General features: G+C 45.3%; 4 protein-coding genes across 5 annotated transcripts; 2 read left to right on the top strand and 2 right to left on the bottom strand.

The window, feature by feature from the left end:
- Positions 1-1,646: 1,646 nt before the first annotated feature.
- LOC134525405 (ubiquitin carboxyl-terminal hydrolase 42-like) lies at positions 1,647-13,790 on the bottom strand. Its single transcript, XM_063356245.1, has 15 exons — positions 13,714-13,790; positions 12,628-12,774; positions 10,949-11,001; positions 8,624-8,844; positions 6,296-6,410; positions 4,800-5,000; positions 4,223-4,333; positions 4,045-4,147; positions 3,829-3,896; positions 3,601-3,671; positions 2,978-3,060; positions 2,602-2,713; positions 2,218-2,358; positions 1,899-1,999; positions 1,647-1,800 (listed from the first exon to the last, which is right to left on the bottom strand). Exons 1-15 carry the CDS (start codon positions 13,788-13,790, stop codon positions 1,647-1,649), a joined length of 1,758 nt encoding a protein of 585 aa, XP_063212315.1.
- A 2,493-nt stretch (positions 13,791-16,283) lies between these two features.
- On the bottom strand, positions 16,284-23,538 carry LOC134525404 (ubiquitin carboxyl-terminal hydrolase 42-like). The gene is made up of 11 exons (XM_063356244.1): positions 23,256-23,538; positions 19,437-19,637; positions 18,860-18,970; positions 18,682-18,784; positions 18,466-18,533; positions 18,238-18,308; positions 17,615-17,697; positions 17,239-17,350; positions 16,855-16,995; positions 16,536-16,636; positions 16,284-16,437 (listed from the first exon to the last, which is right to left on the bottom strand). Exons 1-11 carry the CDS (start codon positions 23,536-23,538, stop codon positions 16,284-16,286), a joined length of 1,428 nt encoding a protein of 475 aa, XP_063212314.1.
- A 16,534-nt stretch (positions 23,539-40,072) lies between these two features.
- On the top strand, positions 40,073-94,293 carry RLF (RLF zinc finger). 2 transcript variants are annotated; one of them, XM_063355688.1, is made up of 8 exons: positions 40,073-40,285; positions 45,325-45,479; positions 50,414-50,495; positions 64,796-64,928; positions 73,768-73,970; positions 79,706-79,842; positions 86,560-86,701; positions 88,529-94,293. In XM_063355688.1, the coding sequence occupies exons 1-8, from the start codon at positions 40,073-40,075 to the stop codon at positions 93,263-93,265; spliced, it is 5,802 nt and encodes a 1,933-aa protein (XP_063211758.1). In that variant the 3' UTR covers positions 93,266-94,293. The 2 variants fall into 2 exon arrangements, with proteins under 2 accessions (XP_063211758.1, XP_063211759.1); XM_063355689.1 differs by lacking the exons at positions 40,073-40,285; positions 45,325-45,479; positions 50,414-50,495 and adding an exon at positions 63,988-64,285.
- Positions 94,294-104,705: 10,412 nt separating this feature from the next.
- ZMPSTE24 (zinc metallopeptidase STE24) lies at positions 104,706-126,409 on the top strand. Its single transcript, XM_063356077.1, has 10 exons — positions 104,706-104,895; positions 106,488-106,634; positions 113,653-113,739; positions 114,399-114,515; positions 115,716-115,868; positions 119,841-119,982; positions 122,397-122,557; positions 123,109-123,213; positions 125,171-125,314; positions 125,624-126,409. Exons 1-10 carry the CDS (start codon positions 104,779-104,781, stop codon positions 125,846-125,848), a joined length of 1,398 nt encoding a protein of 465 aa, XP_063212147.1. The 5' UTR covers positions 104,706-104,778; the 3' UTR covers positions 125,849-126,409.
- The last annotated feature ends 809 nt before the right edge of the window (positions 126,410-127,218 follow it).

Here is a 127,218-nt window from a genome sequence, read left to right as displayed (position 1 = left end):
CAGCAGGGTTGGCTCCCAAGCAGCAGCGGCTGTGGGAGCCCGCTTGGAGCTGGCGGTGGAGGGCCCTGGAGCTGCATCATCGGTCACCACCTGGAGGACTTATCTTCTTCCTCTTCGCTGAGGGCTGGCAATCCGTGTTCTCCACCAACCGTCTGCGGAGATCGTGGCCCTGCCGCAGGGACCTGCTTTGCTCTCTTGGCCTCGGCAGGGTTTTCTCCCGAGTAGCGCTGGATGCGGGAGGCATCTGGGAGCGGGTGTTGGAGGGCCCCGCAGCTGCAGCATCCCTGGGAGGGCGGTCACAACTTGGAAGACTACTTCTCCTCCTCCTCCCTCTTGAGGGGTCGTAGTCCGTGGTGACCACGCACCACCTGCACACATCAGTGCCCCCCTGTGGAGATCTGCTCCGGGCCCTCTCCCTGCCACCGCTCCTCTGGCAGCGGGAAGAGGGGATGAATCTCTGCTTCTCTTTCTTCTCTTCCTGCACCTTCTGCGGCACAGGGTCACGTGGCTGACAGGGCACCTGGCAGTCACGTTGCCTTCTGCCTGGCCAGCCTGCAGATGCCACCTGTGCACCGGCCCACCTTCGCTGGCTGGTGCTGGCTTTTGTGGAGCAGCTGCTGTCCTCTGGAGAGCCCTCCGTGCCCAGCGCCATGTCCTGCAAAGAGAGCTGTGAAAAGGTCCTGCCCTTTCCTCCTGCTCTGAAAGGAGCAGAACAGTGAGGAAACCCCAGAAGCTCTGTGAGGGGACAGCTAAGGACGTCCCAAAGGTTCTCCTAGAGAGCTGCAAGGGCAGGAGGGCCAAAGGTGGACAAATGGGATGGACCTAGGTGGGCTGCTTGGGGAGAGCACAGCGTCGTGGCTGTGAGGGAAGCTGCAATGTGGGAGGGAAAACAGAGCAATGCCAAGATCCTGGAAAGAAATCCACTGCCCGTCTGCTTCCCTGACCCACCTCCCCAGAGCTACCTTAGTCCTGCAATGCAGACCTTGTGGTCCCACGGAACCCACCTGCTTGCTGCCAGCTGCCCCCTGACTGATGAAGGAATGGGCATGGTATGGTGCTGGTGAGGAAGGAGCACTTTCTTCAGTTTTCAAAGAAGCAGCCCTTTCTTCAGTTTTCAAAGAGGAGCTCCTGGAGGAAAAAAAAAAAAAAAAAAAGGGATGTTCGCTTAGGGCTGTTCTTGCTGCCTTCTGTGGAGGTCAGTTGTTTTCATGGAGCTGTTTCTATGACAGACAGAAGACATAACCAAGACTAAAAATGGGAAATTTGATTGGGGTCTTCCCACCAGGTCAGCCCCCGTGGGAGCAAGACCTCGTCTTTGTAGCCCCTACAGTCTCCATTGCATAGCATTAGAGAATCATCACATGGTTTGGGTTAGAAGGCATCTTCAACACCATCTCGTTCTATCTCCCCTGCCATGGGCAGGGACACCTGCCACTAGATCAGGTTGCTCAAAGCCCCATCCAACCTGGCCTTGAACACCCCCAGGGACAGGGCATCCTCTTCCAGTGTCTCACCACCCCCACGGTAAAGAATTTCTTCCTCGTATCTAACCTAAATCTTCCCTCTTTCAGGTTAAAACCGTTACCCCTTGCCCTATCACTACACTCCACGATAGAGTCCCTCCCCATCGTTCCTGTAGGCCCCCTTTAAGTCCTCTTCTCGACATTAGCCAGCTTCAGAGAGCAGACAAGTAGCACTTTACACCAGGCCAGCAGCCTAAAGGCCAGCAAGAAAAGGTAAGGACTGACGTGGGGTAGTTCAGATTTGACAGCACCAAAGGATGCAGGTAGTAATTGTCTCCTGTGACAGAAAGAGAAACTCTGAGGAGGATGAGAAGAAAAAGAGCAAAAGCATGAAAGGGAAACGTATTCTAAACACAGGCTAGCACTTGTTATTACCTGACATAGAACAGTAAATAGGCTTGCTGCCTGAGAACTGTGTCGATGTCATCAAGAACCACAGAGGAATCATCCATCTCGTACCACCGTCCATCGCTGGCCTGTCAAGAAAGGCGTCGATATCTGGAGATGAACTGCGTGGTTTCTCCACACAAGCACAGGCAGAAAACTACCGAACCAAGGGTATGCAGAACCAAATCCAGCCCAGCCCCTCAGGAGACCTTCTCCCCCAAAACCTTGCCTGCCAGTAACACTGACATGGAAGTTTGTCGTCCCCAGGCTACAGTTTTCCCTTGTTAGGAAGGAAGTTGCTCTTTACCTTTGTGTAGCAGAAATAGTGCCCCACATGACAGCTGCCACCGCTGTGCACCAGCACAGCATATAAGGAGTAGAGGAGCGGTTCTCCAGCCGTCTGAGACACATACGGGCGAAGATCCAAGCACTCGGGATACTTCACAACCTACAGAGACACCAAGAGGAGTAAGAAATGATCCCCGGATTTTCTCTAAAGCAACATGTATGGCTTGGGCAGCAGGAAACTGTTCTCGGCCAAAGCAGCTCCATCGCAGCAGAGTACATGCTTGTCTTCCCACAGGAACTCTCCTCTCTCCAGAAGGGAACACACAAAACTCAACAGGGAACACTTGTGAAAGAGCGCACTGCTTTCCAGGAAGAGAAAGTTGCACTCCAATCGCGTACACACCTTTCTGATCTTCCTGCCAGTGAAGTCTCCAAACCTTTTCAGACACAGCGTGAGAACCTTGGGCACACGATGGAACGTAAACCTCTTGGAGGCGGCAACCATCTTGTCACACCTTGAAACCAAGCACAGAGACACATGCTGGAAGGCGCCCTTGAAAGGCACCCTTTTTTCCGCCCCCCCGAAAGCCAGACAGCCTTTCACGTCTCACGCATCCTTACGCTATTTGAAGACTATTCAGTGCCATAATACCATATTTTAAAAAAGGGCTGTCTTATTATTGTGTATGCAACCTACGGGAAAAGCTAGCTTATGCTCCACCACATGCAAAACCTCAAGGCAGGATCTACTGTTAACATGTCCTTAGTAATCGTCTTACTGTCTGCATTTAAAGCAGTTGTTGCCATCCAGCTGCTCAGGTTTCACAAAGTCCTCCAGAGCTGCGGTGACAGACGCGGCTGCCTGGAGGAGGGAGAGAGGAGAGCACTGAGCTGCGGGAAACGCCCTTGCCCAAACACTTACGCAAAATCTCCGGTAGCTGACGCTGAGGAGACCCACCATGAACCCGCAAGCAGCGTCCAGAGGGAGGCAGAAAGAGGGCAGTACTATGCCGAGCACTTCCCTCCATTCCCAGGGATTCCCGGGGCCATCCAGAGCTACCTCCCTGTGGCACCACTCAGTCCAGCTACCCACGGGGAGCAGGGTCATCAAGAGTGAAAACAATACAACCCGTCAGCCGAGGAGCCAGACTGGGGTTGAGGGAGGGCAAAGGGAAGAAGGAGGAGAGTACGTCAAGGGTGCAGAGAGGATAATTTGCACTTGTGCAGCTTCAAGGCAGCACCTGCAGGGAGACCGCTGCCATGGCCTCCCCAGCAGGAGACCGCCCATTCCCCTGCAACCCACCACCAAGGTCTCTTGTGTTGGCTTTTAAGCCAACTGTGTTTGTCTGGAAAGCTACAGGGACCTTGGGGCGTCCTGAAGCACAGTTACAAACCCTCTTACTTTTATATCCAAAGGAACATCCAGGAAGGCCTCGTAGGAATCGGAAATCGCGCTGCAGCTCAAGCAGGTGACTGGAACGCAAATGGAAACGCTCAGCGACAGGGGAAGGGGACTGTGCCGCTTTACGCTCGTCACAGCTGCTCCGCCACGCACACCAACAGCTGTTTATGACAGGCAGACAGAAGGGCACAGACAATCCCAAGGAGAGCAAGAGTTGTGGAAAAGTACCTCTGGATCTCAGGAAGCCCCCAAATATTTGATGGATGATGGTAGTTGCTTCGGAAGAGATGTCCAGGCTGGAGAGAAATGGTAAGGCAGAGAGTTACGCCCTCCAAGACGTTTGTCTTTGTCTGAAAACCCTGGCCGTGGGCTTTCCTTGGTGGGACTCCGTCGGGGAGTCCAAAGGGCTCGGGAACATTGCAAAGGTCATTTGCTTGTGCTTACTCGCTGCTGCCGTGCAGACAAGCTCTCTGCATGGCATCGACAGTACAACGTAAGAAGTCGTGGGCGTCTTCCTGCATGCCATGCTCAAAATGTTCTCCTATGCCTAAGAGAGAAGAAGTTAGTAGTTCTCTCCTACCAGAAGGGACAAACACACATAAAAGCACCTGCAATGACTTACGTCTGAGGACATTGACCACAGCCCAGGGCTGGATGGCACTGGCTGAGGAACACAGGACCTGCTTCACGTGTGCCTCCATTATGCACATCATGCAGAAACCTTGCTGACGACCTGAAGAGGGAGGGACGGAGGGAGGGTAGGGGGGAAACAAGCTTCTCAGGTGTGCAAGGTATCCATAGCAACAGGAAACCTAACAAAGATCTTGAAGTTCGAAAAACAGTCTCCACTGCTCTTCTCGCAAGCTGTCGACGTCCCAACAAGCCCGGGATGCCTTAACGCACAGAAAACCTTCTTCAGAGGGATGCCCAACTGACAGAAGTTTTCTGTGCAACACGCAAAGGGAGTTTTTAACTTGCAGAAATAGGGAACGAGACCCGTGGTGAGAAAGAGGCGCCCTTCTGAAGATGAAACCACCCAGATGTGAGAAGCGGTTTCTAGGCTTGAGTGTTCAAAGAACACACCCACTCAGGGGATTTACACAGAAGGGCTGCTTTTCTCCCAAATCAAATCCCAGAGTCTGGGAATCCTTGGGAAGTGTCCAAGAGATTTGCAAGGACATGGTCCCAAAAGTACTCACACGACTGACTGTGCTCACGAGAGAGCAGGTAGTTGGCCAGAGGGGGGGTGTACGTCAGGCACTGCAGCACGGAGTTGAGGAAGCACGTATTGCCCAGGTTGTCAAGTCCCGCTCCAGCTCTCTGTCTTTGCTGCCAGTCCATGCAAATCTTCGCCGCGGGAAAGAGGATCCTTTGTGGCAGGGCCATTCCCTCGGCAGTGACTGCAGGGCAATGACATTTGAGAAGTGATGAGACCATAGTGGTGCACAAAAGCCGATTTTAAAAGTTGAGTTCTGTACAGGAGCACCCAGGACAACCAGCTCTAACCTCCAACACAGAAACATTGGGGGAAGCCTCAGACTGCACTGCCACCCCCTGCTTACCCATCCCAGCACATGCTAAAGAAACAACAACTAGCAAATAGGAACTCTACCCATAGGGCATATCTGGACAGCCTATCAAGGTGTAATAGCTCATCCTACCGCTCCCAAGGGAGAGACCAGCCTATACTTTGATCCCGTGTCTAGCTACCACATGATCTGTCCTAAAGCTCAAAGCATAATTACCTTTGCAAGAGGACGGCAGGTGAGGAGAAGTGGGCAGTAAACGATCAATGGTTGGAAAAAAAGTAGCCAAGCAAGTGGCAAAGGAAGGAGCCGAGTTATCCCGAAGGCCAGCTCAGCCCAACTGGCTTTCCCTGGCACGCTCTTCAGGATGCCAAGCCCTGGCCAGGTGAGCTCACAAGCAGCGGGCGGGTGCCGCATCACTGCCCCTTTGTGACAGGGGCCACACCCGGACGCACGGGGACGCACTGCGGCCCCGCAGCCGCCACAGCCCAGGCACCTCCTGCAGCCACCAGCCGGCAGCTGTTGGGCTGCCCCAGGCACTGCTGGCCAAGGGCTGCTCGTCTGCCCGCGGAGCTCCCACCTCTGCCTGGAGCCGCACCGGCCCCAGCAATAAAAACGTACCCAGGGCTGCCAGCGAGCCCCTTCACAGCTTTGGCTGGCACATTCGGGGGGCTGAGGGCTTCTTTTCCACTCTTGACAGACACAGGACTGCGTCTGTGAGACTCGTGCAGCAAAGCACCTGCTGTCTTACAGGTTCCTTTCCAATGAATTTTATCTACCCCCCAAGACACAGCCACAGGCTGACTCTCAACTAGCGCGACCAAAAAAACACCTTGAGCAACTGCGCTGGGTGCCCCTTGGGTGGCTGCCAGGCGCCCACCCAGCTGCTCTCCCACCCTGCACCTCCAAAACGCGTTTCTGGCTGGCTTTTTAGCATCTGGTTTAACCCCTCGACCCCCCAGGAGGGCAGCGAGTAGTGCTTCTGCCCCAACGAGGCAGCTGGTTGCTATTCCTGCCCGCCTTGAGCTCGCCAGTTGGGCCCCTGCACCGCCTGGGTCCTCTAGTTTTCCCTACTCTTGCTCAGGGCACTGAGTTCCTCCTGCTCAGCTCGGGGCAGTTACTTTTCCTCCTGCGCCACTCAGGGAGGCTTTCTTCTTTACACCCTTCACTTGGGGCATCCACTTTGGCCTCAGCGTTGCTTGGGTGGCTTCTTTTCATCATGTCCCTCTCAGGACAGCTGGTGTTTCCCCGCTCTTGCCTGGGGAGGCTCATTTTGCCCTTTCCCTATACCAGAGAAATTTAGGAAATTTAGGGAGATTTACTCTTGCCCTGCTAGAGGTGGCTCCGTGGCTCTACCAAAATCGGGGTGGCTCGCTTTGCTCCTGCCCCACTTGGGCACTGAGTTTTCTCCCTGGCCTGCTCAAGGGATCTCGTTCTGCCCCTGCCCCCACCCCACGCAGACCTACCATGATTGCCCCGGCCACTGCAGGACTCCTGTGACCCCAGGAAACCACCAGCCAAGAGTAAGTACAAACCGCGGAACAGCCCTTCGTCTCCCAGAGCTCCTCCTTTACAAAGGCACAAATCTGCTGTTTCTGCCGCGAGGGAAATCCCGGCTCTGCAGGAGGGGTCGTGTTGGCGGCCTCTCTCCTCTCCTCTCCTCTCCTCTCCTCTCCTCTCCTCTCCTCTCCTCTCCTCTCCTCTCCTCTCCTCTCCTCTCCTCTCCTCTCCTCTCCTCTCCTCTCCTCTCCTCTCCTCTCCTCTCCTCTCCTCTCCTCTCCTCTCCTCTCCCTAAGGAGAGGCTAAAGGCTCTGCAAAGTTGCAGCTTGGAATTGCTCTCTGCTCCCCCAGTCTGTGCCTGTTGCTTTAATGGGAGGGGGGTTTCGTCCATTGGTGGGTTTTTTTCTTCCTCTGTTGCAGAAATAGCACCCACGATGGCCAAGGCTATCAAAGATTTCAAAACCAGGTTCTCTCGGTAATGAGTTTGCCGTGCAGGCCTGGGACGTTCCCTCTCTGTGGCACTGGAGGAGGAGAAGGTCCCCAAACAGCCCTTTTCTTTGGACTCTGGGGAGGCTGCAGCTTTGTCATCTGTCAAAAGAAGCGGGTACAGAATCTCCCGACACAAAAACCTGGGAAGTCTTGGCACCGGTGGAGAGTGGAAGATCCAGAGACCATTTACGGTTTAACCTCTCAATAAAGTATAAAATGGTTTTCATGAGTATTTTGCCCCTTGTCGGTTTTGCCCTCATCAAGGTACATTCCCCCCTAACAGCAATGCTGTGGGCAATACCCACACCCGAGTATGCGGCTGTAGGGTTCATTAAGGGGCAGCCGAGCAGCGCCCAAGATTGGTCTTGGGCCTCAGCCCGCCCTTTGCTCAAGGCTCCACTGGGGCCTGAACACCAGGCCAGACTCCCCTTCCCTCCTCTCTGGTTGAAAGACGTGGTTGGAATGAGAGAAACGGAGAAAAAGAAAGCAAGCCACAGAAAGCAGCAGCCTACAGGGCTTCTCTGGAGCCCTCCCAGGAGCGCTTTCCCCAGCAAGGTTTGCCCCGGTCGGTGCGCACAGACAGCTCCGCCGGCTCGGGCTTTGGCAGCCATGGAACCAGCAGCAGAGCTGCTCCAGAGCTGCCACCAACAACAGCCTCCACTACCGGCACCTTCTCCCAGACAGCCAAGGCCTAGGGCAGCCAACATGGCTTGCGGCAGGACAGTCCCTCCCCTTTACCACCTGGACGCACCCCTGAGCGCTAACAGAGAGCCCGGCTCCCCCGGCACATGGCCTGGCTCTGCCCAGCCCCGTCCTCCGCTGGCACCACCTCTGGGTGAGCTCCCTTTCAAGGCAGACGTGACCCACAGGCCCAAACGCTCACCACAGAATCACACAACGGTGGGGGTTGGAAGGGCCCTCTGGAGATCATCTCATCCAACATCCAACCCCCTGCCAGAGCAGGGTCACCCAGAGCAGGTGGCACAGGAACGCATCCAGGCGGCTTTGGAATGTCTCCAGAGACGCAGCCTCCACCACCTCTCTGGGCAGCCTGTGACAGGGCTCTGCCACCCTCACAGCAAAGAAGTTCCTCCTCATGTTTAGGTGGAAGTGCCTATGCTCCAGTTTGTGCCCGTTACCCCTTGTCCCGTCGCTGGGCGCCACTGAAAAGAGCCTGGCCCCATCCTCCTGACACCCCCTCTTTCAGTATTTATAAGTGTTGATAAGGTCCCCCCTCAGTCGTCTTTTTTCCAGACTGAAAAGACCCAAATCCCTCAGCCTTTCTGCATAAGAGAGCTGTTCCAGTCCCCTCATCATTTCCAGTCTTTGGGTTTCTTGCCGTCTCCTTTTGAAACATTGATCAGTGATGTGAAAGAATCATATTTGCCCCGTGTCGTGTACAACTCCATAGTGCCTTGCTGAAAGGTGTCAAGCAGTAATACTTTCTGGGGTTGAAAATAGGGCTGCTGTCACAGACATGTACGAGTGTGGGGATTCCTGCTCCGCACCTCGTTGCTGTTCCTGATTGATTCTAAAAAATCAAAGTTTTGGTGCAAGATGAGAATCTGGCCCAGGTTCTCCGGCGCCAGGATGGCTCGACGATGCTCCAGGACGCTCTGGCCGGTGGCAAAGGCCTGCTCGGGCGAGACGGCGGTGGCCGGGATGGGCAGGTACTGCCAGCTCAGCCGCCCCCGCCGTTCCCCCTCCGCCCACCTCTTCTCTCCATCCCCTGGCCCACACGTCGGAGGAGCAGGTGAGGGGGGCATGGGGAGTTACACGGAGTTCCCCCCAAAAGAGGCGGGTCACGGCCCCAAAATCTCTGGAAGTTGGGCGGGGGCTGTGGTGGTTAAAAAACGTTAAAGATCCCTGTGACTCTGGGTGTGAGGCACTGAAATAGTGAACAAGCTCTTCTTTTTATAGCCATTGAAAAATAATATTCATTCCTGTATCTAGAAGGAGATCAAAATAAAAAGCGCTCTCTCTAAGGGTGCTCTGATTCTCTACGCTGTCAAGGAGCTTAGACTAGGAAAAGAGCTGGAGAAGCTGTACTTATAAAGAGCTATTCCAGCGTCAGAATATATGTCTAAACAGAGAGCCAGTCTAAGGGACTTGGGACGTGAAGGCCTTGGAGGCCAGGAAACACACTCTGTGCCCTTGTTGGGATGCACCCGAGAGTGCTGAGGGAGCTGGCGGAAGTCATTGCTGGGCCGCTCTCCATCATCTTTGAAAGGTCCTGGAGAACAGGCGAGGTGCCTGAGGACTGGAGGAAAGCCAACGTCACTCCAGTCTTCAAAAAAGGCAAGAAGGAGGAGCCGGGGAACTACAGGCCGGTCAGCCTCACCTCCATCCCTGGAAAGATGATGGACCAGCTTGTTCTGGGCGTCATCTCAAGGCATGTGGAGGAAAAGAAAGCTATTGGAAGTACTCAACGTGGATTCACCAAGGGGAAATCATGTCTGACTAATCTGATAGCCTTCTATGATGGCATGACTGGACGGATAGATGAGGGGAGTGCAGTGGATGTGGTCTACCTTGACTTCAGCAAGGCTTTCGACACGGTCTCCCACAGCATCCTCATAGGGAAGCTTGTGAAGAGTGGGCTCGATGAATGGACAGTGAGGTGGATAGATAACTGGTTGAAAGAGCGAGCTCAGAGGGTCGTGATTAGGAGCACAGAGTCTAGTTGGAGGTCAGTGACGAGTGGTGTTCCGCGGGCGTCAGTACTGGGTCCAGTCCTGTTCAATATATTCATCAACGACCTGCATGAGGGGACAGAGTGCACCCTCAGCAAGTTCGCCAATGACACAAAGCTGAGGGGGTAGCTGACACACCGGAAGGCTGTGCCGCCATCCAGCGAGCCCTGGACAGGCTGGAGATCTGGGCAGAGAGGAACCTTATGAAATTCAAGAAGGGCAAGTGTAGGGTGCTGCACCTGGGGAGGAATAACCCCATGCACCAGGACAGGTTGGGGGCTGACCTGCTGGAGAGCAGCTCAGCTGAAAGAGACCTGGGAGTCCTGGTGGACAACAGGAAGACCATGAGCCACCAATGTGCCCTTGTGGCCAAGAAGGCCAATGGCATCCTGGGGTGCATCAGGAAAAATGTGGCCAGCAGGTGGAGGGAAGTCATCCTCCCCCTATACTCTGCCCTGGTGAGGCCGCACCTGGAGTGCTGTGTCCAGTTCTGGGCTCCCCCGTTCAAGAGGGACAGGGAACTGCTGGAGAGGGTGCAGCAGAGAGCTACCAAGATGCCGATGGGACTGGAACAGCTCTCTTATGAAGAAAGGCTGAGGGATTTGGGTCTCTTCAGTCTGGAAAAAAGACGGCTGAGGGGCACCCTTATCAACGCTTCTAAATACTGAAAGGGGGGGTGTCAGGAGGATGGGGCCAGGCTCTTTTCAGTGGTGTCCAGTGACAGGACAAGAGGTAATGGGCACAAACTGGAGCTTAGGAAGTTCCCCCTAACCACGAGGAGGAACTACTTTCCTTCCAGGGTGGCAGAGCACTGGAACAGGCTGCCCAGAGAGGTGGTGGAGGCTGCGTCTCTGGAGACATTCCAAAGCCGCCTGGACAGGCTCCTGTGTAACCTGCTCTGGGTGACCCTGCTCTGGCACGGGGGTCGGACTAGATGATCTCCAGAGGTCCCTTCCAACCCTATGATTCTATGATTCTATGGTATATAAAAATCAAGGGCAGAAGAGACCTAACAGTCTAAAACTTGCTATCTATTCTACAAGAAAAAAGTATGCTTGAAAGAGTCAAGGGCAAGAAGTATCTCAAGGCATGAATGGAGGCAGACAAGTCAAACAATGGCTACTTTGACTGCTGCCTCACACTGACTTAGAGATCTTAAATCAATTATCGCACTAGTGTCCACAACCTTCTGCCTGCAAAAAACTACACGCAGCTGAGGTCAGGCTCTGAGGTTTATACTGCTTCACATTTAACACGCAATTTGAAAATCCCATTTTTAAATTCACCTACAATTCTGAAAATCTGCTAGTTTTAATACCTTGTGTCATATGTACGCTACAAACAAGTCACTGAAAAAAGGTCCTCCTTTTATTTATGGCCTGCTTTAATCCACCCTTTTGGGTCTGACAGCATTGCAAAAGCATCTCTCTGAGCAGTAGCGAGAGAAGTATCTTCACCCAGATAAAGCACAGACGCTCCTCAGAACAGAAGTCATCAGAAGGCAAGCCTACACGCGCAACGACAAAGAAAAATCTTCATTAGGCTTACAGGCCTTGCTAAACAGCTAGCATGCTACTGGGGGAAGGACTTGCAGGGTAAGAGATAAAAACGGCTAGTAACATGCCAGACTGTCTCTACCAGCAAGCAACGTAACTCTCAAGAGCACCTCTTCTCCCTAGTGCTTAAAAACATGCTTTCTCAGTATGTGATTTTTTAACTGTTCTGATCAACACCACTTGTACGCTTTGCAACAAAGAAATCATCCCTGTGGCTGGCACTGAAAGCAGCGCCTCAAAACATCCTGACTGACAGACTGGACTACGATTTCTGGATTTTCAGTCTCCACCAAGATAAGTATCAATGATCTCATCTCCAACGGGTGTATCACCATTTCTTGATTGAGCTAGTTCAGTAGGCCAAAAAGGTCACGGAACAAGTGGCACAGTGAAGGGCAAGGTTTAAAAGGCGCTCAAACGTTTTCTCTAAAACGCTACGTTTGCACAGTGTGGAAGACATTCCAGTCGACAGATGGACAGACGTCGGCTGTGAGGCCAAATGACTTCCTTTGGAGTTAGCATGAGTTTGTTTTGAAGACATCGCATCGTGGCATTACTAAAACTGTCAAGTGCATGCTGTAACACTGAACTCAAGCAAGTTCTGAGCTCTAGAGACAGTCTTAGAAGAGCACTCTTCTTCCTTAAAACTATTCACCTAAGAACAGTTCAGAGTCCCATTTTTGGTTTTGTACTTGTTTGCCTTTTGCCTGATAAGCAGAATAGCACATTCTCCAAGGGTTTTTGAGACAGAATATTACAGGGCAGGAAGGAGTACTCAAGAAACCTGTGCTCTGGAGTTTACCGTTCTACCAGGATATTGTGAGAACATCTATGATAAGAAATTCAGATCAAATTACAAGGAGGCAAGTTTAAATGCACTGTTCTTGAGTACGGGCTTTTTGAAGGGAATTCTGCCCCCACAGAACACGCCTCTAGAGTAAGCGTGGAAGAGAACATCCCTCCACCCCCTTTGTAAAATAGGTCCCAACCACCCCTTTTGCCTTCCCGGCATCTTTAAAAGCATCATCGCATATTTTTCCACTGATCTTTAAAATCCTGTTTACTTTGACCTCATATCAGCTTTGCTTCTATTACTAGACTTCCATTATGAAAAGTAACAGTTACTGAACTGTAAAAGCTTGGAGTACTCGGAAAAATCTGAACAAGTAGGCCGTCTTCACTCAAGCTTCACTTTGCTCTTTCCAAGATCGTTTCAACATTTTGTCAGGACTGCTGCACAGACAAAGGTATAAAATGCAATACTGTATGTCCACATATAGGAATTCCAAAAATCCCACTTCGCAGAGGTCACAGAGGGTGATGTGGAGGCCGTCGAAGGTGACTGTATCGTAGTTCAGCTTGGAGAAGAACTTGAAATGGACACAAGACACGGTCGGGGCCAGGCGGTGCCTGCTACGCAATGGCGTCTAGCACAGTAGATGGCGTCACGGCCTCCACACCGCATCAGGGCCCACGGCGGCATGGGGAAGGGCCCACTGAGGGGCCGGGGACAGCAGCGCAGGCTGAGGGCGAGCGGGCCGGCAGTGCTCAGAGGCTCTGGCTCTCTGCCACAGCCAGGCCCCACAGCCTCAGGCAGGCTCGGCTGGCGGAGGCCTCAGGAATGCCCCGGCTCCCAGCCCCACAAGGTCTCCAGCCTGCAGCTGTCAGTGACGGAGCTGGGCCGTGGCGGTGGTGCCAGCCCGGCTCCTCCTGGCAGCCCGGGCGGTGGGTGGGCGAGGGGCAGCGGCCCCCGTGGCCCCAGCTCGGCCTCCCCTCCCTCTCCGTCAGCGGACAAAACCAGTATCTTATGAAACACAACAAATTTATTCCATGAACTGGGTGCGGAGAGCTCGGGGCTGGCACCAGCTGGGGCTTTGCTGGGAAAAGCCAGGCGAGAGTGACCCTGACATGCCACACGCGTACCTCGAGCCGGGATCTGGCAACCCGTCCCTCTGCCCAGCGCCGCCACGGGATGCAGAAAGCAGCGCTGCTGGCCCTGGTGTGGTCCTGAGCCGTGTCTCAGCAGACCAGTCTTTAACCAGCAGGCCTAAAAAGAGGAAAAATTGCCCACGTTTCAGCTATGCTCAAGTGTTTGCAGGCAGTAAGGTTTTTGGAGCTGCCTGCTGGTGCCGCTCCTGCGGAACGCTCAGGAACCAGGGCGGCTGGCTGCCTGTACCTGCAGGCGGTGGAGTGTGCGCAGTAACAGACTCCCACCATGGTATCAGCCTTGTTGGCCCTCCCCCTGATTCTTACCCATACACCCTCAACCCTATGGCACCATCATGAAGCTCTTGACATTCCTAACACTCCCTAACATACAGAGCCACCCCACCTCCTCTCCTTCCTTGCCTCTCCCTTCTGAAGAGTTCGTAGCCACCTAACGCAGCACTCCAGTCGTGCAAGTCATCCCACCACGTTTCCGCCATGGCGACTACGTCACAGTTTTCCTGCTGCACAATGGCTTCCAGCTTCTCCTCTCTGTTGCCCATGCTGCGTGCATTAGTGTAGAAGCACTCCAGCTGGGCCAGAATAATAGGGAAGAGGTAGAAAAGGAGGAGAATGAAAAGGAGAAATGGAGGGAAAGGAAGCAGAAGGCGGTAATATTGGCAGCTGCTTTTGCACGGGCTCAAGCCTCCTCCCCAGGTTGAGGTTTTCCAAGAGAACGAGGGAGAGGCCGAGGAACAGGAGGGGACTTGGGAACTAGAATCCCACTAGGGAGGGATCAGCGTGCCCTTTGTAAAGAGAAAGGGCACTGGAAAAATGAGTGTCCAAAGGGAAAATCTAATCGGACTCCCGGCCCAGCCATGGCCCCGATACCAGAAGAACTAAGCGGGGCTGTCAACGGGGACTCGGATTGGCGGGGACAGGGGCTTGAGAGAGCGGAATCCCCGTCCGAACCCCTGGTTGAGGTTAAGCAAACTAGTGGCACAAATAACCTTTGCTAAAAACAAAATTAGAGTTCATATTCCACAAAGGAACGTCTGGGAAGCGCAAATACATGTATTGCAGGTGTTACTGAAGACAACGGGAAACGGAGGAAAAGAAGTACCAATCAACTCTCTTTCTGAGATAGAGGATGCTGTAACCCCTTTTGGATGGGACACCAAGAAGCCTGTAAGGGCTAAAGCGGCCGAGCTGGTAAAAATACAATTGAAGCCCGGAGCTAAACCGGTACGACGAAACCAGTATCTTATGAAATACAACAAATTTATTCCACGAACTGGCTGCGGAGAGCACAGCCCCGCTGCAGGGATCAGCTTTGCGCTCTCTTCCTCAGCAGGGTTGGCTCCCAAGCAGCAGCGGCTGTGGGAGCCCGCTTGGAGCTGGCGGTGGAGGGCCCTGGAGCTGCATCATCGGTCACCACCTGGAGGACTTATCTTCTTCCTCTTCGCTGAGGGCTGGCAATCCGTGTTCTCCACCAACCGTCTGCGGAGATCGTGGCCCTGCCGCAGGGACCTGCTTTGCTCTCTTGGCCTCGGCAGGGTTTTCTCCCGAGTAGCGCTGGATGCGGGAGGCATCTGGGAGCGGGTGTTGGAGGGCCCCGCAGCTGCAGCATCCCTGGGAGGGCGGTCACAACTTGGAAGACTACTTCTCCTCCTCCTCCCTCTTGAGGGGTCGTAGTCCGTGGTGACCACGCACCACCTGCACACATCAGTGCCCCCCTGTGGAGATCTGCTCCGGGCCCTCTCCCTGCCACCGCTCCTCTGGCAGCGGGAAGAGGGGATGAATCTCTGCTTCTCTTTCTTCTCTTCCTGCACCTTCTGCGGCACAGGGTCACGTGGCTGACAGGGCACCTGGCAGTCACGTTGCCTTCTGCCTGGCCAGCCTGCAGATGCCACCTGTGCACCGGCCCACCTTCGCTGGCTGGTGCTGGCTTTTGTGGAGCAGCTGCTGTCCTCTGGAGAGCCCTCCGTGCCCAGCGCCATGTCCTGCAAAGAGAGCTGTGAAAAGGTCCTGCCCTTTCCTCCTGCTCTGAAAGGAGCAGAACAGTGAGGAAACCCCAGAAGCTCTGTGAGGGGACAGCTAAGGACGTCCCAAAGGTTCTCCTAGAGAGCTGCAAGGGCAGGAGGGCCAAAGGTGGACAAATGGGATGGACCTAGGTGGGCTGCTTGGGGAGAGCACAGCGTCGTGGCTGTGAGGGAAGCTGCAATGTGGGAGGGAAAACAGAGCAATGCCAAGATCCTGGAAAGAAATCCACTGCCCGTCTGCTTCCCTGACCCACCTCCCCAGAGCTACCTTAGTCCTGCAATGCAGACCTTGTGGTCCCACGGAACCCACCTGCTTGCTGCCAGCTGCCCCCTGACTGATGAAGGAATGGGCATGGTATGGTGCTGGTGAGGAAGGAGCACTTTCTTCAGTTTTCAAAGAAGCAGCCCTTTCTTCAGTTTTCAAAGAGGAGCTCCTGGAGGAAAAAAAAAAAAAAAAAAGGGATGTTCGCTTAGGGCTGTTCTTGCTGCCTTCTGTGGAGGTCAGTTGTTTTCATGGAGCTGTTTCTATGACAGACAGAAGACATAACCAAGACTAAAAATGGGAAATTTGATTGGGGTCTTCCCACCAGGTCAGCCCCCGTGGGAGCAAGACCTCGTCTTTGTAGCCCCTACAGTCTCCATTGCATAGCATTAGAGAATCATCACATGGTTTGGGTTAGAAGGCATCTTCAACACCATCTCGTTCTATCTCCCCTGCCATGGGCAGGGACACCTGCCACTAGATCAGGTTGCTCAAAGCCCCATCCAACCTGGCCTTGAACACCCCCAGGGACAGGGCATCATCTTCCAGTGTCTCACCACCCCCACGGTAAAGAATTTCTTCCTCGTATCTAACCTAAATCTTCCCTCTTTCAGGTTAAAACCGTTACCCCTTGCCCTATCACTACACTCCACGATAGAGTCCCTCCCCATCGTTCCTGTAGGCCCCCTTTAAGTCCTCTTCTCGACATTAGCCAGCTTCAGAGAGCAGACAAGTAGCACTTTACACCAGGCCAGCAGCCTAAAGGCCAGCAAGAAAAGGTAAGGACTGACGTGGGGTAGTTCAGATTTGACAGCACCAAAGGATGCAGGTAGTAATTGTCTCCTGTGACAGAAAGAGAAACTCTGAGGAGGATGAGAAGAAAAAGAGCAAAAGCATGAAAGGGAAACGTATTCTAAACACAGGCTAGCACTTGTTATTACCTGACATAGAACAGTAAATAGGCTTGCTGCCTGAGAACTGTGTCGGTGTCATCAAGAACCACAGAGGAATCATCCATCTGGTACCACCGTCCATCGCTGGCCTGTCAAGAAAGGCGTCGATATCTGGAGATGAACTGCGTGGTTTCTCCACACAAGCACAGGCAGAAAACTACCGAACCAAGGGTATGCAGAACCAAATCCAGCCCAGCCCCTCAGGAGACCTTCTCCCCCAAAACCTTGCCTGCCAGTAACACTGACATGGAAGTTTGTCGTCCCCAGGCTACAGTTTTCCCTTGTTAGGAAGGAAGTTGCTCTTTACCTTTGTGTAGCAGAAATAGTGCCCCACATGACAGCTGCCACCGCTGTGCACCAGCACAGCATATAAGGAGTAGAGGAGCGGTTCTCCAGCCGTCTGAGACACATACGGGCGAAGATCCAAGCACTCGGGATACTTCACAACCTACAGAGACACCAAGAGGAGTAAGAAATGATCCCCGGATTTTCTCTAAAGCAACATGTATGGCTTGGGCGGCAGGAAACTGTTCTCGGCCAAAGCAGCTGCATCGCAGCAGAGTACATGCTTGTCTTCCCACAGGAACTCTCCTCTCTCCAGAAGGGAACACACAAAACTCAACAGGGAACACTTGTGAAAGAGCGCACTGCTTTCCAGGAAGAGAAAGTTGCACTCCAATCGCGTACACACCTTTCTGATCTTCCTGCCAGTGAAGTCTCCAAACCTTTTCAGACACAGCGTGAGAACCTTGGGCACACGATGGAACGTAAACCTCTTGGAGGCGGCAACCATCTTGTCACACCTTGAAACCAAGCACAGAGACACATGCTGGAAGGCGCCCTTGAAAGGCACCCTTTTTTCCGCCCCCCCGAAAGCCAGACAGCCTTTCACGTCTCACGCATCCTTACGCTATTTGAAGACTATTCAGTGCCATAATACCATATTTTAAAAAAGGGCTGTCTTATTATTGTGTATGCAACCTACGGGAAAAGCTAGCTTATGCTCCACCACATGCAAAACCTCAAGGCAGGATCTACTGTTAACATGTCCTTAGTAATCGTCTTACTGTCTGCATTTAAAGCAGTTGTTGCCATCCAGCTGCTCAGGTTTCACAAAGTCCTCCAGAGCTGCGGTGACAGACGCGGCTGCCTGGAGGAGGGAGAGAGGAGAGCACTGAGCTGCGGGAAACGCCCTTGCCCAAACACTTACGCAAAATCTCCGGTAGCTGACGCTGAGGAGACCCACCATGAACCCGCAAGCAGCGTCCAGAGGGAGGCAGAAAGAGGGCAGTACTATGCCGAGCACTTCCCTCCATTCCCAGGGATTCCCGGGGCCATCCAGAGCTACCTCCCTGTGGCACCACTCAGTCCAGCTACCCACGGGGAGCAGGGTCATCAAGAGTGAAAACAATACAACCCGTCAGCCGAGAAGCCAGACTGGGGTTGAGGGAGGGCAAAGGGAAGAAGGAGGAGAGTACGTCAAGGGTGCAGAGAGGATAATTTGCACTTGTGCAGCTTCAAGGCAGCACCTGCAGGGAGACCGCTGCCATGGCCTCCCCAGCAGGAGACCGCCCATTCCCCTGCAACCCACCACCAAGGTCTCTTGTGTTGGCTTTTAAGCCAACTGTGTTTGTCTGGAAAGCTACAGGGACCTTGGGGCGTCCTGAAGCACAGTTACAAACCCTCTTACTTTTATATCCAAAGGAACATCCAGGAAGGCCTCGTAGGAATCGGAAATCGCGCTGCAGCTCAAGCAGGTGACTGGAACGCAAATGGAAACGCTCAGCGACAGGGGAAGGGGACTGTGCCGCTTTACGCTCGTCACAGCTGCTCCGCCACGCACACCAACAGCTGTTTATGACAGGCAGACAGAAGGGCACAGACAATCCCAAGGAGAGCAAGAGTTGTGGAAAAGTACCTCTGGATCTCAGGAAGCCCCCAAATATTTGATGGATGATGGTAGTTGCTTCGGAAGAGATGTCCAGGCTGGAGAGAAATGGTAAGGCAGAGAGTTACGCCCTCCAAGACGTTTGTCTTTGTCTGAAAACCCTGGCCGTGGGCTTTCCTTGGTGGGACTCCGTCGGGGAGTCCAAAGGGCTCGGGAACATTGCAAAGGTCATTTGCTTGTGCTTACTCGCTGCTGCCGTGCAGACAAGCTCTCTGCATGGCATCGACAGTACAACGTAAGAAGTCGTGGGCGTCTTCCTGCATGCCATGCTCAAAATGTTCTCCTATGCCTAAGAGAGAAGAAGTTAGTAGTTCTCTCCTACCAGAAGGGACAAACACACATAAAAGCACCTGCAATGACTTACGTCTGAGGACATTGACCACAGCCCAGGGCTGGATGGCACTGGCTGAGGAACGCAGGACCCGCTTCACGTGTGCCTCCATTATGCACATCATGCAGAAACCTTGCTGACGACCTGAAGAGGGAGGGACGGAGGGAGGGTAGGGGGGAAACAAGCTTCTCAGGTGTGCAAGGTATCCATAGCAACAGGAAACCTAACAAAGATCTTGAAGTTCGAAAAACAGTCTCCACTGCTCTTCTCGCAAGCTGTCGACGTCCCAACAAGCCCGGGATGCCTTAACGCACAGAAAACCTTCTTCAGAGGGATGCCCAACTGACAGAAGTTTTCTGTGCAACACGCAAAGGGAGTTTTTAACTTGCAGAAATAGGGAACGAGACCCGTGGTGAGAAAGAGGCGCCCTTCTGAAGATGAAACCACCCAGATGTGAGAAGCGGTTTCTAGGCTTGAGTGTTCAAAGAACACACCCACTCAGGGGATTTACACAGAAGGGCTGCTTTTCTCCCAAATCAAATCCCAGAGTCTGGGAATCCTTGGGAAGTGTCCAAGAGATTTGCAAGGACATGGTCCCAAAAGTACTCACACGACTGACTGTGCTCACGAGAGAGCAGGTAGTTGGCCAGAGGGGGGGTGTACGTCAGGCACTGCAGCACGGAGTTGAGGAAGCACGTATTGCCCAGGTTGTCAAGTCCCGCTCCAGCTCTCTGTCTTTGCTGCCAGTCCATGCAAATCTTCGCCGCGGGAAAGAGGATCCTTTGTGGCAGGGCCATTCCCTCGGCAGTGACTGCAGGGCAATGACATTTGAGAAGTGATGAGACCATAGTGGTGCACAAAAGCCGATTTTAAAAGTTGAGTTCTGTACAGGAGCACCCAGGACAACCAGCTCTAACCTCCAACACAGAAACATTGGGGGAAGCCTCAGACTGCACTGCCACCCCCTGCTTACCCATCCCAGCACATGCTAAAGAAACAACAACTAGCAAATAGGAACTCTACCCATAGGGCATATCTGGACAGCCTATCAAGGTGTAATAGCTCATCCTACCGCTCCCAAGGGAGAGACCAGCCTATACTTTGATCCCGTGTCTAGCTACCACATGATCTGTCCTAAAGCTCAAAGCATAATTACCTTTGCAAGAGGACGGCAGGTGAGGAGAAGTGGGCAGTAAACGATCAATGGTTGGAAAAAAAGTAGCCAAGCAAGTGGCAAAGGAAGGAGCCGAGTTATCCCGAAGGCCAGCTCAGCCCAACTGGCTTTCCCTGGCACGCTCTTCAGGATGCCAAGCCCTGGCCAGGTGAGCTCACAAGCAGCGGGCGGGTGCCGCATCACTGCCCCTTTGTGACAGGGGCCACACCCGGACGCACGGGGACGCACTGCGGCCCCGCAGCCGCCACAGCCCAGGCACCTCCTGCAGCCACCAGCCGGCAGCTGTTGGGCTGCCCCAGGCACTGCTGGCCAAGGGCTGCTCGTCTGCCCGCGGAGCTCCCACCTCTGCCTGGAGCCGCACCGGCCCCAGCAATAAAAACGTACCCAGGGCTGCCAGCGAGCCCCTTCACAGCTTTGGCTGGCACATTCGGGGGGCTGAGGGCTTCTTTTCCACTCTTGACAGACACAGGACTGCGTCTGTGAGACTCGTGCAGCAAAGCACCTGCTGTCTTACAGGTTCCTTTCCAATGAATTTTATCTACCCCCCAAGACACAGCCACAGGCTGACTCTCAACTAGCGCGACCAAAAAAACACCTTGAGCAACTGCGCTGGGTGCCCCTTGGGTGGCTGCCAGGCGCCCACCCAGCTGCTCTCCCACCCTGCACCTCCAAAACGCGTTTCTGGCTGGCTTTTTAGCATCTGGTTTAACCCCTCGACCCCCCAGGAGGGCAGCGAGTAGTGCTTCTGCCCCAACGAGGCAGCTGGTTGCTATTCCTGCCCGCCTTGAGCTCGCCAGTTGGGCCCCTGCACCGCCTGGGTCCTCTAGTTTTCCCTACTCTTGCTCAGGGCACTGAGTTCCTCCTGCTCAGCTCGGGGCAGTTACTTTTCCTCCTGCGCCACTCAGGGAGGCTTTCTTCTTTACACCCTTCACTTGGGGCATCCACTTTGGCCTCAGCGTTGCTTGGGTGGCTTCTTTTCATCATGTCCCTCTCAGGACAGCTGGTGTTTCCCCGCTCTTGCCTGGGGAGGCTCATTTTGCCCTTTCCCTATACCAGAGAAATTTAGGAAATTTAGGGAGATTTACTCTTGCCCTGCTAGAGGTGGCTCCGTGGCTCTACCAAAATCGGGGTGGCTCGCTTTGCTCCTGCCCCACTTGGGCACTGAGTTTTCTCCCTGGCCTGCTCAAGGGATCTCGTTCTGCCCCTGCCCCCACCCCACGCAGACCTACCATGATTGCCCCGGCCACTGCAGGACTCCTGTGACCCCAGGAAACCACCAGCCAAGAGTAAGTACAAACCGCGGAACAGCCCTTCGTCTCCCAGAGCTCCTCCTTTACAAAGGCACAAATCTGCTGTTTCTGCCGCGAGGGAAATCCCGGCTCTGCAGGAGGGGTCGTGTTGGCGGCCTCTCTCCTCTCCTCTCCTCTCCTCTCCTCTCCTCTCCTCTCCTCTCCTCTCCTCTCCTCTCCTCTCCTCTCCTCTCCTCTCCTCTCCTCTCCTCTCCTCTCCTCTCCTCTCCTCTCCTCTCCTCTCCTCTCCTCTCCTCTCCTCTCCTCTCCTCTCCTCTCCTCTCCCTAAGGAGAGGCTAAAGGCTCTGCAAAGTTGCAGCTTGGAATTGCTCTCTGCTCCCCCAGTCTGTGCCTGTTGCTTTAATGGGAGGGGGGTTTCGTCCATTGGTGGGTTTTTTTCTTCCTCTGTTGCAGAAATAGCACCCACGATGGCCAAGGCTATCAAAGATTTCAAAACCAGGTTCTCTCGGTAATGAGTTTGCCGTGCAGGCCTGGGACGTTCCCTCTCTGTGGCACTGGAGGAGGAGAAGGTCCCCAAACAGCCCTTTTCTTTGGACTCTGGGGAGGCTGCAGCTTTGTCATCTGTCAAAAGAAGCGGGTACAGAATCTCCCGACACAAAAACCTGGGAAGTCTTGGCACCGGTGGAGAGTGGAAGATCCAGAGACCATTTACGGTTTAACCTCTCAATAAAGTATAAAATGGTTTTCATGAGTATTTTGCCCCTTGTCGGTTTTGCCCTCATCAAGGTACATTCCCCCCTAACAGCAATGCTGTGGGCAATACCCACACCCGAGTATGCGGCTGTAGGGTTCATTAAGGGGCAGCCGAGCAGCGCCCAAGATTGGTCTTGGGCCTCAGCCCGCCCTTTGCTCAAGGCTCCACTGGGGCCTGAACACCAGGCCAGACTCCCCTTCCCTCCTCTCTGGTTGAAAGACGTGGTTGGAATGAGAGAAACGGAGAAAAAGAAAGCAAGCCACAGAAAGCAGCAGCCTACAGGGCTTCTCTGGAGCCCTCCCAGGAGCGCTTTCCCCAGCAAGGTTTGCCCCGGTCGGTGCGCACAGACAGCTCCGCCGGCTCGGGCTTTGGCAGCCATGGAACCAGCAGCAGAGCTGCTCCAGAGCTGCCACCAACAACAGCCTCCACTACCGGCACCTTCTCCCAGACAGCCAAGGCCTAGGGCAGCCAACATGGCTTGCGGCAGGACAGTCCCTCCCCTTTACCACCCGGACGCACCCCTGAGCGCTAACAGAGAGCCCGGCTCCCCCGGCACATGGCCTGGCTCTGCCCAGCCCCGTCCTCCGCTGGCACCACCTCTGGGTGAGCTCCCTTTCAAGGCAGACGTGACCCACAGGCCCAAACGCTCACCACAGAATCACACAACGGTGGGGGTTGGAAGGGCCCTCTGGAGATCATCTCATCCAACATCCAACCCCCTGCCAGAGCAGGGTCACCCAGAGCAGGTGGCACAGGAACGCATCCAGGCGGCTTTGGAATGTCTCCAGAGACGCAGCCTCCACCACCTCTCTGGGCAGCCTGTGACAGGGCTCTGCCACCCTCACAGCAAAGAAGTTCCTCCTCATGTTTAGGTGGAAGTGCCTATGCTCCAGTTTGTGCCCGTTACCCCTTGTCCCGTCGCTGGGCGCCACTGAAAAGAGCCTGGCCCCATCCTCCTGACACCCCCTCTTTCAGTATTTAGAAGCGTTGATAAGGTCCCCCCTCAGTCGTCTTTTTTCCAGACTGAAAAGACCCAAATCCCTCAGCCTTTCTGCATAAGAGAGCTGTTCCAGTCCCCTCATCATTTCCAGTCTTTGGGTTTCTTGCCGTCTCCTTTTGAAACATTGATCAGTGATGTGAAAGAATCATATTTGCCCCGTGTCGTGTACAACTCCATAGTGCCTTGCTGAAAGGTGTCAAGCAGTAATACTTTCTGGGGTTGAAAATAGGGCTGCTGTCACAGACATGTACGAGTGTGGGGATTCCTGCTCCGCGCCTCGTTGCTGTTCCTGATTGATTCTAAAAAATCAAAGTTTTGGTGCAAGATGAGAATCTGGCCCAGGTTCTCCGGCGCCAGGATGGCTCGACGATGCTCCAGGACGCTCTGGCCGGTGGCAAAGGCCTGCTCGGGCGAGACGGCGGTGGCCGGGATGGGCAGGTACTGCCAGCTCAGCCGCCCCCGCCGTTCCCCCTCCGCCCACCTCTTCTCTCCATCCCCTGGCCCACACGTCGGAGGAGCAGGCGAGGGGGGCATGGGGGGTTACACGGAGTTCCCCCCAAAAGAGGCGGGTCACGGCCCCAAAATCTCTGGAAGTTGGGCGGGGGCTGTGGTGGTTAAAAAACGTTAAAGATCCCTGTGACTCTGGGTGTGAGGCACTGAAATAGTGAACAAGCTCTTCTTTTTATAGCCATTGAAAAATAATATTCATTCCTGTATCTAGAAGGAGATCAAAATAAAAAGCGCTCTCTCTAAGGGTGCTCTGATTCTCTACGCTGTCAAGGAGCTTAGACTAGGAAAAGAGCTGGAGAAGCTGTACTTATAAAGAGCTATTCCAGCATCAGAATATATGTCTAAACAGAGAGCCAGTCTAATTAGTTGTTGTGTATAGTAAGTGTCAACACCTAAGTCTAAAGAGATCTGCCTCTGTCTAGCAGCTCTTCTGTAGACGTTTAAATAGCCAGTTTGTATTCTCTGATGATTTGTGTGTAAATAGATACAGAAGTGGCAATGTCTGTGCCCTGGGAGGTTCCAATAAGGCAAAGAAAGCCTGTTTCTATCACTAAGGATTCTATCTTTTTTTATTATGTAAAGGAGTTTAGACTACGAAAAGATTTTCAAAAGATTTCTTTACACAGAGATGTTCAAGCGTCAAAATCCACGTCTAGAGAGATCTGGTGGAGGGCACTCGCCTGGCGCGCAGGTGCACTGTGCATGCGCAGCTACGCTCCCATTGGTCGGATCACCGCATGCCCTCCCATTGGTTGGATCACCTGGCCGGGGTTGGGGTGTGGTAGGGATTGACGGCAGCAACGGGCCAATGGAGCGGCGCTGCCCAAGGAAGAGGGGGTGGGCAGTGAGGCGGCGGCAGCCAATGGGCGCCCACCGTGGGCGGGCCGGCCTGGGGGAAAATGGCAGCCAGCTGGAAATGGCAGCAGGGTGGTCTGGGCGGAAAGCGGGGCCCGGCGGGTGGGTGGTGGTTCGGGCCGGGGCCGCCATGAGCACGTCATGAGGCCACTGGAGCGCATCAAGGTGAATGGGCGTCCCCGAGGGGTGATGGGGGGCAGGAGGTCCCTGAATGGGGCTGGGAGTCTTGAGGGGGGGATTGTCGGGTGGGAGGGGGGTGGCTGGGCCTGGCTCCCCGCGGGGTCCCTTGGTCCTGGGGGGTTTGGGGTGCGGTGCTGGCGATGGCGGAGAAATGAAGCCCATCAGGGCGGTAAGAAAGCGGCGCCCGGGCCGTGCTGGTGCCGCCCCAGAGGGACGCGGGGCCGGGCCCTCTGCAGTTCCCCAGCGCTCCCCCCAAACTGGCCATGGGGCCCTGGGGGTCGCAGGCTGTGGGGTGGCTGCGGTCCCTCAGCGTCGCCTAGTGGGGCTGCAGAGGCGGGGAGGTAGCAGAGAGGGGGAGCCGGTTTGGGGCCCGATATGGAGAGCGGGACTCCTGCTGCTAGGGCTGGCAAAGGGGCTGGTGTGGCTGGTTTTGGGGCTGAGAAAGAGAGGGAGTTGTGTGGCTTTGGGCTCAGGAAGAGGGCTCGAGGTGAAATGCGTGCCAGGCCCCTTCTTTCTGCGCGATGGGTCCGTCCCGGCCCCGCTCTTGAGGGCAGAGGTGGGGTGGGGGTCCCCCAGCTCGTCCTTCTTGGCTGGGTGTGACAACCAGGCTCATTTCTCTGCTCTTCTTTTCCCAGGGTCACCTTCTGCAGCACAGCAAGAAAATCCTGCACGGCTGATTCCGCTCACTGCTTAGGTAGTTGCACACCTGGGGCGAGACACCTTTGCGAGTTCAGGGATGCTACAGATCCTCACCGTCAAAGCTGCAGAAAAGGCAAATTTGCTGCCAGTGCAGAAAAGCTGACAAGGAGTTTTGTGCTCATTTTTGTGCGGATATTTAGTCGTTTGAGGGCCAGAGCCCTCCAAGAGAAGCGTTATAAAAAAAGGTATTTTTATTAATACTAAAGTGAGAAATGTAGAGTAATGCGAGGAATTCAGTGCGTGCTTTTTATTAGCGTCGACAGCTCTAGATTCACCAATAACAGCACTTCAAAAACGCTCACGTCCAGACTGCTCTGAACACCATTAACTAATTAATTGAGCGCCAAAGGCTGAGAAATCATTTCAGGAGCTCAAGTCTTGGGATGTTTAATAACATGAGACGAAGCCTTTAGCTTGGCTTCTGGGTCGGGCTCGCACCCAGGTCAGTGCATTATCAAAAGTATTTCTCATCCCAAATCCAAAACATAGCACTACACCAGGGGCTGATAAAAAAGTTAACTCCATGCCAACGGAAATCATGACAACTGGACAGGGAAGCCAGGATGCAAACAGTCCCGGGGCTTGTGGATAAGTTCTCGATGCCAAACATGCCACCCAGCCTGATGCTCACCTGGACATGGTGCTCGGAAAAAAGGAAGAGCGGGTCAGGGAGGTGAAGACCAGTGCCAGCCTTGGTTGTAGTGACTATGAAATTGTGGTCTTTCTGATCCCCAGGGATGTGGGGAAGAAGAGTAGCAGAGCCTGGGCATCAGGGAATGAGAACCTGGCCAGTTGAGGGCACTGGCAGGTGGGATCCCATGGGGGCAGGGCCTTGAGAGCGTCCATAGGCTTTCATGGCCCTCACCAGCCTCCACCCACACGTCTCTCCATGGGCCCAGGAGACCATTTAAGCCAGGCATGAGTTTCAGCCCCAGCTTGGTCTGTACTGGAGGTGTACGAGTCTCCAGACACAACCATAGACGCAGCCTTGCCCGCCTATGGACCTTGTTGATCCAGACTTGCAAACTCACTTCCCAGCTTAATTCTTTATGGGTTGTACAATGCAATTACACCATGGCCCTCCAAGTCCTAGGCCTTTCAGCTTCCTTTCTTCCAATCACTTGCTTAGGTTTTGGGAGGAGAACAGGAAAAGCAGGTGAGGTTTGTGGGTGCCAATGATTAAACGCAGGGAGCAAAACTGTTATCTTCAGCTCCTTTCTCGCAGGCTTTAAGTCTTCCACAGGAAGCTGAAGGCCCTGACATCGCCCCACCTCCCTCTCTTTTAGCAATTAAGTTGAGGGTACCCAAGGCAGAGGGTACCCTCTGGCCAAGAAGGTCCTTATTTCAACATCTGACTATTTTCTGTTATTCTCCTGCCCAGCACCACCGTTAGAAGACTGGCTTCATCTTCCTGAAAACCTCCCCATAGGGACGAGCAGGTCACTGTGAGGTTCCCAAGGCTGCCTCTTCTGCAGGTTGAACAAAGCCCTTTCACTGAATTTCTCCTCCCAGGCAAGTGCCCCAGCCCCTGAGCATCCAAATGACCCTCCACTGAACTTGCTCCCAGTTATACACATCTTCCTTGCTCTGGTGACTTCTCTCTGACCAGTAGCCCAGCAGCCACACAGCTGCTCCCTCCCTCCTTCCCATCCCCAGTGGAGGCCCAACAATTAACACCGTAGTGTACAGGTGCTCTAACAAGTGGTGAGCCGGGGGAGACAGTTGTGTACCTCACTCTTGGCAAGGCTCCTCTTTCTGTGCTCCAGGACACTGCTGGCCGACTTTGCTACCACTTTGCATGGTGGGACCATGGTTTGCCTTCTGTCCCCCAGCACTACCAGGGCCTTTTCTGCAGAGCTACTCCCCAGCCAGGAAGTCCACAGGCCCTGCAACTGCAGGCTGCCAGGCTAGGCCAGGTGCAGCATCTGGCCTTTGTCCTTCTTGTACCTCATGAAGTTCCTGACAGGACAGTCACCCCACCTGGCAGGTTTCCCCTCAATGGCATCCCTAAGACATAGGAATGGTCCTCCCAATTTAGTGCCATCGACAAACACGGTGAGAGTTGCCTTCTCCAGGTCATGGATGCAGGTGTATAACTGCACAGAGCCCAGCAGAGACCCCTCTGCAGCCCCACAATGCCCCAGTACGTCCCAGTGGCCTCAAGGTAGGGTGTGAGCCCTTCGCCATTGCTCTCTCAGCCTGATCACGCAACTGGTGTTTTACCCATCTCTTTCTCTACCCATCCAGGCTGTAATATCCCAACTTGGGTAAAAGAATATTGAGGGAGATTGTGCAAAGAGTTTTGCTGAAGCTGAATCACAGTATCAAAGAATGGTAGGGGTTGGAAGGGGCCGCTAGAGATCATCTATAGTCCAACCTCCCTGCCAAAGTAGGTTCACCTACGGGAGGTTGCACAGGATCGTGTCCAGGAGGGTTTGGAAGATCTCCAGAGAAGGAGGCTCCACAACCTCTCTGGGCAGCCTGTTCCAATGCTGTCACCATCAAGGTAAAAACGTTTTTCCTTATGTTAAGATGGAACTTCCCATGTTTCAGTTTGTTCCCATTGCCCGTTCTCCTGTCGCTGGGCACCACTGAAAAGAGCCTGGCCCCATCCTCCTGACACCCATCCTTTAATTATTTATAAGTGTTGATAAGGTTCCCCCTCATACGTCTTTTTTCCAGGCCGAAGAGACCCAATTTCCTCAGCCTTTCTTCATAAGAGAGCTGTTCCAGTCCCCTCAGCATCTTGGTAGCTCTCTGCTGCACCCTCTCCAGCAGTTCCCTGTCCTTCTTGAACGGGGGAGCCCAGAACTGGACACAGCACTCCAGGCGCAGCCTCACCAGGGCAGTGTAGAGGGGGAGGATGACTTCCCTCCACCTGCTGGCCACGCTCTTCTTGATGCACCCCAGGATGCCATTGGCCTTCTTGGCCACAAGGGCACATTGGTGGCTCATGGTCATCCTGTTGTCCACCAGGACTCCCAGGTCTCTTTCAGCTGAGCTGCTCTCCAGCAGGTCAGCCCCCAACCTGTCCTGGTGCATGGGGTTATTCCTCCCCAGGTGCAGCACCCTACACTTGCCCTTCTTGAATTTCATAAGGTTCCTCTCTGCCCAGATCTCCAGCCTGTCCAGGGCTCGCTGGATGGCGGCACAGCCTTCCGGTGTGTCAGCCACCCCCTCAGCTTTGTGTCATTGGCGAACTTGCTGAGGGTGCACTCTGTCCCCTCATGCAGGTTGTTGATGAATATATTGAACAGGACTGGACCCAGTACTGACGCCCGCGGAACACCACTCGTCACTGACCTCCAACTAGACTCTGTGCCCCTAATCACGACCCTCTGAGCTCGCTCTTTCAACCAGTTATCTATCCACCTCACTGTCCATTCATCGAGCCCACTCTTCACAAGCTTCCCTATGAGGATGCTGTGGGAGACCGTGTCGAAAGCCTTGCTGAAGTCAAGGTAGACCACATCCACTGCACTCCCCTCATCTATCTGTCCAGTCATGCCATCATAGAAGGCTATCAGATTAGTCAGACATGATTTCCCCTTGGTGAATCCACGTTGACTACTTCCAATAGCTTTCATTTCCTCCACATGCCTTGAGATGACGCCCAGAACAAGCTGGTCCATCATCTTTCCAGGGATGGAGGTGAGGATGACCGGCCTCTAGTTCCCCGGCTCCTCCTTCTTGCCTTTTTTGAAGACTGGAGTGACGTTGGCTTTCCTCCCGTCTTCAGGCACCTCGCCTGTTCTCCAGGACCTTTCAAAGATGATGGAGAGCAGCCCATTAACAACTTCTGCCAGCTCCCTCAGCACTCTTGAGTGCATCCCGTCAGGTCCCATGGACTTGTGAATATCCAGCTTACTTAATTGATCTCTAACTTAATTCTGCTCAACCAAGGGGAAGTCCTCCTTTGCCTAGACTTTCCCTGTTACTTGCAAAGTCTGGGACTCCTGAGGGCTGGCCTGAGCAGTGAAGACCGAAGCAAAGAAAGCATTCGGTAACTCCGCCTTCTCTGCATTCTCTGTCCCCCTGGATCCTCTCTTATTCAACAGCGGGCCCACATTTTCTCTAGTTCCCCTTTTGCTTCCAATATACTTGAAGAAACTTTTCCTGTTGGCCTTGACATCCCTTGCCAGGTTTAATTCCAAGGAGGCCTTGGCTTTCCTCATCAGTCCCAGCTGTTAATAGTGGCTATATGTTTGGGGCCATATACTACCTCCTACAAGATGAAAACAAGGCCACTTGGCGCATGGAAAATGTGCACCTCTTGCCAATACCTCCCCACATTGCATCAGTTCCAAAGATTTAACGCCCTACCAGTCTTTTCAAAACTAAACCCGTTGATATGTTATTTTTCATACACGTTAGCTACCAGCAAGCTTTTACTGGTAGTTTTTTTCTGACACTAATCTTTGCTAATGTTCAGCTATCACTGGAAATCTCATCACATTGGACAGTTTACTGAAAACGTTTTATGGTCATCAAAAATTGGCATAACAGGGCTGTAATGTATTATGCATTGATAATAATCAAGCAGCAAAATTTGAAGCGTGGCACAGGCTCTTTCGTGTCATTATTTGCAATGCCCGAATTTGTTTACATTTTAAGAAAAAATAGTACCAATCACTTCGGAATTCAGTCTTTTTTTAATTATCTGTCGTTCTGTGTAGTGATAGATTTCACGTTTTGGTCCTCTTTCTCTTTGCTCTTCTTCAATTTTTTCTTCTTGTGCTAGTGTTTGTGGCTCTTTCCCAATTCCGTGTTGTTTCCAAGGTATTTCTTACGCTTCTTGTGCTGCTGCTTCTCTTTTTTCTTTTTCTTGCTGCCTTGCTTCTCTGCTGAGCTGTCACTGCTGCTGTGGCTTCAAGTCTGACTCTCAGAAGGGCTTTGACCTCAGCTGCAGCTAATGCTGGGACTGCTTAGACTTTTGACTTCCCCTTGCTTCAGACTTCAGCTTCATGACATCTTCAGCTGGGGCTGGGATATCATTACTGTGCTCCTCCATTGTCTCAATGACACTTTGTTTTGCATCTGGCTCTTCTTCAGTCTTTCTAGCGGCACTTCCTCCAGTAGAACTACCGCTAAGAGGAAAAAAGCATACATTAATAATGGCTGGGATACATGATCTTTTGTAAGATTTTATAAAACAGCTTTTCTTTCAATTCTGTATCTTCAGTATTTTTTCAAATGATGTTCAATTAGGGGAACAGGCAAGAGAAAGAATGAGTCCACTAGCTAATATTAGGAGCAATCAATTAATTTAGTATCTTCCTACTCTACATTTAATTAACAAGACACAAGATTATCAGATTGGGGTCCCTCTGATCTGCTATTTCCTTCACGTCCTACTTCTACCAATGGTAGATGAATTAGATACACGTTCCCGTTTCAACATAGAAGCAAGCAATTACAGAGAGGTATACACAACACAAATTTTATCCTCATGTCCCATGGTCTTCTTTAGAAAAATGTACGTTTTAGAAACTTTTTAGAATATCAAGACACTGTCTTAAGTCTACAGCGATGTCTTCAATGTTTTGAGTTTGCTTTGTGCTTCTTTAGAGGCTGAAATGTAAGGAATAGCAGCTCCACATGAGATCACTTTCCTTTTTTTCACATGTTGCACCATGGAATACAGAAGACACATCTCCAAGGTAAGGGCCAAAAGAGCTGGCACTGAGCTGGAAGCCGTGTAGCTGTGTCACCACTGTGCGCAAAGCTAAAATCACTACAGTATATTGGCAACCAAGCTGCTGTTTCTGCAAGGTATGATTCCACGTCATACTGACAAAGGTAGATCATTACAGTAGCTTGCAATTTTTACTTTCAAAGTATTGCACGGTATAGACCTGTCTGTTATCCTTGCCTTTAGCAGTAAGCTGGATGGGAAGGAAGACATGGGGAGGACTCCTCAGAGTCATCATGTAATGAATAAGAAGAGGGGGAAAAAGTCCCAGAGGAAGGGTCAAACACGTCAGCAATGAATTAACCTTCTGAGCTTTCTGTGCAGTACAGACTGTTTGTTTTCTTTAACCAAATTTGATTCTGAAACAAGTAGAGTTTAACAGGAAAAGTCATGGTTATTCCCTAATGTAGTACGGATTTAGCCGTTCCTTTCATTAGTCACCATAAATAATTTCACATTTTTGCGGCTGTGGGGAGGAGGAAAGAAAGAATAGGGAAAGAAATGATAGAATCAAAGAATCATAGGGTTGGAAGGGAACTCTAGAGATCATCTAGTCCAACCCCCCTGCCAGAGCAGGGTCACCCAGAGCAGGTGGCACAGGTGCCGGTCCAGGCGGCTTTGGAATGTCTCCAGAGACGCAGACTCCACCACCTCTCTGGGAAGCCTGTTCCAGTGCTCTGACACCCTCAAAGGAAGGTAGCTCCTCCTCATGGTTAGGGGGAACTTCCTGTGCTCAGGTTTGTGCCCATTACCTCTTGTCCTGTCACTGGACACCACTGAAAAGAGCCTGGCCCCATCCTCCTGACCCCCACCCTTTCAGTATTCATAAGTGTTGATAAGGTTCCCCCTCATACGTCTTTTTTCCAGGCCGAAGAGACCCAATTTCCTCAGCCTTTCTTCATAAGAGAGCTGTTCCAGTCCCCTCAGCATCTTGGTAGCTCTCTGCTGCACCCTCTCCAGCAGTTCCCTGTCCTTCTTGAACGGGGGAGCCCAGAACTGGACACAGCACTCCAGGCGCAGCCTCACCAGGGCAGTGTAGAGGGGGAGGATGACCTCCCTCCACCTGCTGGCCACATTTTTCCTGATGCACCCCAGGATGCCATTGGCCTTCTTGGCCACAAGGGCACATTGGTGGCTCATGGTCTTCCTGTTGTCCACCAGGACTCCCAGGTCTCTTTCAGCTGAGCTGCTCTCCAGCAGGTCACCCCCAACCTGTCCTGGTGCATGGGGTTATTCCTCCCCAGGTGCAGCACCCTACACTTGCCCTTCTTGAATTTCATAAGGTTCCTCTCTGCCCAGATCTCCAGCCTGTCCAGGGCTCGCTGGATGGCGGCACAGCCTTCCGGTGTGTCAGCCACCTCCCCAGCTTTGTGTCATTGGCGAACTTGCTGAGGGTGCACTCTGTCCCCTCATGCAGGTCGTTGATGAATATATTGAACAGGACTGGACCCAGTACTGACGCCCGCGGAACACCACTCATCACTGACCTCCAACTAGACTCTGTGCCCCTAATCACGACCCTCTGAGCTTGCTCTTTCAACCAGTTTTCAGTCCACCCCACTGTCCATTCATCTAGCGCACTCTTCCCAAGCTTCCCTATGAGGATGCTGTGGGAGACCGTGTCGAAAGCCTTGCTGAAGTCAAGGTAGGCCACATCCACTGCCCTCCCCTCACCTATCCGTCCAGTCATGCCATCATAGAAGGCTATCAGATTAGTCAGACATGATTTCCCCTTGGTGAATCCATGTTGACTACTTCCAATAGCTTTCATTTCCTCCGCATGCCTTGAGATGACGCCCAGAACAAGCTGGTCCATCATCTTTCCAGGGATGGAGGTGAGGATGACCGGCCTCTAGTTCCCCGGCTCCTCCTTCTTGCCTTTTTTGAAGACTGGAGTGACGTTGGCTTTCCTCCAGTCCTCAGGCACCTCGCCTGTTCTCCAGGACCTTTCAAAGATGATGGAGAGCAGCCCAGCAATGACTTCTGCCAGCTCCCTCAGCACTCTTTGGTGCATCCCATCGGGGCCCACGGACTTGTGAATATCTAATTGATCTAATTGATCCCTCACTAGATCCTCCTCAACCCAAGGGAAATCGTCTTCTTTCCCCGTTACTTCCCCCTGGGACTCCTGAGGGCTGGGCCGAGTAGTAAAGACCAAAGCAAAGAAGGCATTCAGTAACTAATGATGATGTACCTGGTGTAATTTACAAGAGTTGAACCAGATCCATCAGCTGCTGTTACTTTTCTTGTCACTTTTCCCTTTGCTTTTTCTTGTTTAACTTTGCTGCTGCTCGGCTTAGGTTTCTCAACAGGTTCTTTTGCAGGTGGCACATTTTCACATTTTCTCCACTCACAATCGTTTTGCCAGTTGCTTGGTTAAGTTCGATCTTTTTTGCGGGGTTGTTAAGAAAAGCAGATTTATCCCCTTCTGTAGGTCGCTCTCCTTTTTCACCATCAGGCTCAGTCTTCCCCTTCGGCGATGTTTTCCATTCAGCAGTTTCTGGTTTAGAGGCCTTTATGTAGGTGGCTTAATGATCTTTATCAACCTTTTCATCTACTTTTCTTTTCCTTTTTTCATGTTTTGCATCAGAATAGTATCTTCGGTATGGGGGTGACTTTGACTTTGAACAGTGATAACTATGGGGCCTTGATCTAGAACGACAGTTACGACTCTTCCCTTTGCCTCTTCTTGGGCAGGGTGGCGATCGCGAGTAGGAACGAGAATGGGAGCGACTAAATGATCGAGAGTAGGAGCAAGAGTGGGAAAAACCCGATCTTGACTTGGAGTAGATATATGAACTTCTAGAGTAATGAAGCACCACAGGGAGACTTGGACCTTAAAACATAACACCAAAAAAAAAAAAAAAAAAGTAGTTAATTCAAAACAGTCACTCTCCCCAGTTTTTTTCCTCCCAAATTTGATTTATGTATTTTTTTTCCCCCTCTCCATATGCTTATGGCAAAGCTTTGTTCAGCTGCTGACATAACGCTACTGTGACTTGAAGAACTTGATAACATGTAGAAGCTTCTGCTTAGAAGACAGAACACCTGCTGCTGTGTTAGTGTAAAAACATACAGAAGGGTAAGTCTATTTCCGCTCACTTCTATCACATGATCTACCGTAGCTATTGATTGACGTAAGGTGATGTATACTGGCCTATACTGGTAGGTGAGCACGCACATTTTTCACTACTCAGCAACCACATGCAGCGCAAATCACTTTTGTTGCAGCAAGGTGCAAAAAGAGCAAGTCTTTATGGCTACAGTGCAGCATCAAACATCAAGAAAACACGATTTAGCCTGAAGACAGGAAAGCTTAATTTTAAAATGCCAGCTTAGTCGATTTAACCTCACTGCTTATTTGGCAAGGATGCAAAATACTTGTATTGCAGTCTTACATACAGGACTATTCAATCAACACCTCGAGACGGATCTCCTAGCAAAATTTTGCACACACGTCTAGCTCTAACCAAGGGTAGTGACCACATTTCAAGAAAAATCATACCTCAAAGCGTCTAAACTCAGCCTCTAGTAGTATGACTCAATGCCATTCCTCTAGGAAAGAGACTGACAGCATTGCTACTAAAGAGCTATTCAGACACCTGCCCAAGTCATCTCTCGGGACAGAAAACATCAGCTACCCTGAGGTTTTTCTTCGCAAGCTTTTCTTTTCTTATTTTTTATAAAGAACCGTTTCACATTATACTGCATATGTTCATCAGCATCATTCCTGCTCTCAAAGTCCGTCACAAGTTTTAGATTTCCTTACAAACAAGCCTGATCTTTTAATTCCTAAGAAAAATTTAACAGTGTCAACAAAATACTAGCAAAAACCACCAGTTTGCAATCCAGGTTAAAAACTCTCCGTGTATCCACATGAGATAGACAAAAGAGGAAATGAAGACAATTTCCCTCACATATCTCCCCCAAAGTGCTTTGAGGTAATGGTTGCAATCAGAACAGGGAGACGCGGAAACTCCAGCAACTGCTCCTATTCCGTCTCCAGCCCTCTCAGGTTGTCAGGAGGTGAGGGATGTCATTGCAGCAAAACTGTACTAAAAGAAACCCTTGTTCCTTTACAACAACTGCCACATTATAACTATCGGTCAACCGCAAGCTCTGCCATATATTTGAGCTAGTAAGCTACATATGAAACTCCTATCACTGCTAATCCCTTGAACCATCCAGTCCATCGAATGATAGAGGGGTGGAGTGGAACTCCTCCTGATTCTTCTAGACAATCTGCTTCTCCATTACGGACACGTAAAGCACTCACCTGGAAAATGAACGCCCGCACTCCTTTTGCATTTTTTTGTATTCCGTCAACTCCTTAGCAAAAGGAGTTTTTCTTTTCCCTGTTAAAATAAGTTTGACCTTTATTACAATTAGAGTTTGACCTTTACTACAAAACGACACCAAGAAACAAACCATGCCCAATGTGAGAAAATGTATACTGCATGCAAGTGCAAAAGGTGAATATCCTATTTAAGCAAAACCAGTTTAGAATTCCTGTAAGTCGAAGGAAAGTTTTAGAATTACATTTGTCTTCTTTCAGTTTTGCATGTTTGCCATCTGCAACAAAGAAGCATGTTGAAAAAAATACTATGTCATTTTTGCTTATGTCAGATGCACTTCAGTGTAACTGCAGTCCAATATGCTATCAAAATACAAAAATGAAAAACAACAAACACAACTTCATTGAGCCAAGTACTTACTCCTCTTTCACTCGCTGGTGTTCTCTGTAAAACTCCTCCCCAGATAAAGGAGGAGCTTGTGTCATTGGGATGGGATCGGAATGAGCCGTTGGTACTGCTGTCAATACCCAGGCTGACGACGTGTTTGCCGGAGCTGGGGGATATCCTGGAGGGGAGTCAGTGTAGCTGGCAGATGGAGGCTGACCAGGTGGAAACTAAGGAGGAAATTATGGTCGTAGCGCCCCCGGTAGGAGAGGAAGTGCTTGGGGTGATGGAGGGTACAAGGAAGGCGGAGGCACCAGCACAAAGACTGCTGTTGATGCTGGTAGTGTTGGGGCTTGAGTCCTCTGGGTACGTTCACCACACAGGCATCCTCGATTGGAACTTCTAAAGAAACCCAAATATACGCAGCTTTGCGACTGTGGATGGAGGCTGCCCGTGCTTAGGAGAGACTCCCACGTGCCAAGTGCCCACCGCTCCTCTACCAATCCTTGATACACTTAATACTTCACACTTCTCACCTTCAAAGTACTGCACAAATAATAACTAATCTTCTCTCAAACTTCTTTGGACTTCTTTCACATATGCTTCCTATGTTGTGGGCTCATGATGATGTATTTGGCCTGTTCTCACCCCTGAATTGTTATTTTCTTGCTTACTGAATTTGAGATTTTTAGATAATCTGTGGGATGGATCCTGGGTTTTGTTTTCATTTTTCTTCAAGATTCTATAAACACAATGCACCCTTACAATCTGTCTAGAACAAATATATACCAAAAGGAAGGACTAACTTGACGCTGCAGTAATAGATCAAACAGACTCCTCTCTCTCCAACTGAGAGAAAGCAGCTTGGCTTTTTGAGATGACTAAATGGAAGGAATTCAAAATTGTCATCATATAAGAGCGTTGACTTTTCCAATAATTTGCTCAATCGGTATCAACTAAGTTGTTAAAAGAAGAATGTTGGAGGCTGAATTCTATTGGGAAATCAATTTCGTCAGCTCGATTCAGCCAGTAATCAAGAGGGCATCTTTCCACCTGATCCTTTAATTATATTTCATTTTTATATGTACTTACGGTTTCCTCAAAATCCTCAGCACCACACAGCCACTCCCTCGCTCCTGTCCAGAGAGAGTGAGAACAAGCAAGTTTTCCCTCCTGGCCCCTTCAGTGTTTCAGCAATATCCAAACTTATGATATTTGTGAGCCAGGCCCTGGGGAGAAGGAAAAAAATGTTGTTTTGAGGATGAGGTCACCAGGAAAGCATAGTGACCCAAGGTTTGTGTGGCGATGAAAGCACCTCCAGAGACAGTGAGAACAAACAACACTTTTACCTCCTGGTACCTTAGGAGCGGGAACAATCTGCAGATGGTTGCAGATTTTGATCCTGGCCGTGGGGAGAGTGAAGAGAGCTGTTTTTGAGGATGAAGCCTCCAAGAAAGGGTAGAGCCTCAGGGTTGGTGGGGCCATGAAAGTGGTTCTCAGCGACAGTGAGTACAAGCAACATTTTTACCTCCGGGCACCTTTTGTGTGCCAGCAATCGCTCCATGGAATCAATTCTGTTTAAAATTAATGCATAATAATTCCATTATCTCTCATTAAAAAACAAGAACTAATGAAAGCTTTTATACCTCGATATATAGATATAGATACATTATAAAAAATTCATGTAAACAAACAGATTTGACTTCAGGTCACAACTAGCGGCCAGGATTTGTTAAATCGCAGGTTTTCCTTTTGGGACAGAACATGGGCTGAGGACAATATGCTGGCCTTATGGGCCTTCAGTGTTTCTCAAGAGAAAGGTTTATCTTCCAAGTACTTACATGACTCTCATACACATATGTAAGTATAAAGATATATTTTATCTACTGATATATATGTATGCATTTAAACATGTGTAACTAATACATATATATGAAGGTATACAAACACATACAAAATGCATTTATCATCGTTACATGTGTGGATATACATAAATCATTCCACTATCTCCACCACCCCCCATGCAATGTCTGCTATTCGCCTCCAGGTGTACTCAGATCCCCACTTTTTCCCTCTGCGTGTCCTCAATGCTCAGTCCTGCAGCTGGAGAATGAAATGCAGAGGCTTCCCTCTGCCCCAGCCTCACTTCAACAGAGAGCAGAATCAAGATCCGGAAGAGTGGAGAAGGTTAAAAACACCAGAGAGGAGGGAGGTCTTTCTACAAGAATTTATCCTCCTCCCTCCTTTCCTAATAGCTGCCAGGAGACAGATAACGCTCAAAATCATATACACTGGCTTTTCAGGTTGGCTCTTTGCTGCAGCTGCTCCATGTAATGGATGTCCTGCAGCATCACGCAGTTGGCCACTTTCCCCCAGTGCCCACGGGTGACAGGCAGGGGAGCTGCTGGCATGTGGAGGGCCTGGCAGCAGCATATGGTGGTCTACAGTTAAGAGAGAGAGTCACATGTGCTAGGTCAAGTGTGCCTGGCAGGCTCCTGTTGCTCTCTCCTGACCATGTTGAGAGAGAAACCAAGGACTAACATTCCCCAGGGGCCCTAGGGGCCATCACAAGCCAACCAGCTCTACCAACTGATTTGATAACCCGTTGCTCTTAGTCAACTTTGTGGACCTGCCATGGAGTTCATTCTGGCCTCTCTCCCCGCTGCCAGAAGAGATGTTAGCATTGACAGTGCTGGCCAAGTAGATGTATTTGGCTCCTTCCAGCCTGAGAGGAAGGACAGCAGGACATAAGCAAGCTCAGAGGGGAGGATTTCTCATACTTAAAGATTGTTGTTCACCTGACCATGCAAAGAAGACTGGTATCTACAAGACACCTCCCAACAGGAAAACTACAGAACCATTTAACTTGTAGGAGAGTAATGAGGATGTGCAAAAGCCCATGGGCAGATCTGTGGCCCAGGAGTTCCAGGCTCTTGTTTTACATCTCTTCGCTCCTTCCCAAAACGCCTTCTAAGGCCCCCTTTGGCTTTAAACATGCAGGAAGATAGTTTTGGTATTCCTAACCCATCTCTTAGTTTTCATCCACCTCTCCAAACACTCCACTTGCTTTGTACCACAAAGCTATGAGCTGAAATCATACAACTTGCTTGCAACTAAGGAAAGCTTCCCAAATAGTTCCATTACAATTCACCCCAGGCCTTCCTGACTTCTCCACTCCTCTCCCTTTCTCATTGGCCTTGCAGAGACTGAGGCAGGAAAAAGCAGGTCATTGTTACCAGGTGGACACGGACACGTTTCCCTCGCACTGTGCGTGCCCAATTAGGCAGAGGATCAAAAGGGAAAAGAGAGATTCCCATCTTGCTGGAGGGTAGAAACCCCAACCATATGCTCATAAACAAGCCAGGGGCCTCACTGACCTAAATTCTCAAATCAAAAAAGGAAATAGGACACCTTTGAGCTACCAAGGCTAAAACCAACAAAAAATGTTTTGTTTGTTGGCTTTGGGTTGAGGGGGAGGGGGTGTTTCTGCAGAAAGAGCTGTGACTTCACTTCCCCTCCTTCCTAAGCAAGACAAGCGAGGGACACCAAAATGCCAGTCAGCAGATTTCTGGCCTGGCAGCTCCAGGCAACCGCATGCCATTTCAGCCTCTACTCCTGGGTGGACTTCAGGGCATCCCTTTGTAGTCAGCTATGGTAAAAGCAGGCCGTACTGGCACTTGATTGCTTCCTGCGGCATTTCAGTCTCGACTGCTGGACTTGCCTTCCTGGTTTTTCACCCTGGCAGGTCAATTGGTCGAGCAGAAGGCTTGCGGGCAATGGACTGCAGAGCTTCCTGACCCACGGGCCTACCAGCTTCTTTCACAGGGCGTGCTGCAAGTTGCAAGATCTTGTTACTGGTCTCCCAGTTCCCACCTTCGGCTAGGCATTGGACCCTCCAGGGCCTTCCTCGATTCATGAATGTTCTGCTTTGAACGACGTGCTTTTAAACAAGAGATTAAGATAAATGCAATCTAAGTCAAAGCGTTGACGCTCCCCTGAATCCATTATTGTATCTCAGGTTATCTTGCTCCACAATTACCTTTATAACACACGGGCACCTATGGGTGCAAGTTCTGGGGCTGGCAGCAGGCTGAAGACTTCCACCCCTCTGGGTGACCGTCTCCCAAAGGCCCGGAGGAAGGCGAGGGCCCGCCGTCCTGCCGCTGCCTCCCCGCCTCGTAGCGATGGGCGAAGAAGCGCCCCGGCCCCGCCGCGCCGCGCCGGACCCCTCCGGCCCCGCCCCCGCTCCCGGCCCCGGCCCCGCTCCCGGCCCCGCCCCGCCCCCTCCTCCGGCCGGAGCCCCGCGCGCACGCGCGCTCGCGGCGGGCTGCCGTCGCGTCATGTGACGCCGCTCGACACGGGTGTGTCCGCTCGCTGCGCCGGATGGCGGGTCGCGCTGCCAGCGACGAGCGAGCCGTGTCATGTGCGCGTCACGTGATGCCGTCCCGGGGCGATGAGGTCACTAGCTGTGGGTCACGTGATCCTTGCCTACGCGCAGTGGGGCCGGGTGCAGATGGCGGACGCTGAGGCCGAGACGGCTCCGCGGCCTGAGATGCAGCGGCTGGTGGCGGCGCTCCGAGCCCGCCTCTCGCAGCTGCAGACGGAGCTGCGGGAGCAGGAGGTGTCGGAGGCTTCGTCCCGGGCCTACTGCCGGGGCTTCTGCCAGGTAGGGGCTGGGCCGGGCCGCGGCGCGGGATGCAGGCCGGGCGACGGGCCCGGGGCGGGCCCAGCGGGCCTCCCGCGCCGCGGTGCGTGCCCGGCGCTGCCGGCGGCAAAGGGGTCCCCTTCCGGGGGCTCCGCCTGCTCCTCTGGAGCTGCCGTTGGCGTGGCCTGGGGCTCGCGGCGGCGTGCGCCGCTGCGCAGCGGGGTGGTGCGCGTCCTACCCCGGGGCTGCCCTGTATGCGCTGCGCTGCCATCCTGGGGCCGCGCCCGTGGCAGCGGGGGAGCTGCCCGCCCTCGGGCTCTGTCAGGACCCGGACGGCTGGTAGCCGTTGGGAGATTCTCTGGGTCAGGCGGGCCACACTGTGCTCCCTCGGTGCGGTCTTGGCTCTGTTCCTAGAGCTCCATTTGTCTGTCCTTTACCTGTCTCGGGATCAAAACTATGTGTTCCACCTTGATTGAGATCTGCCGTGGAATAAGCAATGCTTGATGCTTTGTGAAGGCCTGCAGTTCACTGAAGTCACTGAACGAGCTGTGGTGGTTTGGTGATCCTGTCTGAATGCTTGCTTAATGCAACTCAGGCTAAGGATCAGTCTGAGAATCAAGCCACAAACTTCCAGAGGAGGAGCTGAACTTGATTAAAGTTGTAGTGATGGAGGCAACTTATTCTTAAGTAAGCTCTTCAAATGGTTAAATTGTCTTTGTTTCCCCCGCAGCATAACTTGTTGTGAGCGCTAAGGCTGAATAATTGTTGCTAGGTTGCTGGGTTGAAGAGCCATCCCTGTTGAATCTGAAGGGTTTGTGGTTTTCGAAATAAAAATTAAAAAATCTGTTTTACAAGCTAATTTAACCACATCTCAGCTGATACAGCCACTCTGTTTGAATGATGAATGGCAAAATCTGATGCAAAATTAGAGGAAAAAGTCCTACTGGTGTGTTACAGATTATATTATTCTTCAGTTCACATCCACAGGTTAAGTGTTACCATACCATTCTGGGAGGATGTTTAACTCATTGCTTACCGAAAGAACAAAGGGAGTTTGTTTGTTAGGTTTCAAAGCTGTTGCTTCTCAAACTGCGGGAGGCTGCTGCATGCTGCTACGTCTGTCTCAAGCATACTGTTAAGAGCTGTGGCCTTGCATTTATACGGAGCCCAGTATAACGCATGTGACTTTCTCCATATTTCAGGTTTTGCTAAAATTGTTTCCAGTGGCATTCATTGCATGAGAACATTGAAACAAATACTCAGCTAACAGTTAATGTAGAGGTTGTCAAGAATGGTCAATACATGTAGTGGTCAAGTCACCCAGATTAGTTTGGTACAGACAAAGTTTTAGAGGTACTTGATCAGTGGGGCTTGATGGAATCAGTTCTGTTACCTACAAATAACAACAAAAAAAACCCCTCAAACCCTGTCCCACAAAAAATGTGGACCTCTTTAGGTCTTTGTGCTGTTATTGAACGGTAGTCTTGTTTTAGAACACTGTGATAGATAGTACAGATAAAAATGAAAAATATCTGTCTTGAGTTGCTATCAGTTTGGGACATTTCTGATGGTCATGACTGTACACCGAGAGATATGGTGGAAAACATGAGATTGCTGGTCTGTCATGCAGCAGCTTCAATGGAGTATAAATTTGTGATGTCATTGCGCAGTCAAACTTCTGTGGTTAGGATGTAATTTTATATTGTGATTTCTCCTCCTGCCTGGGGATGTTTGTGAATGTTGCACAGTTTGAGTGATAAAACTTCAAAATAACTTAAGGTCTGCCTCCAAGTGAAATTAAGGAACTCAATTTTGTATGAACAACTTGGAGGGTACCACGGGTATCTAGTTATGAGCTTATTAAGCTACAGCAGAACATGCCTTGAGAGAAGCTGAATTGAACTGGGCTTAAATATGATCTTGGGAAGTAGCTGCATCATGTGGGGGTAGCTGAAATGTTTTAGGGCAGCGATGAATTTGCCATCCTGTGTGTACATCTGTGGCATGGTCCTGAAAGGTGCTCTGTTTTGCTGTGGAAGTTACTGAGGCTGATGGCACACAACAAACTGAATCGAGTCAGTAGCTTTCTTGTGCTTTGAGCTGTCTGGATGCTGTATTTTTCAACATGTAAACTTGTGCTGCCATATGCAGCTTTCCAGTAGCTCTTCCTGGGAGTGATGTCGGATGGCACAGTTTCCTTGAAGATTCCTGTTTTTGAGCAGGGGAGTAAGATTGGTGTCCAGGGTAGCACAACAAAGAAACTCATGAGGCCTAAATAGTGGGTTGACTCTGCAACTTTATATTGTACAAGCGTGAATGCTTTGCATGTTCACCTTAAGAAAAACATGTCTGTTGGGGAGCTCAATATGTACCCAAAGAGCCAAGTAGAATGAACAGTGTGTGTGTTTAAGGTTGCGCTGTCCTAAATATGAGGGACAGTTAGCAGTGAAGCAGAGGTTTTAGGACATCAGAGCATCCCATCTGCCTTTCTGAAGGCTTTTTGAAGTTATTCAAGGTGACGCAGTTGAGGACTGTCAATTGCAATCAGGTACGTTTTAGAAGAGGTGTAAGGTTTTTTTGTTAAACAGAGCTTAAAGCTGTAATAACAGGTCAGGCAACTTAGACATGTTTAAGTTGGTTCTGAGCAAAAAAATTGATGATTCTGAAGAAATGTAGTTAAGCAGGTATTGCAGCAGTGCAGCACATGAGAATCTCTGCAAAGTTGAGGACCTGGGCTGGTCTGTAGATTACACGGTAGGTGGCTGTGTTTGGCTTCTGCTCTTCTCACCCCACTCGCCAATTACAGTTATTGCGTTTGCTTATTTGTCAGTATGCTGATACTAATAGCATAATAATATTCAAAACTACATCTTTGAAGTTCAAGCTATTAATAAGTCTCTTGCCTTGAATCTGTCTTATACACTGAAACTGTCATTGCTCATCTATTTGGGGAGAAGTTTCTGATAAATGGCCACTCAATGAGTTGCTAATATTAGCTGTAAGACTTGGATCTCAATGCTAGGATTGCGCTCCAGCAAGGGTGCAGTGTTTTCTAGTAAGTTTATTTAATCTTAGGAAATATTCTATCATGTTTTATGGTTTACACAGACCAGGGAGTTTATGTCTAAGTGTCTGTTAAAATAATTGAGTAATAAATTTGGCTGTTTTAATGGATGCATTTTCAGAAAAGTGCAAAGATCTGTATGTTTGATTTTCTATTTCTGTAGTCAGTATAATGGTGGTGTTACTGCTGGGTTTACTAAACAGATGACTTTATGATAGTCATCAATAGAGTATCTCTAGGGATTGTAGCTTGACAGCCTTTGAATGTAATTTAATGCTTCTAATGCCACATATAATTTGAGTTATATTATCAAATCCTTCATTAATCTGTTAGAGAAGCACTTAGACTGGTTGGTTGCTAGTCATTCACTGCTTCTGCTAATGGTCCTTCTGCTGTGTTTAAGGCTGATTTCTGTAAACATCTGATCTTCCCTTCTGCCATCCTCCTTAAATCTCTGTAACTATTAATATTGTGTGGGGTTTTTGAGAGTTTATAACTACCATCTAGGAGTTATATAACAAGTACTCAGTTCTAGGAGAATAATCTACAAAGCAGTCTTGATTTTTACTGATTCTTAGATGGTATTTTTTTATAAATTTTCTTTTGCTTGTTTCTTAAATTTCACAAATGGTTGTGCCAGTCTAGTGGATGTTTGCTTCTCTTTTCTTTTTTTTTTTTATTAACCTTAGGACTAGTATTTTATAGTTAGATCACTGACATAACACTGGGTAGTCCACAAAATAGTGTGTAGCTGGCCACTTACTTCTTGCTGTGTTGGAAGTTAGGCTTTGTCTTGGAAGTTTCTGGCTGTTTTAGTAAGCTCATTATAGGGTCTGTTCAGTAGCGTCTTCCTTCCTGTCATAACCTGATATGATCATGTGTCTGTTTAAGGTGTTAAAATAAATTTCTTGTGTCAGAGTCCCAACTTGAAGTGATCTGAAGGCTGATATGAGCTGATCATCATTTTAGAACAATTTGGCTTGTATTGAATTATAGGGTGGGGCACTCTGAACTTCCCCCCCAACCCCGTCTTGGCCCTAACGGCTCCAGAAAGCACAGTTTTTATCACTGTTTTTTGTTTTCTTTGCAGCTGGCCTTAATCAACAGTGGTACCTTGTTTGGTCTAGGGAGGGTGCAACGTGGGAGAGGGATTATAACTGGTGAGATCGCAAGCGTAACAGGTCTGGAGTTGTAGGAGGGCGTGCCTACAGAGAAGGGATGTTATTTGTGAAGCAAGCTGTTAGTAGAGCTAAGGTGTCCTTAGCTCAGCACCCTGCTTGCTCTCAATATTACTTTATAACCTGTCAGAAAATAACATGGTAGTGTACTGGAGCTTTAAAAAGGTTGTGAGATACTACTGTCATCCCTGTGCTGATTTTTGAAACTTATTTTGATTTCTCTTAAAACTGGCTAGACTTTACATTGCTTCTTCTGTACTGTGCTTGGATAATGTGGGATTGCTATGGTCAAGTAGTAAAATCTAAGGTTATTTTGCATTTGAAAATTGACTACATAACCGTCAGATCTGGGTTTTGTATCCCCTTCTAATGGCTTCATGTTTGTTCTATGGGTAATGCATGTATCTTTAAAATACTACAGCTGGAATAATGTTCTTAATCTTTAACTTCTTGCCTATTATTCTGCATTCTCACAAGTAATAAAGATTCCAGTGTTACATATGTGGTTCTGTCTCCATGGCAGAAATTTTCCCTTAATTTTTAACTTAACAGTTCACATTTCTGTTGATTGCATCTAGCTTACTCGTCGGTAGAAATTCTGATAACTTTATCGAAATAGTAAAAGTAACAAAAATATTTTTGGATAAAAGGGAGAACTTCTATGGAGGAGAAAAGCTACCATTTTTAAATCTCCTTTGTAGTAAAAGCTTCTCTTCCAGAATTCTTCCACTATATATGCTTGATATTGCATATTGATGTTTATTTTCTAGACAAAAGTGTGCTATGAGAACTTCTAATGATAACTCATTTTCTTTCAGACGCTACTTCAGTATGCTGGCAGTCGGGGTGCATCGGAACATATTTTACCTTTTTTGGAAGTATATCGAATCTCCATCCAATGCTTTGCTAATGCACGACCTTACTTGACTACAGAATGTGAAGATGTTCTTTTGGTACTTGGCAGGCTAGTGCTGTAAGTTTTAAGTTGGTACATTAATATTTAAAAAAACAAACAAAAAACCCACAAAAACCTGTGCTTTATAAATGAAAGGGCAAGTTGTTGAAATACTGTAATACTTAATTTGACAGCTGTATTTGTGATTTATTATCTAGTATATGTCTTTAGTACTTTTTTTAATCATACCACAAAAATGTACTTGAGCATTTTGTTAACTAATGTGAACAAGTGGTAAGGCTTTGTTCCTTATTTGGATAAATGTGCAGGTATTAGGAAGGTTCTGTTCTTTCTTAAACATTCTGAAAATTATTATTATTTCCTGTAGAAAAAACTTTGTGTGGTCCATATTAAACAGAAGCCTTAATATTAGACGTTCATGCATGGATTGATAAACCCATATCACTTGCTCTGCAGGTGCTGCTTTCGTGTGTCGTCTCACCTGTAATGCAAGGTAGTTCTGAACGTGCCCCTGTTTGAAAAGGAGAAGCTGTTTTGTATTTATGGCAGTCTAAGCTGCACGTGTGGGCTGGTGCTGTAGGATAGCAAAACAGAGAGTAATTCAACCGGAGCTCTTTTGCAAGTATCTGTAGACATGACTTAAAGCATAGCGGCTCTTCAAACAAAACGCAGAACTGTTTTGCAGTCCATCAGCTAAGTTGGAATAACTTGTAGTTTCTCAAAGTCTGTTTTAAGTACAAAGCAGCTATTTGTAATTGAAGAGTATAGCCTGAGGGCTTTCCCAAACATTGGCATATAATCAGTTACTACCAGTTAGCCTGAGAAGGATAACTTTGTCTTGCTGGTCCTTCCTTGCTGGTAAGGCTTCATTTGAGGGGGGAGGATGAAGATCTAGAACCTTGAATATAAATACTATCATAGAATGAAGATAATTCTGTGACACTTCTTCAGCTGGCTATTTTTTCTCTGTTATCAGTAGTTTATTTGCTTTGTAGTCTGAAGTCAGTTGTTCTTTGTGAGAAGGATTTTGCCATGAACTCCTTGGTCAAATACTTGTTTTGCAGTGTACTGACTTGCAATATAAATCAACAGCTCAGAAACAGGTATTTCCATATGATGCATTGAGGGTTTGGGGGTTTATTTTTGAAGTTACGAGAAAAATGTGAACTTGGAGTGATTGATTTTTTTTCTTTTTTTAAAACCTTTTGCAAGAAGGGAAAAAGTGTGAAATCAGGAAAAGTCTGTCGTCTTAACTTGGAAACAGAAAGCTTAAACTGCCAAAGCACTTACCTGGTACACAATACATATATTTTTGGCAAAATACCCTAATTGCTTTTGCAGACTGTCCCTTTATGGGTACATTATTCTCATCTTTGTCATATTATCATCAACTAGCTTGTGTGTTCTACTGTTTCCTACTCATGTCACTTAAAGAGTTTGTCTTTCACTGTCTTCGTGTGCAGGTCATCCATATCTGGAGTACTTTCTATATATTTTGCCAGTGTTACATACTTTGGGGCAGGAATCCCAATTCTGTGTTAGATATGCTTATCAAAATTGCTTTTCTCCTGTTGAGAAAAACCAGAATATACTGCTTCTGCTAATGGGGTTTCTTCCATCTTTCAGTGTGAGGAGTGAGTTTGCTGTGGCTTTTGTATTCAGAAAATTTTGTGGTGGAGGACAGCAGAGAGGCTGACTTACAGGAATCTCCGCTGTTCTTGTTTTGATTACATTTGAGAGGAATCTAAAGAATGAAAAGACAAGGAGTGAGGTCACAGATAGGGTGAGGTAAATTGCATACCTAGCTGAACTCGCCCACATTTTTCTTTTACATAAGAGTTTCCAAGGGAGGGGGAAAGAAGTTAGAGCAGGGAATTAAAGATAAAAACTCAGTTCTGTGAGGGAGGAAGACTCTTACCTGGTTAGGGACATGAAAGTGTGCTGCTCCCATATAACTGATTTTTGGGGAGACAGCTGGGTTACCTACAGCTGTCATACACACTGTGTATTTTCAGACTTGAACCCTGATGAGAAATGAAATGAGCAAGCTTCCTGTTTTAAAGCACAAGTGCTCTACTTACTATTGAAATCCTCCTTTCCTTCCAACATCCCTCAAGGAGAAGGGGGAGGGACCTTCCTCCTCCTGACATCCTTCTCAGTGAGGTGGGTGAGCCAGTAGCAGGAAAATGCAGTATTCTGTGGCTTCCCGTGACACCTGACCAGGTCAATTGTGTGGTCACAGTAAATCTGACATGAGATAGAGACTGTGCCCCCCATAAGAAACACGATGCTGATGCAGCGTGAGACGTTGTTGGTCCACAGTGTAACCTTAAAAGCTCTGAGTTGTTGCTCTTGTAGTTCGCAGATTTGGCAAACGATTGTGGGGGAACAGGAATGTTATTGGCCATGGTTGTGAAGGGACGTACCTGCTTTGGTCAAGTAGAACTTGGACTGCTCGTGTCTGCAGCCATAAAGCACAGCACATTCCCCATAGCCCCCAGTACTACTATATCAAAGGTATTGACTCTATAGAAGAATGAATAAAGAATTAGCTTTATCAAAGGTGTCTTTCACGGAGATCTGGTTAGCTGGTTATCCTCATGAATCTTAGGAAGCCCTTGAAGCTGATTGTTCACTCAAGCTTCTGTAAGTGCTTTTTTTTTTTTTCTGGGGATGCTGGTTACCATCAGTATGAAAATTTTGCTTCCATCTGAAAATGGTTTATGTGGTCCTAAGATTAATAGACTAAGTTAACGGAGTAGAAAGAATGTTCGTAGTTCATGTTGTGTTTGCCAGTAGCTAATATTTGACAGCTTTCTACTTTTTCCTGTTTGCTGTGATAGCCTGAAATGGAGTTTACCATCTTTTTTCTACACCTTTGAGAAGATGTTTATATGCTTTTCAACCGTAAAAAGAGAACGGAGAACTGAATGTCATTTGGTCTGAGTAGCAAAACTGGATTCAACTCATAGGACCGGTCTACCTCAGACTTCTGTAGCTGTATCTCACCTACTGGGTCTAACACACGTTGCTTCCAGGAAGAGTGTGCTTGCTTTCCGTAACACCCTGTGAGGAGGCACGTGTGATGGTTCGCTGCTTTGTCTATCTAACAAAGCATTTCTCAACCTAATAAACTGTTGCAGTTTGATTCACTAACTTGCATTTACCACTCCGCTGTCTGTCATTAAGAGCTAACTCAACCCTTAACAAATGCAGGATAATTCCTGGCAACAGGTGAACTATTCCTGCTGGTTATCTGATATATAATTAGTCATCTTTTTAACTCCAAAAAGCTTAGGATAAAAGTTTTCTAATACAATCTAAATATGAACACAACTCTGGAAGCTTTTAGAATTTACTTTTTAAAATTTCTGACTTAAAATAATAGTGAACTATGTATAAAGTGATTACAGAATAATTGTATGCAAATAATATGTTGATTTTTCCCTAGTTATTCCTTCCAAAATAAACAAACTCAAATCTAGGAGACCTTCCCCTAAAAGATATTTTGAATTGAGTGTTTGAGATTAACGTTTTATTCTTTTTAATAACGGAAGCATTCAAGCACCCGTTACAGTTTATTTGCAAAAATTGTGATTAAAGTTTGAGTTTTGTGTAGGAAGGTATTGTGGTGGCAGTGGTAAAGTGGGGTAGAAAGGCTTGACTTCATGAAGTGATCCTGGTATTTTCAGTTGTGATCTTAGCATGATACCTAAATTCTGTTTGATCGCATTACAATAAAGAAGGAAATGGGCTTTTAGGGATAGAGGTGCGTTTTGAAGTATTGCGTAAGGACCAAAATGAAGAATTCCGCTAAATGGCTGTTCCTCCTTGCTGATATGAAAGGCTGCCTAGTCTTTGTGCAGGTGTATGTTTGAGTCAATTGTTGTAACAAAAACTTAGGCAATTGACTTAGAATTCTAATTATTTTTCTGCCAAGGAAACTGTAATTGGAATAGCCTGGATATTACTTTTGCAGTTGTGCTCTAAGCTGTTGGGTACTAAGAATTTTGGAACTCGCATTTCCTTTATGGTCATCTTTTCCTTTTTCCCTTCCCCAAGCTCAACTCTTCTATCTATTGTAAGACTGAATGTGTTGTCTTGTCATTCTATTTACTGTGTGGGAGTGGAGGTTTTGAATTAAAAATAGCAGAGTTGCAACTATGTAACAATGTAGGTGTAGCTTATAGCAATTATTTAGTGCAGTTATTGTTTGTGGAGTCTTAGACCATTTTTCTTTCCCTATATTGTCATGATCTGAACATCTTTGATAGGCATATCAATGTGGTGGGGTTTTTTTGATTGGGTAAGCTCTTGAGCTTGTTGCAGTTCGCACCAGAGGTATTTGAATGTTTCCCCCTCCTCATGCTGTCAGAGACTCGCAGGATGTTTTTAGGAATCTGTTCTGTGGGTCCATTTCTGTGCTGATGCACTTCGTGACGTAGTTTGTCAGACAGTCGCTTTTAGGATACCATTAGGGATCTGTTCTCTAGGTCTGTTTCTGTGCTGATGCTCGTGTCTTGTTCTGTCAAGCTGCTGTTCTTTAGTTTTATTTTCTTATATATGTCAGCACTGAAACTTTAAGTTAGGTAAAGCTGGCTTTCATTCTTCCTCTTGGCAAAGAGACCATCCTGGGGTCAAAACAGTTCTATTCAGAGTGGATATTAGGATTCCTTTGTGAGAGGAAGGAGCAGAAATTCTGTAATGCAGTGTTCCTGAGCCACACTGAATAGCTACCTTGGATTACAAGAGTAGCTGGAGTCTTATCCTAGCAAGGCTGTGCATAGTAAAAAGGAGCACTCTTTCCATGTGATGACTGATGCCTGATTCTGGGGCTGTTTCTGGCCTTTAACTGATTTGTGCAGTCAAACATGTTTCAGTGTTACTGTCATTTCTTATCTGAATGCTAAGTAATATATGCCACAGATGTTATTTAACGTAATAGCAGAATGTGTTCAGGTAGCTTGCTTACTTGCCTCTTACTTTTCCAGGAGTTGTTTTGAGCTACTGCTTTCAATTCCTGAAAGTGAATTGCCGCATGAGGTGTGGTTAGAATTCCATCAGTCCATACAGGTAAGTGTTCTGAATTCCTTTTTTCCAATTTAAGTATTTTTTTAAAAAAATAAGGCTGCTGTTGTGCTTCTTGGTTTTTGTGTTTTTTTTTCTACCCTTACCCTGAATTCCACCTGTCCTGTGTTGCTGTTATCTAGGCAACAAGAATTTCTGAGCGGCAAAAGACTATCCAAAACAGTATTGGCAGCCTTAGGCCCAACAGCAGATTTATAACTACAGAATCAATGGCAGCTGTAGCGGATCTTGATCTGTCTAATGGTTTGTGTCAGAGAAGGACTGAGTTAGGTGAAGTGACATAACAGCTGCTCTAAAGTATTACTTTGAAGATGACTGAAAAAAGGTGTTGGGGAGATCTGAGTGGAAAGTTAGTGTCTATACCTGATTTCAGAGAGATGAAAATAGTGGGACAGATTTTTAGTCCAGCCGGTTCCTAGAAGTGTTTCTTCTGAGGTGATGCTGGATCAAGCTCATAATACTACTATTCCTAGACTCAAATGAAGATGGCTACTGTAGACTGTGTAGGAGGAAGTGATGTTTTCCGGGGTTTAATCTGAAGGTAGTACCTAGCTGCCTGCAAGGACTTGTGTTCCTTGTGGGGCTGAAAGACAGGAGTGGTAGTCTTGCTGTGTTCATACTAATAGACCCTTCCAGGACCAGGGACTGATCTGTTGCTGCTATTGCCGGTTCTGGCAATCAACTGTGACTAATGAAGTTGGAAGCTAATATCAGTTAAAAGTTTCTGAAGTGAAGGCTTTGGCAGGAAGTAGTTGGAAGGAAGTGAACTTGCACCTTGCAGCTGTCCTTGTGCAGACCTTATCACAAGATCTTATACCCCTATGACTGGGGATTTCGTCAGTCCCTGAGGCTCGGTGGCTGCTGCTGCTGTAGCTCTGAAGATGCAGGTATAAAGGTTCTGAAGGAGCTGCTGCTTTTGTTTCACCTGCAATCAGGGAAATTGCACATGTGGAAACTCTTCAGTAGACTGAAGATGAATAAACCTGGCACTTTAAACTGAGAGAAACAGTCTTGTAGAGCTTTGTAGTCCTGCTAGTAGTGGAAGGGAGCAAGGTGGTCTGTGACTGGTGTTTTCAGATGTGGTCCTTTTCCTGAAATACCATGGAATACTTACTGTAATGGCAACCCTAAAAACAGTTGGGTGTGGCATGTACTTTGTAGTAGAAAGAATTGCATACAGTTTAAATCCTATGGTCTTAGTGGTGTCAAAGATTTTTCCTTTGTTTTGAGTGCTGATCCGTAAGTCCTGTAACTCCCTTAGTGACTGCAGCAGATGGTAGTGGACATTGCAGCACTCCGGAACCAAATTTGAAGGTATAGCAGTTTATTTTGACAATACCCAGCTACACCATGCTAGTACACATAGCCTGTAGCTATTAGCCATGGTGTTGCAGAGGCTAGGTCTGTGCTCCTAATCCCCTCATCATGTGGGGATGCCACAAATAAGGTTGATGAGCCACAGGTTCGTCTTTTGTGTTAGGGCTGATGGAAGAAGTTGGAACTTACTGTTTCCAAGGTAGCGCTTAAATTCAGTGATCCAGTTGTCATTGGATAAAGACAAGTGAATCTAGAATCATAGAATACCAGGTTGAAAGGAACCTCAAGGATCATCTGGTCCAACCTTTCTTGGCAAAAGCTCCCAATGTTGTCCAGCCAAATCATAAGTGTCCAATGTTGGGGAATCCACCGCTTCCCTGGGGAGAGTGTTCCAGTGGCTGATTGTTCTCATTCTGAAAAATTTTCCTCTTGAGTCCAGTTGAAATCTCCCCAGGAGTAACTTGTACCAATTACTTCTCATCTTCTCCATGTGACTCCTTGTAGAAAGGGAGTCTCCATCATCTTTGTAGACACTCTTTAAATACTGGAACAGGGTAATAAGGTCTCCCCTAAGCCTTATGAGCTTATCATACACTAAAAGGCATATAATAAGTTTGTAACTGAGATGGCCTAGGCCTGAAACAAGATGTTCTCTCATTCAGAACATGGGAGGGCATATACGGGCTTTTTCCCATTATAGCAGAGGTATAAAGCAGCTCTGAGAATTACTAACTTTTAACTGGAGGGATCTGCAAGGAGGATTCTTGTTAGCAAGGAGAATAATTTTTGTAATGTAACAAGCATTTGTGTTTCTAGGTTTCTGAAGCCAGTGATTGAGCTTTGATACTTGTGTTTATAGAGAGCAAGTTTTTTAGCCAGATGAGATGACTTTATTCAGACTGAATATGTTGGAAGGAAACTATTAAATTCCAGGGGTAGAAGGGTGACGCAAGCACAGATCTCTCAAGTCAACTTTCAAAACGAAGGGAAAATTCAGGATGTGCTGCTGCTGCATTTGGCTTTCATACTGACTTTCTGAAACTGTGGCTTACAAATTTAGCATTCATCTAACGGTCCCCATAGTTCCAATAGTAAAAGATTTGGGCAAAGCTTCTTAAACACAGTAGTACTCTGAAACCTCGCTGAAGAAGTTCGTGGACTTTTACAAACAGGGGCTTCTAATGAGATTTTGAAGTGGCACTTTCACAGAAATATGAGAATGTTTGTACCCTGCCCTGGAATATAGTAGGAACTCACTCCTCATCAGAGAAGAGGAGAGTAACAGAGAAGTATGCAGTCATACAGAGGGCAGTACAGGCCTTTAGACAGGAGTCGCTCATAGGGTCTCATATGAGGACTTGCAGATTTAAAGCCTGTGACCACGTTAATGTGCCCATCTCCAGGCAGATCCAGTAGCAAAGCACTGCAAAATTATATATTAGCACATGCCCCAGATTGACAGATGTGATTGTGCTTATCCTTTCCTAACAAAAGGGGCAAGTGTGGCTGATGAGGAATATCACTTCAAATGTAACTGGTAGTTGCAGCAAATATGGGACAGGTATTTCTTTCAGATCTGCCTGCAGTAATTGTTGCTCTGTAACAATCTGCACAGGTAGTGAGAGTCAATGAAACTTCAAGTGCTGGTAAGGGCTTGCATTTCAAAGCAGCAAGCTGTAGGGACTGTTCTAAAGCTAAAAATGGAGTGTTACTGCTCTCAAACTTATATACAAAACACTGGTGTCTGAACCTGTTTGTTCTTTCATTGTAAATAACAGTAGTTACGCCCGGCAGTTTTCCTTATGTCTAAGCAAGAGCAGAGGCAGCCTGTGTGAAATGGAAACAAGATTTGACATTGTGTGTCAGGAGTCTTAGCACAGATTTTATACAGTGGCACCAGGCAAAAGGAAGTGGACACGGGTGGTGAAACGCTGTAAAGTATGAGTGAAAGGGTTGGGGCAGAATTACAAGGCCCTTCGTAAAGGTAAACTCAATTAATGTGGGGGAGGAACCCAGCGGAGAGGCACTGTGGGAATGGATGTAATCTGGCCAGTTGAGGAAGATCAAACAGTGCATTTAGGGGAGTGTCATGTCCATGTATTGTCATGGGAATTGAATAAGGATTGCGGAACAGGGTTCCCTTCAAGCCTTACAACAAGCCTGAATGCTTTCTTTAGAAAAGCTGTATATTGACGGTGAGCATAAAACTAAAACTTGTGACACTGTAGTAGATGCTGTTTGCTTTAAATTGCCAAGGACTGAAAAGTCCAGGTATCTTCAATAAACTTCCAAGGATTGTATTTTCTCTTTAACTTTGTCCATAGGCTCTTACTATATTATGTTTTCCAGACTTCCTCTAGAACAAAATGTGTTGCGTCCCTCTCTTCGGGATCTGTTTATGATGATGTCCCAACTTAGTGAGATATATATACTTAAATTTCGTGTTAGGTTTCTTCAAAGACTTTTGAAGTATTCTTAGTAGATTTTCATAAATATTTCCATTAATATTAGACTTATATTCTTCAGTAGGTCCAATAATGAAATGTTCAGCTAAGCAGGTAGAAGAGAAGCAGAGAGTATTGTTGGTAGTTAGTTACTTATGCTACATACGTTGGTGAATTTCATATTCAGTATTTCAGTATTGATCCGCTGGAGCCCCCAACATGAGAAGGACATGGCCCTGTTGGAGGGAGTCCACAGGAGGCCACAAAGATGATCAGAGGGCAGGAACCCCTCTGCTGTGAGGACAGGCTGAGAGAGCTGGGGGGGGTTCACCCTGGAGAAGGCTCCGGGGAGACCTTCCAGTCCCTTCCAGTCCCTAAAGGGGCTCCAGGAAAGCTGGGGAGGGACTCTGGAGCAGGGAGGGGAGCCATGGGACGAGGGGGAAGGGTTTTAAACTGAAAGAGGGGAGATTTAGATTGGATATTAGGAAGAAATTCTTGGCTGTGAGGGTGGTGAGCCCCTGGCCCAGGTTGCCCAGAGAAGCTGTGGCTGCCCCATCCCTGGGGGGGTTCAAGGCCAGGCTGGACGGGGCTTGGAGCAACCTGGGCTGGTGGGGGGTGTCCCTGCCCAGGGCAGGGGGTGGCACTAGATGATCTTAAGGTCCCTTCCAACCCAAACCATCCTATGATTGTATGAATCTCAAATGCAGTACTGACTCAGCAGGTCAGGTGACTTGTGTAATAGGCCCATTCTTTCTCACCTTCTGAGGGTTTTCTTTCAGCTTTTAATACAAAGGTGCTGAAATGTGAATGATGCTCATAACTGAACTGGGCTCTGCTAGCTCTGTACTGCATCCTAAAGCACTCAGATTAGGGAAGAGTTACTGTTGGAAAAACGTTTGCATTGGCTGTCTGGATTGCAGAAGGTCATAATCTGAGGGATAGCAGTCTTTTCAGTAGTAGTACCTCACCCTTGTCCAAATTGTATGATAGTTGTTTGGGTTTGTTTTTGTCAGTTTCAGTGGTGGCAGCAGATAAGTGGTCTGTTTTGCCTTTCTCTGAGGCAGTGGCTTCTATCTCCTCTTGAACGTGCAGCTCAGTAGCAGATGGACTTGGGATAAGTATCACTACAAGGCAACGAATCTCAGCTACTGTAGTGTGCCATTACAAAATCTGCTTGTATGGTCTTTTGGCACTTGTTGGTTGGCAAGTGTTTACCGGGGCCAGGATGGGTATAGTCCTGTCCCGTCAGTAGAGACAGTGAGTTCATGCAACCAGGAGTTGGTGTTTCCCTTTCTTTGCCTTTCAGAACTGTGCAGAGCTGAAAATCCTGTTTGTTCGTACTTCAGTCTTCTTCACCGATCAAATATCTTGGAGTTGCTGGAACAGATTTTTGGGTGACACTACTCTGTGTAATGTGTGCTGAGAGCTCTCTGTGGCTTCCTAAAGCAGTGTCTCTTGCAGCGCTGCAGTACATTTAAGTACAGTATAGCACTGGCAGTTTGAGGTGATTCTTTCTCATGTTTGTTAAACTATTTCTCGACAGCAAGGGCCAGGAATCTCTGAACTATATGCTCAGGAAATGGTATAAATTCTCAAGACTTGCAGTAAAATTGTTAAATTTTTATTGATTATTAACGCTTTGTTGAAGCTCTTTGTGAAGAATCTGAACATATAAACAGCACCCTCAAAAGAAGTGCAGACTGATTACCAAAGGTCTTCTGATAATGACAACTCTTCTGATTCGTCTGTTATTTTTCTTCAAGAAAACATGCTGTTTAAAAGATATGGTGTCCTTTCTCCTCTTACAAGTCATAACTATGAGGAACCTGGAACTTTTTGCCATTATTTAACACAAACCAATTGGAAGAGCTTTGCTGATCCGTTCTACCTCTTTCCAAAGCATAACATGTGCTGAATGCCTTAGCGGAGTGCTGTAGCTCAGTAGTGCTCACTGAGGTCAGTCTTCCAGGTGAAATTTGAAGTCATAGGCTGTTAATTATGATTTTTTATTTTTTTTTTACTTAGTGTTTGACCTGATTTACACTTGACACTGATACAGGTTAAAGCTGTAATGTTAGTATGTGGAGGGGAATGCACAATGGATGCTCTGGCAACCTATTGGATTGAAAAGGCAACGTATGGTGCTGTACGGTTGAGAAAGGTCAAAAGTAGAGGCTGCCAAAATGGACTTGTATTTATTTTGTGGGTAAGATACAGTATCCCTTCTACCTGCACACTCATAATTGTTTTCTTAATAACCCACGTCTGAGGATAAAAAGATATACATAGACTTCTATATGATCAAAACTGCCGCTTAAGGAAACTCCGGACTGTGATTCCATACTTCATAGGTATAAATTTAGATAAGGTTGTTGATACCCACTGGCATTTTTAAAGCTGTCCTGAGGCTATAACTTGAGCATCTTTTGGCAGCAGCACTGACTTAAGTCACCTTAAGTTCACCTTAAGTGACTTAAGTTCACCTGCTTGATTCTACTACTGGCTATAAAGTGGGGAACTGATCATGCTTTAATTTAAAACAAAAAACAAACCACACAAAAACCCCAAACTACTCCTCCCCTGAGGCTCTGTCGTGGTTTAGCCTCAGACGGCAACAAAGAACCACGAACCACGTGCCGCTCGCTCGCGCCTTCCTAATACAGGAAGAATCGTAAGAAAAGGCAAGACTCTTGGGTTGAGACAAAGGCAGTTTAACAGGACAGCAAAGGGAACAGGCAAACAACAACAACACAGATAGGGGAATATACAAACACGATTACGAAACTGCTGCTCCCCGCAGCTCGCCAGCCGGACCGGGCGCCTCAGCGCCCCAGCCCGCTTTTAAGCAGCAACTTCCTGCCCCCTCCCCCGGCAGCTCAGGGTGGGCGTGGCTCACATGGCATGGAATACCAGGAAAAATTAACCCTATCCCCACCGGAACCAGGACAGGCTCTTTCTGCTGAATTTGGTTTCCTGACCCAGCTTGCACAGGAAAGAAAGACTTGATAGAAGGAACAGCTGTGTGAGCATAAGGATTGCTTAAGTGATGTTTTCAAATGCTTAAATACAGACTGAAAAAAGCCTTTGTGTGTTGTAGCTCATGTATTAGTGTCTCAATGCTTTAGTTAAGAGCAGTTTGAGCTCTGGTTAAGAACAGATGAAGTTACTTGCATCTTCAGGGTGCAGCTGTGACACTCCAAAATGTATTATTTTCTTTTTTTCCGTTGACCTTGTGAGTAATGTTTCAGGCTCAAGCCTGGAAATCAGTCATTGTAAGCATCATACTTGGCTATCTTTGCACCTGCAAATTAGCACTAACTCTTCTACTGATATCAGCAACCGATTTTGAGGCCATGTCACCAGTAGCTCACTTGCTAGTTTTACTTTCTTTATAATCATTTTTAGAAGTAGCTTGCTCTTTAATACTGGATTTTTAGTTAGCAAGCATGCTAGGAGCTAAGAGTTGCAACACAGTTACAGCAGTTACCTAAAAATAAAATCACTACTGGGGCAATATTTGTAGAAAATCTTGGGTAACCCTAAGGAAGATGAGATGGTTAAAGTTATCAAAACTGCTAGATTGTTGCATTCAGCTATGAGGCTTTTAATTTTGGCACTTCTTAGGAGGTGGGAGTCTGCACTATAGTTCTGCATTTGGAAAGAACTCCTAATGTGTCCTTTTTCACTCACTTCTGATGTTAGTTTGGTTTTGTTCTTTCAGGCAGAGAAGAACAGGCAGAAAGAACTACTGATGCCGTTAAGTGTGCTTTCAGTATGTCTGGTAAATGTGTTGAATGTGCAGCCCTCTGAAGGTGTCTGTTACGGAAGAGTCATAAGGTAGCTCAAGTTATCTAATCCACCTCTTCGCTCAGAGTATGGGCTATCTTGAATCAGGTTGCTTTGGGTCCTACCCCACCAAGTTTTCAGTGTCTCTAAGAATGGAGATTGCACAAACTTTGGGTAGTGTTTTGTCCTGATTTCAGCTGGGATAGAGTTAATTTTCTTCCTAGTAGCTGCTGTGTTTCAGACTTAGTATGAGAATAATGTTGATAGCACATATTGTTTTAGTTGTCACTAAGTAATGTTTGTATTAAGTCAAGGACCTTTTCAGCTTCCCATAAAAGCTCAGAGGGACCATAAACAGGACGAGCTGGTCAAAGGAATAGTCCACACCATAGACCATTCCCTGCTTGGGAGCGGCTGGTCAGCCAGTCATCGGGTGGTGAGAGCAGTCGGATTGCATCACACCAATCTCCTGGTTATGCTCCGTTTGAAACTGTTCAGCGTAGTTTGCCTTGTTTGCAGTGAGGGCTCACTACTGACTTAAATTACAGACCCTAGAGGCCTGTTGTGTCAAACTGGAACCTAGCCAGCTGGTCAACTGATACCTGGGGTTGTGCCAGGTTGTCACGTCCCACTCTCAGTAAAGAGGGGGGGTAAGTGACTTCAGATTTGTAAATTCTCAACAGTGCGGACTAAGGTGAGATAAATCTCAAGGTCCATATTGAAACATTTATTAGCTTCCCAAAATGGTTAGTATAGGTCTTAACAAGTCCACGATAATTGGTTAGGTATATAACAAATGATGGCAAATGGGGGGGTGTGCATCATGTTACTGAACAACAGGGACAGGACAACTTATGGCAAGCGGTACTTAAGGTTGTACTTAAGGTTGTTACTTCACAACTCTAACTGTTACTTAACAATTCTAAGAGAAAAGAGAAAGTGAGGGATAGAGAAAGGAAAAGACAGAGATAAAGAGATCACCTGTCCTGGTTCCAGCGTCTTTTTCAGGGAGTCTTCCCAGGCATAATCATCTTCTTTCTTGGGAAAAATCTTCCCAGGCACTATCTTCTTCTATTGTTTCTTCTTTGTTCCCCCCTAGGGGCACTTATTTTCCCCTTTTACGTTTGCTGAATTAGCACGGTCCGCCCCCCTTGCCAGGGACAGCCTTGTCTCAGGTTTCTCCCTTCTCCCAGGTGACGTGTGGCATGATTTGGATGGAGAGAGGAATGCCATGGTCATCCATGTTTAGCATGGTCTCTATAATCTTCATTAGCATATGCAGGGTGTGCGCTTTCATATGCATTTCGTGGATAATGAAGCAAAGGTCACTCATTGAACACAATGGCCTCGAGAACTGAGAACTAGCGAGCTCACCACACGAGTGGCAGAACTACCCTGTCTTCACAAGACAGTTCTCCCACACTTTCAGGTGCCAGAAGTGTGAGCCTTATCAGTTCTTTGAAGGCCAGGCCTGCATTATTTATTTCCTTGCGAGTGTTTGAGGCATTCCACTGAAGGCTTGGAGGGGCTCCTACCCCTCGGCAGGGAATTTACAGTCCGTCCCTCACACAGGTGCAGCACTTTGCATTTGCCTGTGTTGAACTTCAGTGAGTTCCTGTCAGTGATGTTCTGTGGCCTGTTGAACATCTTTCTGAATGGCAGCCCTGCCCTCCAAGTTCTGTATGAGCCGTGGGCTGGCAGAGAACATGCTTCGTCCGGTTATTCAGACAACTAATAAAGATGTTAAAAGTATCAGCTCAGTGTTGACCCCTGAGAAATGCTGCTAGGAGACAGCTGCCAGTTGGTTTTTGAACAATTGGTCACAAACCTTCCAGGCCTGGCAGTTGAGCTGATTTTTCTACCTGTATTATTGTTCCACTTTTCCGTATTTTAAAAATCTCATTTTAAAGATAGTATGGGAGACTGTCAGAAGCCTTGCTAAGTCTGACTGCTCTAATGTCATCTGCAGTGTGTTATCACAGAGGGTAGTCATGTTGATAAAGTGACTTGTACTTGGCAAGTCCTGGCTGTTCCGTGTCACATTTTTGTTCTTCACATGTGGTTTCCAGGAGAATTTGCCCTGTAGTCTTTCTGGGGATGGGTTATGCTGACTGGACTGTAGTTCCCTAGTGTCTTCACCCCTTGGTCTTGAAAATGGGCATGGTGGTTTCTTCCAGTCACTAGGAACCTTCCCCCAGTGGCTGTGACTTTTCAGAGCTGGCATTGGTCTTGCTGGTGACATCCGTCAAGACCCTTGGCTTCTATTTGGTACTGAGGATGCTAACGTGATTGTCTTAACATCTCATCTGTTGTGCTGCTTCATGGCCCTTCCCCGCCCCCAACTCTGCCACTAGTCATAGGGACCGGGAAGGTCAGAGTGCAGACCTTGAAAGCAAAACTTGAGGCAAAGTTATTGAGTACCGCAGCCTCTTCTCTGTTACTCGATGCCCTGTCCTGTTGAGCTGGTCTCACACTTTTGTTGTCCTTCATTTTGCTTTCAGTCTTATATTTTCCTCAGCAAAATGAAGGAAACTAGATGGATGCTCGTGTCCTTCAGCTTGGCCCCCAGAGCCTCGTATTTACTCTGGATGTGCAGTGTGGTTGGTGTCCAGGTGTGTGAGCAGCAAGTGGTGGTAGCCTGAGGTCAAGCCTTGGCAGCTTCTCTGCAGCAGCCCAGATCCAAGTCGCTGTGAAGCACCAGACCTTGTGAGACATGAAGTCTGATTAGCAGCTGGAGGTGGTGAATAGTTAGGTAGGATTTTAGCCATGAAAACGGATAGCTTGCTTTACTTCCTTCTTCCTTTCCCATCTTACCTATTACAGTAAAGACTGGTTATTGCAGGAAATCCTGTTTGTTTTAGAGGTTAGTCTGGGCATCGTGTTTCTTTAATGGCATGACTAGCATAGGAAGAAGATTAGCTTAGCTGTGGAGTACAGTTCCAGTTTCTGGAATCAGGAATATGTTTTGTGCTATGTTATCAGCTTACATGGAAACTTAGAAAATATGCTTTACTTATCCTTGATTTCCCTATGTCTTGTGACAACAAGATCTCCTACAGATATTTAACACCTGCATTGCAGAAAGCCACCCCGTATTCTTGCTCATCCTCTAGAATTTCACAGTTCATTGTGTGCTAGATGAGCAAGCAGGAAGGTGACTTCTATAATGAGCTTTGTAGGAGTATATTATCTTTCTGTGGTCCCCTTTTGATCGTTGGATTCTTCACTCAGTACTTGCTGGGAATGACTTTCTTCTAAACTTGCCTGTGTTCTCAGTTTAGTGAAAGAATGCCCTGAAGTCATCCGTATACATAGACTCCTTGAAGAGCCCCATATGCTTAGTTTCATATTCTGGAGACTGACCGACTGTCCAGGGGATGAACGCATTGGTATAAACTTGCCACTGGACACAGGCTTCAGTGGTGAAGTTACACTCGAGTTTATTCCATATAGTACACAAGTATGCTGTGGATAGATGTAATTGGGGAGCGAGGAGGGAACAGCCCTGTGTTAGCTGTGCTTCACTTTAACTTAGGATTTACAAAACAGCATGTCTGATAGTGTGGTTTTGGAATTATTTGAGAGGAGTCCTTTAAGAAACTTCTGAGACTATTGTGTACGACAGCTATGGATCAATGTAGTTGAAACTTTCACTGCAAGGATGTAATTTTCCCCTCATGACTCTCCTGCTGGGAATAAAGCTTCACTCCTTAGTGGGTAGATGCTTTGCCCAAGAGTTAAATCCAGGTTCTCCTGTGCAGAGGTTTATGGAGTACAGTTTGCTGCAGTATTAGAAAGGAAATTGATATTTATGTCAAAACATTAAAGTTGCTCTGAAATTGGTCTTCTCGTATTGAATGTTGTCCTGGTTTCAGTTGGGATAGAGTTAACTTTCTTACTAGCAGCTGCTATAGTGCTGTGCCTTGGATTTGGGATGAAAGCAGTGTTGATAGCATGCTGATGTTTTTCGTTGTTGTTAAGCAGTCAGATCCTGTTACGCTCCTCATACCACACTGCCAGGAAGTGCACAAAAGGTTGGGAGGCGACAAGCGAGACAGCTGGCCCCAACTGACCAAAGGAACTGTACTGCATGGTTAAAGATGGCAAACTGAGATATATATACACAAACAAAATAAAATTTTATTTTAATTTATAATGGTGTGATCAGGCTAAAGGATACAAAATAAAACTTGATCTTGATCAATAATGGCGTGTTCAGGCTCAAGGACATTAATCAGAACATCTGCTACACAGTATAAAAACTATAGCTACTACTCATTACAATTATCATTTACTAAATCAATAGTTCAAAGCTAGGTTGATAAGTAACTCTTTTATAGAGACTGGTGTTACTCACACAAGTGATGAGCACCTGTGGGTTGCTCTCTTTCGCTCAGCCCTGAGGGGTGTCCCCGCACAAGGGAGGAATCCCAGACGTACCTGTGGGTGGGAGCGTACTAGAATCCCTCCTGATCAAAGACGGGACTAAGCTTTTATGGTATAAAGTGATTGACTGTCAGTCATTTGTTGCCAAGCCAAACTGTCTTGCTCAGTGAAACACCGTTATATTCTTATTATTTCTCTGTTCCTCCTGAAAATACCTGGTTTCGCATCCTACCCTGTGACATTCATTTTGGGGCTGCTGCATCAGGCTACTCCTTAGTGTCCCTCAGCCCTAGGGACCGTATGACCTCTTCACGTCTGGTAACTTTCCACCAGAAGACTTTTACAAGTAGTTCAAGATGATGCTAGGCAGAGTGTCCTCTACGGGACTATTCTGTGCCATATGACATCATGCTCAGTACCTAAAGCTGGGGGAAGAAGGAAGGGGGGATGGCTGGAGCGATGGTGTTTGTCTTCCCAAGTCACCGTTGCATGTAATGGAGCCCTGCTTTCCCAGAGATGGCTGAACACCTCCCTGCAGGGAAGCCGTGAATGAATTCCTTGTTTTATTAAACTCTCTTTTTCTCAACCCGTGAGTTTTCTCACTGTTATTCTTCTGATTCTCTTCCCCATCCCAACTGGGGGAGTGAGCGAGCAGCTGCGTGGTCCTAACTGACGGCTGGGGTTAAACATCAGTATCTACTTTATTAAAGGGAATCTGTCTAACGATTAAATGCCAAGATGCCTTTTACTGTTAGTGGGAAAGTCTTGGGTATTTTCATGGCAGATTCACTTGGTTGTAGAAGGTAACTCAGGAACTTGAAAAACACATCTTGTGTGCTGCAGTGTGGAATGCAGTTCATTGCTGTCTTTTGACAGCCCCTGATACAAGGCTCTTTGGTTACTCTGGTATCCCAGTGGTCATAGCAATGATAATTCAGAACATGGAATTGATTCCGGTATTTAGAGAGGATACAATAGAGGCTATGGAAAGCTGTGGCTAATAATAGTGTTTAAAGTACTGCTAACTTAAAGCACAGCTCATTAGAACTAGGGGACATTGTCACATATCAAACTAATTCTTAAGATGTGTTGTGACTTATGTGAGAAGCATTTTTACTGAACATGTAGCCACAAATTGCCTACAGTAAGTTGGCTTCAGTTTGTCAGTGTTAGGAAATTCTGTGTGGTGATATTTTAATTTTTTCAGTGCAAGTCACCCTAGATAGATTTCCTGCTAGGGACAGTAAGTGCTAGAATCTTTGTTTTTTTCTTCTGTGTTAGACTCCAACTTCTGTCTGTGCATAACATCTCTTTTTTTTTTTTTTTTTTTTTTTTTTTCTTCCTTCACTCCTTGGATTTCCAAAATTGAAAGTGGTAGGGCCTAGATCACTCATGAGTGTTGTGCTACGTATACGGGTTTGGTGGGTGAACTTCTGCTGTAGACCTGGGTGCTGCGCAGAGTCAGCCTTCAGAGCGTCAAAACTGTCAGGATCAGAAATCCATGGTTCTTAGACTACAGGCGCTGGGCACGGAGTAGTTTCTAAGGAAATGTTGTATCTGTATCCAGTAGAATGATGTTTTCATCTCAATAAATTATTCATTTCCAGTTTTGTGTCTGGACTGTGAGTGTTGTCCAGCAGACTGTTGTGGATATTGTGCACTGCTTTCTCTTTCTTAAGTTCCCCGAAACTTCTTGCATGTCTAACCACCAGGAGACCTCCAACTTCATGTGACCCCTGCCTCTTTTGGTAGATGAGAGTCTTTTCTGAACATCTCCCACTGCACTACTTCTTATGTAGCTTAAGGATATTTTGCACCGCTGCTCTCACATTCCTCGGACTAGTGAGTGACGGCTTTAATAATTCTGAGAAGTGAATTGGCTGGCTTATCTCAGTAGTGTTGACACTAAATGTAAAACTTTACACTCAGCATTTTGTTACTCATTTTAAACCTCATTCAGATTTCTTAAATGGCACTAAATGCTTTGATACAAAATCATCCTTTGTCTCTTATACAATAGTTTTTGTAATTTTATTTATATGTATATGTGTACATGACAAAACATAAAAATTCCAGAAGAGTTACAACTGCAGAATATGCTTTTTGAGTTAAGCCATTTCAGTTAACTTTCAGTACTTTGAAATTGGGAAGTTTTGCTATAGGATTAGAGAAGTGAAAGGACATACTGTTAAAATCCCAGTGCAAACATGTCAAAACAGTAATGACTTAGAAGAATGGTGTGAAATTATTAGAATACAGTCAAATATTAGGACAGATAATGTAAAATTGTATTGGTTTACTGTTTAGCAAAGACTTTAAATGACTCTTTTTTTTTTTTTTCACATTTTGTAGGATTCACATGATGCTTTACTGGAATTTGGGAATAACAATCTCCAAATATTGGTGGATATCACAAGGGAAGGAGTATGGAAAAATCCAGTTCTTCTTAAAATTCTATCCCAGCAACCAGTAGAAACTGAGGAAGGTAAGAATGTGATTTTTAGAGATGATATGTGACTATTAAGAAATTATCTGGTGTAGTTTTGGTGGGGAACCAGTGATTCGAGGTCAGGACAGACTTGTATTTTAAATTGCGTTGTGCAATAGTACTCATGTGTTCCTAAACGATATTTGTGATGGAACTCTCTCACTGGTACTCTGAATACTGTGTCCTTGCTAGTGCATCTCTGCTTGGGCTATACTATCCATTAGTTTGAGTATTTTGAAACTCCATTTTTCAACAAAATTATTTCTTTTTTCCATCATAAAAATACAGAAATTTTCCTCCCTGAGGTGGTTTGTTCATGATTTTAAATGTTTTCCTGAATGCTTCCCAAGGAGGAATTGTATGTGTCCACGCATTTCAGAGGCATGTGGAGGAGCAACCTGAGTGTGCATTTTTCCTTTATTAAGCTCTGGGCTGGGAAGCTTATTGTGTTTAGACTGTGGAAATAAGATCTTGAATCAGAAAATGTTCGGAGGTGTGGAAAAGGAGATTTTAGCATTATAATTTTTGAATGTCTTCTCTTAAATTCTCTTCTTTTACTCACTGAAATTTTTTCATATCTATTGGTGGTACCATTAAGTACTTGCAGGTATTTCTTTTAACTGTTCCATTAACAGTACATCAGACCGCAGTTACCTCAGTGGCAATCTAAAGTTAAAAATAATACAGAGGGGAAGAAGAGCTTAAAATAATGTCTTAAAAATTAAAGGGGTTTTAAGGCAAGCTTTCTTCCATTGCAGAATCCTTCTTTCTGGCTTTGGGTAGCCTCTGTTTGAGTTCTGTTAAGTTAGTACTTTTTAATAAATGAGAAACACGTTAAGGTTATTTGAGAAGATATGTTGCTTCCTTGTGCTAGAAAGCATTAAAAAAAAAAAAAGGCAGCCAAGTGTGGGCTGCAGTCTTTGCTAGTCTTCACTTCAGGTATTCAATAGTATGGCAGAAACATTTGAACTCCAAACAGCACTTAATCCCCTGTCCAACACGTCTTGAAAATAATTGCATTCCGTACTAATGTCCTGTCTTGGAGTCTTTCATTTATCGTATTGTTAGGCCATCCAGTTGCCCGGTTGCTGCTCTTAATGTATTTCTATGCAAAACAACTTGCATTTCATAATGGGTCCATATTACTGAAAACCTTCAGCTATTGAAGAATCCCATACTTGGAGAGTGGTATTCCAGCGAGGGCTAATGTTTAGCTAGCTTTGCAAACTCCCTTTACCTGTGGCAAGCCAAGAGTTCTTCTGGAGGACTGATGTGAATTCCAGTAGGAGCTATTTCCTCATATCCTGTGTGGACTCCATTATAGATGAATTTGCTTCTTACACACGGGACTGGTTTTATCAGTGGCTATATTACTAAATGCTGCTACACTTCTTTGTTCCTGTGCAGGAGGACCTTGACATGGTTCAGACTACCTCTTGACTTCAGCAGTAATAGAACTAGTTTGTTCAGTCCTTTGGCTTTTGAGTTGAAGTTTCTGCTGATGCAGATTGACTGACACATCTTTGACCATGTTGAATTGGACTGAGTGTAGGTTCCCATTTCTGAGATCACTTGGCATCCTTGAAACGATTCTTCATGTACATAATTGTCTGTTTAGGTAAATCTGAATACATCCACAGAGAGTCGTCCTCACTGGTCGGTCTTTCATGTGATGCAAGCAGAGGCAACAGGACGATCATTGGAGCTCTTCTAGAGATTTTGTAACTGCACAAGTGCTTTCTCATACAGTCTGTAGTAGTCCACAGGCATGCGTAAACAGTCTGAATGTGACTTTGGAATCTCTTGTTAGACCAGTCTCTCAAAGGAACGTTTCTCAAGTAAATCATAAGGTAATGAGTTAGACATTTTAAATAAAGGGCAGTTCTAAGAAGCCAAGTACCTGCCTAAAATGTTGCTTCTGAAGTCTTGCCTTTGTGGCAATCATGGAAGCCTTGGTTTGGTTTCTTGCTTGCTTTCAGGGTATCAAAGAGCAGATAAACTTGAGGAAAGTGTCATCCTTGTAGCCTGTTGACATGCAGCATAGCTGCTTAGACATATCTAAAAGATCTTTCTACAAGCTTTCTAAGCTATCCAAATGTGTCAACTTAGCACCCAAGCAAGATGTTTTAGATATTGGTTGAGTGCTTTCAACTGACAATGCAGGGAGTGGTAAGTAGTAGTAGAGCTCGTGCAGTATGTGTTGATGCAGAAAGACAGCAAGAGCACCACAGGAGAGTGCTTTGCTCCTCCTGCTGTTCTGGTTTGCAGTAAATACTGTGAAAGCGGTGGATCAAAGCAGTAGTGTTATTAATAATGGAAATGGGAAAACAGCGAGAGGGGAAATAGGGATATTTAATCATAGAATCATAGAATTGCTGAGGTTGGAAGGGACCTTTAAGATCATCGAGTCCAACCTTTAACCTGCCCTGACAAAAGCCACTTCTAAACCATGTCCCTAAGTGCCCCATCTACCCTTTTTTTAAACACCTCCAGGGGTGCTGAATCCACCACCTCCCTGGGCAGCCTATTCCAATGTTTAATAACGCTTTCAGTGAAAAAATGTTTCCTAATATCCAATCTAAACCTCCCCTGACGTAACTTGAACCCCTAAATAATTAGGTTAATACCTAGAAATGCTATGAAGTAATGCTTCAATAGTTAAATAATTCTGTGCCCTTACATTACAGAGGATGGAGGTTTTTTTATTTGGTTGGTTTTGTTCTTGTTAGCTTCTTGGGAGACTAAGAACATGTTGAAAGGGTATTGAAGATTTGCAGGGGATTGTAGGAGAGAACGTAAGGCTGGGAGAGACAACGTAGGGCATAGGATTCGGTCTCCTGTAATTGTTGCCAGCTATTCAATAACATTTCAGTATTATTCAACACATTCAGTAATGCATATCATGAGTCACTGTGAGTCATACAACTCTGAAATGTTAGAGAAAGAAGTAGATTGGGGGTATACATAAAGTTTACTCTTTTCTCAGAAGGCAAGATGAACGTGCCAGATTTGTATACCCTACAGTGGTGCAAGGCGAAATGAAAACTTAAAGAAATCCTGCTCTCTATCCCAGCAAATTATGGCATGGAAAATCTTCTGACTGCTGAATTGTGCTGCTAATGTAACTAGTTTATCTTCTTGACATCATCAGACAAGTGTAATTCAGTGACTACAGAAGTTATTTCTGAAACAACAAATGATCCATGAAGCTGTATCATACCATGTGTTATGATCAGTAAAATCGTACTGGCTGTGTTTCACTTCCATTTCTTTGTTCAGAATCCCTTGTTCAGGGAGTCAGATGCTGCTGTAATATTGTTTGGCTTGCAAAAAGTCTGTCTGGGCAGCTGGAATTACTCTTTTTGCCTTGTGTAGGACATGGTTGGAGCTGGGATTAAGCAACTATCTCTAGATGCCTACTGAGTTAACTTTTTACCTTTGTTACCTTCAATTGCTGAGTTAATTTTTTACCTTCAGAATCATATCAAGTAAATGCTTGTAGCCGTAATAGGAGATCGTAAGTCAGTGATTAGTTACTAGGTTTGTCTTCCTGCTTTTATTTGTGTCACCTCTTTGATCTGTGTGGACTTCTCTTCTGACTGCCGGGCTCAATTTGATAGAAATAGCAGGAATCAAAATGCACTTTCTACGGGTCAGAGCAGGGATGACAGTTCTGCTGTTAGCCATGTTGAGTAAGGGTTGCAGAAATAGCTCTAGCACAGTGGTTTTTCAGTTGTTTTACTCAAACTGCCATTTTCTTCTTCCGCACAACAACAGTTTCACAGAGTGTCTTCTGAAGAGTTGTTGTAAATGAATGTGATTTCAGTCACGTAAAACTTAGTTTCTTTGAATAGCTTGTATTTCATGCTTTTTGTGGTGTGTGTCTGAAAAGCATTCGTAGTTTTTGCTGTTGTGGGCCACTGGTAAGCGAGAGGCGAGAGGAGATCAATGTGCTCGGTTGGAGCTTGTTTTGTGAAATGGTAGTGCACATTAACGATCGTCAGATCATTGCTTGAATTGAAGATAGTGAAAATGTGACATGTTCTTGTCTCTCTTGATTAGTTCTTAATACTTTTTTTATTTTTTTTTAATGCACTGGCCCTGAAAATAAACTGATATCAACTGTAAATTTGCTGGAACAGATTTAGTAAGCCAGGAGTTTCATAGCAGCTTAGGTTCTGTCTGCTGCTTCTATGGCTGTTAATAAATTAAACTGCCCTGTGTCTGGGGTGGTTGTTGCTGTTTTGTGCTCTCAGCTGACTCAACATGGTTGGTTTGGGTGTGAATATTTGCTTGAGGAAAGGGCTGCAAAAACATCATTGCTGCTTATGCCTGTTAGATGACTAAATGATATGAGCATCCCAAAGTGAACATGATAGATGCTGTTCAGCAATCTTGACCTCCAACGTTGTTCTATGCCTGAGAAAGCTAGCTTTAATACTCTTATTTCAAGATAATTTTTTTGGCTTAACAAATAGTATCATTGAGGAAGACCAAAAGGGTTAGGGTGAGCTTGTTGCTGTGTGCAGCATATGAATACCAGCATCTTCGTGTGTCTTCATTGACATGAGATGGTTTGTAGGAAAGCTGAGGTATCTCTCCCTCACACTGCTGTTGTAATATATACAGACCTCGATGTCATTCGGGCGTGCTTAACGTACTTTACTGCACTTTAGCACATTGTTGTCCTGTTCCAGAGGTATTTCGGTGGAAATGCTCAGCAAGATGCTGTTTCGCTTGAGGATTTCTCACAGTGACTGCAGAGTCTTTTCATGCCTTAGTGCTATTCATGGTTTATAAAGGCCGTATTCACAATATTGTGGTATAACTTAAGTTCATCTTATATTACCAAGTGGTTTGAGTGAGAGGGGAGTCTTTTATCCTTCCTTTCTGATCCTGGGAGAAGAGAGCCCTTTAGATATGTGTAGAGTTTGAAACTGCACTGACCCTTTACTGGTCTAAAGGGTTTGGAGGAGGGAAGGCATTTAAGGTGTCTTTGCATTGATTTTCATAGCAAGGCTGTCTTAGTCTTGAGATGCTTGGTGGAAGATTGGGACGGAACAAACAGCAGGAGGTCTAGGAAGAGAAGGAACGAGAAAATACGCTCATGGACATGTTTGGAAACATAACAGGTGTAGGATTGAGTACAAGATTAGGTTCTCTGAGGGGAAAACAACTGTTCTGAGGAATAGGCAGCAAAATGAGGTTTGTTGCCTTTTCAGGGAAAGTGAGGTGGTTGTTGGCAGGTGGACGGAAAAGAATAGACACGTCAGAGTAAAACTAAGTGCTAAAATAGAAATAAATCACTAGTCAGGTATCTGATTTTTGCTTCTCCCTTCATCATTTACATCTGCATGACTGGAGGAGCTCAGTCTGTCGCTTGCATCCCTGGCAGAGTGCAGTACACCCTCACCCAGGTGGGGAGGGCTGGGCCTGGGGCACAGACCTCCCACCCTTGGCGGGGAGCAGGTGCACAGGCTTACCGGCCGTTCCCAAAGATCGCAGCAAGTTGAGACCCTCTTGTCCATACCAGCAGTGAGTCCACCTCCTGTATTTCATTAGCAAGTTTCTCATCTAAACTTAAAGATTAAAAATGTAACTGTTAACCTGAAAATATTTAATTTGTCTGGCTGACTGCAGGTACTCTTAAAAAACACTTCCCATGTCGTGACTAGCTGGCTCTGATATGTCAGTAAAAACTTCATTTGAGCAATTGCCAAACGCGTGTCTTGCTGTCTAATAAGAAACAAGAAGAATCTAAATCATTTTTAGAGCAGGTAAATAGAATATCTTATTTTTCTATTATTTCTTTTAGTTTTCTCATGGAGCTGAAAAATATTTTTAATTATTCTGTGAGCCGAGAGCTGTAGAAACAGGGACTACAGAACTGCTTTGAATGCTTGTGGGCGCTAAAATCCATTATTGACGTGTCCATGAATAGCATGCTATTCAGCATGCTTCACCTGGAGAGATTACTTTGTTCTGTTGTTGAGTAAGCAAGCCTTCTTAGAGCTCTTCCTTACCAGTGGTCTCCTGGCCACCTTGCTGTGGTAGCAGTCTCTTACATCACGTAGGATGGATATCGCGGCATTGTTAGTTTTCCTTGGTAAATTTTCAAGCACAGAAGCATACACAGATGTAATTTTTAAGAAAGAGAGGAGGCTTGTTTCCTAGCAACTGGAGATCTTCCTGCAGACTCTCTCTTGGTCAGACAGCTTTTTTTACCTTCTCTGTTGAAGTTACTGTAATGTGAAGTGTCAATGTCAGCCGTGTCAAGAGTTTTCCACTCAGAGGTTTTTCCTGTGAAAGATGGAAACCAGTACCATAGACTTGGATCTTAAAATGGTCTGTAATGGGCCACTAAGCAAACCTCTGCAGAGTACTAATAAGACCCCTACAAGCCTGTAGTATGTACTTGGAGTTTTCTGTTTAGGTAAGCCTTCTGCCAACTAGTGTGTTGTCTCTTAGAACGTGGCTTTTTTCCTGTTTGGACTATAACTTAAGAAAATTATCATGCTTTGTGCACTTGTATTATGTACGATCCTTTCAGAAATTTATACTATTAGTTTCTTAGCTACCCATCTCACATAGTATAAAAAGTTGTAAAATAGTGAAAATATTTTTATGCAACAACGCTTCCAATAAGTTGTTATTCTAAAGCAAACTTTCTTTTTTGACTAATACAGAGTCTCTTGCAGGCTTTACAGGTAGCCGCTGCAGAACACTGGTTCTAATATATGTTTTATCAGAACGTCTCACATGCTTCCATAATTTCTTCTACAGATCATCAGAGAGTTTGTTCCTTGGTTGATACATATTATCGCATGCAGTATAAGAATGTATTGGCTCCTCTTTTGTAATTCTCAAGGGTCTTTTGAAGTATGTACAAATCTGGAGACTAGTATCAAGCCTTTCTGTAGATGTTTATGTTAAGCTGGAAATAGCACCATAGCTGTCTGGAAGCCTACTGTTTTGTCAGCTAAGGCAAAGTACGTGTACTTTAGCAAAGCTTTTGATGATGTCTCTCATGTTATCCGTTTGGATAAAATGTCCAGCATACAGATCAAAAAGTCCGTAATACATTGGGCAAGGAATTAGCTGGTGCGTCAGGCTCAAACGATTATAGTAAATGGGGTTACATCAGGCTGGCGGCCCGTCACTGGTGGGGTCCCCCAGGGCTCCGTTTTAGTGCTCTTTAATGTTTTTATAAATGGTCTGGGTGCAAGAGTCAAGAGTACATTAAGTTTGCCAATGATATTACATTGGGAGGAGCTGTCGACTCCCTCAAGAGTACAGAGATCTTAAGGAGGTCTGGATAAACGAGAGAGCTGAGCAATCGCCAACTGTATGAAATTTAACAAGAACAAGTGCTGAATTCTGCACCTGGCATGGGGTAATCCTGGTTATATGTACAAATTGGGGGACGAGAGGCTGGAGAGCAGCCTCGTGGAAAGAGATTTGGGGGTTTGGGCTGATGGCAAATACCTTACTGAGTCAGCAGTAAGCCCTGGCAGCCCAAAGGGCCAGCTGTGTCCTGGGGTGCATCAAGCACAGCATCATGAGCTGGTTGAGGGAGGAGGTTGGGAGGCCCCACCTTGAGTACTCTGCGCAGTTTTCGGCACCTCAATAGAAGAAGAACATCAAACTATTAGAGTGTTTCCAGAGAAGGGTGGCCAAGGTGAAAGGCATCAAGGGCAACACTTAGTAAGAGGGTCTGAGGTTGCTTGGTTTGTTCGGCTTGGAGAAGAGAAGGCTGAGGGGTGCCCTCACTGCAGTCTACAACTTCCTCAAGGCGGGGTGGAGGTGCTGATCTCCTCTCTCTGGTGACCAGCGCCAGGCCACAAGGAAATGGAATGAAGCTGTGTCAGATTGGACATAGGAAAAGGTTCTTCACTGGGAAGGGTGGTCAGTCCCTGGAACAGGCTCCCCAGGGAAGTGGTCAGGGCACCAAGCCTGTCAGAGTTCAAGGAGCATCTGGACGATGCTCTTAGTAATATGGTTTAGCGTAAGGAACAGGGAGTTGGAGTCGATGATTCTTATGGGTCCCTTCCAATTTGAGGTAGTCTGTGATTCTGTAAGTACCTGGGAAGAAAATCAAACTAAATCTGTGAGGTTTTTAATCAGATTAAGTTAATTTTGCTAACTACTTACAAAAACGAATTTTTGTAAGTACTTACAAAATACTGTATTTTGTAACTGCCTGTAACTGAAGTTACATTTTTACTATTGAATTAGTTCATCAAATCTCATAACGATCGGTTGTACTAGGTTGATCTAGAGCATAATTAAACACAATTCTTCTAAAGTACCATAAAGATAAGGTTTTCACCCTCCATTTTGTGTATTTTGGCACTATGTGGGGGTTTTAATAACTTGGGTGGAAAAATCTGTAGTTGCAAAGTACGTAATGCTTTGAAATACTTTTGGTTCTTTGGAATAGGAGGCTACAATTAAAAGTTGAAGATTTTTGAATCTTTTCTAAACTACTGGTATCTTGTTCAAATTTTTATATGGTCTGACAAGTGTCCCTTGGCCACTGCTGTGGCGTACTTACTGCCCTGGTAGATGCTGTCTTATGGCTGGGGGGGATGGTGGCGTTGTGTGTCTGTTTTCTATAGCCCGGCATTCTCTTCCCTACACAGTTGATCTGAATTTGGGAGGAAATACTGCATTTATTGCTGTCACTTTTTATCATACCTAGAGTTTCCTAGGAAAGCTGACCATACTTATATAAGTTTGTAATAAAATAAAGTGTGAATGCAAATGCAATAAGACAATTTCAGTTAAGCGTCAGCTGTCAATTGGTGTATTCTCAAAGGCTTTTTTCTTTTCCTAGCTAATAAATTGATTACACGAGAAGGGCCTTCCTTTCTGCAGATGCGAATAAAACATTTGATGAAGTCAAACTGCATCCCACAAGCTACTTCCTTGTCAAAATTGTGTGCAGATTCTGCAGAAATTGCAAATGTTTCATCTTTTCGCCAAGCCTACATCACATGTGTGTGTTCTATGCTGCCTAATGAAGAGTCCATTAAGGAGGTTAGTAATCCATAGTCCCTTTTTCATGTATATTTTAGAATTTATGTCCATTTTAGAATTTATTTCTGCGATAGTAAGGACTGAAGATGAAGAGTGAAACTGTTGCTGCAGAGTTCCAAAAGAGAAATGATCTCCTGCAGACTGCAGTAGGAAAGAACACTTGTATTAACTGTTGGTGTAATAAGTCTGTATTATATGCTTGCATTCAAGGTTGGATGTGTTTCGAAGGTTAAAATAAAGCTTGTAACTTTAGTTCCCCTTGAAAGCAAAATATAATTGGAAAGCTGTCTCTCCGAACTCAAATACTAGTGCTACAGCAGTTACTTCTTTTCTAGTTGTTCTGACCTAGGAAAGAGAAGTGTGTTTAAAAAAAGAAAAAAAAAAAACAAAAAAAAAACCCAAAAAACCAGAAAAACCCACACAAAACAAAGAAACCCCTTTAGAGTTGTTGCTCCAGAACCCTGAACTTATTTTTAGTAGTTAGCCTTCCTCTTACAATAACAGTCATAGTAATGATTTGTGTTAACACACTGCAGTCGTAGCAGCAGTCATACAGCTCTCGCCTCTGTTGCCTCTTGATCTCACACATCTGTTATTTTATCAATCTCAATGTTCTTGTTAGAGTTGTATGGATTTGGTGTAGTTTTGAATGTAAGACCTGAACGTTTTGAGTAAGCTTCTGTGAAACTGAGGGAAGCTTCACATATTTAAACAAAAAAAAATGCAACTCTGATGTCTGTACTTCCTGAGTGAGTCGCAGACTTGTTAGGAGTGTTGTTGTTAGATGTGTAAACTCTTTAAAAAGCATTCCTTTAAAAATACTTGTTTTGAAAAATAAATATTTGGATAGGTGTACCCTCAGACAGTCTCTGCAGTTTAAGCCAGATTCCCTTCCGTTTGTTGTACTGTAGGAGCATTTAACAGCTCACTGCAGACACTTGTTGGATTGGCTACAAATGATGAATGGCATAGAAATCACATTGAATTGTGTTCAGTTTTTCATTTCATTTAAGAGTTGTGAAGTGTAGCTGTATCTGGTTTACCTAGATACTCAGAAAATCTTTACTTGCCTGTCAAATGTAAAAGCTAGAACACAGACTGATGGATTGAATCAAATTATGATAATCACCTAATTAAACCTTTTATGGGAAAATGAAGCCACTTAGCATCAAAGCAGTATCTTAAACCAGTATGGTTTATTGATTTAACTGGACCTGACGCCAAACCGTGAAAAGTGTAAGGTCTGTGGTGTTCAGTGCCAGAAAGTTGACATAAATAACTGGTAAAATGAGGATTTGCATGTAATGCTTTTGCATGATTGGTCATAGATATTGTGTAGTTGACACTCTTTCCAGAATTGCTAAAATCTGAGACTTCTAAAACCCTTTTATTTGTTTCCAGAAGGAGAGAATTGTATTACATGTTCATGTCTTTAGGTAGAAAGTTATCAGGTCTAATGATAAGTGGGGAAAAGAGATGGATAACAGATGAAAGATGAAGAGCTCAAAGAATGGCAGCTGTTGGAGAATGAGAGGTGGCAATGACCAAAAATGCAGCAGGGGGTAGAGGGAATTAACTGTAATAAAAGAAACAAAGGTTAAGTGAAATTTGAAGTTCAGAGTAGGCTGGGGTAGATGGAGAAAGAGGGCTTAGCTAAGAAAGTAAGTGTTACAAAAAGGGTGGATATTAGTGAAGATAGCTTGGGGAGGCTTGGAGAGAAAGAATTTGGTTTGGAAGATTAGACAATGTACAGCCATCCCTTTCCAGGAATGGGAGGTGATTGGAATGGGTAGGTCAGGCTTGGAAGTTAAATTGCCGAGCTCCTAAAAGTTAAGGCTGGGAAACTACTTCTGTCTATAGGCAATAACGTACATATATATATGTGTGTGTGTGTGTATGTACATACGGATATATATACAGAGGGTGGAAGCAAGGACAGTAAGCCTGGGAGGAATACAGAGAAACTGTCCAACCAGCCAGGGACCAGGTTAGGCAAGCTAAAGCCCTGATAAAATTAAATCTGGCCAGGGACATCAAGGGCAACAAGAAGAGCTAGCTTCTATAGGTACGTCAGTGATAAAAGGAAGGCTAGGGAAGATGTGGGCCCCCTCTGGAAGGAAATGGGAGACCTGGTCACCCAGGATATGGAGAAGGCTGAGGTACTCAATGACTTTTTTTGTCTCCGTCTTCACAGACAAGGGCTCTAACCGCCCTGGCTGAGTCGCAGAAGGCAAAGGCAAGGACTCTAAGAATGAAGAACCACCCAGTGTAGCTAAAGATCAGGTTCGAGACCATCTAAGGAACCTGAAGGTGCACAGGTCCATGGGACCTGATGAAATCCATCCATGGGTCCTGAGGGAACTGGTGGATGAAGTTGCTAAGCCACTTTCCCTTATATTTGAAAAGTCATGGCAGTCTGGTGAAGTTCCCACTGATTAAAAAGCAGAAATGTAACCCCCATTTTCAAAAAGAAAGACCTGAGGAACTACAGGCCAGTCAGTCTCATCTCTGTCTGGCACAATCATGGAGCAGATCCTCCTGGAAACTCTGCTAAGGCACACGGAAAATAAGGAGGTGGTTGGTGATAGCCAACATGGCTTCACTAAGGGCCATGTGAAATGGTGCCTGACAAATTTGGTGGCCTTCTGTGACAGGGTTACAGTGTGGGTGGATAAGGGGAGAGCAACAGATGTCATCTGCGTGGACTTATGCAAATAGTTTGACACTGTCCCACACGACATCCTGGTCTGTAGATTGGAGAGACGCAGATTTAATGGATGGACCACTTGGTGGATAAGGAACTGGCTGGATGGTCACACTCGAAGAGTTCAGTCTGGAGAAGAGAAGGCTACAGGAAGATCTTATAGCAGCTTTCCAGTATCTGAAGGGGACCTACAAGAAAGCTGGAAGGGGACTTTTTACAAGGCCACGTAGTGATATTACAAGGGGTGATGGCTTCAAACTGAAAGAGGGGAGACTTAGGTTAGATAACAGGCAGAAATTTGTTACTGTGAGGGGGGTGAGCCCCTGGCCCAGGTTGCCCAGAGAACCTGTGGCTGCCCCATCCCTGGAGGGGTTCAAGGCCAGGTTGGACGGGGCTTGGAGCAACCTGGGCTGGTGGGAGGTGTCCCTGCCCAGGGCAGGGGGTGGCACTGGATGGGCTTTAAGGTCCCTTCCAGCCCAAACCATTCTATGCCTAATGAAATACTTTTGGCATAAAACATGTTCTTTTATTAAATCTTGAGACAGCAGCTCCCAAATTCTTGCGGATGCAGCAGCAGTATTTAGTGTAAGTAAAGTAATATGCTGCAAAAGAGTAGACTGTGTTTACGGACTCGAGTGTGATGTCCCAACTCAGCTAGGGGGAGTTTACACTCTGAGCTGAAACTAAGCTGCTTTCGGCTTGTTCATGGTACATCTCTAGCTCCTGAAAGGAGAGTGAGTCTCCCTAGATAAGCAGATTGGCTGCCCCTTTTTTAAGGAGTATTATCATGATGTCTTAGTAAAACTAGTAGAAGGGTTAGGTTAGCGCTAGGAGATTTTTATGATGACATAAGAAATGAAGTATCTTTGTAATGTAAGATGTTTTCTTCAAACTAAAATGGCATGGAAGACAAAGACAAAATAAATCTTACATGATCGTATGTTCCATGGAGTAACTTTAAGGAGTAAACTGCCATCCTTCTTGCTGACGGAACACGGGGAGCATGTCAGCATTTTTCAACAATTCTAATGTAAAATATCTTAGTACTGTTCATTCTGTAGTCCCTGAACTTTCATTCAGCTATTGGTCTTGTTGGGTTTCTAACAGACTGACAGGAGCCCTGGTCAGTATTCCAGGTTTAGTAATGACACTTTCATTTGGTACGTGTCTGGTTTGTCGCTTAGGTGGCTGACTGGATATTGCTGGATGATTTCAAGCTGTGCATTTGGACTTTTTGTCTTAAATGTTATTTAAAAAAACCCACCCAAACAAAGAATAAAACGAGGTCTGAAATAGGATGGATTATTGCCAAAGTTTGAAATAAACAGGACTTGAAAACAAATCACCTTGTTGCTTACTCAGTACTTATTGTCCTGAGCATGAGTGAATTTGGCCAAAAAGAATCAAATTTCTGTGAGGAGAGCGAATCCAATGTGCTGCGTGGCTGCAGGCTGCTCCAAGTGCCACAGACACGTTTGGGTCACTTAGCTATGTTTTCCTAATTTGCTTTAGAAAATGTGCTGATGGAAATTGTAGCCTATAAAGAATAGGAACAACTGAGTGGAAGAGAGGTGGAAGAATATTGTGAGAAGACTGGAGTTGCCCAGCTGTCAAACACGTATTCAGCCAGATTTCCCACACAAGCTGAAAGGCTGTGTGCCTGCAAATACCAAAGGTGGATGAGAACGTAAGCAAGGTACTGCTAGCAAAGGATGTTGGAGGGAGATGGTATGCAGCAGCATCCCTTGTTACCTGTAAGCTGGAACAGCCACGTTCTCTCCTGTGCAGTGATGAACACCTTCAGAATTCTTTCACGCGGCCATTGGTATGGGCTTGCTTTTCTGTCTTCCCCAGCCTGATGGAAGCGGCACTTGATTTACAGATATTGTAAGTGCTTATTATCTCTGACATGCAAGGAGCAATGATGTCTGTCCCCTTAGTTAGCAAAGCATTGTCATTTAAATCAGTTTTAGAGATTTCTCTCTTGCCAGAGGTGAACCAGTGACAAAATGCCTGACCAAAATAATTTGCTACGTTTTACTCTTTCTCAAATGCAAGCATGACGCATCTGCAAGCATTTGCAGCTTGTGAATTGCTGTAGAAATGTCTGCTGCAAAAGGTCAGTCATGGGTCTCAAGTTGAACACCCAAATTCAGTGGACCCTAGAAAACATTGGCATTGCTCAATCAATGAGCTCCAGCGTCAAGCCTGTACAAAAAACTGGGCTAATAGATCTGCTTCTGCTCTTCCTGCTGAATGAGATGTCTGTGAAAATTATTTTGATGTATTTTATCTTCACTTTGTTCTTTCTATGTCATTATTTTTCATGATTAGCAAGAGGTTTGAATTGTTTATAATAGCAACGCCTGATTAAAGTAGATGTTGCTTGAGTACAGCCTGTTCTGTGAAGAGGAATAGATCTGGTGGAAAAAATGTGTTAGAAATAGTGTTGTCTTAATAGTAAAAGCACTAAATAATTACTGTTGGTGGTCTAAAACACTTGGCTTATAACCAAGGTAGTGCTCTATTTTGATACACAGATAGGTACTACCTTTAAGTAGGCTTTCCAGAACTTCCATGGGATTTATTTCTCCTCTACAGACTTCTATTTTTAACATGATGCTTTGGAGTGTGTTGTTCAGGATCAGCACTTATGGACAAAGAGGACAAGAGACTGGCTCTTTCACATCTCTTGACCTTTTTGGGCTTGGGACTGGGGATGCCTGCAAGTGCAGAGAAGGAATGGGCAGTTTTAGGTAGACTGTTGCCTGTATGTAAGTATTTTGCGAAACTGCCCAAAATGGAAGATGATCCCAAAGAAAACTAATACTGAGAAGGGACCAGAACTAACATCCGTGAACAACTTCTGCTGTTCTGTAGCTGAAAGGTGTGGTATGATCTCTGGGTATTAAAACGAGACATGGGGTTTTGTTCATGTGTCTGTGTGGCCGTGTCCTTTGATGCAGCAAATGTGCATTTCTTTTGTAAACATGCTGAGAATAAAGTGCCTTTTCTTTTAATTTTCTTTAAGATTGCAAAGGTGGATTGCAAAGAAGTACTGGACATCATATGTAATCTGGAATCTGAGGGACAAGAAAACACTGCGTTTATTCTTTGTACAACCTACCTTACTCATCAGCTTCAAACAGCAAATGTCTATTGCTCTTGGTAAGTAATGAGGTGACTGCTGCTCCTAACTGTTCCTTACTGGCTTCAATGCAAGAGAAATGAGGTAATGTAGCACAAAAGCGTGTAGAGAAAGTGCATATATCTTTAACTTGAGAAGTACATCAGGCTGAAGTACTTTCTAGATAACTTGTGACAAAATAAATAAGGATTCATCTTGCTACAGTAATAAAGCAGTTAGACAAAAGTCATTTTTAAATTCATTTAAAAACACAACAGTACTCGTTGTTATCATTAGCAGTAGTGCTTCAACCATGTAGTAGCTCTGTAAGTAGCGCTGATCAGCGCTGTCTGGGTTGATATTGAGCCCCAAAGCTTTGTGATTCCACAAAGTATGTTGTAATTGAGTTCTTCCCTCCTGAATACTTAGAGCCATGAGACTTTGATGCCTTTTGTCACTTCTTCCGCAGAGATGTAAGTAGCAGCAGTGTACAGAGGCAGCACGCTTTAACTGACTCCCAACCCCAGATAGCCTTTTTATATTTTTGTAATTTCTATAACTCTGAGAATTGTAGTACTACATCTTGGACAAATTGTGACTATAAAACTTCTCTGCCCTCTTAACTGGCTGGAGGTACAAAACTTTTTGCCTCTCTGTTTCAGCAGTGGCAAACTGGTAGTAGCAAAGCAGGGAAGCTGTTTTCTGCCTTTTATAAAATGGGTTTGTAGTTTTAGCTTTTGAGGCATGGCTAAATGTGTAGTTTTCTCCTGTTTAAACACTGATCTGGATAAAGCTTTACATTACCAGACATCTGAGTGTATCTTGGGAATTTGGGTTTGGTTAACTGTGGCATTGTTCATTTATTCACTCCACATTTTAATGCCCTTAAGAAAAGCTTTCATAGCACTTTTAAGTGTCAGCAGAATGACTGGTAGTTTAGCCTGGTCCAACCATCTGTACAAAAAGGCCAGAAGTATTTAGATATTGCTTCTGTTTCAGGCCAGAAATGTCTTTTTGAGCAAAAGCATACCTTGTAGGGAGAAATGAACTCGTAGAAGACTCAAGAGGGGAGAGTCCACCACACTTGGAAGTTCTAGAGACTGACTGGTTTTCGCTGCTGAAATGTGTTATTAGAGATGAGATTAGAGCCATGTCCAAAGAGATGTGAGCCTGAAGGAAAGGGAAAAAGGAAAAAAAACAAAACAAAACCCCCAACAACAACTGACATTCTTTCAGGGCAAATTAAATGATTCACTGTTAAGCAGATCTACCTAAAAGCTGGATCCGTAGGGTGCAGATGAAGAGAGATGGACTTCATGTATAGCTGAGACTTTTATTGGCACTGGGGAACAGGATTCAGTGAGGTACCATTTATTGTTACAGAATAACATCTCTTTTTAGTGACAACTGTAGGTAGGGTTTTTTTTGCTTGCAGTACCATAGAATCATAGAATCATACCATGTCTGAACTGAAACTAGTTAGGATTTGAATGGAACTTGCAGGTCCTGTAACCCTGTCTAACCTTCATTTTCTCCTGACTAATGAGTCAGGAGAGATCAATTCGAGCTGCAGATTTCTCCTCTCCATGCCAGTCTGGCCCATGATGGGGTCTGCCTAAGTCTACACAAAACATGGTGCAGCTCTAACCTGAGTAAGTACTTCCACATAAGCTTTAGAATTGGCTAGCCTAGGTGACAAGCAGTGAAGGCTTGAAGATACAACGGTTAGCTCGGTCTAGTGTGTTCCTGCATACTTGTGTTAGCAGGTTTGTGTCACTTGTGCTGGTCATGTCACGTCTGTGCTGTTGTCGGTGGCTGTTCAGAAGAAAGGTGCTGGTTCAGACTGCGCTGCCTGTGTCCATGCATGCCACAGTTGCCCCCTCTGCTGCTGTCTGGACAAACTCCTCAAGTTCCAGCTGCCTTTTCCCAGGGACGAGACAGGAGAATGAAGTCTTCTGTCTAACACTGAAATTGTATAGGTGTATAAATTCAAATTCTATACTGTACATAGCACAGTACACCTTGTACAAAAGAATCGCACATAACCGATGCGGTCTGTGCCCACTGAAGAGCAAAGCTTCTAGGGTGCTGGGGCACAGACTGAAGAAGTTCATCATCTGATGACCTCCTGTCTTGTGAAACTGGTGTAATAATTCTTGACCATCAGGTTAATTGCTCACTTTGAGGCTGTGCCTCTAAGTCTGTTTAAAAAGTACTGTTGCTTGAAAATAAGAATGCCTTGCTGGTCCAATGGTGAACTGCTGTTTGATGGAGTGGCCTTTTTCATTGACCTCCACCTACTTTCCCAGTGGCAGATGCAGATCCAGTGATTATTTAGCTACAGGGTAGATGAATTTAAGTGGCTGATGTGACATAAAACTTACAATTTAGAGGATTACTTTTGTCAGATCAGCCAACTTTACTGATAAGGTGTGAGATTACACATTACGGATGCAGTGGATATTATGGCTCACAAAAATGAGGAGGCCTCTGCTCCATACGAACTGTGGTGATCTATGAAATCATTGCAGAGATGGTTTGAATCGGTACCCTGGAAAAGACACACGGTGATGTTTATTTCTCTGCATTAGTAAATTGAGCTCAGTCAAAAGAGTGATAAATGTCAAAGCCAGCTGGAAGGACAGGAAATGTTAAGATGGACTTACTGCAATGTGCATCTTTAGCCTAATCCTACAGCTAAAACTAACGTGGAGGAATCACATGCTAGAGGTTGCTTGCTAGCCACATATAGGCTTGAGTACAGCATAAATATATACCTAAAATACTTAGTTAAATTGATTACATAAACTGAGACATACTGCTTTCTGTGACCAGCTGCTGGTTTTAAGGGGCAGCAACTGCTTAATTCACTTCAAAGAGAGTCTTGCCTGGTTCAACAAGACAGCATTGTATTTGAAGGGTTACTTTACTCTGTGATGCTTGATCTACTGATGGTTTGGACTCTACTTAAAATTTTTCTAGCAATGTCATTAACACCTTTTTTGATTTTGATTGTTAATAATGTAACTTTTTGTTGTGTGTATTTAATCATAAGCCTGCATAATGGTGTTTCAAATCAATAAATGATTTAAGCTTTAATCAGTTTTCATAGTGTACTTCTGGCGCATTGTGTAATTTGATAGACCAGAACTTAAGTGTTGATGAAAACATTGACTAAGGATCTTTGAGAGGAGAGTAAGAAAAGAAACGCTCTGGTACGGTGTCGCTTGCAGGTCAGCTTCCCTTTCAACAGACAAGCCCTAGCATATGTACTTGGAAATGTTTCACTCGTCTGTAGCATCCTGAAGTAAAATGGTTTCCTGGGTCATGTCCTCGATTTTTAGCATAGCAGTACGTTGAAACGTTTTCTGCTAGCCCCTGGCTGGCCTTTAACAGACGCTGTAAGCAAGCAGTGTTGCTGGGCGCAGTCCTGCTTGCTGCCAGCCACCATTCCATTTATTCTGCTCCATATCTTGCTTGATGCAGTGTAAGACTGAACTAGCATAAGTGATCCAGATGAAAGTATTCTGGTTTAGTCAAGGGAAAAGACCCATTGACAGCTGTGAGTAGCAGGTGAAAGTGAGGATGCTTTTGAGACTGTGTGTGGATGAGTGTCTTCCATAGTGGATGAAGATGGAGCTTTGGTGCCATACTCATACTTGCACCAGTCCTAACAATTTGCTGCTGCCAAAAAGCGGGAGGTAAATTCTTGCCGTATTGTGGTGCTAGCTGCACAAGCCTGCCTCATCTGTTGTTCTGGCTCTGGGCCCATCTGACCCGGCCAAAACGGTTTACAGCTTTCTACAGGTTAATGCTTGATTAGTTTACCATATGGTCAGACAAGTACCAGTGAAGAAGTTCAACACTGGTGCTTCAGGAAGTTGTAAGACGTTAAATCTGTTCAGCTGTAACATCACTCTCAGTCTTGGGAGAAATCTGCCTCCCTTCCCTCCCATCTCCACATCTCTAGTATCTATCTGCCTGATGGCACAGTGCTAACTCTCCAACCCGGCACAAACTTCCTCGTAGTATTTGTGCACATTTGGAGACGTTAAGCTATTTCATTAGCTTAGCTCAGCTCATCCTGTAGCCTCAAGTGTGTACCTCCAAAAGAAGATTAGTAAACCATGTATATGGAATGTGAATTAGTGCTGTTGGTGTGAAGCTTCATTTCACATCTGAAGAAGAAAGCAGACTTAGGTCTTTATATGTTATTCCTCACCAAAATTGGAATATTTTGCAGTGATTGTTGCTGATAATCATAGAATAATGTGTAATGCTACATTTAAGACTGGAGGCATCTGCTGTGTTTGGAACTTTATCTAAGAAGCAGTGCCGCCCTGGGCGGTAGCTCTAAGCTAGCTGATTGCCTTAGTCTCCATGGAGTCAGGCAGTTCATCGCTACATAAAATAATGTATTCCTTAGCATTAACACAAGTGGCATTAAGTATGCTAGGCACAACTTCTAAAAACTTCTCTGTGGTTTGATGTGCTAGTAAGATATTTTCTTTTTTTCTATTTCTAAGTATTACCAGCTATCGGTCTGGAGTTTTTTCTGTTCTCTGCACTGCTTCGCATCGATTTTGAAATGGAAAATGGCCCAAATACTGAGAGTTTTCCTTACTTGCCTTTCCATGTGTGTGAAGATTATCTGAGGAACACTTGTACATCACCGTCCTTGAGGACCCCCTCCAACAACGTATTTCAGCTTTGCAGAAAGAAGGGGTGGGATGAGAAAGAGAACAGGGCAAACACTGAAAACTTTTTGCTCTGCCAAAACCTCCTAGGAATAAGGGATTATCCAGAGTGAAGCCCTTCTCTCACTATTATTCCAACTGCCAACTATGTAAATATACTGAATAGATATACGAAATGACTGATAAACTATTTTTCAGGTTTGTTTTGTTTCTGTTGTGGTGATGCTGAGTTAAAATATTTTTGCAATACTTACATATGTTCTGTGCCTTCCTTATGTAAGCTTCCCTTCGTGCAGTTCTTCATGGGGGTCATCCTGATGTTCAATTAAATTTTATATTTTGTCAGCTTCCTGGGGCTAAAGGGCAGTAGAATAAGTTGCTGATATTGTGGGTTTCTGCCTTTTTTCCTCTCTAGTTTTGTTTTAGGATTTAAAATTAAAACACCTTGAATTATACTGCTTGTATATTAGTTTCTTGTAGGCTTCTTTAGCTTCTCAGCTGTCTCTTCCTCACTATGAAAGGCTGTTAATTGCATTTCTAGGCCTTTAAACAAAAAAAAAAACTGCAAACAAACAAAAAAAACTCCAAAACTGTTACCAGTAAATACTGTCCATTTCTGTGCAATAGATGTGTCCCAGGTCATATCCATAACAAGGCCTCGTTCCCTTTCACTTGCCTTAGGGTTCAAGAGCAGGATGATCCGGGGGCTGGAGCCCCTCTGCTGTGAGAACAGGCTGGGAGAGCTGGGGGGGTTCAGCCTGGAGAAGAGAAGGCTCCGGGGAGACCTTCCAGCCCCTTCCAGTCCCTAAAGGGGCTCCAGGAAAGCTGGGGAGGGACTCTGGATCAGGGAGTGTAATGACAGGACAAGGGGTAACATTTTCAAACTGAAAGAGGGGAGATTTAGATTGGATATTAGGAAGAAATTCTTGGCTGTGAGGGTGGTGAGCCCCTGGCCCAGGTTGCCCAGAGAACCTGTGGCTGCCCCATCCCTGGAGGGGTTCAAGGCCAGGCTGGACGGGGCTTGGAGCAACCTGGGCTGGTGGGAGGTGTCCCTGCCCAGGGTAGGGGGTGGCACTGGATGATCTTTTAAGGTCCCTTCCAACCCGAACCATCCTATGATTCTAGGATACCGATAACTCAAAGGAAAAACCTTGCCAATATTCACTGTAAAGTTTGCCTAGGTGTGTTTTCTTGATTTTTGGCTCTAGTGGCTACGACTGGCCTTGCCTCTAGAAATGTATGTGTATAATTTGATGCACAGGCAGGTTAAATTAGTAAAGGTGAAGTTTGGTCTGCTACAGGAACAGAAGAAAAACTTTTTTGAAGTGATGTAAAAGATACAGCTCCTATTGCTCCGCAGCTTTTCCATTTCTGTGGCACTCATTGTGATAGTGAAGCAACACAAAGTGACAGATTTGCATCATTCAGTGGCTGTGTTACCTTGGTTATAATAAACTGCTTAACAGAACAGTTCTGTGCTCAAATTTATGAGCAGTAAAGCACATAACTGCTCAAAGACAGTAGACAAAACCCTCGGCTTGCATATCCTATATGTAACACTTTACAAAGCGTGTTCTATTAGGGGTAACTTTTAAAGCACTGAGTGGCAGTTGCATGATTTGAATGCAGGTGTCAACATCTAAGCTGCTTCCCTAGTGGGAGAGAAGCGGCTACTTCACATTATGATTCTTCTTACCAACTGTAAATTTCTGTGTGAAAAGTTAAGCTTCTGCTAGTGTTGGGGTTTTTTTTTTCTTGTCTGGAGAGGAAATCTGTGCAGCTGTAGATACCCGCATTAAGCGAGATGAATCCCATTGCCAGTGTCTTTCCACATTAAATAACGGGACATACACTGTGCTTTGATCTGGTGCTTGTTTAGGAGTAAGGCACGATAACAGTTCTCTTCAGCATCTCCCAGAGATGGAGACCGGACTGAAGTGTGTGCTATTTTTTAATAACACTTAAATTGCTGTCGCATCAAGTCTGAACTAAAGCCTGTATACTCTGGACAAATTTTGTGTATCTGAAATGTTCTTATGTTCTGCTTTCAACCCTTTGCAGGGAACTGACACTTTTCTGGAGCAAATTGCAGAGAAGAATAGATCCTTCTTTAGATTCCTTTTTGGAGAGATGTCGTCAGTTTGGCATCATCGCCAAGACACTACAGCATTTATTTTTCTTGATAAGAGTCATACAATCTGAAGTAAGTAAGCTGCATTCTGGAGTCTTTGGACATAGCCAGAACTGTTTACATGTTGTCTTAATAATTCTACTGAACTGATGTGAAATATAGCTTATTTCATTATTCATACTGTCTGATTAAATGCTAATAATTTACTAACAAAAATGCCTGAAAAATGCCTGCCATTGTAGTCTTGTGTCAGCTTGACACACTGAAGTGACCTTCAGTCAGTGTGGAATGGTTCATTTGTTACTCTGAAAATACAGTATGACAGTATTTGGCAAACAAAGCAGAGCTGTGTTTTGATCTCGTACCTGCTTAGATGTGAGGCACAGCAACAATCTTCTGCAGCATCTCTAAGAGATGGAGACTTGGCTAAAATGTCTCATAATCTTGTATTCTGAGAAAATACTTTTTCCTCAGAATGTGGGATACAGTCGCATCTGGACTTCTACCTTCTGTTCTGATGCCTGTATTTAGAAAGTTGCAGAAAGGTTCCAGAGATGCTTAACAGCAATTTTTATAAAGCCATAATCTCTGTTTGAGGAGCAATGGAAAGACTTTAAACTGATTCGTGTACCCAGGAGGCAGATACAGCATGTTCTTTGTAAACTTAACACGATTGTCTGTTTGACAGATCATAGAGAGTCCAGAGCTATAATTTGACAAAGATGAATTTCAGTAGTGATTGCACAGAGAAATGTTTGCTCTCAGTTTCTCTAAGATTGGCCTGTTCCTGCTTTTAAAGCATGCACGAATGTGCACTTTATATATAAAACGCATAATACATTGTTAACTATATGCCAGTCCTTTGTGTTTCCTGCTAAAGCATATTAAAACTTCTTCTCCTGGGGAAGTAGGTTTGGGTTTTTTTGTGGCTGTTTAGCAAATTAACACTGTGAATTAAAGAAGTAATGCATGACTTCCAGTAGCCGGTGCGCAGTGAGCGTAAGAGCTTGCAATGCTTTTAACTTGGTCTTAGTCCTTTTGGATCTTTACCATCTGAGCTGGTGTGGATGTGGTTGTGTTAGCAACATCATCTCTACACTATTCATAAACGTCTTAACTGTTACTTACCTTTACTAATAATGACTAAATAGTTACTTTGTGCATTCAGATTCTTTATACTGAAAAGTATGCTTTTAGAAGAAGGTAACTTTCAGTTTTGTCCATGTAGAATTTAGAACGTGGTATTTTTTAAAATGAGCATGTGAATAATATTTGTAGGTGTGCTGTTGATGCTATGGAGCAGCACCTCAAAGTTGCATAGACTTCTCAGAAAATATTTGGAGGTGAAATGCCAGTTATCTTCATCGAAAATCATTTCTGCTACTGTACTGCTTATGCTGCTGAAGGTTATTTTGTTTCAGTGTGTGAATTTAGATTAATTTCCTTATTACACAGTACTGCGTTTCCTGAATTAATATCCTGTGTGACTGCGGCGGGAGGATTGTACATGGAAGATTTACACCATTCTCTTTTAAGACATCTTTCTTAGTTATGATGAGAGTCACTCAATGAAGAGAGAGAGGAGTTACAAAGATGTTTTGCAGCATCTAGTGCCTGTACTAGTTCATGTAACTCCACCGCAGAGTGCACTAAATGTGAAGTGGCTCCCCCCACTTGAAAAGTAGAAGAGGTCGCCCACATAACAGAAACCACAGCATTTTAGAACATGTTCAGTGACTCGGGCACTCAGCACTTAGCCTGAATACGTTCTGAATGGGCTGTAGTCTATTGGATGCTCTCATTGACCATTTTTTTTCATAGAACAGTTCTGGAGAGAATGTACTTATCAAAGAAAATTTTTGTTTGTGGCTGTTTGTTGTTTGTTCTTCTTTTAAATAGGCAGAAGAAGCAGGACTTGCTGTGTCTGTGTTGTTATGTGTGAGAGCCCTTCAGATCAGATCAAACGGCAGCGACGAAATGAAGACATCAGTATGTAAAACAATTGCATGCCTTTTACCAGAAGACCTTGAAGTTAGAAGAGCTTGTCAGCTCACAGAATTTTTGCTTGAGCCAACTTTGAGTGGATTTAATGTGTTGGAAGAGCTCTATATGCAACCAGATCAAAAATTTGATGAAGAAAATGCACCGGTTCCAAATTCACTCCGTTGTGAGCTGCTGTTAGCTTTAAAAGCCTATTGGCCATTTGATCCTGAATTTTGGGACTGGAAGACTTTAAAGCGACATTGCCTTAAACTGTTAGGGAAAGTAGCTTCTGATTCTGAGGATGATGCAAGTTGTAATATGTCAGTGAATGAAACTGACATGTTAGAAACTTTCTTTAGTGACTGTGATGAGACGAAAGAACATAAATACTATGATGGAAAAGACACAATAAACCACCCAAAGGAAAAAGCAAGAGTGAAAAAGCCAATTGGTTCTTCAGAAAGATATCAGAGATGGCTTCAATACAAATTTTTTTGTGTACTCTGCAAGAGGGAGTGTATAGAGGCTAGAATACTGCATCATTCTAAGATGCATATGGAAGATGGTGTATATACGTGTCCTGTGTGTACAAAAAAGTTCAAGAGAAAGGAATTTTTTGTACCACATGTAATGGAACATGTTAAAATGCCACCTAGTAGAACACACAGGCCTAAAAAGAAAATAATACTGAAAAAAGAGAGATCACCACAAAAGACAACAGCACCCAGCAGCCCACCTCCAGCGTTTCAGGAAAAGTCACATCAGCCACAGCTGCCCGAAAACTTTGAAGATGACACACAAGAATATGTCACATTTAGCCAACTGGAAAATTGCCAGCTACAAGACAGGGACATCTATCCATGTCCTGGAACAGATTGTTCTAGAGTATTCAAACAGTTTAAATACTTAAGTGTGCATCTGAAAGCTGAACATCAAAACAATGATGAGAATGCAAAACACTACTTGGATATGAAAAACAGGAGAGAGAAGTGTGCTTTCTGTCGCCGACACTTCATGACATCCTTCCATTTGCGGGAGCATGAACGAGTGCACTGTGGACCTCAGCCGTACATGTGTGTGTCGATGGATTGTTATGCTAGATTTGGGTCAGTTAATGAGCTTCTCAATCACAAACAAACACATGATGATCTTCGTTATAAGTGTGAGCTAAATGGCTGTAATATTGTTTTCAGTGACTTAGGGCAACTTTACCATCACGAGGCACAGCACTTCAGAGATGCATCGTACACGTGCAGCTTCTTTGGCTGCAAAAAGTTTTACTATTCGAAAACTGAATTTCAGAATCACCTTGCAGTGCATAATATTGAAGTGTCAAATGGGGAAGTGAAGCAAACACTAAAACTTGAACAGTCAGTTTCAAAGGACAAATCCAGTTATCTTCCAGAGTCTCAGCTGCTCAAACAATCTGAAAATTCCAGTCTGAATGATAACTTGGATCCCTCAGGCTCTCAGGAAATTCCACAGATAAAGGAAGAAGCTCTCTCTGACAGTGAAGATCTAGACAGTGAAAGTAATTGCAGTCTTCATTGTGGGGACCATAGTGCAGATGCTGCCGTAAACCAAGGCCAGGTGTCTCCTCTGCTGATTGAAACAATGGCTCACAATCAGTCAGTTCCAGGTTTTCTCGTGTCCCAGGAAGGAGTCTTCCACCCAGCAGATGTGAAACAACAGTGTTCCAATGTGTCAGTTTGCCTTGATGAAAAAAAACTTTCCTGTGGTTTTGAAGGCTGCTGTTCCATACACAAAAATTCCAGAAGTATGCAAAAACACCTCCGCAGGGCCCACCCGTATAACTTTAAAGGTAAAAAAAATACGGAGATGAAAACTAAAGACTTTCTCGATCTCTTGAGTGATGCTCAGGACAGTAAATCCCCTACAGACATTAGTGCAGAGCTGGGTCATAATTCAGATACAAATGCTGACTCTCCCGAAAGCTTGTATTGTACTATAGATGCTAAAGGAAGCAATGGCCTGAAGGAAGAAACTTGTCCTTCTTCCCCAGAAACGTCTTTTTATGACAGTACTAAGGAATCAAATATTGAAGATAACATGTTGGAACTAATGTTAGGCTTGAAACACCTAAGCTTAAAAAATTCTAACATTCAGAATTCCTCAAGACACAAGCCTTTTTTGGGCTCTTTACAGCCCTATTCATCTAGGGATGCCAAGTGCCCTCAGTCAGTAGATGAAACTACCTCAAAATTCCAGCTTCAAGAGCAACAGGACAACTTACCCAGCCAGTACCTTACTCAACTGGCAGCTAAACCATTTTTCTGTGAATGCCAAGGATGTACGTGTGAGTTTGTGACCAGAGAAGCTCTTTTAATGCATTATGTTAGAAAGCATAACTATTCAAAGGAAATGGTTCTTCAATTAAATATGTTCCAGCATCGGTACTCGCCATTTAAGTGTCATATTTGCCAAAGATCGTTTACAAGAAAAACACACCTGAGAATTCACTATAGAAACAAACATCAAATTGGCTGTGAGAGGGCAGCTCACAAGGTATGTTCTAATGAAAAATTTGATCATGCAGGTTTATGTTCAGACGACGTGCATAAAAATAGCACTGTTCCAACGTCTGTCTGTGCAACCAACGCTGAGTTCGTTGAACGTTCAGACCACTCTGAACAGCTGTGTCATCCAAAAAAGGGAGACTGTAGCTCCGAGACAGATTTGGAGTCCAGTGAAGAGGCAGACAATGTAACAAGAAAAACGTCTAACATAGCTTCCATGGACAGCCATAGGGAAGAACTGGAAGCACGACAGGGAAGAGGAAGCAAAAGAACAGTTGCTAAAGGAAACCTGTGTTATATATTGCATAAGTACCACAAACCATTTCATTGTATCCATAAAAGTTGCAACTCGGCATTTACCAACCAGAAAGGTTTGATTCGCCATTATAGAACTGTTCACCAGTATAACAAGGAACAGCTCTGCTTAGAAAAAGACAAAGCAAGAACAAAAAGGGAACTTGTCAAATGTAAAAAAATATTTGCATGCAAATACAAAGAGTGTGGTAAGCGTTTTTTATGTTCTAAAGCTCTTGCTAAGCATAGTAGTGACTTCCACAATGAACACATAGAGGATCAAAAACTCCTTTCTGAAGCTGAATCGGCAAGGTTTGCTTGTAACCAACCCCATTGCCCTGCTGTATTTTATACCTTTAATAAGCTTAAACAGCATCTAATAGAAGAACATGCCAATGAAGAGAAATTAAACAAAGACTTTGAAATCCATTGTGACCTTAATGGCTGTGATCGGATTTTCACAAATTACAGTCACTACTCTCAACATGTGTATTTCCGACATAGCGAATATTACGATAGCCTCTTTGGAAATCAGAGAGAAGAGGAAGATGATAAAGATAAAAACGAACAACGTTACTTGAAAGACGGTTTTGACATAAGCAAGCAGAATGGGAAGCAGTCAAAAGAAAAATCTAAAAGAATCAGCAGAAGTAGAGAAAAGCATTTGATGAATTTCAAAACAAAAGAGGAAGCCCTACAAATGTGCAAAGAGAAGTCTAACCAGACCCAGTACCCTTGCATGGTTCAGGGATGTTTGTCTGTTGTCAAACTGGAAAGCAGTATAGTAAGGCACTATAAACGCACGCATCAGATGACCAATATGTACATAGAGCAACGCATTCAGAAACTTGTTGTTTGTGTTAAATGTGGCATCATGACCGAAAAACAGTCCTGCTCCGACACAGCTTCAGACTTGGATAAAAAAGGTGTAAAACCTGAAGAGGATAAATCAGCTAATCCTGAGAACGTGCAGGAAAGTGACAAACCTCTTGTTCCAAATACTGACTGTGATCCTAAAGATGTAAGCAACGAAGACCAAAAAAGATGTCCATCAAGTAGTGTGAGTTTTGATGCGAGTGCCTTTATGTATTCAGGCACTTTAAAATATAACCACAGTTCAAAGAACACCTGTTTTGAAGAGCATAACATCAGGGAGACAGTTACATGTAAAACTGAAGATTTTTCTGAAAATAGCGAAAGAGAGAACACCTCTTATTTCTCCAGTTTACAATTAGAGTTGCCAAGAGAGAAAGACCCAGAAGGATGTCAACATAGCGCAGTTAATCAAAACACAAAAAGAAATGTACTTTGTACTACAAAGGACAAAATCCAGAAGCCTCCAGCGTCCAAACCTTTTGATCTAAAGACATATAAACCAATGGGATTTGAGTCTTCATTTTTAAAATTTATTCAGGAAAGTGAGGGAAAAGATGACGACGACGACGATGATTTTGATGAGGTAGTAGAATGGGAGTCTCCTGAGCAGTTGCCAGTAGATAAGACCTTGCAGAAAGAGGGAGATGCTCAAGGGGATATACCAGTAAACAACTTTGTAAATGAAAAAAATGTTATCTTACCCCAGAATAATCACAGGCAGCTAACAGAAATCCAGCCCTTGTTGTCAGAATCGTCATCCGCCCCTTCTTTAGAAAATTTGAGGGCGATCTTGGACAAGGCACTAACAGACTGTGGAGACCTTGCCTTAAAACAGCTTCATTACTTAAGACCAGTAGTTGTTCTTGAAAGATCCAAGTTTTCCACGCCCCTCATAGACTTATTTCCCACAAAAAAGGCAGATGAGCTTTGTGTAGGAAGTACGTAAGTAGTTTTGCTTAGAGCAGATCGCCTCCACTACTGCTACATGGGGAGAACTTCAAATTAGAACAATAATTGTTACAGTACACACTGTTTAGGTTAGGTTAGACTGTTTAATTCCATGAATGTATAATAGCTGTCAAAAGTATTGGCCAAGTTAATTTAGCTCCCCAGTTTTTTTCAATGGACTATGCTGATTTTGGTGCTATTTAACACATCAGAATGCTGGGGGCTTCCTCTCGAGGGGTAAATGTGCATGATTGTATATGGAAGAAGTACTAGGGTACCAGGGTTTGGGGGGCGATGGAGTTATTACTTGACTTGAATGTGCACCCTAGGGTGCTTTGTGTAACATATTGTACACTACAGCATCTTATATTTTTTGAGTTATGAGTTTCAATAAATTACAGTTTTTTCACCCATTTGTTTACTTTACAGTAAATCTTTAACGTGGTTTACTTGTAATTGAATTTGGGACCATTCTGACTGCATTGGACAATGTTGCCTAAGTTTTATGCATTTGTAGATAACTTATCAGACAGAAACAATATAGATACAGAAAAGTAAAGTATTGCATTTTATTTTATAATATTCTCTGTGCTTTTTTCAGACTTGAAAGCATTATAATTAGTACAGGCAGAAAGCACTTGCCACTTAGAGATGAAAGTCCTAGTTACTTTTCCCTTTAAAGGAAGAAGATGCTTCTGAGAATGTATGGTACAACGCAAGCGTTTGAAGAGCGGTGCCGGACTGCCAAGAGTTGTGTGACATGAAATTATCAGTGCACATTTTGGGTTCCCTAGTTAGCTTTTTGGATAATTAATAAAACCTAGCTGGAAGATTCACCAGAGGAGCAATCTAATGTTTCAAGGTCTGTTTCCTGTTCTTCTGTGTCTGTTGGCTGGGTGCAGGAATGAAGAACGCTATCTAAAACAATATCTGGAGAACTGTTATGACCAAAACTAGTCAAAAATGGCATCTTCATACTACACTGTTACTTGGGCATCCTTAAAATAAAAGTTAGATTAAAAGTCATACACCAAGCAGGAGAAGTGTAGTTTATTGCATATCTTTCCCTGTAATTTCCTTTCTCTAAACTATAAACTTCTTGTAATGAAGGGAACGTGGTGCATGAATCTCTTCTCACTAGCTTTTAAAAATGGAAGTGAGACAGGGTCAAAAGGTTAAATACTGCAACAGGGTCAGACACCTGAAGTGTGTTCCAGAGTGTTTCTTGTCTCTTTAGAAAAGAAAAAAAAAAAAAAAATCTACCTTTTGATGTTGAGCTTGTGTCATGTTTGAACGTACTTGAATCTTCAGGATCTCAAAACAGGGAAAGAGATTAACTGCAAACTTAATAAAGATGCGCTGGCTGTTGCAGGTGATGTGCCTAGAGAGGTACCAGTACGGTACTGGGTTCTTTGAGCATCCCCCAAAGCAATCTGTCCACTTCAGTGCTAGAGAAAGAAAACAGGTCAGCAAGAATAGTAAATGCATTGAGGTTTTGAGTCTTCAGTTTTGGGTCAAGCAGCTGTGTTTCCAGTAGATAACCAGAACTTCAAATATGACAGAATTAAAGAATTTAAGCATTTAAAATACTTACTTTGAGAGAAATTAGATGAGAATGCAGGAATGAAATGAGATGGAGAAAGTGTACATACGCCACAGGCCAGAGGGGTGGTGACACAAAGGCAGTGTGCACGCTTTTGCTTTGTGTAGTCCTAAAAATGTACCAGATCTTTTAAAAAGAGTTCTGATGTTGCTTCCTACAACTTAAAATGTTGTGAGTACAGTCGGGAAAATGGAGATGATAAAAGGCAAGACTGATGCTTAATGTGGTGATAAATTAGCTGGGTCATGAGACAAGTAAAGAACTTTCTACATGGGGAACAGCAAAGAGAAATAGATTCCACCAGAGCGAGAATCTGCAAGCTTAAAAGGTAGGAGAGGATTTTGTGGTGACTCCTTAGGCCACCTGAGGCCCGTTTGAAGGTAACAGATCTGTATGTTCCTGAGACAGTTGCATCATGTCTGATCCTGACAGCCACTTCCATCCATGAGCACACGCGGACGGAAGTCTACGCTGTGCAAGGACCTGAAGTTGCCTTGCGTCCTCAGGGGACGACTCGGTTTTCGTAAGAAGTTTGAAAGGTAATACTCCTACGTGCTCACAGAAACCAGAAGAAAATTTTAAAATTAAAAATGGGATTTATTTCCAAGGCGCTGCTTTATGATGTAGATGCAGCTCTTGATAAATATGGTATTTAAGGTAGTATGTGGCAAATAATGCAATCTTACAGATATTTTTTTTTTAATAGTAGTTTTGGAATAGTCGCAATGCCCTTGCAAACCTGAAGGCGTTTAAACACAGACTTTTTGCTTTCCACTTGCAGTGGTTTAGTTGACAGGTGGAAATCTGTTTAGCTGGGGTAACAGTTCAGTGTGATCTTTTTACCTACGTACACAGGAAAAACTTCTCTGAGAAGTTTGCGTTTATTCTTTTACGTCATTCGCTACACCTTCCTCTCATGAAAACCTGAGGTTCTCGGAGAATAATGACATTACTCTTTTTAGAAATGCTGCAAATGGTTCGGCTCCGACTGCAGATCTGAGCTTCTTCCCCCCATTGCCCGTTGCATGTTTTGCACCTATTGTAACCTGAAGCTGGATAAGATTTCACTTTTAACTCCCCGGTCACATTTTTCTCTTTCTTTTTACGCTTGACCGATACTCAAGTTTGATTGTACTTGAAACTTTCTTCAAGTTGTTTTCTTTCTTTTCTGTTGTTGCCTCTTGGGGTCAACGCTGGTAACTCCTGCTCAATAGGAAGCCATGGTCACAGATTCCCAGTGAACAACCTCACGGAGTTTGTGAATTAATTCTTTTTATAATGAAGAAGACTCTGGGACGACAGAAGTTTTCCAGAAATAAGGAAAAAAAAGAGTTTCTGCCTGGCATGCGTGAAGCTTTTCTGTGTAGAAGATTAAAACTTGGCAAAAGTTTGCCTAAGACTGCTGGATAAATTGTCGCGTGAACGAAGGCTTATTGCAAGTGTCCGTCTTCTCTGATGTAACTCACGGCACGTCTCTCCCGGGTCTGGCATGAACGGGGGAATGGGTTCACTTCTAACTCGCCGTTAGAGCAGCAGTTCCAAGTGCAGGTTGTTTGGAGGTACCGTGTGTCCTTGTAGTGTGATGGACGAACAAAACAAAACCTACAGTGGCAGAGCCGCGCCTCCCCCTTTGGAGCGTAGCATCTTCCTTCTGCCAAGCTCCTACATTGTGGATAATTTTAAAACTATAACTCTGAACGAGTTTGTATATTTGTAATTTTTTGTATACTGTTCATATAAGCTCTGCTGCAAACTTGCCACCAAAGAACTCTATAAAGTGATACAAAATTATACAATCCCGCTGTGTTTAAGTTGTGTCTTAAAGTTCTTCAGTGTTCAGCTTTCCTATTAAAAAAATTGATCCTAGCACTCGTATAAACAAATTTGCATATTAAGCTTGAATTTTGTGACAGTTGTAACTGTGTAATCCAATGGAACAGTCGTGTGAAGCTTTGAGTTCCTTGAAGGTATTCAGCTCTTCCCAAAGAAGAGTTCCTGCCCGTGTGTGAGTTACCGCCACCAGGCGCAGGGCAGGCGTTTACAGACGCATCTCTCGAGTGTTCTGTAGATCCTGTTGAGTCGGCTGCTGCTGTTGCTTAAATTACCACCCTTTCCATAGGCTGAATGTAACGCCAGACGAGATAAAGAGGCAGATGTCATTTCTGTCTGCCAGGTAGGGAGACGGGTCCTGTGACGTTCTTCAGTCTAGAGCTGCCTTAGGAAGTGGAGAGTGGCTTTTCCTCAGTGGTTGTACACAGGCGCCTTACAGGCGTTGTCATCTGGTGATGCGGCATCCTGAGCTCTACTGGGGTTTTTAATACTGCGCTCTCAACTTGTATTCATATTTCTGGTGAACGATACCAGTGTTGCATGGTTCCATCAGCTAATTCTAGAAATAATGTCTTCTCCATTTCAGATACTGACAGTGTGTTTCAGTTTTTGAACTCCACTTCTTTATCATCTACAAAAAGGAAGCACCATCTCTGCTAGGTGATAGATGTTACACCATCAAAACCATACAGCTTGATCCACATCCTGGTTTCTTTTGTTTATATTATCTTGCTAATGGCCTGGCACTAGTGGGGAGGAAGGCCACAAAAGGGGCAAAGGTCTGAAGTTACGAGTTTTTCTGTCTGTGTCTGTTTCATCTCATTGAGTAGGCTCAGTTTTCCTTCCAAGTGCTGCTGCGACTTGTCTTGCAGTGAAGATGTGACATTTCCAGCTTCTTGCTTTCACACATATGGAAGAAACATTTTGTTCTCCAGTAAAGGAACGCTATCAGGTTGACTTCCTAAAAAAGGATTCTTGAAGATACCTGAGAAAACGTAGGTGCGAGTTCATAATCGTTGAATCACAGAATGGTTTGGGTTGGACGGGACCTTAAAGGTCGTCCAGTGCCACCCCCTGCCCTGGGCAGGGACACCTCCCACCAGCCCAGGTTGCTCCAAGCCCCGTCCAACCTGGCCTTGAACCCCCCCAGGGATGGGGCAGCCACAGGTTCTCTGGGCAACCTGGGCCAGGGGCTCACCACCCTCACAGCAAAGAATTTCTTCCTAATATCCAATCTAAATCTCCCCTCTTTCAGTTTAAAACCCTTCCCCCTCGTCCCATGGCTCCCCTCCCTGCTCCAGAGTCCCTCCCCAGCTTTCTTGGAGCCCCTTTAGGGACTGGAAGGGGCTGGAAGGTCTCTGCAGAGCCTTCTCTTCCCCAGGCTGAACCCCCCCAGCTCTCTCAGCCTGTCCTCACAGCAGAGGGGCTCCAGCCCCTGGATCATCTTCGTGGCCTCCTCCTGTCCACATGTCCTTCCTGTGCTGAGGGCTCCAGAGCTGGACACAGCGCTCCAGGTGGGGTCTCAGAGAGCGGAGCAGAGGGGCAGAATCCCCCCCTTGCCCTGCTGCCCACGCTGATGGGGATGCAGCCCAGGGTATGGTTGGATTTCTGTGTCATTGCTGGCTCATGTTGAGCTTCTCAATAATCATGGCACGTTGCTCCCATTTTTTAAATCACTGTCTTCCAGTGTATGGATTTTATAGGAAAACAACATGTTTGTTGTTGTGCATGCCTAAATTCCCCAAGGCTGTGGCTGCCCTGTCATGTTCCTGTGGATAGTAAAAAAACTGAATGCCGTTACAAGGAGAGACCTTCTAGGCTGACTTCTGTACTTCTGGTGGGGCCCTCAGCAGAGACAACACTTCTCTGTTTTCACTTGCCTGTTGTTTTCTGGCTGTCTTTGTTCATGCAAGATCTTTGAATGTTATGATCCCGATAAAGCCTTCTGACACTATTTCACGAATTCTGCATCTTGGCTGCAGTGAATTATTTGAGGGAAATTGAATTTCCAGTTAAGTCTGAGCATGTCTTGTCAAGAATGGTTACGGCAGAGAATGGGGGAGGCTTAAATGAAACCACCTCACCTTTGTCTGGCCCTGCCAGGTGCAAAACCTGTTCTCCTCCCTCTCCCCTAAAGTTTACAGCTGGTGCCCTTGAGCCCTTCAGTTCTCCTGGCTCCCCACAGGAACATTCCCCCAGTTTTTTTCTCTATGCCTACATGAGCTTGAAGGGGGTAAGGGTGTGATAAGAGCTGTTGCTCTTCCCCGAATGTCTTTTAAGATTTATGAGTATAGGGAAGGAAGTAGGTGAGGGATGAGTCAGGATGCAGTCTGGTGCTGGGGAGGGATCTGGCTTGGCCGGCTTCCATGGATTGCTGGAGCTTCCTCTAGGAAAGGAGACAAGCGACAGCCAGTAACAGCTTGCCCAGAGGAGCGCTGCCTTGTCTTAGGTGGCAGTTGGCAGGGATAGTATTTCTTCTGGGGGGACCTACCTTCTTACAGAAAAGATAAGGTGGTTTTTAATTGATTTGGCGGGTCATTCTGCTAAATAGTTACAAATGGTAACTGACAGAAAATGAGAAAATTAAGTTGGGATCATTTTATTAAAAGTCAATTAAAAATCCACAGGCAAGTTCTGTTATACTTTAGACTGGTAGAAATAAGATGAATGACTGATACTAAAATGCTTTCTCAAGAATTGGCTAAAAAGGAGCATTCATTAATGCTCCTCTTATTTCATCTCTATCAAGTTACACGTTCATGCTCGGCGTGGTACGCATGGCCCCGGTGCTGCTGTGGCAAGCTCTGGGGATTTCAGCAGCACCTGTGCTGTCTGCACTTAACGTTAGAGATACCAAACACGAAGAGGTTGTTTTGACTCGGAATGAATATTGATTCCTTGCAACTTTGTATTTCCCAGAACATTTTGGGTTTATTCTGGTTCAGAAAGGAGGGGACCTGCTTGCCGTCAGAATGAACGGGTTTAGGCAAAACCCGTGACAAGCAAGGCTTGAAGTGTTTTAACATGGTTGAGTTCTTTGGTCCTTGCTACAAAACAATGTAAGTGTGTGGGCACCGTAAGCGGGAGGGAGAGAAGGGGATTGGTGCTCTGCTTTTGGTGGCAGTGCTGGTGCAAGTCAGCTTCAAATGCTCATTGAGACGAGCAAGGCAGTAAACGTCTCATTGCCACCGAAAGGAGCCTCTGCTTCTCCTGGTCCCAGCTGTGATCTGCTGTTTCCTTTGTGCCAGCTCTGGCGCTTCTGTGAATTTATTTAACTCCTTGAAACATTAGAAAACAAACCCAGCAACAGTAACGTACAATTGAGGACACATTACAGCGCAAGGAAGTAGGGCTGCAGCTCACAGTCACAAGTTATTAATGCTGTTGAGGCTACAGTTAACGTGAGAGATTTGTATCCCGTTTGGACGCCCGTGCGTCCTTGCCCAGGCCTGTATCACGGCATCTCTCATCGCCTCAGTTTCCCAAACTCCCTACCCCAGTCCTCTAGGCAGGCTTTCCCTCTTCTGCACTCTGATCTCTGCACTCCTATTTTCTTCCTGTGCTATAATCGATCTTGTCTTCCTTTTCACAAGTAAACTCCGGTGTCATCTCCTTACCCACGAGCACGGCGGGTGTGAGCACGCTGCTTGCTCAGTGAGAACGGAATTGCCAAAAGATAACAGCTCAGACTCTGGAGTCACGGCCTTCCTGATGTGAACGTGCCTGGCTGCGCTCTGCAGGGGTCCCCTCTAGCCCAGTCCCTTCCACTGTAAGCTGTTGTGGTCCTTCACCGAGTGCATTACTGCTGTGCACCACGTTACTCCTGTCTCAGCTCTGCTCCAGGGACGGTCGGTAGCAGTCGCTTCTCTCTGTGGCAGATCTCTCTCTGGTGGCTTGACCGGGAGGGCCTATTCACCTTTAATTCTTCCCTGGTTTTAAAAAGAAAAGAACCCATGTTCTGGGAGTTCCCCTCCAGCAGTATCAGGGCAGGGGGTTGGAACTAGATGATCGTTAAGGTCCCTTCCAACCCGAGCCATTCTGTGATTCTGTGATCTGCCTGTCTGCGATAGGGAGTCCCAGAGCAAGCATCCAAACAAATGACTTTATGAGATGTGTGTTGTGCCAGCCTGCTTTATTTTAGAAAGGACTTAACAGAGCTTACTCTAGTAGAATTGGAGTGTGTGAGCCGGCACAGGCAGGATGCAGGAACAACCACAAAACCACAGGTTAAATGCAAGGAGTACATTTATTTTCACTGACTCCCCAGGCAGGGGATCCCCGAAGCAGCGCCTGGGCAGAGGCACAGTGGGGACGCAGGCACCGCGGAGCCCAGTCCCTGCCAGAGGATCCCTGAACCCACTGTTCTTGCCTGTTTATCAGGGATTCACGCAGGCGGAATTTACCACTGCATCCTGATCTCTCCCACAGCAGGGCGGGAATCTCAAGCGTGTTCGATAAGGTGCCTCTAAGTCTATCACAAGCCTATGGTACCTAGGCACAGGTGTTCTACTTGTCAAGCACACAAGACTAAACAGTGATTAGTATGATATATGTGGGGTTTTTATACACCCCAGCTGCAAGTAGCTTGAGTGTGTTTACAATCCTCCTTGCCGATCTTCCGTTATTTTCCCACCGTATTAATTTTTGCACTTTAAACATCTCATGTACAGACTGCAGTACCCGGGGAATGAAAAGTCTGGTGGATGAAGAAAAACTAACGGCCCTTGGACCAGTCAGCAAATGCAGCCCAAGGAGGAATGTGTCTCCTGTCTTCCCCTCAAGTAACATAGAGAAGCTGCGTGAGCCTACAGACGGCACTGCACAGAGCAAATCAACAGGAACGCTGTGCTGGAAATCAGGAAAAAAAAAGTTGCAAATTATTAGAGCGGTTCTGGAAGATCGTTTCTGCAGAAGCAGTGAGGAAAGAGACCTCTTTGAGCTTGTGAAAGGACAGAGCAGAGATGACTGGCCTCAGTAGCAAAAATTGCATCCATCCAATAATAAAGGAAGGCCCTTCAAGCTGTATGCTAACAACAGAGAGAAGCTGTGTGACAGTCGGGAGTTCACTCTTTTGCATTTCAGGCCACTGAGAAACTCCCTGCTTATGCAAGCAGGCCTTCTGCTGAAGTTCTTAGTTTTACTGGAGAGCGGGGAGGGCAGGGAGGAGTGTGAACAGAGGAGCAGCAACACTGTGTTTGGGTAAGGGAATTCAGCTCTAGCATGTAAGTTCTTGTGCAACACTGGGAAGAATGGCAGATGTAAACGGATGCAGACAAGGATTGCTGAGTCGCAGCAGCAGGAACTAGCAGAAACTATCAAATAGCAACGACTGGTGGAAAATTTCCTAATGTTATCAGATGGAGCCAGCTGAACAGTATTTGGGAGGGGTGGAGTTGGAGATAGGGCAGGATTTCAGATCCATGTGGGGTAAACAACACAGCATGAAGAAGGTATTTTGATTCCATAGGATCTGAAATCGGAGACAACAATGAAATGTATATAGCTTCCTATCAATTTCAGCGCAAGATATGCTAGTGTTAGAATAATACCCAGAAAACACTGAGTGGAAAAAGGGATTCCAGATTTATAGTTATAGGAGGAGCAAAACTAGGCAAAGATGAAACCGTACAACTACTGTACACCTCTCGTCTGTAATGAGCACAAGTGTCAGTAGTGCCCAGGAGTCCTCTGGAGCACTGCAAGGTGAGTGCTGCTAGACACCACGGACGGTAGGATGAGCTTTCCCTTGAGCCTTGTGCCTCCTCCTTCAGAAGGGAGGCCCTTGTGTCATGTTCCTGCAGAACATACACCGCGCTCCGCTCACTGAACTCAGCTCTCTCTAGTTATAATGACCCTGCTTTTCCCCAGCCTGTTTCCTTCGAGTTGCCAAGGTTATAGCAGGTCACCTGCTGGACTGTAAGAAAACTGTATTAATTAACTTGATGAATGCCTGTGCCCTGATGCCAGGCCCAGAAGAAGTGCAATTCCAATAATGTTTGCAGCCAATAATGTGCCCCTCCTGTTGTGCAGAGTGGGGCCTGTCACACTCTTCTGCCCAAGCATTGACACCTCTGCACCCTACAGAACTGGTGCCCAATGCTGCTCCTGGGTGCAGGCTCCAAGATCCTTGTGAAGGTGATCTCAGTGACCTAGCTCTGTGCCAGGCAATGTGATCCCTCCTGACCAGACCTAGGTGATCCCAGGTTGGAGCATCTTGGACAGCTGTTTCACAATTTGCTTCCCGTAGTACATAGTGCCAGTCCCTTCTTTGCCTTGTAGCAAAGACATTTCATGGCAAGAGACGACAGCTACCGCCCAGGGAAACTGCGGGGGTTTGCCTCTGACCTCCACTATGTGAGGGAAGTGCTTGGGCGAGTTCAGTAGTGTGTTGACCTAGCTGATCAGATTCACTTGGGAATTGTATTAAGTTTGCCCTTGCCAACCAATTCTACTCCATTGCTGTCAAGCCATTCCTCTGCCTCCTCTGGAGGAAGATGATGGGGTTGTTGCTCCACAAGCTGGGCCTGTTGCTGTACACAGTCAATGTTCTCCCTGTGACTCAGGAGACCTGGTGCATGTGAAGGCCCATAAAAAAGTCTTCTTGGTGTCCTCTTCCACCTCGGTCAAGCTGTGTCCTAATGGTTTGAGTCAGGTGGAGACAAACTTTTTCCTGCTTCTACTGCACGTCAGAGTGGGCGCTGGCCCACTGCTGCCTCTGGGTACCTCTGTGATCCCCTCCTGCTGAGTCAGACTGGAGGCTGGGGTGCCAGAATGGCTGCACAGATGGCACAGAACTCCGAAAGGGTCTTCCCCTTTGGAGGGATCACTGCATCTGGTCTTGCTCATGGTCTGCCCCTCAACATCCTTCGCCCCAGCCTTGTAGCCCTGGCCAGCCTCCAGAAGAAATATTTAAATTTATTGCGATCACAGCTACAGTTTGCTGAGTGGGCCTTGAGTCTTGCTCTGGAGAGCAAAGAAACCATGGTTTGCTCTATACAACCGCTCAGTGGTAATGAAAATTTGCAACTGGCCTGTGCCAACTAAGGAAAGAGGTCAGGAAACAAAGTACAGAATTACACAGGTAAGTACTTAATCCATGCTCATGAGGTGACCCAGTCAAACTGTGGCACCCTGAATGTGGTTTTACAAGGGGTTCTTATACCCTTCAAATGCTCAGGTGCAACATGGTTTGACTAATCACTAACACTCATGGTACCAATTACTAGTCATAGTAAAACTTCGCAAAGCAACTGTATTTCTGCATCATTCTTGCTGCTTGTTTATCGTTCCAGATGTCCCTGCAGTCAGTCTCACTCGAGCTACTGATCTCCAGATGGTACTGGGGTCGCCAGACAATGCTGACAGGGTTTCAGGGGTTGTCCGGGGTGTCCTTTATCCTTCATGGACAGCTCTAAGCCTCCAAGAAGCAAAGCCCTTATTTCCAGGGCTGGGCTGTCCTTTGGTTTGTTTTACTTAAGCGTGAAAACATCAAAATCTCCAGTAAAATTCCACTACCTCATCCCATTGCAGTGAACTAATGTATATACATCAACAAAGTTAATAAACTTTCGTACCATAAAGACCGATTGATGCAATACTTAGGGAATTTCCCCAACATCAGTCCCTGCGTCTTTGCACTTGGGCAGCAGGAGAGGTTTCTGGGCACTGCGAGGCATCCAGCGCTACCGGGCGCCTCCCTCGCCGGCCGCGACACCTCCCAGTCCCGCCGGCAGCCCCTGAGGGCTCCCCTCTGCCCTGCCCCGGTGCCCGCAGGAGCAGCGCACCCGCCCACCGCGGCGCCCCCGGGGCCCGTCCTTGCCAGGGGCCCCTCACACGAGGCCTTCCCGCTCCTGCGGGCTGCCGACTGGGACGTCAACCGGGGCGGCCGCCCTACCCCCTCCCGCTGCTCGCCGGGGAGAGGCGCCCGCCCCGGCCGCCCTGCCCTGCCCTCTCCGCGGCGGGGCTCCTGCCGCCGGCGCCTCAGAGCCCGGCCGGCCCCGCCCCTCCGCGGCTCCTCCGGGCGCCAGGCGGCGCCGCTGCGCGGGCGGCTGGAGGAACCGCGGGAGCGGCGCGGGGTCATGGCGCTGCCCGGCGAGTTGTGGTCTGAGCTACCGGCCGAGAAGCGCATCTTCTGCTCCGTACTGCTTTTCTCCTGGGCCGTCTACCTCTGGGAGGCCTTCCTGGCGCACCGGCAGGTCGGCGGGGGCTCGGCGGGGACAGGCGGGACGAAGGGCTGTGGCGGGCCCAGCCTCACGTGGGGGTGGCGGGCCGGGCGCGGAGCGCCGGGGCCGGGGCCGAGCGGTGCGGGGGCCGGCTCAGTCTGTCCCCTGCCCGGGGGGACCTGGGCCTGCCCCGGCTGAGGCAGCGGGGCCGGACGCTGTGTCAGCCCTGCTCGCCCGCGGCCTGCGGGTGGAAGCGGTTTGCCGCCGGCAGGCCGTGAGGGCGGCCGGAGAGGAGAGAGAGCCTGCGGCGCACCCCGCGTCCCGGAGGGCAGAGCTGTCAGCCCAGCCCCGCTCCGTGCCTGCGTCTGCTGGCGCTTGCCCGGCTCTGGAGCGCGGATGATTCTGGGTGGGCTGGCGCCTCTTCCTCGGGTTGGCAGCCCTGGCGTGGGCGGGGTGGGGGGGACGCTCGTCCTCACGTCAGTCAGCACCCACCCAGCAGCTCCATCCTCCTCCCCCACGGCAGGTGAGACAGCAGGAAGAGCAAAAATGAGAAAACCCATGGGCCGAAATAAAGACAGTTTAATAAGCGAAGGAAAGAGGGGAAAGAAACGCCCACAAGCGCTGCAAAGATGATCACTCGCCACCTCCCACACACAGGCCAGTGCCTGGCCAGTCTCCAAGTAACAGCCACCTTGGAAGTCAAACCCTCTCCCCTCCCTCCCTTTCTTCTTCCTGTACTTCAGTTTTTACTGCTGAGTATAGTATTATACGGCATGGGATATCCCTTTGGTCATCTCAGGAGAGCTGTCCCGGCTGTGTCGCCTTCCAGCCTCTTGTCCACCCTCAGCCTCCCTGCTGGGGAAGACAGAGAGAAAAAGCCTTGACACACTTTAGCAGCAGCCAGAACACTGGTGTGTTATCAACACTGCTTGGCCACAAATGCAAAGCATGCCACCGTGCAGACCGTGATGAAAAAATTAACTTCATCCCAGCCAAACTGGGGACAACGCTGCAGGGAGGGCAGAAAGCAATGCTGCGTGCTCTTGTGAGCCATGGGATCAACCTGGGCTGTCTGTGAGCCCCCCGATGCTCCGGTCAGAGCAACAATGTATTTTGAAGTGACAAAGGGTAGGAGCTTTTCTTTTGGGAAGGGGTAAACACACTGGCACAAGATAAGGCAGCATATGGAATAAGGACTTTTAGTCTTTAAAAATTTTAAAGTGGTGAGTGCTCTACTGAAAATGAAATAGCTCCTCGTTTATGCAGCCACATCATAGATATGTTTTCTGGTGAAGTTGCGTGGTTTCCACAGGAGGATCTGGTGTTTAGTTTCAAACTCTGCTTAGTCGTTATTGTGGTGCAGTAAGTCATATCCTGTGGAAAAATGCGTGTGTGTGGTCTTTGTATAATAACTATATTGGAAATAAATTAAGTAGGCAACTCAGTTTCTGGTTATCACATAATAACTATGCTTCAGTTTTATGTTTGGAACTTGACAGAAAACAAATTCAGGAATATTTGTTATTTTGTTGGTTGTTTTTGTTTTTTTAAACTCTGTGGTGGTCCACGGGATGATGTTATGTGTTACTTTTAAATCTTAGTTATCTTCTTTTTCAATTTTTCAGAGACGGGTATATAGAACAACAACACACGTACCACGGGAATTAGGACAGATCATGGACTCAGAAACATTTGAAAAGTCTCGCCTGTATCAGCTGGACAAAAGTACTTTCAGCTTTTGGTCAGGCCTGTATTCAGAGGTTGAGGGCACTGTAAGTACCTTAGTTGTTCTAGCATTCATGTGACACTTTTAATGTACTTAAACTGTGAAATACGTTGATTCTTGGTGATCCTGTGCAGCTGCACTGTTGGCATTCTGGTGTCTTGCATCAAACACTGAAATTTGGAAGGTCTAGGATTCTGTGTTTCTTGTTTGTGGCTGTATCTGCCATATAAAAAGAAGGAATTACTCAGCACATAATTTCTCTATGCAGTGCTGAGGCATACTGCACAACTACAACGTATATTATATTAGTATGTCTTAGTGTCACAGCTGACCTATTGTGGTTTCCACTGCCAAATAATTAAGCAACATTAGAATTATTTTAAGTTGTTACAAATACAGACCTTTTTGTGTTTGGAGGGATACATCTACTTTCATTTTTAGATAAAATTTAAGTAGAAGGTAGAAAGAAGAGTGTGTGAGAAGAGGAGGAGTACCAGTAGATACTTCCCAAGTGTAAGAACAAATAAGCTGGGCAAAATAATGTTCACATATGTGAAAAAACAGAGCCATTGAGTTAGAACAAAGTATTTACATGTGTGATATACAAACAGTCTGAAGAGAAACCTTTTCTGACTTACTCCTGAAATGCAGTGCTCATCAGTAGTACAGCTGGGTGAAAAAGGAATCCTGAAATGCCTGGCATTGCAAAATGATGAACTTAAAGAAGCAAAAAACGTCAATTATAAAAGATGATGAAAATAGTATTGTAAAATAGTGTAAGTCGTGTAACTGTATAACTGTGATACAAAATCAGTACTTAAGAATCGTGACCTCTCTTAACTTTTGCATTTCCTGATCTCTTTTGTGCAGCCTAACCTGTACATAGTTTCATTTTCTACGCACGGTAAAAATGTTTTTATACATGTGTCAGTATATAGCTGTTATATTCTTCTTCTTGTTTTTTTTGGTACGCTGAGTAGAGCTCAAGACAATTTTTCTGGGTATTTGAATCTTGTCTATGTTTTTGACTGACTTGGGAGGCAGTATTTCATTTGAAAAATGAAGCTATCCTCCAACAGTGGATTAGTGGACAGGGTGAGATGGTACCACCTAGCAAGCATAACAAGTCAAAAGGTTCTGAAGCTTTATCTTGATTTCAAGAGCTTTAGCCAAAACAGCTTCCCTTGTTGTTTTTAAGGGAAATATATAGGACTGGAATGAGCCTCTTTTGCCACTGAATTTAGTGCCCTGCCGTATCACCAGTCTGCGCTTATCTTCACCCAGGCTTACTATTGTTATGGTCACCCACAACATTCTAGCCGCTAAATTGGAGAGAGATGGGCTTGACGGATGGACTGTTAGATGGGTGAAGAACTGGCTGGATGGCTGCATCCATCCATGTCCAAGTGGAAACCAGTGGTGTTCCTCAAGGGTCGACACTTGGATGAGTACTGTTTAATGTCTTCATCAACAGCATAGTGGTGGAACTAAATGTATCCTTGGCAAGTTTGCAGGTGACACCAAGCTCAGTGGTGCAATTGATATACAAGAGGAAAGGGATGTCATGGATGGAAAGGGATGTTGCTCTGGGCAACCTGGTCCCTCTGGATGGCATCCCTTCCCTCCAGTGTGTCAACTGCTCCACACAGCGTGGTGTCATCGGCAAACCTGATGAAGGTGCACTCAATTCCACTGTCCATGTTGCCAACAAAGATGTTAAACAGCACTGGTCCCAGTACTGACCCCTGAGGAACACCACTCATCACGGGTTTCCACTTGGACACTGAGTGTTGATTGCAACCCACTGAGTATGGACATCCAGCCAGTTCCTTACCCACTGAGTGGTCCATCCATCAAACCCATGTCTCTCCAATTTAGAGACCAGGATGTCATGGAGGACAGTGTCAAACACTTTGCACAAATACAGTCAGATGATGTCTGTTGCTCTTGCCTTGTCCACCGATACTGTAACCCCATCGTAGAAGATCACCAAATTTGTCAGGAACGATTTGCCTTTGGTGAAGCCATGTTGGCGTCACCGATCAGCTCCTTACTTTCCATGTGCCTTAGCAGAGATTCCAGGAGGATCTGCTCCATGATCGTGCCAAGCACAGAGGTGAGACTGACTGGCCTATGATTCCCCAGGTCTTCCTTTTGAATCATCTCCCTCCATCTGCTGGCCACAATTCTTGTTATGCAGCCCAGAATATGGTTGGATTGGTTGGATTTCTGGGCTGCAAGGACGCGTTGCCAGCTCATATACAATTTTTCATCCACCAGTACCCCCAAGTCTTTCTCTACTCCGCTCTGGTGAGATCCCACCTCAAGTACTGCATCCAGTTCTGGTGTCTCCAGTGTAAGAAAGACGTGGACCTATGGAGCAGGTCCAGAGCAGAGCCACAAAAACGGTCAGAGGGCTGGAGCACCTTTCCCGTGAAGAAAGACACAGAGAGTTGGGGTTGTTAGCCTAGAGAAGAGAAGGCTCTGAGGAGACCTTCTTGTGGCCTTTCAATACTTAAAGGAGGCTTATAAAAAAGATGGAGGGAGACTGTTTACTGCGGACTGTAGTGACAGGACAAGGGTCAACTGTTTCAAACTGAAGGAGGGTAGGTTTAGCTTGGATAAAAGGAAGAAAATTTTGATGATGAAGGTGGTGAGACACTGGAACAAGTTGTCCAGAGAAGTTGTGGGTGCCCCATCATTGGAAGTGGTCAAGGCCAGGTTGATGGGGCTCTGACCAGCCTGGTCCAGTGAAAGATGTCTCTGCCCAGGGGAGGGGGGTTGCACCAGATGATCTTTAAAGGTCCCTTCTGACCCAAACCATTCTGTGATGGTGCCTCTGTAGGAAAAGCACAGCCATTGCTTTCTCTCATGACCTTTTCTTTCTGTTCTGTCCCTGTTACTGTAATAACAGGTCCACAGTGATTTTGGCAGGTGATGGATCTGTTAAAGAAATTACTGCATCCAGCTGTCTTCCACAACTGAGCCACAAAAGCCAGACTATGCTGGTGCTTCCTAAGCAGCAGTCAAAACCAGTTACTACGTCAAGCATCTTAGCTTGTATGTTATTCCGCTGTTTCAGCTGTGATGGTGATACACAGCTGGGAAACAGTTGTGTCTCAAACTGCTGCTGCTGTTTTCGAATTGATTGCGGTGCTTGGCTTTTTGTGTTGCAGTGATACTGATGAACAAAAGCCAAGGAAAAAAACATGGAATATGCGAGTTAAAGCTGCCATGTAATTAATTGAGCACTAGCTCAAATAAGCAGGTCTCAGAGCAGTCAGCTGAGATACTGCATGCCCGTATCTCACTAGTATCATCAGTCGTTTTCATCTTCTGAACAAGAAGTTAGTGTTCCTATTTGGGCTTGATGGGTTCTGGTTTTGGGATTCTGTATCCCAGAGCTTCTTGAGTCTGGGATTGTGAGCGAGCTGTCCCAGGAGCGTTGCTAATGGGCCTGCGAGCTATTAGATGTCCAAGCTTTGCGTGCGTTCGCAGATTTGCTACAGAGGTTGCAGAGCTTTGTGGAAGCAACGTAATGCTTACAAGTCCAGTGGCTCCTACATATCATTTCTTCCTTATGGCTCCATTAATATAAATTTTGCTTAGCTAGAGCTAAATAATCTACAACCGTATAGTATCCCTGATACCCGGTCACCCCTGCAGCAGGGTTTCTTCATTGAGTGCTGCAGATTGTTTTACATTACTTCTCTTGGCGCTGGGCATTGGCTGGGTACTTCCTTCTTTGCAGCATTGCCATGGACTTTTGAAAGAGTACATGTTTGTAGAGTTTCCTTAATGAATTTTATGTTAAAGTCACAAAATTTGTCTTTGTGGTTGAACACTCGGGTCCCATTTGGAATGATGTAAGGGAAATATATCGTAGCCAGCTGTGAGCTTTGAAGCTGAAGGTTTCCACAGCTAGTCCTCTCTGCTGCCCTTGTGTTTAGAATTCTTGTCCTTTAAAATCGTGTTCCTTGTTAACATGCTTCTTATCTTCCCCTCTCCTTAGGAGAGCACACCCTCAGGTTTCTCTGATTATTTTGTTCCTGGAAAGGGAAAATTACACTTGAATGTAAATTCCACACCCTACATCCCACAAATCCATTGTCATCCCAGGACAAGATGTTTTCTTGGAAAATTGGGTTGGAAAACATCTTTTTTTTTATATGTTTTAAACATCAGAGAAAAAAACCAGATAATAGTGCAGCTGGGAAAGTGCTAACTGGTCTAAAAAAATAGACTCTCTTGGAGGCATATAAAGCTTCTTCTGGTCAGTAATATCAACTACGCACTGAAAAGATAATACAAGCTTGGAATAAAGTTCAGAGCTGAACTAGTTAGCAGCTGGAGCACTTTGAGTGATAAAGTAGTCAGTCATTACCTTTGGAGTAGTCCAACTGGTAAGGATAGAGAACTAGGGTGATCATTTTTTGAGATAATAGCTTGTGAAACATTAAGAACTTCCAGCTGTGTACCACAGATTTAGCAGAGACACTGACCTCACTTTTAGCAGAGATTCGAGCTCACTCTGATCTTCTGTCTGTTGCTGCTAACACCCCTCGACTTGATACGCACCTTCTTAGATTTTGAGAACTTGTTCTCAATTGTACTGAAGTCTGCTGGTTTCACTTCAGACTTGAAGAGCTTGTGTTTCCAAAAAAACCTGCCTGCCTGTTCCACTTACTGTGATCAACCTAATAAAATAAAAAAAAAAAGAGATAACGTACAAACCTTGTCCTGCATACAGCCCTCCATGCTGTTCATAGCTGCAGCGTATTTTCTAATAGGGAAAATACCTCTGGTCTGAAGGCTGCAGTAATAGTATGGTTGTAACTAAGCCCATTATTGCTTGTTAGATTTCACAGCTTCTTCATACGTTCCCCATTCCCAAGGAGAGTTGTTATATGAGGTTCAACAAGGCCAAGGGCCGGGTCTTGCACTTGGGTCACAACAACCCCATGAACGCTACAGGCTGGGGCAGTGTCTGGAGAGCTGCCCGGCAGAAAAGGACCTGGGGGTGTTGGTCAACAGCAGCTGAATATGAGCCAGCAGTGTGCCCAGGTGGCCAAGGCCAACAGCATTCTGGCCTGTGTCAGGAACAGTGTGGCCAGCAGGACTGGGGCAGTGACCGTCCCCCTGTACTCAGCGCTGATGAGGCCCCACCTCGAGTGTGGTGTCCAGTTTTGGGCTCCTCACCACAAAAAAGACATTGAGGTGCTGGAGCGTGTCCAGAGAAGGGCAACGGAGCTGGTGAGGTGTCTGGAGCACAAGTCTGGTGGGGAGCGGCTGAGGGAGCTGGGGGTGTTCAGCCTGAAGAAGAGGAGGCTGAGGGGGGAGACCTTCTCGCTCTCTGCAGCTCCCTGAAAGGAGGGAGTAGTGAGGGGGGGTCGGTCCCTTCTCCCAAGCAACAGGTGGTAAGATGAGAGGAAATGGCCTCAAGTTGTACCAGGGGAGGTTTAGGTTGGATGTTAGGAAAAAATTCTTCGCTGAAAGGGTTATCAAACATTGGAACAGGCTGCCCAGAGAAGTGGTGGAGTCGCCACCCCTGGAGGTATTTAGAAGACATGTAGATGTGGTGCTGAGGGGCATGGCTTAGTGGTGGGCTTGGCAGTGCTGGATTACCGGTTGGACTTGATGATTTTAAGGGTCTTTTCCAACCTAAACGATTCTATGATTCTGTTCTACAATCAAGCTGATACCGCTGATGTGTAGGGTATGTTCTTCTCCACATGTATGTGATGATGAGTTATTGCTCCTTTCTGTGATATTGAGCTGTGTCTCTCCGTTTCTCGGAATCTGTCCTGGGATTATCAGGTTCCAGCAGAGATAAAGTGAGGTGGCCTCTGCTGTCTGGGTTTGCGACTTCCTTAGGGTGTAAACTGTATCCTTCGTTGGCTTTGGGAACTGCCTGCACTGGAAAGAGGCTGTTGTGGCCAAAGTTGATGAAATTGGATGACAGTTTTGCAACATTTTGCTTCTAGTAGGTAGAAGTATGATTCATTAACCCAGCGAGTTAATTGAAGGGGAGATGCTGTGTTAGAATTACTAGCATGCTTTGATTTATTTCAGACATTAATTATGTGGGTTTCCTTTTAACTTGTAAGTAGTGTCAACATCATGCTAATAGCTGTCTTTGTTCAGGGATTGGTACTTCTGGGATTTCCAGCCCTGAAGCTTAACAAGTAGCCTGCAAAGCAGAAACAAGCTTGCTTTTGTCCTTTCCACCTCCTGCTGACACTCAAAATGCACCCTAATAGTTAGGTTATGAGTAAGCTTTTTAAAAATAAATAAGTAAAGAAAGCCCTGTTACTGTCCGTTCTGGAAGGCTGCCTACTTGAAACCTGATCTTTATAAATACAGTGATGCATCACTTGGTAAGAAAGTAAATGTGAAACATTTGGAAGTCAAGCTGTTCATCAAACACTACCAGCCCCTGCCTTGAACTGCAGCTACCACTTTCTTCAGCAGCTCTGTCTCAAGCATTTTGATGATGGTGTGTCCCGAGTAGTTCACTCCCTGTTCCTCGGCAACCTGTATGGCAGAAGGCATTGCGAGGCAGGCACAAGGAGGAGAGCATGATGCTTTCTTGAAATGGTTGAAGCAGCACTAATACTGAAAGTGAAATTGCGGCTTTATTCTGAATGCCTTTTTCTCAGTAGGGAATGCAGGAGAGACTGTCCCTGTGCAGTCAAGTTGCTGAATCTGGCGTACCTCTCCTAGAAATAGTGTTATACAGCCATAGGGCAAATGAGTTTTAAGGTCTTCTAAAAATACACCTTGTGTCTGAGCCAATATAGTAGCAAAGTCTCCAGTAAATAGGCTTCGAAATATGCTAGTAAAAAAAGCCTGACCTGATCTCTGTTTCTGTAAAGCAAAAATGAACCATTGCCAAATGTTCCAGGCTTTCTTTATGCACTGCTAAGATCAGAGGGGGACAGGCAGCCTTGTTATAAAACTTTTCTCATTCACCCTTAAAAGGTCCTTATCATGCTGAAATTTTAGTAGAATAAGATGACATTCTGTTTCATATTGCCTCTGTGGTCTATGTTTTTCTTTTGAAGATGATTCTCCTCTGTGGAGGAATTCCTTTTCTCTGGAATCTGTCTGGTCAGATCTCTGGTCATGCTGGGTTTGGACCAGAATATGAGGTAAGCGGACTTTAAATTTTAGTGAAAGTGACTGGTCCATGAACTATAATGTTATAATAATTTTTATTTTTAAGCTTGCATTTACTTAAAGTGAGATTTAGCTACAGGTACAATATAGTAAAAAACCCAGATATTTTCTGGTGAACACAACGATTGGGCGAGTCTGAGATCTGGTAACTGTGCCTTTTAAATTAGCTCACTGATTAAAATAGCCTTGTGTGTTAAAAACATCCAAGTGTCAAAGCCACTTGAGTCAAACAAGGTGGTGGGTTAGGTTTTTGTGGCTTTTTGTTTGGGTGTTGTCTTTTTACTAATCCTGGATGTGATCTTCCTGCACAGTGAGAGGGTAAGAAATTTGAGGCTATTGCTTATGTTGTCTTTGTGCTGTGGATGAGGCATCTATACAAATTCTTGTCCTGAATCCTTAGTTTTTGTTTAAATCTGTTTCATGGGTATATGTATTTTTTCTTTCTTTAACATAGTAAGGTATTCCAGTGATCAGTAACGTAATCATCACAAACACGTTATTTCTGTGAATTTATCTAGCTTCATCTTCTAACCCCCGACATAAAATCCATTTTTAACACCCTGAATATTAATGTTACTACAGGTCAGTAAATATCAGATTATTTTTTTTTTATTTTTAAATTTTTTCTTAGATTGTCCAGTCATTGGTATTTCTGCTGCTTGCAACACTCTTCAGTGCAGTGACCGGTCTCCCGTGGAGTTTATATAACACATTTGTCATAGAAGAGAAACATGGCTTCAATCAACAGGTATTATATTGACCTAATGTCTTCAGCAGGTTTGGTATGTCCATATCTGTGCCAAAGATCATTAGTTTTAGGAACATTTCTACTTGCATTGCATAAAAATAAGAGCAGTGACAGTTTGTGACTGTTGCAGGAGTGCCCGTGCTGCACCAGAATGTCTCTGCTTGAGCCCATGCCTCTGAGCAAAGGCAAGCATGTCTTCTAGCCGTGGAACAAAGAACACCTCGGCTGTTCATTTTCGGATGGACTATTCTTTGCCCTTCATATGCCCTTCCTAAGAAGTCTGGATCACTGCTTGACAGGGGCAGTTCTGATTCCTGGACACTGAACAGATGAGACAAAATCTCATTTTGTTTCGCTTATTGATTTCTTGTATCAGCCTTTAGTAAATTAGAGAATGCAGCTCTTCATTTGTACTTCTGTTAGGAACTCACTTAATATCAGCCCTGGCTTTCTTAATTTCTCTCACCAACTTGGTTTAACCCATTTCAGTATCAGTTTCTCATGGGTTCAGATTTTCCTTTTGGGAGAGGAACCTCAATTACATATTATTAGCCATTTTATGCCGGAGCGTAAGACTTGTTTTCTGCTTTCGGACCCAGCTAGTGTTGTCTACAGCACTTTCTGTTCCAAGTCTACTAGGAAGTTTGGTTTTCTTAGGGGCACATTTTAATAAGGGTAGAGATGCTCTGGTATTTGCCAGTTTCAGCTTCCAGTTTCTATGGAGGCAGGAAGACTGAGCTAGACCTGAAAAAAAAAGCTCTAAATGCAGTGATTCAGTTTGCACCCTCTCTCAATCACCTTTAAAACAGAAGTGCATAGATCCTGACACATCCTGTATTATTTTGGTTCATGTCAATTCTTTAGTGGCATGCTATTTTCTTTCCAGGAAAGCCCAACTATGAAAATTCTCACTGCACAGTTTTGCATCTGAATGTATTCCCGGAAACTGCAGGGCTTGTTTGGTTCCGCCCTGCCACGGCCCCGATGTTTGGATACTGTGCCAGTGGTGGCTCCTGCTTCAGTCTTTGGGAAACAAATATGAAGATTGTTGTCGTTAGTCGTGAGCCTTGAGCTTGTGACCAACTCAGAACTCTTTTTATACTCCATATAGCTCTCTAGCACTTGTTCTTCTGAAAACATACGTGTAACTTCTAACAACCACTTTTTCCCCTCACCAGCACTGATATCTTTTCTTTACAGACTCTGGGATTTTTTTTTAAGGATGCTATCAAGAAGTTTATCGTGACTCAGTGTATTCTGTTGCCAGTGACATCCCTTCTGCTTTACATTATTAAAATAGGGGGAGACTACTTCTTCATCTACGCCTGGCTCTTCACGTTAGTTGTTTCCTTGGTGAGTATGAGACGACATTTGGGTTTCTTCCAAATGCTAGCTTACTTGCATGCTTCAGTGTGATGAGGTTTAAAAACATAACTGAAAGGAAATGGAGAAAAATCTAAATCTCCTGTGAATTTTAGTGTTTACAAACTTCAACAATGTGTCTTACTTTCGGTGTACTTGTTCAGGAATAATAGTTCATTTTAATTGTTGACGTTAATGTGATATCTTATATTTTTATCTATTTAGTACTGGAGTGTCGTCATCAATTGAAAAATAAACATTCAAAAAGTTTTGGAATAGATACTGCAAGTACAGCAGTATGTGGTGATAGGTGATATTTTCTTAAATATAGAAAGGGCACAAGGACAACTACCAGCAGTTTGGCAAGACACGGCAGAATGTGCTTTGGTCAGTAATGTTTCCGTTGGGCTTTTCTTACAGGTTATCAAACACCAACTCTCAATTGCATTGCTTTGTATTGAGACAAGAAGCAATTTTCCAGTTCTGGTTCAGATATTGCTGGTTTTATACACTGAATTGGTAACTGACATTTTTAGGGCTTACGTTAAAAGGATCTTTTTGTGTACATCATAAGGATTTGATGTTTTCTATTGCTACTGTAAGCTCTGGGGTCTGTATTTTTTTTTTCCTATTTCAACATAGTGTTCTACTGTTTTTTGCTCAATATACTAACCATTGGTCACCCGAGGAAGAAATTACAGAAATATGGTTGTATATATTCATTCATTTCTAGATTAAAAGAGCACCTTAACAAGTAAAAGAATTATTACATTACAGTAACGTAATAAAGCCTGCCGCGTTAGCTAACAATAAATTTCGGTCAATTGGTCCCAGTTCTTGTGTCAAGTTCAGACTTTCTGGTTGAACTGGAGTGCATCACCAAGGAAATTTCCTGTGTAGGAAATCATATTTTTTCTTTCCTAAACTTCTCTCTCATGACTTAAGCAGGTGTTGCTTTTTGTTTTGGTTTTTTTTTTTTTTTTTAATTTTCCTTCTCCCCACTGCTTCTAGATTCAGATCACTTTTATAGCTTTCTTGGACTTTCAATTTGTCAGCTTCCTTTCTAAAGCACAGGCATTGTCTGGTCACACTTTAGAAAAATGTGATCATAATGCTACATGGGAGGACACTGCAATTAATGCAGGAAAATCCGATTTCCCACCCACATATCCCATAGCTGCATTGACTTTCTCAGACATGGCAACATGAAAGGAATTGTGGCTCAGTTTAAATCATGACCGCAAAGTCTTTTCATAATCCTGTTTTTATGGGGTACAGATCTCACGTGAACTGTATTTCTTGCTTACTTGTATTTTTGCTTCATTGATGCTAACATGTAACTGAAATAAAACCCGCGTGGATTAGTGCATTTCCGTATGGCCACTGATTCTGGCCTAGGGCCGTTACCAGTGATGTGTTTCTGAGGAACTCAGTGACGACAGTATAGTAGCAGAAGTGCCCCATTTAGGTGGTAGGTCCAGCTTACAATTACTACTTTGAGTTCTTTCAAGCTTTTTTTTGTTTGTTGGCTTAATTATACAGTGTTTCCTGTTGTGTTGTGGTGCTGGCACCTGCCTCCTGTAGTCCAGGTGTCCTTATGCTCTGGCATCTTTCCTTTTTTTATCTCTTAATGTATTCTGAAAAATTGTAGTGTTAGGTCTCGAAAAGGTCAGTTCACATATATTGAAATGACTGCCAAAGAAAGATTTGTGCAGACTCTGATCAGTACTTCTTAAAGAATTTTTCTTTTTCTTTCAAGCTTTGATCAGCAGGACACTCCTAAATAATAATTCAGCATTTGAGCTACTGCTCTGCCAACCTGCATGACACAGTCCGTACTTACAGGTTATTCTAGTGTAGCCATATTATTTGCAAAATTGGGAAGATGTTAGTTCCTCATGGGATACCCAGTTTATGTTTTAAATCTTTAGTCTTAAAGGCTTTAAAGACTTGCTTTTTCATAGAACTATTAAGTGAAAATTTTAAAAGAACCGGTAGCTCCAGGATTGAAAGAAGATACAGGATTTTCTGAAATGGCCTGCCCTCGTTTGTACACCGAAAGTGAAAATTTTTTTGCTTAGCTTCCTTTATACCAGTCATTGACTGCTTTTATTCTTTAAAATTTTCTAAATGCATTTTCTTTAAAATAGATATTGTAAAAAATGCTGTATGAGAAACTTTCTGAATGTCTATGTTATAGTCCTTATCAAGCAAGGTTAGTAGAAAGCAGAGATGTAGGTGAGCAGTAACTAACACCAAGTTTGAAGGTGAGAACCAGAACTTACTCAGCTGATACCGCATTTCTTTCTTGGTCACTTTCTTAGCACAAAATATTATTTTATCTTTGCTTTGCCTGCCCCTGCCAGTTGAGCTGTCCATGTAGATTTTTTTCCCTGAGATTTTACAGTTCCTTTAGAAACCGATAAAACAGGGGTTGTCCTGTCGGAGTTACCAACTTCTGTACTGAAAGATAATACAGCAAGACCAAGTGGCCCACTCTTTTTATTTTTTTATTCCCACTCTCTCAGGCTTTTTTCCCTGAGCATGAAGTGCATGCCCATACAATTGGTCTTTTTCAGGTGTCTTGCAGTGTCACTGCCGCTTTACAGGGCATTAATCATGGTGTGAGGCCTTTATGTGTGCGCTTGAACAATCTTTGACATGCAAAATAACCTTAAGAGGTGCTAGGTTTACCCTTTCAGTTTAGGGAAAAATTCCAGTTGTAATTACATTCCATAACTTCGTAATCACAGAGTTGCATCCTTCTACCAGTCTGTTATACCTGCTGATATCAAGGGATTACACAAAGATCAGAGAAGAAACTTAAAATTAGTCCACAGTTGTCTGGACTTAGACAGCTGATTTCTGCTCTGTAAAATACCCTCCTGCACTTCCTGCAAAATATCTGGAGAATTTTAAACCCTTGTCTTAACAGTTACAGTAATGAAAATAACTTTTATTTTCTAGTGGTGTTTCATATTGATGCCCTCACTTGCTATGACTTTGGAAAAGTCAGTTTCCCTAGTTATAGATTTCATTGGACTGTTTCTACAGTGTACATACTTTCAAAAGTCAAGATACTTGTTTTCAGTGGAAAAAACCCTCTCGAGATAACTTTGAAGTGAATGTTGATGTCTGTTTGCCTCTCATGTCCTGTTCTTTTTTTGCTAACCAGTATTTAAACTTTTCTCCAGTCCTTTTCTTTAAAATAAATAAATAAAAATCACTTTGTGAAGGTCTAGAGCATGAGGGAAGGGAGTTCAGCTTTCCTTCCCATCACAGTGACATTCCAGTCCTGGCTTTCTCATCTGGGCTCCATCTGCTGCCAGTTTGAAGAGATGCAGGTGCATTGTAGTGATTTTTGGGACATGGCTGTTAATCGATGCGGACCAGGCATCAGGCAGTTCCTTAGCCCTGCATACAGCTGGGAGAAGGGGAAGAAAATGAGGGACATGAAATTTCTTGCCTGTTTTAGACCATGGCTTTGTAAGTTAGCAGGAATTTGAAGAAGTGGGACTGTCTCCTGGTTCAGTCGGCTCTGCTGCTCGTTATGAAACACTTCAGAGCTTTCCAGTGTCGGTGAAGTGGGTGACGGTCACAGCCTGTCGCTGATAAGACCAGTGCTCCCAGCTGCCATTGTGGCTTTGCCTTCTGCGATTTGATGAACCCTCCTAGCAAAAGCGCTGTGTGCACTAATTCTGCTGAGCACTGCAGACTGTAGATTAACCTGCCCCTACCCCCATCTGGCAGTTGAATTGCTGACTGTCAACACACTGAGCAGTTGTCTCCCCAGATGGGGTGACCTGTAGAGAGCCTTGCTACAGATGGCACTTCATACAGGACTCTGCTTTACGAAGTGTTTTTTTTGAAATTGTGCCCTCTTTTTGTACTTACTCATGCTCCACCTTTAGTACTAAACACACATTTGTATGCCTTGTTTTTAATATCTGTATGTGTTTGCAGGTGCTTGTTACAATCTATGCAGACTATATTGCACCTTTGTTTGACAAATTCATTCCGCTTCCTGAGGGAGAGCTCAAGCAACAAATTGAAACAATGGCAAAGAACATTGACTTCCCATTGACTAAGGTGTATGTTGTTGAAGGTGAGATTTTTTTAATAAAAAGACTTAATATTTTTGAATTTGTGGATTTTTAGCTTTGATTGTGGGTGCTGTAGCAGGGCAGTTGCTTATGCTCCTCAGCTATTGTAATACCTCTCAAAGTCTGTACCATTTTCCTTTTTCTGCCTTGGGGTCAGAAAGGTGAAGCTGAATGTTACAGCCTTAACTCTCCATCTCGTTGGAAGCATTGTCTTGGCTCTGTGGAATGGCAGTACAAACCACAGTCAGAAATGGAAGCAGCAATCGAGATTCCAATTTTAGAACTTTAAACCAGAGGGAAAAGGGTTTTTTTTATCTTTTCTGGTCTCAAGTTTAGTATTAATTGTCTCAAAGTCCTTGGTGAAATAGTTTAAAAAGTTATGAAAGTTAAAAACACCTATTGCTCCTTAGAGTGTTCACATGGACGGTTTCGTATGGTGTGGCTGGATGCACTCATACCTTCTACTTCAGACTGTAATTTTTTCACTTCCTAGTAATGAATTTCTCATCCTCTTTTCTTAGGTCATGGAATATAAAATGGAGCATGCCAGCTGCCATGTCACTTCCTCTCCACTTCTGTGTTCGTGGAGTACTTGACTGTTTGACAGTTCCACTGTTACTCATTTTGCTCCCTTCTAAACTTGATTTCAGGGACTTTCACAAATTTTGTTTTTGTTTTCTGCCCCACCTGTGAGGATCAGAGGTGTTTTTATTGCCTTGGTGAAAGCAGTATGATATGGTATGAAGAGATGAAGTGGTCGAATTTTACTGTAAGAGAGGGTGATAAAGGCTTTACCCAGCCTGGAAGCTGTGGCTTTCAGAACTTTGGGTTGGCCAAATCCAGCCAGTTCTCTGCCTCAGCGTAGCCAGGGACTACTACTATTGATATACTTGGCACCCAAGAAACTCCTCTCTTTCCTAGTGAAGCTGAAGCTTTACAGGCTTGAGAATCACTACAGACCCTTGCCAAATAGGTATTGCTTGCCAAATGTGCATTGCTGGCTGTACCCTAGCTTTTAACCGTGGTGAAAGTCCTATCAGCCAGTTGCTGGCACGCTGGCACTCTGGCACCTGCGTAGTGTACTGTTGCACTGGCTTCTTCGGCATATCTGCATTTAGTGGCAGAGATCTGCAGTGGAGGGAGGCTGCCAGAGCACCCTTTCCTTCCCTGGCATCCTTAAGAGTGTTGAGCCAGCACCATTGCCTTCTGACACGGGGGACTGGATGTGTGAATATCTTTTTGCCAGTGTTTTTCTGAGCTCTGTCTTGGCTCTTCCCACTCCAGAGCTGACTTTTTAGTAACATGTGCAATGAAGTCCCTTAATTTCAGGGTTTGTTCTGTAGCAGGCAGACTACAAAGGTTCCTTCTCTACCAACACTTAGTGGAGGATGAATTTTTTTATAATAGGCAGATGAAAGGGAACATTGCTACCCTGCGGCTGTTCAGATTTCTTCACTGAGAAGGGACTGCATGCTGAGGCTTCATACTCTGACGGGCCTCTTCCTCTGTTGATCTGCTTTCGTTTGGTGCTGAAGGTTATCATGACCATATCATGGGTTGGCTTGCAATGGAACAATTGATGTTTTGTGTCTGAAGGAGTTGATGCAGTTCATACATTTATAGTGAGAGTTAAAGGCAGATGCCTTCAACTTCAAGTATCTGATCTTTTGCTGCAAAAACCAGAGCAATCCACCCCTTCTCTCGGAGACCGCTTTCAGTCCTGATGTTGCAACAGCTCCTGTCCATAGGCAACAAAAGGCAAAGTTTTAACAGCTGCTTTGAGCTAGACATCTTTTTACTCAACTGAAACAGTCCATGTTGCATGGAAAGAGACAAGTTTCTTGGCCCCAAGTATATTGCTGGTAGAAACAGTCCATGATTCACCTGATGTAGGTAAAAGTAACTGTAAAATATTACCTATTTCAAACAAAAATAATTCTGAAGTTCTGCCTGATACCTATAATCCATCTCTTCCTCTTCATCCTTACCTGTTTCGAATCATTTTTGCTCACACACTGAAAGAATTCTAAACGTATTCGTCACGGATCCTTTGCCAGCAGGGCAGATGATGTTCTATGCAGACTGTTTTTTCCACTCTGAACTTGAAATTGCAGTACAAATTGCTTTTCTTTTGGATATTCAAACTACTGCTCTTCCAGTTTTAGTGATTTTAGTGATTACAGGTTACAGATGAAAAAAAATTATTTCCCTACTGGAGTCCGTAAATGAGATCATCATTACTGAGATTATTTTAAAATATGCTTCAACCTGCAAACTCATTTGCTTGAGTTTGTCTACCGTTCACTTGGGGACTTTGAGAATTCCTTTGGAAGAACCTGTTCTGTGTAATATTGCATAGTCATCAGTGCATGGGATTATTCAAATCATAGTCTTTAATGTAAATTTTCCCCATCAGGTTCTAAGCGTTCTTCTCATAGCAATGCTTATTTCTATGGATTCTTCAAGAATAAGCGGATAGTACTCTTTGACACTCTCCTGGAAGATTATTCTGCATTGAACAAAGAGCCAGCAGAAGGAGAAGATGGTGAGAATGAAGAGACAAAGTCTAAAACCAAAGTGAGTTCATCTTTGTTTTTCATCATGTTATTTACATTAACTTCTTGTTGAGATATTCCCCTGTGTTTTCTGAATATATTTTAAAGGTCCTGAGTGGGATGCTAAAATCCAAAAGCTAATGATTTCAACACCAAAGTATCCCTGAGCTGCTAATTGGAATTTCTGAGGCTGAGCGGTGCAGAAAGCACCAGAGAGCACAGAAATCCACAGGGGCTTTAGCAAAACTTTGTTTCCCTGCATGTAAAAAATAGGTCTTCCTTGTAATTGTTTGAATAAGGAAATGCGTTCAGTTTTTTAGCTTGTGTTCCTTCTCTTGGGACTGCCACACTGAAGCTTCCCTTTCAATGAAACGCTTTTGACTATCAGTGTGTCATTTGTGTGCCGTTTACTACGTGCAAGAATTTTGGTGCAAGAAGCAGGCACATGGCACACACATACAGATTCCACGCGTGCATCTTCCCCCGCCCTAGTCAAGAACAGGATGATGGCCTTTCATTGTCCTTTCTGTTGATGTGCAGCTGCACATTACCTGTGCTTTGTTATTCCCTCAGAATAAGAAACAAGGATGTAAAAATGAAGAAGTTCTGGCTGTACTTGGTCATGAACTGGGTCACTGGAAACTAGGTCACACTGTCAAAAATATCATCATCAGCCAGGTAAGTTATGATAAACTGGTGGTTTTCCTAGAGCATTCTGTAATTACAGCTGTTCCCAAATGCCTGCTTCCAGATCTATAAGTGTACATTCACACAATATACTCTGCTCTGCGACAGAAAGTTGGGTTGGTGGTTTTTTTTTCTTTGCTGTATCTAAAGTGAATATGCACTAGCCTTTCTGTCCACTCCTTGCTCCATCTGGTTAGTGGAAAGCACCTAAGAAAGCGTGTCTGCTGTCATTTTAATTCATCTCAGCTGCCTTCTGAAGTTGGGACACATTTCTCTTGCTCTGTAACACTTCTTCCTTGTCTGTTTGAATCTCAGGGCCTTCTCTGAAAGTCCGTTTCCATCCCTGTGCTAGGGATAGCATTGGATGTGTCCTGTCTCCCAGCCTGCATTTTTTTTTTAGGTCTTTGCCATTATCTCTGAGAAATTTATTATGTGTCTTGAGAGTTTCTGTCAGTCTTGTTCCTTGGAGGGTTGAGAAGCAATGTGACTGAGGATTATGAAATCTGACACAGGAGGGTGTTCTTACTTATTTATATTGTATTCTCATACCTTGTGCATTGATTATTGGTAAATAATCAATTGGTAAATATTGTGCCGTTCTTTGTGCGTGCCCAAATGGGGGTGAACACTGAAGCAGTCTGTAGAGATTGCCCAGCCTGCCTTTGAAGAAAAGGAGCCTGGTGGTCTGCTGACTCATGCACATGCCTCTGGGCATTGCTCAATAAAAAGGCCTTCCTCCCCCAAACCTCCTACTTCAAATTCTTTTATTTGCAAGGCACAGCTATGTGCCTTCTGTTAAATTACTATCAGCAGCCTACTCTATGCTTTGGTGTAGATCTATCTTGTTCCAGGTAGGACTCACCCTTCTTTTCTCCAATTCCCAGCCTTTTTCGGGTTGCCCTCCTATGCACCTTCTGTAACTCTATCGTGTCTTTCTTGAGATTAATGTGTCATTCCAGGAATGCTGTTCTGTTCTTTTTCTAAGGCTATTCACAAGCTTTTCAGGCCGTAAACATCACTATCAAGCTTCTGTTTAAGAAAATATTTTTCTGTTTCCACACTGGCTTTTTCTTATCCATGTAACCGAACACTTCAGTGAGGTCTTTCTCACTTTCTGCTTTAAGGCAATTAATTACCTCCCAACTTCTGACTTCAGTGTTGATCCCTACTAACTAGCAACTATTATGATGCCACTCCGCTAACTCATGTAACTTTTGCCTTTGGATCCACTTTCTAGATACTATTATTTTGCTGTAATAAGTAGATTTTACCTTCACTTCCAGAAATTTTCACAAATTTTTCTGCAATATCTTCTACTTTTTCTGATGATTACTGTCACAGCCATTCCTCTTTTTTCTGTCCTGCGTGTTTCGATAACAAACAATACTCTGGCCCCTTCCACATTACTCTAAAAAGACCAGGCAGCCGCTTGAATGGATTGAAAAGGTACTAATCGCCTTCTCTAGAGCAAGTGGTAAGGCATGGCCCTGCCTCTTGCCTCTGAAAAGCCAGGCAAGCACAGTGCTTGTACGCAGTCATGCAGTGGCTTAGATGGAAGTGTGGATTGTTTCCAGGCATAGAAGTATGACACAGCATAGACATATGTTTGGTTTTAAAATTTTTAGAACCTATGCTTAATTCAAGGAGATGGATTCTACTCTGTACTCCCTCCTCACTAACCGAGCCTTCTTGCCTTTTTATCTTCCTTCACTACTCAGACTTTATTTTTTAGCTCACTGACAGAAAGTAACAAGTGTTTCTGTACTGCATGCATTTACAGAAAGCAGGTAAAGGCCAGCTGTTTGTTCCTCTTTGTGTATTAGTTCTAAATAATCTATTTGGGTGTTTTTCAGTGGTGTGTCTATGCAAATCTGTAATATGAATAGGCTGTGTTTTAGACTTAGATGAAAAACTCATCTGAATCAAGAATGTTATTTCCTTTCTCTAGATGAATTCTTTCCTCTGCTTCTTCTTGTTTGCTGTGTTAATTGGTCGAAAAGAACTCTTTGCTGCATTTGGTTTCTATGACACCCAGCCTACCCTGATCGGATTGATGATTATTTTCCAGTTCATTTTTTCACCTTACAATGAGGTAAATTGTTTTCAAGACATAGATGATGAAGTATCATCCTATTTAAATAATGATTTTATTTTGACTGAGGGGGAAGGTTTGAAGTTTTGAGGGGCTCTCTCTGGTATACCATTTTAATAAGTAGGCTTAGTGTTCCATGCTGGGACTCCTGGTTTCAGGTGTGACCTGGATAAACCTTAGTGAGATCATTCTGCAGCCACAGTGATGTTTGGCATGCGGGAAGGAACATACAGTAGTGTGTACTGATACTGTGAGGAACTTTCAGATAGCTGAATTGTAAAATAATTTTTGATATATTTCTCTCCACAGGTTCTCTCATTTTGTTTGACTGTATTAAGTCGACGATTTGAGTTTCAAGCAGATGCATTTGCCAAGGAACTTGGGAAGGCTAAAGACCTATATTCTGCTTTGATCAAGCTAAACAAAGATAATTTAGGATTCCCTGTTTCTGACTGGATCTTTTCGATGTGGCATTACTCCCATCCACCCCTTTTAGAAAGACTTCAGGCGTTGAAAGATGCAAAGCAAGAGTGACAGGAATCATTGTTGGTTCAGAGACAGTGCTTCCATCTCAGAAGCAAAGTTCAGAGCTGCTTTTTAATTTCTTTTTGAAAATGCATAACGTTAATTAAGTGCAATGTTAACAGCACCACAGATCTGAGAATCCTGAACAGGTATTAAATTATAAATTACTTTTTTTAACAAAAACAAAATTGTGGAATTTAATTTAGGAAAAGTATTGGGTGAAGACCTTCCCCCCACACACACTGACTTTTATCTCCGTATCATAGTATAGACTTGTGAAGGGAGGAAACCAAAAGTATAGACTTCAAAGCACCTATTTGTTCAGTTTGTCTATGCCTTGAATGTTGCTTTTGATCCTTTTCCCATTCTCAGCATTCTGTGAACCATCCCAGTCTCAACCCTTTTCACAATGAAGAGGGTTTGAGTGACTTGATTTCTTCTGTAACAATACTTGTACTCGCCAGTCACTGTTTTGTGTTTTAAAAAGCTGAATGCAAGTACAGGCCTCTCTCCTGGATTCATGTCTGTCGTAATTGAAAATGCTACTTAATAAAACCTCCTTTCTCTGAAGCGTGGGAAGAAGGATGAATTCCAGGTGAGGAAATGTGCCATGGTGTCCTGGTTCTGGCGTGGCTTCCTTGAAAACGAGCACTAGTCGGTACTTAGTAGCATTACAGTGGGATTAGGCTCCTCCTTTTCTCCACTGTGCTGCTGAGGGTGTGGAAGGATGTTACGGAGAATCAGAACAGGACCCACACGTTAGAGAAAGTTACTAATTCTCTGTTCTCTCTTCTTTGCCTGTGGATGGAATGGTTAACAGCTTTTCCACACCTCAGTTCCTCCATTTCTGTTTCCTTTGCGTAAATTTTTTGTGTATATGGAAGTGTCCAGTTGCTCAGACAGTGTATCAGAGCCAAACTTTCATTCTGAGGGGGTTTGTCTTCCAGTCCATGGTGGGTTTTCCATTAATATGAATCCAGATGAAATGGCCGTGCTGGAATAGCTAGAAAACATTCCTCGTCATTGTTCTGATATAAATAGCCCAAGAACAGTTTGTTCATATAGGTTAGTGAAGGACAAAGGGATTAATTGCAGAAATGGCTTCTGCATTGATTATCTCAGATTTTTCTGATGAAGGGTGGAATTAAATTTACTTTTGTTGAAATAAAGATGAAAGTTAAATGTAAGCTTGTATGTGCTGTACAAATGTTTTGGACCAGACTGAATGCACATACCTCATATAAAAATCAGGTTTTATATCTGCCGTACAGCTCTGTGCAAAGAGAGAAGTCATCGCAGCAAATTCTCATTGTTTCAGATGTCAGATTATTCTCAGAGACTTTACTGTTAGCTTAAATTTGCTTTTCTGGTCATAGGGA

Source organism: Chroicocephalus ridibundus, chromosome 19 (genome assembly GCF_963924245.1).
Source record: "Chroicocephalus ridibundus chromosome 19, bChrRid1.1, whole genome shotgun sequence".
Classification (NCBI taxonomy): Eukaryota; Metazoa; Chordata; class Aves; order Charadriiformes; family Laridae; genus Chroicocephalus; species Chroicocephalus ridibundus.
Note: the sequence above shows the minus strand (reverse complement) of the source record. Positions and strands in the feature narration are given on the sequence as shown.

Bases quoted from the DNA above. Each gene is read 5' to 3' on its own strand.
- ZMPSTE24 (XM_063356077.1), top strand. From the start codon at position 104,779: ATGGCGCTGCCCGGCGAGTTGTGGTCTGAGCTACCGGCCGAGAAGCGC. The intron at 106,635-113,652 runs GTAAGTACCTTA...TTTCTTTTGAAG, and splicing joins ATTCAGAGGTTGAGGGCACT to ATGATTCTCCTCTGTGGAGG. The intron at 125,315-125,623 runs GTAAATTGTTTT...TTCTCTCCACAG, and splicing joins TTTTTTCACCTTACAATGAG to GTTCTCTCATTTTGTTTGAC.
- LOC134525405 (XM_063356245.1), bottom strand. From the start codon at position 13,790: ATGGCGGAAACGTGGTGGGATGACTTGCACGACTGGAGTGCTGCGTTA. The intron at 8,845-10,948 runs GTGAGGCAGCAG...CGTGTGGGCCAG, and splicing joins TTTAAGATCTCTAAGTCAGT to GGGATGGAGAGAAGAGGTGG. The intron at 3,897-4,044 runs GTAAGCACAAGC...ATTTCTCTCCAG, and splicing joins TGTCTGCACGGCAGCAGCGA to CCTGGACATCTCTTCCGAAG.
- LOC134525404 (XM_063356244.1), bottom strand. From the start codon at position 23,538: ATGCCCCCCTCGCCTGCTCCTCCGACGTGTGGGCCAGGGGATGGAGAG. The intron at 19,638-23,255 runs GTACATGTCTGT...ATTGCCCTGCAG, and splicing joins GAGCAGGAATCCCCACACTC to TCACTGCCGAGGGAATGGCC. The intron at 18,534-18,681 runs GTAAGCACAAGC...ATTTCTCTCCAG, and splicing joins TGTCTGCACGGCAGCAGCGA to CCTGGACATCTCTTCCGAAG.
- RLF (XM_063355688.1), top strand. From the start codon at position 40,073: ATGAGGTCACTAGCTGTGGGTCACGTGATCCTTGCCTACGCGCAGTGG. The intron at 45,480-50,413 runs GTAAGTTTTAAG...TTACTTTTCCAG, and splicing joins GTACTTGGCAGGCTAGTGCT to GAGTTGTTTTGAGCTACTGC. The intron at 64,929-73,767 runs GTAAGAATGTGA...TTCTTTTCCTAG, and splicing joins ACCAGTAGAAACTGAGGAAG to CTAATAAATTGATTACACGA.